At 44.3% G+C, this 144,179-nt stretch overlaps 1 protein-coding gene across 1 annotated transcript; it reads right to left on the reverse strand.

Annotated features, from left to right (window-relative positions):
* Positions 1 to 1,339: 1,339 nt before the first annotated feature.
* Positions 1,340 to 93,334, reverse strand: JMY (junction mediating and regulatory protein, p53 cofactor). Its single transcript, XM_040421385.1, has 11 exons — positions 92,269 to 93,334; positions 82,213 to 82,386; positions 58,734 to 58,884; positions 58,246 to 58,415; positions 54,213 to 54,378; positions 40,978 to 41,165; positions 40,274 to 40,360; positions 30,556 to 30,651; positions 27,456 to 28,005; positions 18,040 to 18,350; positions 1,340 to 3,970 (listed from the first exon to the last, which is right to left on the reverse strand). Exons 1-10 carry the CDS (start codon positions 92,905 to 92,907, stop codon positions 18,043 to 18,045), a joined length of 2,529 nt encoding a protein of 842 aa, XP_040277319.1. The 5' UTR covers positions 92,908 to 93,334; the 3' UTR covers positions 1,340 to 3,970; positions 18,040 to 18,042.
* Positions 93,335 to 144,179: the final 50,845 nt, after the last annotated feature.

The raw sequence follows: 144,179 nt of genomic DNA on the forward strand, positions 1-144,179 counted from the left end.
TTCTGCTCTCTCTTCCTTTTAGGCCTCATGCACACAAAGCAATTTATGGTCCCCATCTGTGCGGCGGCCGGGACGGATCCAGACCCATTCAACTTGAATGGGTACGTGACCTGTCTGCACCACAAAAAATAGAACATGTTCTATTTTTTTGCGCTGCGGAGGCATGGAGAGAAACCCCATGGACGCACTCTGTAGTGCTTTAGTGGGGTTCCATGCCTCAGTTTTACACCGCACCTTTCGTATTGCGGACCCGTATTGCGGACTGTGATACAGTGTGCACACGGCCAGTGTCCATATATTGTGGACCCACTGTTTGTGGGCTGAAATACAGGCACAGCCAGGCACCCGCCAAGTGCATGAGGCCTTACACTTATGATAAGTTTATATCAAGTAGAAATAGCCTCTCATGGATTAAAGGGATTGTCTAACTTTATCTATACTCCTCAATGAATACAGTGACGCCACTCAGCATCTCCCTGATAAGATTTGATTACTTGGCTGCATCGATGACGTAGCCATAAACCCCACATCACCGTTGCAGCCAATCACTGACATTAGAGACTACTGATTGGCTGCAGCAGCCATGTGGGATATACAGCTAAATCACCACTGCAGCCATGTAAACACACTGGAGCACCAACGCTAGAAACAGCAGCTGGCTAAGTGGCGAATATACCATTTTTTTTTTTTATGTTTACACATTTAGAGGCTTTGGGAAGCTTTTAAAATAAGCTAGACAAGACCTTTAACAGACAATGACCGAGGAATTTAACGCATTATTTCCAACTTTTAGCAACATTTTACATGTAAACCTACCGTACATTACTTTTTCTGCATTGAGCTGGAGCAGCTGCCATTATTATTGTCAGGACTGTAAGCTCCTAGTATCCCCTGGAGGGTATATCTCTGTCAGGTCTGTTTGAGACGAGCGTGTCCGGTGCGGAAATCACTCTTCGTGTGATTCCCCGTTAAGGACATTGCTCATTTCTCAGGAGCGCACGGCATTATAGTGATTTATAATGCTGTGTGTCTCTGCGCAAACTTACTTCTACAGAGTTATACTGACAGGGCACGCTCGTCTGAAAGATGCCTAAGGGACCTCATTCTAACGACTCGCTTTCTGGGAAGTGTCATCTTTACATCAGACAGTGTAGAGAAAAAAAGAAAATCCCACTTTCTCACTGCAGAAACTCAACAAAGCTGTCAGACGACTTATCTGGCGACAAGGTTTTTGACTGTTTCCAATAAAAACCAGCTGACTTGTGAAGGCAGCTCTGGAGCACAATCCAGGCTGGTAAAAAATACGTAATGTAATATATGTGTACAATTACTCAAGATTTCCTGTGGATTATATCTATACATAAATCTTATATACCAAAAACAGGTCCCAGGTTCACTTCAATAAAAAAAAAGAGCAAATTTAGTGGATTTATGTTAGCACTCAAAAACACCAGACTCACAGTTCTCCCAGCATTCACAGTGCCAAGTTAGCGCTAAGAGCTCGTAAAACCATAGTTTGCATAGTTTATATTTTTAAAGATATCGTGTTATATAAAAGGTGAGTGGCAAAGATTTTAAAAAAAATATCTGTATACATTTACCATAATAATATGGGAGGAAAAACTAACAATGTCACACTCAGTCTTTCTACCTAGGTCACAAGAAAAAAAAAAGCCAACAACAAAAAATGTCTGTATAAGGTTCGCTCCTGTCGTTTTTAACAGTTTTTTGTTTTTTTTTTAGCCAAAAGAAGAAGGAAGGCCTTAAAACCACTACTTCCTGTTGGGTCCATTACTGGCTTTGACGCAAATATTGTCTTAAAAAAACTGCAAATCAAAGGGTTTTTCAAGAGTTGACTATTGATGGCCTATCCTCAAGATAGGTCCATCAATATCTGATCGGTGGGGGTCCGACTCCTGGCACCCCTGCCGAACAGCTAGTTAAAGAGGCGCTGATTCTCCTTACATTGTATAGTGGCTGTGCTTGGTACTGCAGCCCAGGCTCTTTCACTCAAAAGAGACTGAGCTGCACACCTAGGGCATGAGGCCAATTAACACGACGTTCTAGACCTCGGAAGAGGCCACATCTGTCACTAGAGGGCCGCGGTCTTTTCAAAACAGCTGATTGGCGGGGGTGAACGGAGTCAGACCCGACCGATCAGCTATGGATGATGGGACATCAATACTGAACTCTAAGAAAAACCCCTTTAAAAACGGCATGCGTGTTTCCAGCCTAAAGAGTCAGTTATAACTGAAGCACTAAACCATCATTAACTAGGAAAGGGTGAGCAAAAGGGAAATAACTAAGATGGGCAGGGATTTGTTTGCTTGGTCTGGGGGGGGGGAGGGGGGTTCTGCTGCAGAAATCTGCCTCCTAGCCAAAGGTGAAGCAACAGCCTAAGCGCTGCCCCAAGTTTATTGATTCCGATGCACAACTGGAGAGACAAAGTTAAAACTTACTGACCACATATATATATTTTTAACTTTCGTGCCCCTATAACTTACCAGATATTTTACATATAGAGTGAAGTAAACTACATCAACTTGCTTCCAACAATCCCTGCTAGCGTTTTTCAGTAAAGAAAGCAAAGCAGGTTGATGAAAGCATGGATAGGAGGGACATTTTCTCTCCGGGTCACTCCATACTTCACAGCCAAGGGGATCTCAACCATCTGAACACAGTAATACAAAAACCACTGCAAAGTGGCATTTACAGGATGAAACCCTAAAATATTGGGGTTGTAATGATTTACAATTCATTGACATATGTAGAAAAGCACGTTGCCGATTTATCACTGTGCATGCTATGTACTACTTGGAGAACTTGGATGCAAAAGCTTCACATGAGCATCATGCCTGCACATCGGAAATTCAGTTCATTTCTACAGAAAATAGTTATATCTACCAAGCAAATGTTATTTTTGGTTTTATCAAAACTAAGCAAAATAGAGACTTTGTGTGTGACACCTACAGTATAAGTAGTAAGCGGAGCAGCCAAACCCAATGCTTAACCTAAATCCTTCAATTAGTAGTGAATTTAGGTAAGCAGGTTGGTCAAAAATAATCTGTTAGGGGGCGCTTTCCCTAGAGACCACAGAACGGCCATCACACGCTAAATGCTAAACGGCCGTATCAAAGAAAATATGCACAGTAAATAATACTAGGTTCTTCTGAAAGTTTGATGTATAAATATAAATTTAGCATTTTCCTTAGGAAACCCGGTAAGGAAGTCAAAACGATATTGCATAAAATAATTAAGACCAAAAAAATTAAAAGCCAACAAATAATAAAAATGCAAAAAATATAAGAATTAGTAAAATGACTAACTGCTCCTTATGTACAGTACGTAGTCGGTGGCGGGAGCAGCTACATGTATTTGTGCATGGAAAAAGCTCTTCGTCCATGGCAACACAATAGTCTTGAAGGGAAAGAGGGCGAGAGACGTCAGACCAAAGTCTCAGGTGGACCTTACCAGATATGCTGTAATATTAAGAAATGGTAAGCACCAAAACCATGGCCGCCTCACCGTAATGGTACTGCAATCCATTGGATCCTCGATTGGAGTAAGCAGGACACATTCTGCTTCTGATTAATACAGTTGCTGAAAAGAAGGTCAGTTTTCGTCCTTCTCCTCCACGTGGACTGGGTTCAGTCCATCCAGTGATATGGATTTTAAAGATGTCATTTTGTTGACTCCGACATCACAAATAAGTGAATAGTGTTTGCCATAAAAATACCAAACCTTTGAACTGGCCAATACGCGACATGAAGATAAAAACTGGATTTGGAAGCTGAGGAAAGGCCAAAACATCCAACACATAACGTATGTCATGGTTGCCATCGCATCTGCCGTTGTATGAGGCTTCTCTATAGTGGAATGTACCTGACATATTGGCCTCCTCTTTCGTTTCTTCATGCAGCAAAAGCAATTCAGTTTGGCTGTGGACAGCTCGAGGGTTCATGAGATCCACCTGCGTGTGCAAATAAAAGAGACCATATCATGTTTATGAAGTGTCCATCATGAATAAGCTTTACAAACCAGCCATAATATTAACACCCCCCCCCCCCCCCCCCCCCATCTAATACTGTACAGGCCTCTCGTGTTACCTAAACAGCTATGGCCCATCAGACATGGACTCCACAAAATCTCAGCAATCTGTGCTACAACAGCTCTTCTGTAGGACCACATGCATGAATCAGTCTAGGGCGCTCATGACCACGACGTAAGTTTTCCAGCTGTCCTTTCTTAGACAACTCTTGGTAGGTATACCACTGCATATCAGGAACACCCCAAGAGATCTGCTGTTTTGAAGATGCTCTGACCCAATCGTCTAGCCATGACAATTTGGCTTTTGTCATAGCTGCTCCTTACATTTGCACATGTTTTCTATTTCTAATACATCAACTTCATGAACTTACTGTCCAATGTATTCACTTTACTGGACAGTGGTTTTAATATTATGACTGATGGGTGTATACTGAAATACTAAACAGCTGAAATACAAAATCTCTGACATTTATCATAGATGGCATCACTAGGATGTGCCCAAATGTGGGCTCCAACTGCAGGATCCTCTCCCAGTCACAAGAATAAACATGGCCTCCTTACACTCTAGTCCTCTAGACACAGGGTCAGTCTCATCCAGGAGCTTTGTCTGATATACCATAGTGATATGCCATTAATAATAAAGACCAGGAAACTGAAATTTCCCATTACTTTATATTTATGCAGAGAAACATATACAGTATATGACCAGTGGGTTACAACCCAAGATTACCATGTTCTCTCTCACATGTGCGTCCAATCCTGGCTGCTAAGAAGAAAATCCAGTGCAGCATTGGGGATCTTTTTTTTTTATTTTTTATGGCGGCTATCATTTCTAATTACTTTTGCATAGAAGAAACAGATTTTAAGAAAACAAACGGATCTGACTATATGTGAGCAGTTGCAGGCTTGTTTTCCTGATACACAGCTTTTAAGGAAGTCTGTCGGCTCATTTTCATCTATTAACCTACTAGCAGTGGTCTGTAGGTGACATATACAACATGTAGAGCATACATTTTTCCCTTGCCGGTGGTTCGGTGGCCCAGGAAAAGAAGTTTCATCCAAAATGCAAGTATCCAACTGGGCAGTCCATAGCACGGTAAGGGTTGTTTCACACGAGCGGATGCCGTGCGTGACATCCGCTCCGTGAATGACAGCCAAGACCCGATGCGGACAGCAGAAGCACGGAGCATTAACATGATTGATAATGCTCTGTGCCTCTCTGTGATCTCTTTACTACGAAATCACAGTGAGATACAGTTGTCACTGTGATTTTGTAGTAAAGAGATCACAGAGAGGCACGGAGCATTATCAATCATGTTAATGCTCTGTGCCTCTGCAGTCTGCATCGGGTCTTGGCTGTCATTCACAGAGCGGATGTCACGCACGGCATCCGCTCGTGTGAAACAGCCCTAAGTGTCTAGGTTCTCCTCCCCTAACTGAGCCCTGTCCCTCCCCCTTGCTCCGGATTGACACCTCGCTCTCCTTCTGACATCACACATCCCCAACTCTACAGCCTGGCCTCTTTTGGGTATTCTAACTGTGCACGTGTGTACATCCGCAGTGCCTTCTATGAGGCCGCTGTCCACAGTTGGTAATGTACGGCCTGGCTGCACACTGCGACTGCACCAGATTTCAGAGTGGGGATGCGTGACTTTGACATCTCTTTCTCCTCCCTATCAGGAGCAAGGGTGAGGAGGGCCTGAGCACTTGCCTAACTATGACCTGCCCAAATGGACATTGCCGCTTCATTTGGACAGGGCCGGCAAACAAATCCCTAAATGGGGCCCCCTGCTGAGCTGCCTAGACATGTGGAAAAAGGCAGGTGGCTGCACCTGAGAAGAGCACAGACAGCACAGCAAGGAGCACTGGTCCCTGGTCTCCTGCCCACTGTAGCCCGCTGGGTCCTGATGCTGTAGTGAGGAGCGGGGGCTGCATCCATAGCACCAGCTCCACAGCAGTCAGGCAGACCTTGGCCCCGCCCCTTCCCCTCTCTCTCTCACCGGAGGCCCTGCACTGTGAATGTAATGGACTCTTCTAGCTTGCTCCCGAGGTTTACAGCGTTTCTGGGGAGTTCAGAATGTCACCCTCTAATGACCTGACATATGTGCTGCCGGCCCCTCTCTCCTCTCTGTACTGCAATAAATGACAAGGGCTGCTTGTTGGCAGACATAACCTGGATAGTCCAGACCCCCGACTAACAGGAGGGTAGGCAGCCTGCAGAGAATGTACAGGATCAAATGTACTGCATCCCCCCTTCTCTGGAACACCACAATGTGGGTCTTTTTAAAATTGATGGGAAGGGCCAATGTGGTGCTGAATTTCTCCAGAATGACCAGCTGGTCTTGGAGACCTTTCTCAGTTGGTGATAGTAGGAGAAGGGCATCCGCATACAGGAGAACTTTCACCTCAGTGTCATGGAGCATGAGACCTGGCGTTGAGGATGACTCCAGAGCCGCTGCCAGCTCGTTGATGCAAATGTTAGAGAGTTGGACTGAGGCTGCAGCCCTGTCTGACTTCTCGGCTCTGCTAGAAGTAAGCCGTTCTTTTCCCATTTACCTTCACTCTGCATCGGTTCTCTGTGTAGGAGCTTTTGATGACGTATGTCTTTCCTCCTATTCCACTCTCCAATAGCTTCAGGAGCAATCCTGGATGCCACACCGAGTCAAAGGCCTTTTTGAAGTCCACGAAACAAGCATACATGGTTTGGCATGAACCCTGCTTGGCTTTTACTGAGTACATTGTGCTGGATGGGAAAGCTGAGGATTCTCTGGTTCAGGATACTGTTAAATATTTTCCCCAGATTGCTGCTGACACATATCCCTCGGTAGTTGGCCGAGTCATATCTGTGCCCGATCTTGTGTATTGGGGTTATGACACCTTGGTTCCAGGCTTGGGGGAAGAATCCAGCGCTTTTCGTCAATGTTGTACAGTGGTGGGCTGTACTTAATCATTTCGGGTGGGATGCCATCTGTGCCGCTGGCTTTCTTACCTCTTATGGTTGATATTCTCTCCATCTCCTGCAGTGTTATGGGTGAGTCTAGTAGGTTTTGGAAATCTTTAAGTATCTCTTCCATGCTCTTCAGTTTTGACCTCATTTGTTCTTGGTCTGGGTTACGTTCTACATGTGGGATGTCTCTGTAGAGGTCTCTCAAATACTGGAGCCAGATGTTGCCGTTCTGAATATGGAGGTTGTTTTTCTTCTCATTTGTGCCCAGGTGGTTCCATAGTTCCCAGGAGTTATCTTGGAGGGCATCTTAAAGTTGTGTAAGTTTGGTTGAGGTATATTCTTGCTTTTTTCTTCTGAGGAGGGTTTGGTATTGCCTCTGCGTTGTGTCGTAGACTTCCCGCAGGTTGGTGTTGTTGGGATCTCTAGGCTTTTTATTTGAGGCCGATCTTAAGGTCTTACGTATAGCTCTGCACTCCTCATCAAACAAAGTGTTGGGGTTAACCTCTTTTTGCTTCAGGTGGCTATACTTTTTAAGGTCAGCCATTTCTGCCATGGTGAAAAAAAAATTATTTAGATCTCTTGCAGCTTGATTGACTCCTTCTGGGTTTATCTCAAACACCTTGTTGAAGTAGTAGAGCATCCCTTGCATTTCTGGTTTATTGTGCACCTCTTTATATTTCTGAGCAGATGTCTTGGACCACTTATAAGATGGAGGTAGTGTGAAGAGCCCGGCCTGCTGAGGTATTTGCCCTGGTGGTTTGTTTGTGGACTTAACCACCTCAGCCCCTAGGGCTTAAACACCCTGAAAGACCAGGACACTTTTTACACTTCTGACCTACACTACTTTCACCATTTATTGCTCGGTCATGCAACTTACCACCCAAATGAATTTTACCTCCTTTTCTTCTCACTAATAGAGCTTTCATTTGGTGGTATTTCATTGCTGCTGACATTTTTACTTTTTTTGTTATTAATCGAAATTTAACGATAATTTTGCAAAAAAATGACATTTTTCACTTTCAGTTGTAAAATTTAGCAAAAAAAAACGAGATCCATATATAAATTTTACTCTAAATTTATTGTTCTACATGCCTTTGATAAAAAAAAAAATGTTTGGGGGAAAAAATAAATGGTTTGGGTAAAAGTTATAGCGTTTACAAACTATGGTACAAAAATGTGAATTTCCGCTTTTTGAAGCAGCTCTGACTTTCTGAGCACCTGTCATGTTTCCTGAGGTTCTACAATGCCCAGTACAAACACCCCACAAATGACCCCATTTCGGAAAGTAGACACCCTAAGGTATTTGCTGATGGGCATAGTGAGTTCATAGAACTTTTTATTTTTTGTCACAAGTTAGCGGAAAATTATGATTTTTTTTTTTTCTTACAAAGTCTCATATTCCACTAACTTGTGACAAAAAATAAAAAATTCTAGGAACTTGCCATGCCCCTCACGGAATACCTTGGGGTGTCTTCTTTCCAAAATGGGGTCACTTGTGGGGTAGTTATACTGCCCTGGCATTTTCCAGGGGCCCTAATGTGTGGTAAGTAGGTAAATGACCTGTGAAATCCGAAAGGTGCTCTTTGGAATGTGGGCCCCTTTGCCCACCTAGGCTGCAAAAAAGTGTCACACATGTGGTATCTCCATATTCAGGAGAAGTTGGGGAATGTGTTTTGTGCTGTCATTTTACATATACCCATGCTGGGTGAGAGAAATATCTTGGCAAAAGACAACTTTTCCCATTTTTTTATACAAAGTTGGCATTTGACCAAGATATTTATCTCACCCAGCATGGGTATATGTAAAATGACACCCCAAAACACATTCCCCAACTTCTCCTGAATACGGAGATACCACATGTGTGACACTTTTTTGCAGCCTAGGTGGGCAAAGGGGCCCAAATTCCTTTTAGGAGGGCATTTTTAGACATTTGGATACCAGACTTCTTCTCACGCTTTGGGGCCCCTAAAATGCCAGGGCAGTATAAATACCCCACATGTGACCCCATTTTGGAAAGAAGACACCCCAAGGTATTCAATGAGGGGCATGGAGAGTTCATAGAAAAAAAAAAATTTTGGCACAAGTTAGCGGAAATTGATTTTTATTTTTTTCTCACAAAGTCTCCCTTTCCGCTAACTTGGGACAAAAATGTCAATCTTTCATGGACTCAATATGCCCCTCAGCGAATACCTTGGGGTGTCTTCTTTCCAAAATGGTGTTATTTGTGGGGTGTTTGTACTGCCCTGGCATTTGAGGGTCTCCGCAATCATTACATGTATGCCCAGCATTAGGAGTTTCTGCTATTCTCCTTATATTGAGCATACAGGTAATGAGATTTTTTTTTTCCGTTCAGCCTCTGGGCTGAAAGAAAAAAATGAACGGCACAGATTTCTTCATTCGCATCGTTCAATGTGGATGAAAAAATCTCTGCCAAAAAAAGAAAAAAGGAGGGGAAAGGCGTCTGCCAGGACATAGGAGCTCCGCCCAACATCCATACCCACTTAGCTCGTATGCCCTGGCAAACCAGATTTCTCCATTCACATCAATCGATGTGGATGAATAAATCATTGCCGGGATTTTTTTTTTTATATATACAAAGTGTTTGCCAAAGTATATGAACACCGCCACCTCCTCAGCTCATATGCCTCGGCAAACGTATCTTTTACTGCAGAGGAGAAATCTCGTCTTGCAGCGCCGCATACACCGACTTGCGTGTAATCTGACAGCAGCGCAATGCTTCTGTCCGAATGCACATCAGTGCTGCAGCTAGTCGATCGGTTGGTCCACCTGGAAGGTAAAAAAAACAAAACAAAAAAGAAAAAACCAGGCCGCAACGCAATAAATTTATTAACTTTTGAACAGAACATATTAAACTTTTTTTTAACTTTTTTAACTGAACGTTAACTTTTTTACTTACCGGTATTTTTTTTTTTGTTTAGTTTTTTTTTACCTTTATAGAACAAACCTCTCCTTCCCCATGGGACAATGTGCAAAGCGCAAATCGCCCAAAGATGTGGCGAAGTACGTTATGCACTTTATCCCAGGTGAAAGGAGAGGTTTGCAGCAGCTGTGAGTAAAAGGGCCCTAATAGCCCTGTGTGCCTGTCCTGTGGTACTTCCGGAAACACTCACCAAAGCATAGGGCAGGGTGGTCAGGACAGTCAGGACAGAAATAGCGGGTGTCACGCGACATCTTTTTCGGGGTGACGGTTGGGTTGAGGTACCAGGAACGACACTGGGGAAATGTCGCTCGTGTAGACGGCTAACTACACTGGTGGATGGGGCCACGGAACCTCCTGGATACAGGAGGTTCTCGATGATCTCTTCCTGGAATTTGAGGAAGGATCCTGTTCTCCCAGCCTTACTGTAGAGAACAAAACTATTATACAGCGCCAATTGAATTAAATATACAGACACCTACTTATACCAGCGTCTGGTTCTGCGGGAAACTAAATACAGAGACAACATCTGGTCATTGAAGTCCACCCCTCCCATGAGCGCATTATAGTCGTGGACACAGAGGGGCTTTTCAATGACATGGGTTGCTCGCTCAATTTGGATTGTCGTGTCTGCGTGAATGGAGGAGAGCATGTAAACGTCACGCTTGTCTCTCCATTTCACCGCGAGCAGTTCTTCGTTACACAAGGCAGCCCTCTCCCCCCTTGCAAGACGGGTGGTAACGAGCCGTTGGGGGAAGCCCACGCGACTAGTTCGCGCGGTGCCACAGGCGCAAATCCGTTCTAGAAACAAATGCCTAAAGAGGGCCACACTTGTGTAAAAATTGTCCACATAAAGATGGTATCCCTTGCCGAATAAGGGAGACACCAAGTCCCAGACTGTCTTCCCACTGCTCCCCAGGTAGTCAGGGCAACCGACCGGCTCCAGGGTCTGATCTTTTCCCTCATAGATCCGAAATTTGTGGGTATAGCCTGTGGCCCTTTCACAGAGCTTATACAATTTGACCCCATACCGGGCACGCTTGCTTGGGATGTATTGTTTGAAGCCAAGGCGCCCGGTAAAATGTATTAGGGACTCGTCTACGCAGATGTTTTGCTCGGGGGTATACAAATCTGCAAATTTCTGGTTGAAATGGTCTATGAGGGGCCGAATTTTGTGGAGCCGGTCAAAAGCTGGGTGGCCTCTGGGACGGGAGGTGGTGTTGTCGCTAAAATGCAGGAAACGGAGGATGGCCTCAAATCGTGCCCTGGACATAGCAGCAGAGAACATGGGCATGTGATGAATCGGGTTCGTGAACAAATATGACCGCAATTCATGCTTTTTAGTTAGACCCATGTTGCGGAGAAGGCCCAAAAAAATTTTAAGTTCGGAAACTTGGACTGGTTTCCACCGGAAAGGCTGGGCATAAAAGCTTCCCGGGTTGGCGGATATAAATTGTGTGGCATACCGGTTTGTCTCTGCCACGACTAAGTCCAAGAGCTCCGCAGTCAAGAACAGCTCAAAAAATCCCAGGGCCGAACCGATTTGAGCCGTCTCAACCCGAACTCCAGACTGGGCGGTGAAAGGGGGAACTAATGGTGCGGCTGAAGTTGGTGACTGCCAATCAGGGTTTGCCAGCACCTCAGGGATTCTAGGGGCTCTACGGGCCTGTCTGTGCGGTGGCTGCGACGGGGTAACTACTGCACGTGCCACCGTACCAGGTTCAACTGCCCTTCTGGTGCTCGCCACGTCACCATGTTGTACGGCAGTGCTGGTACTAGGTCCAGGGAGGGCTGCGCTGCTGGTGTATGCCTCACCACGTGATCCGGCAGCGACAGCCCCACTCTGCTGCTCTTGAAGCGGATCCTGCATAACCTGTGGTCTAGCGACATGGGGCCTGGTACGCCTGGTGCTATCAGGGACCTCCACCTCCTCGTCCGAACTTTGGGTCAGAGAGCCACTGCTTTCCACAGGTTCATATTCTGACCCGCTAGATTCGTCAGATGAGGGTTCCCACTCCTCATCCGACTGGGTCCGAATCCTGTAGGCCTCTTCAGAAGAATACCCCCTGTTTGACATTTTGGACTACTAAATTTAGGGGTATTCCCTGAGACTACCCAAGAAAAAAAGCAAACCTGTCTTACAAAGGGGAGGCCGCTGCGGTTGATAAAAAATATCAAAACTGATTTTTTTTTATCGCCGCAGTGCGTGTAAAATGAATGTGCAGTGATCAAAAAAAAATAAATTTTTTGTCACCGCGGTGGGGCGGGCGTGGGTGAACGCACGTGTGGGCGACCGATCAGGCCTGATCGGGCAAACACTGCGTTTTGGGTGGAGGGCGAGCTAAGGTGAAACTAATACTATTATAGATCTGACCGTGATCAGTTTTGATCACTTACAGATACTATAAAAGTACAAATGCTGATTAGCGATACGCTAAACAGCGAATAAGTGACTGCGGTGCGGTGGGCTGGGCGCTAACTCACGCTAAACTACCTAACCAAGGGGCCTAAACTATCCCTAAAACCTAACAGCCAATACTAGTGAAAAAAAAAAAGTGACAGTTTACACTGATCACTTTTTTTCCTTTCACTAGTGATTGACAGGGGCGATCAAAGGGTTAATTGGGGTGCAGGGGGGTGATCTGGGGCTAAGGTGTAGTGTTTGGTGTACTCACAGTTCAGTCTGCTCCTCTGCTGGATCCAACCGACGAAAAGGACCAGCAGAGGAGCAGAGAAGCCATATAACAGATCATATTTACTAATATGATCTGTTATATGACTTGTGATTGGATTTTTTGAAAATCGCCAGCCTGCCAGCCAATGATCGTTGCTGGCAGGCTGGTGACGAACTTGTTCTTTAAATTTTGCCGGCCCGCGATGCGCATGCGCGGGCCGGCTTTGAGCGAAATCTCGCGTCTCGCGAGATGACGCGTATATGCGTGATTGTGCGCAGCGCTGCCACCTCCGGAACGCGAATCTGCGTTAGGCGGTCCGGAGGTGGTTAATATATATTTAGGGATGTTTGGTTATGATCAGACAAGTGCGATTGTGGGCTGACTATGAAGGCCCCAATGTTTGCGGGATCCATGTCTGTGATGGCGTAGTCCACTACGCTGCTACCCACATGGGAGTTTAATGTAGTCTTTCCTAGAGAGTCTCCCTTGGTGCGACCGTTGAGAATGTGGAGTCCTAGGCTTCAGCAAAGATTTAACAATTTTTTGCCACTTTTATTTACCGTGCTGTCGTGACTGTTCCTCTCTGTATGTACTGAGCTGTCGCTGTCGGTCTGTGCTCCATATATATATAGATGTTTCCATCTGTGGTCAGGTAGTCTCTTTCCCTGCCTGTTCTGGCATTGAGATCTCCCATGATAAGGACTTTGCCCAGGGTTTGATAGTGGGTGGCTTCCCTTTGCAGGATCTCAAAGCATTCTGGGTTGTAGTAAGGGGACTCAGGTGGTGGTATGTAGGCCGCACAGAGGCAGATGTCGGACTGGGAGGCGAGGATGGAGCGGTCTATTCTGATCCAGATGTGGCTGTTTCCCCGTTTCAGTGGTCTGATCTGCTCATGGAGCTCCACTTTATACCACACTAGTATTCCTCCCGAACAGCAGCCAAGTTTGGTGGTTTTATTTTTCAGGGCCGGGACAGAGATTTCCCTGTATCCAGTGGGTGCCTGGAACTCTATCTCTGCCTTAGTCCATGTTTCTAGAAGGATCTGAATGTCGATGTTTCTCAAACTCTGGGTGAAGTCTGGATCCTTTACTTTACATCCAAAGGCTGACACGTTCAGACATTGGATGTTCCAGCTGCTGATTATAAAGGATGTCATAGCGGGGGTCTGACTGGTTCTGGTATGATAGATAAGGCTTGTGTTGTCCGGTCACTTGAATGTTCTACACAGAGTTCTGAGCAGGTTTTTTATCTCGTCTAGGTCTCTGCTCTGTATTTCTCTGTATGAGGCGGGTGGTTTCCTCCATAGTTTTTGCCTCTGGTTGCCTGCGTTGGGGTACATGGCCTTGTTTCCCATCTATCCATTTCATATCTATCTATCTACCTACCCATCTAGAAAAAAATATATATATATTCCATGCTGCTCCAAAAAGTTGATCAATGCAACATTTCAGTCCTCTTACCAGGACTTTTCTCAAGCATTATAAAAATACTATGTGAGAAAAGGACCGAAACGTCGAATTGAACAACTTTTGGGAGCAGCGTGAAATTTTATTTTCTATTTACTTGGTTGCTGGATCACTTCCACAGCCGCTGGCACGGCGTCATTCACATTGCTCCTGCTGTGCTGCTTGTGTTTTTTTGTTTTTTTCTATCCATCTTTCTATCTATCGAAAATTTTGGAAGAAAGGCAGCATTCTGACTTCCGTGAACAAGTGGATTCCTTTATTCACCCAAGACTCAATGCCATTGAGCGTTTGGGTGAATGAATAAATCCAAATTTTTTCATTTTTACTTGCATTTTTTATTTTTTTCTTCATATTTCTTTCTATTCATTATTTACTTTGAATGCACAATACATTATCTCCATGTCCCTGCTGTCTCTATATACAGAGCACTGGTAACAATGACTATTTTCAGGTGTTTTCTAATTATTTAAGAGAGTTAAGCAAGTCTCTTGGGCAAACTTGCTAAGGGAAGCACACAGAGGGCTCATGCACACAAACGTGTGCCAGCCGTTCCGTGCGTTGGGGGTTGCAATTTGCACCATCCATGCGGTTGCCGCAGATGGATCCAGACTCATTCAACTTGAATGGGTCTGTAATCTGTCCTCGCCGCAAAAAAATTTAACATGTGGTGCTCCAGTTCCAGCATTGAGCTTCCTTCTCCTCTGTTTCTGGTCCCAGAAGGACTAGAAGTGTGTCATGCCTACATGCATGTTACTGCTCCTGGCCAATCAAGGGGTTGTCTCACTTCAGCAAACAACATTTATCATGTAGAGAAAGTTAATACAAGGCACTTACTAATGTATTGTTATTGTCCATATTGCTGCCTTGATGCATCTTTCCATCACATTATACACTGCTTGTTTCCTGGGTTACGACCACCCTGTAATCCAGCAGCATTGGGCGTGCTTGCACACTATGAGAGTTAACGCTGGCCAGGGCCCAAGGAGCACGCATAGGCATACACGCGCAGCAGTCCTATTCTGGCCACCTTATATCTGCGCTGCATCAGTGGCCATAACCCAAAGATATGAGCACAGTACATTAGTAAGTGATTTGTAGTAACTTTCACTACATGATAAATGCCATTTGCTGTAGTGGAACAACCCCTTTAAAAGGGTCAGCCAAGACCCCCACGATGAGCTGTTTGAGAAGGTACTAATGCATGCAGTAAGTACAGCAGCCTTCTCTTTGCTCACCAAACACAGCGTTTCACATAGTATAGCTGCTGTGCTTGGTATTGTGCTCAGTCCCGTTCACTTCAATGGGGCTAAGCTGGCCTCTGCCATGTGACCGATAAACGTGTCATCACTTGGCCTAGGAAAAGCTGGAGAAGGCGGCTGTGCTACTGCAAGTGCTGCTGCCTTCTCAAACAGCTGATCGGCAGGGGTCCTGGGTGCCACCAGCTGCAGCTGATAGGACAAGTCACCTGAGCTGTCAGCTTGATATGAATCTAGCAGTGAAGTTGCAGCAATGAATGGGGAGATCTCTGGATCCATGTGAGGCACAGGGCTGGATCTAGCTTTGTTAAGAAGAGATCGTCATGTTCTATATGATGTCCCATTTAAATTTTTTTACATTATTCATGAAATACCCCTTTAACCGCCTCCGGACCGCCTACCGCAGGATCGCGTTCCGGAGGCGGCAGCTGCAGGCAGAGTCACGCATATACGCGTCATCTCGCGAGATTTCCTGTGAACGCGCGCACACAGGCGCGCGCGTTCACAGGATCGGAAGGTAAGCGGGTGGACCTCCAGCCTGCCAGCGGCGATCGTTCGCTGGCAGGCTGAAGATGCGATTTTTTTAACCCCTAACAGGTATATTAGACGCTGTTTTGATAACAGCGTCTAATATACCTGCTACCTGGTCCTCTGGTGGTCCCTTTTGCTTGGATCGACCACCAGAGGACACGGAGCTCAGTAATAAGTAGCACCAAACACCACTACACTACACCCCCCCTGTCACTTATTAACACCTTATTAACCTCTGATCACCCCATATAGACTACCTGATCACCCCCCTGTCATTGATCACCCCCCTGTCAGTGATTACCCCCCTGTAAGGCTCCATTCAGACGTCCGTATGTTTTTTACGGATCCACGGATACATGGATCGGATCCGCAAAACACATACGGACATCTGAATGGAGCCTTACAGGGGGGTGATCAATGACAGGGCAGTGAGCACCCCATATAGACTCCCTGATCACCCCCCTGTCATTGATCACCCCCCTGTCAGGCTCCATTCAGACGTCCGTATGTGTTTTGCGGATCCGATCCATGTATCCCTGGATCTGTAAAAAACATACGGACGTCTGAATGGAGCCTTACAGGGGGGTGATCAATGACAGGGCGGTGAGCACCCCATATAGACTCCCTGATCACCCCCCTGTCATTGATCACCCCCCTGTCAGGCTCCATTCAGACGTCCGTATGTGTTTTGCGGATCCGATCCATGTATCCGTGGATCTGTAAAAAACATACGGATGTCTGAATGGAGCCTGACAGGGGGGTGATCAGGGAGTCTATATGGGGTGATCACCCCCCTGTCATTAATCACCCCCCTGTAAGGCTCCATTCAGATGTCCGTATGTGTTTTGCGGATCCGATCCATGTATCCGTGGATCCGTAAAAAACATACGGACGTCTGAATGGAGCCTTACAGGGGGGTGATCAGGGAGTCTATATGGGGTGATCACCCAAAAATCAGGAGAAGTTGGGCAATGTGTTTTGGGGTGTCATTTTACATATACCCATGCTGGGTGAGATAAATATCTCGGCAAAAGACAACTTTTCCCATTTTTTTATACAAAGTTGGCATTTGACCGAGATATTTCTCTCACCCAGCATGGGTATATGTAAAATGACACCCCAAAACACATTGCCCAACTTCTCCTGAGTACGGCGATACCACATGTGTGACACTTTTTTGCAGCCTAGGTGGGCAAAGGGGCCCACATTCCAAAGAGCACCTTTAGGATTTCACAGGTCATTTTTTACACTTTTTGATTTCAAACTACTTACCACACATTAGGGCCCCTAGAATGCCAGGGCAGTATAACTACCCCACAAGTGACCCCATTTTGGAAAGAAGACACCCCAAGGTATTCTGTGATGGGCATAGTGAGTTCATGGAAGTTTTTATTTTTTGTCACAAGTTAGTGGAATATGAGACTTTGTAAGGAAAAAAATAAATAAAAAATCATCATTTTCCGCTAACTTGTGACAAAAAATAAAAAGTTCTATGAACTCACTATGCCCATCAGCGAAGCTTTAGGGTGTCTACTTTCCGAAATGGGGTCATTTGTGGGGTGTTTGTACTGTCTGGCCATTGTAGAACCTCAGGAAACATGACAGGTGCTCAGAAAGTCAGAGCTGCTTCAAAAAGCGGAAATTCACATTTTTGTACCCTAGTTTGTAAACGCTATAACTTTTACCCAAACCATTTTTCTTTTACCCAAACATTTTTTTTTTTATCAGAGACATGTAGAACAATAAATTTAGAGAAAAATTTATATATGGATGTCGTTTTTAAAAATAAATTTACAACTGAAAGTGAAAAATGTCATTTTTTTGCAAAAATTTTGTTAAATTTCGATTAATAACAAAAAAAGTAAAAAATGACAGCAGCAATGAAATACCACCAAATGAAAGCTCTATTAGTGAGAAGAAAAGGAGGTAAAATTCATTTGGGTGGTAAGTTGCATGACCGAGCAATAAACGGTGAAAGTAGTGTAGTGCAGAAGTGTAAAAAGTGGCCTGGTCATTAAGGGGGTTTAAGCTAGGGGAGCTGAGGTGGTTAAGTACTGTGGCAACTGTTGCCCACAATCAGAAGCTATAGCAGAGCATTGTGAGGAGTAAGTAAATCTGTATCATAATTAACATTTATTACACATTTTCTAACTCTTAAAATAAGATAAGCTTTAAATACCAGTTAGTTCTCCCAATCTGTGCAAGGCAAGCTCTCCTCCTCATCTTCTGATTCAGGCGAGGCCTCCTTGATCCGTCTAAGTGCTTCGTGAATGCTGCGTGTCAGTGGGTCGGTGTCAGGCAGAAGGGCGAAGGATTCTTTTAAGACATCCTTTTGTACTTTCTTCAATTTTACCCCTTTTCTGATTTGAGCTAATATGTTATCACTGTCATCTTCATCTGGGAAAGGAGCTAAGGCTCGCTGTTCCACCTTCCTCAGGTGAAAACTACCACGTTTCAGGGATGCCAGGACTTCATCCATTGGGGAGCTTACTGCAAAAGAACATAAGGCTCAAGAAAACAGTTTTCTCATAAGACAACTTAAATTAAAATGAAAACATTTAGTTTATTACAAGAACCACACGTCATGGCCTAGAACTAAAAATCCCCCATATAAAGTCCATTCATGTATTATGTGAGTCAGTGAAGCTGCCAACAGGACGCTTTATGTAAGAGACTACACATTCAGAGAACTGATTGCCGTGTTGGCACTTTACGATAAATAAGTGGGTTTTGGGTTGCAGTTTGGGCACTCAGCCTCTAAAAGGTTCGCCATCACTGCCCTATAGAGTACAGCTGATCACTGGGGTCCAGAACATTAGATTACTAGTTTATCTTTGGCATTGCTCAAAGCAGAAAGTCCCTTTAACCCCTTAGGGACCGGGCTCATTTTCACCTTAAGGACCAGGCCATTTTTTGCAAATCTGACCAGTGTCACTTAATGTGGTGATAACTTTAAAAACGCTTTGACTTATCCAGGCCATTCTGAGATAGTTTTTTTCGTCACATATTGTACTTCATGACACTGGTAAAATGGAGTCAAAAAAATTCATTTTTATTTATAAAAAAAAATACCAAATCTACTAAAAATTTGGAAAAATTAGCAAATTTCCAAGTTTCCATTTCTCTACTTCTATAATACATAGTAATACCTACAAAAATAGTTATTTGTCTACTTCATGTTAGGATCATTTTGGGAATGACATTTAATTTTTTGGGGATGTTAGAAGGCTTAGAAGTAAATCTTGAAATTTTTCTGAAATTTTCCATAACCCCCTTTTTAAGGACCAGTTCAGGTCTGAAGTCACTTTGTGAGGCTTACATAATAGAAACCACCCAAAAATGACCCCATTCTAGAAACTACACCCCTCAAGGTATTCAAAACTGATTTTACAAACTTTGTTAACCCTTTAGGTGTTCCACAAGAATTAATGGAAAAAGGAGATTTTTGTAAAACTTACCAGTAAAATCTCTCTCTCGCTCTGATTGGGGGACACAGGAACCGTGGGTATAGCTATGTCCTCTAGGAGGCGTTGACACTAGTAAAAGCTGTTAGCGCCTCCCCTGGCAGCTATACCCCCTCCAGCCTGGAGAGAGAGCTTCAGTTTGTGTACAAGCAGTAGGAGAAGCAAGCCAACCAAAGAAAAAACATGGAACACCAACCATGCGAAAAAGACCCAACGGGGTTCAAACCAGCAACTGCTCAACTGTGGTCGAACAACAAAACTGGGTGGGTGCTGTGTCCCCCAATGAATAGCGAGAAAGAGATTTTACTGGTAAGTTATACAAAAATCTCCTTTTCTCGCCCATATTCATTGGGGACACAGGAACCGTGGGACGTCCAAAAGCAGTCCACAGGGAGGGAAAAACCACAGACCCATGGAAGCAAGCGTCCCGGCAGGCATCTACTGTAAGAAACTGCCGTCTGCAAGACAATGCGGCCTAAGGCAGCATCTGCCGATGCATAAGTATGCACCTGGTAAAATTTGTGAATGTGTGTAAAGAGGGCCAAGTAGCCGCCTCAAACAACTGAGCAGCTGAAGCGCGATTCCTCCGCGCCCAAGATGCGCCAACAGTTCTGGTGGAGTAAGTCGTGACACCTAAGGTCGGAACCCTGCCTCGGGCGCGGTATGCTTCAGCAATTGTAGATCAAATTCGGCGTGCGATTGCCACCTTGGAAGCCGCCAATCCCCTTCGAGGACCCTTTGGAATGACAATAAGGGGATCCGCACGGCAGAAGGGACCGGAGGCTGCTAACTAGATCTTCAGAGCTCTGACCACGTCCAATGGTGTAACTCAGTTTCCTTAGGGTGAAGGAGAGGGGCACAGTGAGGGAAGGACAATTTCCTCGTTAATATGGAAGTCAGAGACCCCTTTCGGAAGAAAAGAAGGGACAGGCCAGCGAACCACCTTGACCCTATGAAGAACCAGGAAGAGTTCTCTGCAGAGAACGACGCCAACCCAGACACCCGTCTGATGGAAGTGATAGCGACCAGAAAAACTACCTTCCAGGGCAGGAGTCGAAGAAACTCTCCCACACGGGCTCCAGGGAAAACCTGGAGCGCTGAGAGGACTAAACTCAGATCCCAAGGCGGTAAAGGAGGACGGTACAGAGGAACCGTTAAGCTACTCCCTGAAGAAGGTCCTCACAGGCCCCAGGGAACCTGAGAGCGCTGGAAAAGGATAGAAGGTGACGACGCCTGACTCTGCACGAACTAAGGCCAGACCAAGGTCCAACCCTGATTGAAGAAAGGACAGGACCATGGGGAGAAAAATGAAGTGGCAGAGCACTTCAGCTTCCACAGAAACCCAGGAAGGACCTCCAGGTCCTGAACAGATCCTGGATGATGCAGGCTTGCGGATGACATCCACCTAAAAAATCTCTTTGCATAGTATGGTGGTCTTAATAGCCAAGCCGGAAAACGAAGAGACCTAAAATACTAATGGAAGACCGGACTCTAAAGGAAGAACATCTCTGAGTGGCAGTGACCAGGACGTCCCCTAGAAAGAGACGAGGTCGGTGTACTAAGTGCGACGGCCAATCCCCAGGGAGACTATCTTCCGTAGAACTCTGGGTAGGAAGAGGAAGGGGGAAACCGCAAAGGAGGGAGAACCCTTACCAGGGAATCAGGGCGTCCACGCCGCAAGCTTTGGGGTGGGAAGCTTCCGAGACAGTCTTGAAGCCATCAAGTCCACGTCCAGGTGACTCCAACGCAGACAGCCCGCCTCGAACACCTTCCGCAGTCCAGGAATACAGAAGGGAGAGGCCGGCAGCCGTTTGTTCGAGGGGGAAGAAGAAATAGAAGGGTATTCCTACCAGGAATGGAACGTCTATCATCACGGCAAGACGTGATAGCAACCCCGCTCCGTCTGGGGTAGGGAGTCTGGCAGTCTACCCCCGGAATGGGCGGTGGGAAGTAAGATCACCAGAGGGCTGACGTGACTTAGACATTAGTGATGTCTTAAGAGAGGAATATATTATACAAGTAACTCACCCAGGACCAATGTGAAGGATTCACCTGCAGAAGGAGAGATGTGGAAAACACCACATCCCACCAGCCGGGTCCGGAACAGAAGGCCACTAAAGAATACCCCGTGCAATGCAGATGTAGCCAGGGATTAAGTGGCTGTGCCAAAAACTCTGCCTGAGGAGGAAGCCAAGTAAGGGGAGCCACAACTGTATCGCTAGCCCATACTCCAACGGAGGAGGGGGCCATACCGCAGAGGCCACCAATTCAGATCTAGAAGAATCCGCCACCTGACGAAGGAGCTGTGCAGTAAGAACCATAGTATGTAGTGGAAACGCAAATACCACTCTCTCAGAAGTAGCCAGTGCCTGCCCCGTCAGCGCAAACTAAAGGGAAGCAGTGAGGCCATCCGTAGGAGCCATGGCACCATACTGCCCCAGTTGAGAAGAGCTAGCTATAACACTTTACCTGGAAGGCTCTGAACAGGAGCAACAGGAAGCTAGCGTCAGGGTAGAACTCCAAGCTGAGGAGGACTACAGAGTCAAAGAACACTCGACTCGCTGAAACGTACTCAGCAGAATATGCGCAATGGCAGATGCATTACGTAGTGATGAGGACAATGTCCTGACCAACTGGAACCGAGGAGGTCTGTAGGACCCATAAATGTTGCTAGGCAACTCCTCTGAGAGACAGAGGATGGCACAACCATGCTCCAAACCAGTACCGAAGATAAGAAGGATACCAAGTGGAAACAGCGACAGTATCCACTGGCGGCACCCATACACCGCAGATGCAGAGCACCGGCATCCACGGGTATCGACTGTTGCCACGCCCCAGAGAAGAAGCTAAGGCATCTAGCGCCATGGCGTAGTTGAACTGTAGTAATCTAAGATGCTAAGGTATTCCCCTGTAAGCGGATCACTTGTGGAAGGGGAATGCAACAGGAAGCACGGTGATGGAGGCAGGAAGGGGTTAACTGTTTTAACTTACAGGCACCTTGTATGAGAATCCTCAGAATATCTAGAGCTGGCCGCAGGAGGTGGCTGGCCAGAAGGGGGGCGGGTCCAAGCGCTTCAGGGGGGAAGGGGGAATGAGTGGCGGGAATAATTTGCGCCTGTTATTAACCGTCCAGTGCCCTGATACCTGCGATCCTACATAGGGGTGGCCGGATCCTCATGTTGCGCACGGCCGACCGGAGTCCGTAGGTCGGGGCGCAGAGAAACCGGAGCAGTACGCCAGCGCCTGCCTCGTCGAAAAAAACTCTACTACTAACGCGAGCCGGAACACCGATGAGGTGCATGGCCGATTGCGCGACAGTTAACTCCCTTCAGAGCAGTGCGCTCTCACTGTGTCTTAGCACACGGACACTGGCGGCACCCCTAGGCTGTCCGTGATGGTTCCGCCGATGCTCAACAAGGGAGGGATGGTCGGGGGGGGGGGGGGGAAAGGGATAAATATACTTACCTACCCTGTACCCATGTACTATGCCAGGATTAGTTGAGCGGAGCAGGCTCCTGCTTCTAGCTGCTCCACTAAGCTAAGAGAACTGCATGTCAGCTCTTAGCTTAGCGAAGCAGGAGCCTGCTCCGCTCAGAGAATCCTGGCATAGTACATGGGGTACAGGGTACACTTGTGCTATACCAAGAGTTAGTAATCCTCCAGGGAGTACGGGCATGAGCAGCAATATGAGCTCCTGCCTGTACTCACAGCGCTGCTGCTGCCGCCCATTGAGAAAATGTACTCCGTACTCTGCTGACAGCTCAGCAGTGTACAGAGAATAGAGTTTTAAGCGCACAGGGAATGGTGCGCTTTAGGTAGGAAAAAGAGTAGTAAAAATAGAAAATTAATTAATAAAGTATATTAGATATAGTTTTATTAGGGCATTAGGGAGAACATATTAAAAGTTTAGATAAAGATTTAGTTACTCTTTAAAATACATTTTATAGTGCATATATTACTTAAAAGCAAAAAATATTAGGTAGCCACATGACCAAAATAACCTGAACAACTCATTTAACAAGTTTATTCAGTGTAAAATATAAAAAAAGCAATGTCAAAAATCACTTTTTCTATATTTGCGACAAAAAATAAATTTAAAAAAAGTACATCATTATGTACTTTCAAGTCGCACCAAAAAAAATGCAATTTCTCCCACATAGAACTAGGCCTTATAAAGTCACATTAATGAAAAAATAAATAAGTTACTGTTGCTTAACCCCTTAAGGGGTTAATCGCAAGGGGGGCATCCTGTCACAACGCCGTCAATTCAGACCTGCGGTTTGCGGCTTTTACCTATTGCGGTGGTGGCACCATTGGGTCCCCATGCGGTTGTAGGGGGGACCCGATGGCATGAGGCAGCGCGATGTCTTCCGGTGGAGAGCCTGTGAGATTCAGCCCCCTGGAACTCACAGGCCGGAAGCTGTATGAGTAATACACACAGTATTACTCATACAGCCAATGCATTCCAAGTCCCCCCCCCCCCCCCACCCCAAAAAATTTAAGTTTCAAGTAAAAATAAACAAAAACGTCACTTTCCCCAAATAAAGTTAAAAACAATTGGTAAAAAAAATAGGAAAAAAAAAAAGAAAAAAGTATACATATTAGGTATCGCCGCGTCTGTATCGACCGGCTCTATAAACATATCACATGACCTAACCCCTCAGATGAACACCGTAAAAAATAAAAACTGTGCTAAATAAACCATTTTTTGGTCACCTTACATCACAAAAAGTACAACAGCAAGCGATCAAAAAGGCGTTTGCCCACCAAAATAGTACCAATCTAACCGTCACCTCATCCCGCAAAAAATGAGCCCCTACCTGAGACAATCGCCCAAAAAAAAAACTATGGCTCAGAATATGGAGACACTAAAACATCATTTTATTTGTTTCAAAAATGATATTATTGTGTAAAACTTACATAAATAAAAAAAAAAAAGTATACATATTAGGTATCGCCGCGTCCGTATCGACCGGCTCTATAAAAATATCACATGACCTAACCCCTCAGATGAACACCGTAAAAAATAAAAAATGTGCTAAATAAACAAATTTTTTGTCACCAGACATCACAAAAAGTGCAATAGCAAGCGATGAAAAAGTCATATGCACCCCAAAATAGTGCCAATAAAACCATCATCTCATCCCGCAAAAATCATACCCTACCCAAAGTAATCGCCCAAAAACTGAAAAAATTATGGCTCTCAGACTATGGAAACACTAAAACATGATTTTTAAAAAGAAATCATTGTGTAAAACTTACATAAATAAAACAAAGTATACATATTAGGTATCGCAGTGTCCGTAATAACTTGCTCTATAAAAATATCACATGACCTAACCCTTCAGGTGAATACCGTAAAAAAATAAAAATGGTGTAAAAAAAAGCCATTTGTCACCTTACATCACAAAAAGTGTAATAGCAAACGATCAAAAAGTCACACGCACACCAAAATAGTGCCAATAAAACAGTCATCTCATCCCGCAAAAATCATACCCTACCCAAGGTAATCGCCCAAAAACTGAAAAAATTATGGCTCAGACTATGGAAACACTAAAACATGATTTTTTTGTTTCAAAAAAGAAATCATGGTGTAAAACTTACATAAATAAAAAAAAAAAAAGTATACATATTAGGTATCGCCGCATCCGTGACAACCTGGTCTATAAAAATATCACATGATCTAACCTGTCAGATGAATGTTGTAAATGATCAAAAAATAAAAACGGTGCCAAAACAGCTATTTCTTGTTACCTTGCCTCACAAAAAGTGTAATATAGAGCAACCAAAAATCATATGTACGCTAAACTAGTACCAACAAAACTGCCACCCTATCCCGTAGTTTCTAAAATGGGGTCACTTTTTTTGGAGTTTCTACTCTAGGGGTGCATCAGGGGGGCTTCAAATGGGACATGGTGTAAAAAAAAAACAGTCCAGCAAAACCTGCCTTCCAAAAACCGTATGGCATTCCTTTCCTTCCGCGCCCTGCCGTGTGCCCGTACAGCGGTTTACAACCACATATGGGGTGTTTCTGTAAACTACAGAATCAGGGCCATAAATATTGAGTTTGGTTTGGCTGTTAACCCTTGCTTTGTAACTGGAGAAAAAAATTATTAAAATGGAAAATCTGCCAAAAAAGTGAAATTTTTAAATTGTATCTCTATTTTCCAATAATTCTTGTGGAACACTATTATGTAAGCCTCGCAAAGTGACTTCAGACCTGGACTGGTCCCTAAAAATTGGGTTTTTGAAAATTTCAAGATTTGCTTCTAAACTTCTAAGCCTCGTAACATCACCAAAAAATAAAATATCATTCCCAAAATGATCCAAACATGAAGTAGACATATGGGGAATGTAAAGTAATAACTATTTTTGGAGGTATTACTATGTATTATAAAAGTAGAGAAATTGAAACTTGGAAATTTGCAATTTTTTACAAATTTTTGGTAAATTTGGTATTTTTTTTATAAATAAAAATTATTTTTTTTTACTTCATTTTACTAGTGTCATGAAGTACAATATGTGACGAAAAAACTATCTCAGAACGGCCTGGATAAGTCAAAGCGTTTTAAAGTTATCAGCACTTAAAGTGACACTGGTCAGATTTGCAAAAAATGGCCAAGTCCTTAAGGTGAAATAGGGCTGAGTCCTTAAGGGGTTAAAGAGGGCCTGTCACCACAAACTGCATGTTATAGAGCAGGAGGAGCGGAGCAGATTGATATATAGATTGATGGGAAAAGATTCAGTAAAATGTATAATTTATACAATTATATCTCTGCTTTATTTTTTATTTTTTTTACTTCAGTTTTACATGTGGGAAATCTTATCAATGACTGATAGCATTTTCTGTTTAAGTGTGTACACATAGATAGCTGTCAGTCACTGATACGTATACTATATGTCTCACACCATAAGACGCACTTTTTCCCTCAAAAGTGTGTGTGTGTGTGTGTGTGTGTGTGTGTGTGTGGGAGGGGAGGGGGGGTGTAGGACTGGAGAGCTGTGAATACAACGCTCCTGGAGATGGCTGTACCCACCGCTCTGATGCCTGTAGAAGACCAGGGAGAAGTGAAAGCAGGAAGAGCGTCGGCGCTGTCCAAAGCAGGGCAGGTAAGTTCTTTTGTTTATTTTATGTCTGATTTGAGGTCTGATGAAGCTTTGGGGTCTGATCTAAAGTCTAATAAGAAACTGGGGTCTGATCTGAGGTCTGATGAAAACTGGGTGTCTGATGAAAAATATTTCTTCATATTTTCCTCCTCTAAAACCTAGGTGCGTCTTATGGTGTGGAAAGAACTGTAAAATACAAGTTTTACTGAATCCTTTCCCAAAAACTGTATATCAATCTGCTCAGCTCCTCCTGCTCTATAACCTGGTGCTGTCAGATTGCAATGGATTTTGTGGTTACAGGTCTCTGCTAAACATTATGAGGCAAAAACTGAAAATATAGCTGGCATTCTATTTTTGATCACTACCACAGCTTATACTTGCAAAATGTGGTAATCTGTTTTCATTTCAAATAAGTTTTACAAAAATTAGCTGTGATGTACCATCTCATGAACTGGTCGATAAATAAAGCTGCTACATGTACTGGGGAAGATGAGTAACTATGTGCATTACTTGTTTTGGGCAACAAAGTACATTTTATCAATTTCTTTACAACTGAACTAGTGACACAATTTATCATATGCCGATGTATGTACTGTGGGGGAGATTTATCAAACTGGTGTGAATTGGCTTAGCTGCCCATAGCAACCAATCAGATTCCACCTTTCATTTTCCGAAGGAGCTGTGAAAAATGAAAGGTGGAATCTGATTGGTTGCTATGGGCAACTAAGCCAGTTCTATTTTAGGGTACTTTCACACAGTTTTCCGGTATTGAGTTCCGTCACAGGGGCTCAATACCGGAAAAAAAAAACGATTCAGTTTTATCCGAATGCATTCTGAATAGAAAGCATTCCGTTCAGTTTGCATCAGGATGTCTTCAGTTCAGTCACTCTTACGGTATTTGGCCGGAGAAAATACCGCAGCATGCCTTAAAGGAATTTATGAAAAGGTAAAGGTGGGTTCATCTGCATTTTATGTGTACAGCATGAATGGTTCCTTAAAATAAATAATAATCGTGGCTCCATACCTCTTCTCCTTTGTATGCCCTCCAGATCTCCAGTTTTCTTCAGTTTTTCTCTGGCACTGAGAAGCTGACTGCTGTCAAATAACTGGGACAATGGGCCGCTGGAAGGTGTTTGGGGTGCAGACTCTTCCGACTCCTTCTTAACATGAATAACTCTGACTTCTAAAGGATTAACTTCTTTCTTGTGAGGTGGAGGTGGCGGAGGAGGTGGTGGCGGGGGTGGTGGAGAGGACAATGGAAGGGAAAGGGGTTGCACAGCATTAGCTTCAAGTATTTTGTGAGTTAAAGTCGGGAGAGAAGTTGTTTCCTGAAGTCCAGAGGTATCTACATCAGGAGGTAATAAATTCTCTTCAAGTTTTAGGTTTTTGAGCTTTTCATCCTCCAAAGGTTGCATGTTTTCTGGTGACTCCATATCAAGTGTCCCCTTTGTCTGAATACTGACAGAGAGGGACTGTGGATCATCAACACTGGGGACAACTCTTCCCATGGTCTTTCTTCTACTATGAGTCAAGCGCAGTCTTGTTGATTTAAAGATCACTTGCCCAGGATGTCGCTAAACAGATAAAAAGTAACTTTAGTGATAAATCAATTGTGAATTATAAAAATACTGCCAAATCATGCTATAACGAGATTACTTAGCAAGTCCTCTTACTTCTCAACCACTCCAGGCTGGAGGCATTGCCAGCATTTTTTAATGGGGTACTAATCAAGCATTTGCAGTGAATGGGAGTTCCAGCAAGAAATCTATAACAGATATTTCCTATTGACAATTACAAGGGAAACTTTAAAGCTACTCAAACATAACGTTACACGGGACCCTAAGCCATGATGAAGGATTTTACTTGGCATGATTTAAGGGAATCTGCTACCAGTCATATCATACCCTACCAGAGGGCAGCAAAAACTTTCAACTTTGATTGAAATGCTGGGTCACATACTTTTTTGGGCCAAGTAGTTTCCGTAAAATCCCTGGTGAGAAGCTTTAGGACAAACGCGAGTGCTGCCATTGCTCTCCCGCGAATGACTGTGTATAGGATGAAGGCTGCCAATCAGCAGCGGGGGGAATTGGGAGCTCATGAATATGAGGACTCCTGAAGCTTGTGTACTACACCGAGTAGTGCATGCACTAAAGCCGCCCAATAGGAATTTTAAGAAAAAATGACCCGGCGTTTCAGTTATGGACTGTGTCACCAGTTTATGCTGCCTTCAGATAGAACAGCATGAAACATGGGACAGATCTCCTTTAAAGGGAATGTGTCATCTATAACTTTTTTTTTGCCAGTTAAAACCAGATAGTGACCCCTTTGCGACCTCTGCCGTACATGTATGGCGGCAGTTGGCACTTTAAAGATGGAGCCTACTCACAAGTGCAGCAGGTGCAATAGCCATAGGGTTTCTGGTGTTTCAAACAGACCCGAGGAGGATGCAGGCAATTAGCCATAAGGCTAACTGCATACATTTAACCCCTTAGATGCAACGCTCCTGTAACAGTGTTCCCCGGCTCAGATTCGGAAACCTGTTACATTAGCATAATGGATGACAGCCTTAAGCAGGCTTCAAGGCTTTTAAATGGAGTGTACTATAGCTGGATCCTACACTGCCCTGAATATTGTAGGCTTAAAGCCCAGGAGAGGCAAATACTTGATGGTGTAAGACCAATCTGTGGTAGCCCCTGCATTGTTGGTACCGTAATTGGGCCCAACACAATTTTGATGAAAAATTTTCAAATATAGTAAGTATAGCAGTAATGCAATTCAGAAAAATCTATTTTGTATGTGTGCGTTGTGCTAAAAAAAAAAATTCCCCTCCATCAATCTGCACTCAGTACCCCATAATGAGAAAGTAAAAACTAAATTTTAGAATTTTTTGGCAAATTTATAAAAAAAAAGGAAAATGCAGATAAGTATTCCGACCGTTTGCTATGACACTTGATATTTAGCTGTGGGGGCTTCCATTTCTCTTGGCCATCTTTCTGTGGTAAATTCAGTTGATTGGACATGATTTGGAAAGATACATACCCGTCTATACAAGGTCTCACAGCTGACAATGCATATCGGAGCAAAAGCCAAACAATGAGGAGGAAAGAACTGCCTGTAGAGCTCAGAGACCAGATTGTGTGGAGGCACAGATCTGGAGAAGGGTACCAAAAATTTCTGATGTACTTAGTTCCTATAAGCACAATGGTCTCCATAATTCTTAAACAGAAGACATTTGGACAACCAGGACTGTTCCTAGGGCTGGCCATCCCTACAAACTAAGTAATTGGGGGAGAAGGGCCAAGAACCCAATTGTCATCTGGCTGAGCTCCAAAGATCCTGTGTGCAGATGAGAGAAAATTCCAGAAGGTCAACCATCACAGCAACACTCATCAATCTTGGCTTTATGGCAGAGTGGCCAGAAAGAAGCCTCTCCACAATAAAAATACATATGAAAGCCTGTCTTGAGGTTGCAAAAAGCACCTTAAGGACTCTCAGATGGTCTGGTCTGATGAAACCAAGACTGAACTTTTTGACCTTTGTTCTAAGCATCATGTTTGGAGGAAACCAGGCACTGCTCATCACCTGCCCAATACATCCCTACAGTAAAGCATGGTGGTGGCAGCATTATGATGTGGGGTTGTTTTTCAGCAGCTGGGACAGGGAGACTGGTCAGAGTTGAGGGAAAGGTGAATGGAGCAAACCTAATCCAGAGCGCTCTGGGCCTCATACTGTGCTGATGGTTCACCTTCCAACAAGACAGTGACCCTAAGCACACAGCCAAGAGAACACAGGAGTGGCTTAGGGACAACTCTATGAATGTTTCAGACGCCTGACTTGAACCTAATCAAACATCTCTGGAGAGACCTGAAACATAGAACTTGTGACAGATTCCCTTTAACAGAACTCCCTACTGCAAAATTCCAATTTTCTTCCCAGAAGAACGGGTGAAACCAATATTTGCTAAAAAAAAATTCAATGGGAAATCTCTTGCTATAATAAACCAGTTAGGCTGGGTCAACGTCATGTTTTTGACATATTAATTAATAGTAAGTATCATACGTTGTACAACCCAGGTGCATAATACAAATGTTCCTAAACTAAATATATCTGAATGAGGAGCGAACCTGCTTAAATGTGCGTAGCCTGTCCAATGTTTTTTGGCGCTCCTGAGTAACCCAAGTGTTTTTGCGATCTTCTTCATCTTGTAGTTTGTCTCGTGCCTGAAGACATAATATAATAAATACAAAATTAATGTTTTTCTAAAAGAAAAAAATTAAAGCAATGTGTTTTTAAAAGAATCATAGCGTACCAAAAAGAATAAAAAAAAATTATATTATAATATATATATATATATATATATATATATATATATATATATATTTAATTTACTAATTTACTGACTCCAAATATATATAATTTTCATCCACATCCCAAAATATCAACTCCTATTAAATATCAAGTATTTATTTCATTGATTTAGTATATATATTTAATGATCTTTTGGGAATTAAAAGACCCGTCCCGGGACCCCCGCCGATCAGCTGTTTGAGAAGGCAGCGGCGCGGCCTTCTCACTGTTTACCGCCGGGCCGCCTGCCCACTGACGTCACGACTAGTATCAACTAGCGTGGGCGGGGCTAAGCTCCATTCAAGTGAACAGAGCTTAGCTAGTCATGTGGATATTTGATTATAATCTAACTAATTATATACAATCATTAACTACTAAAAAGTGCCTTAGATGTATTCACTTACTGGTGTGACAGATGGTTACCTCATAATATACACACAAAGATGCCGCATGCTAATGAGCTGATTTGAGTCCAGCGTGATGTCACTGAGTCCAGCGTATATTTAATTTAGAGCTATAGCCACTCCCCTGCCCACCTGCTGCTGATTCATATGGAAACAAACTGTCATTCAGCAGCAGGTGGGCGGGGAGAGTCAGGAGCTCATGAATATTCAGGACATCATCATTATCAGCTGGAGCTTTTCAATACAAGATGTTGGCAGATTGACTGGGTGAATTAAAGAAAGTGACCCAGCATTGTGCTAAGAGAATCAGTCACTTATTTATGTTGCCCTTAGTTAGGACACCATAAAACTGGTGACAGGTTCCCTTTAACACCAGTTAAGGAAATCATTGATAAATCTCCCCCATAGTTTTCTAATCCTGGACAACTCCTTTAACCCCTTAGAGTACATGCACACGTTCAGGATTCATGTGCGGAGCATCCGCACTGAAATCCGCAGGTGTTCGCAGGCAAATCTGTGCGGTCAATCCGCATCAATTGGTGCAGATTTGCGTGCGGATTTGGTGCGGATTTTCCGCATGCGGATTTTACTAAGTGAATGAAGAAAATCCGGTCAGGAAAAATAAAATAAATGGACATGCTGCGGATTTTAAAATCCACACCGCAGGTCAAAATCCGCGCGGAATCTGCATCGTGGGCACTGAGAATTTCAAATTCTCATAGAATAAAATGTACATGACCTACAGTGCGGATTTTTCGCACGCAAATCCGCGCGGAAAATCCGCACGCAATCCTGATCGTGTGCATTTAGCCTTAAGGACTCAGCCCTATTTCACCTTAAGGACCAGGCCATTTTTTACAAATCTGACCAGTGTCACTTTAAGTGGTGATAACTTTAAAACGCTTTGACTTATCCAGGCCATTCTGAGATAGTTTTGTCGTCACATATTGTACTTGATGACACTGGTAAAATGAAGTAAAAAAATTTCATTTTTATTTATAAAAAAATACCAAATTTACAAAAAAAAATTAAAAAATTGCAAATTTACAAGTTTCAATTTCTCTACTTCTATAATACATAGTAATACCTCCGAAAATAGTTATTACTTTACTTTCCCCATATGTCTACTTCATGTTTGGATCATTTTGGGAATGATATTTTATTTTTTGGGGCTGTTACAAGGCTTAGAAATTTAGAAGCAAATCTTGAAGTTTTTCTTTTTAGGGACCAGTTCAGGTCTGAAGTCACTTTGCAAGGCTTACATAATAGAAACCACCCAAAAATGACCCCATTCTATAAACTACACCCCTCAAGGTATTCAAAACTGATTTTACAAACTTTGTTAACCCTTTAGGTGTTCCACAAGAATGGAAAATAGAGATACAATTTAAAAATTTCACTTTTTCATGATTCCCGTCTTTGGTCAGACTGTGGCTCCCTTGCTAAAAAATCCTACTTTTAAATCAATTCACAAATGAGGTGTTAAGTGCACTGAGGCCTCCTGGCCTTGGTGCACCAAAGCAACCCTCTTTTCTATGCCCATCCCCTCCCTCAGACTGTTAATTGACAGGGCCTGGTCCTTGGACATGCACCCATGTAAAATCTGCAAAGTGTGAGAATATAGGCCCAGACTAGACTACATTCTTACTGCCTTGCCCTGTCCATGTATGGTCCGAGGGAGGGGCTGGGGAGCATTTCTGTATCGAAACCAGAGGAATAAACACATAGTTTACATATTTATCAAAAGTAGGATTTCTAAGCAAGGGAATCAAAGATTGACAAAAAACAGGAAGCATTTTATTTTCTTTCAAAGGGATGTTCCTACTGAAAGACTCCCTTTAAAACCTGCAAATACAGGAACAGTCATCCCTCGGCGCAAACTAAACGAACCGTTAGAGGTAGGAAAAATCTTCAGATGGTTTTATTGCAAAAATACTTCACAACGCGTTTCGGGGAAACACTTCCACTTCTTCAGGTGAAAAAAGTTGCGCTGAGGGATGACTATTCCTGTATTTGCAAGTATTTCTCCGCGAGTTTCCAGGCACTCTCATTTAGGAGACGTACATCCGTGGCTGCATATCGACCGTCTCCTGGGGATTAAATATACTCCCAATACGTCTACAGAAGGGTTGTGCCTATTTGCACAACCCTTTAAGGTGAGCCTCCAATTGGAGTATCTTGTCTAATTGTATATACGTTTTCACCCTATGGTGCGCCTTTTCTTTGTTTACCTAGTAAACAACGCCTGAGAACGTGATCCCTTTAAAACCTGGCAGAATAAAAGTTCCTATTCACATTACCTCTATGATAAAAACTCCACACTTGGCATGTCTGCCCTGCTCTCCTGCCTAGTAATCTCAGCAGATTAACATGGTCAAAATTGCAGGCAGCCTCCTTTTAACTAAAGGCTCTCCATGATGTACATATAACGTGATGAAGTGACGTTGTAGGAAATGTGACATCAGAAAATATCCTATTGTGCAAATCACGTTTTTATGCTTAACATATTTGTAGAGAATTTTTGATGATGTTATTTTCTATGTCAATATCTATATTTAAACAAAATCCATAAAATCCTGCAGTTTTTGCACTGGCCACCAAGCCTAATAACAGGTACCAGTTCTTGGTCTGTACAGATCACTTTACTGCAGTTATCTGCATATGTATCCACAGAGGTGATATCCAGAGATGAGCGAAGATTTGAAGAATTCGATTCTGCAGCTTTGCCAAATTTTGACAAGAAAAGGAGATTTTTGTGAAACTCACCTGTAAAATCTTTTTCTCGTAATTTCCATTGGGGGACACAGACCATGGGTATAGCTTAGAGATATTACTAGGAGGGACACTATGCAAAAAAAGAAGCTCCTCCTCCTCGGGCTATACCCCCAGGCACCTCCAGGAGAACTTCAGTCGTTGCAAAAGCAGTAGGAGAAGGAGAACGGAAACAAAACATTATGGAAACCATCACACAGCACACCCTAAGGCGTAAACCAAAAAAGGGGGCGGGAGCTGTGTCCCCCAATGGAAATTACGAGAAAAAGATTTTACAGGTGAGTTTCACAAAAATCTCCTTTTCTCGTTCATTCCATTGGGGGACACAGACCATGGGACGTCCCAAAGCAGTCCATGGGGTGGGAAAAAAGAACAAATCCAACACCGCCAGGAATAAACGTCCAGTAGTCAAACCGGAACCACAGCCTGCAATACCCTGCGCCCAAGAGCAGCATCAGCCGAGGCCAGAGAGTGTAACTGATAAAACTTTGTGAAAGTATGTAAGGACGACCAAGTGGCCGCCTTACACAACTGGGAAACGGATGCGCGATTGCGTCTAGCCCAGGAAGCACCCACTGCCCTTGTGGAGTGAGCGGTAATCCGCGACGGCGGAACGTGGCCGCGAGCGCGATATGCCGCAGCAATAGCGGAACGGATCCACCGCGCCACGGTGACCTTGGAAGCCGCCAGGCCCTTACGGGACCCTTCAGGAATCACAAAGAGAGAGTCTGAACGCCGGAAGGAAGCGGTAGCCCCCAGGTACACCTTCAGGGCCCTGACGACGTCCAGGGAGTGGAGAGCACATTCCTTGGGGTTCACCGGAGAAGGACAAAAAGAGGGCAGGACAAGATCCTCGTTAAGGTGGAAGGGAGAAACCACCTTGGGCAAAAAAGAAGGCACCGGCCTGAGCACCACCTTATCCTGGTGAAAGACCAGAAAAGGTTCCCGGCAGGAAAGTGCGGCCAGCTCCGAAACTCGCCTGATGGAGGTTATGGCCACCAGAAAAACTACCTTCCAGGTGAGTAAAACCAGAGAGATCTCCCTCAGAGGTTCAAAAGGCGCCGCCTGAAGGGCGCGCAGAACCAAGTTGAGATCCCAGGGGGGCAAGGGAGGCACATACGGAGGAACCGAATGCGCCACCCCCTGCAGGAAGGTTTTTACAGGTCTCAAAAAGGCAATGGACCTCTGAAAAAAGATAGCCAAAGCAGAAACCTGACCCTTTAAAGAACTGAGCGACAGACCCATGTCGAGGCCGGACTGGAGAAAAGACAGCACCACTGGGACAGAGAAACGTAGGGGCGAGTAGCCCGATTTCTCACAAAACACCAGGAAGGCCTTCCAGGTGCGATAATAGATTCGTGAAGAAGCCGGCTTTCGAGCCCTGATCATGGTTCTTACCACCGCATCAGAGAAGCCTCTCTTCCTCAGGATGGCGGTCTCAACAGCCACGCCGTTAAACGCAGCTGCCGTGAATTCTGGTGGAAGAGCGGCCCCTGAGACAAGAGATCCTCTCTGTCGGGCAGAGGCCACGGGACGTCCGCCAACATACGAGCGACGCTGGAGAACCAGGCGCGACGAGGCCAATCCGGAGCGACGAGAATGGTTGGTATCCCCTCCGCCTCGATCTTGCGCAGCACCTTCGGCAACAGAGGAATCGGAGGGAAGACGTAAAGGAGGCTGAACCGCTGCCATGGAAATACCAGCGCGTCCACCCCGTCCGCCCGTGGGTCTCGAGCGCGGGCAAGATACACCGGCACCTTGTGGTTGAGCCGGGAAGCCATCAAATCTACGTCCGGACGGCCCCATCGGTGGCAGATGTCCTCGAACACCTCCGGATGGAGAGACCACTCTCCCGGATCCACCTTGGTGCGACTCAGAAAATCCGCCGTCCAATTGTCGACTCCCGGGATGTACACTGCCGACAATACTGGAACATGAGACTCCGCCCATAAGAGGATCCTCGCTACTTCCCGCATTACTGCCCGACTGCGAGTCCCGCCCTGATGGTTGACATAAGCCACAGCCGTGGCATTGTCCGACTGAACCCGCACCGGGCGAGTCGCCAGGAGAGGAGTCCAATGGGAGAGGGAGTGGAAAATCGCCCTCAATTCCAAAACGTTTATCGGGAGACGGGATTCCTCCGTCGACCAGACACCCTGAACTGTGAGGTTCCGGAGAACACCTCCCCAACCGATGAGGCTGGCGTCGGTGGTGACTATCGTCCAGGAGAACGGAAGGAAGGACTTTCCTGACGATAGGTTCAGGGGAGACTGCCACCAAGGGAGAGACGCTCGAACTTGCCGGGACAGACGAACAGGAGTGTCTAGACCCCGAGGGTTCTTGTTCCAGAGGGCAAGGATCATCTGTTGTAGCGGACGAGTGTGAAATTGGGCGTACGGAATCGCCTCGAAAGAGGAGACCATAAGGCCCAGCACCCGCATGCACTCCCGAATGGTGGGACGTGGAGAGCGTAGAAGGAGCACCATTGCCAGACGAATCTGGGAAGCCTTGGAATCTGGAAGAAACACCCGAGAAATCGAGGTGTCCAAGATCATCCCCAGGAACGAAAGTCTCTGGGAGGGGTGCAGAGAGGACTTGGGGAGATTGATCAGCCATCCGAACCGTTCCAGGGATTGAACCGTGATTCGGATGCTGTCCTCGGCCTGTGGAAGAGACGGAGCTTTTATCAAGATGTCGTCTAGGTATGGTAACAAAGAGATGCCCCTGGTGCGAAGAAGCGCCATGAGAGGCGCCAGAATCTTCGTAAAAACTCGAGGGGCGGTTGCCAACCCAAAAGGTAGGGCGACGAACTGGTAATGACGCCCCCCTATGGCAAAGCGCAGAAAGCGATGGTGGGACTCTGCAATAGGGACGTGCAAGTAGGCGTCTTGAATGTCCACAGACGCGAGAAATTCTCCTGGACTCAGAGAAGCAATAACGGAGCGAAGGGACTCCATGCGAAACTTCCGCACCCGTAGAAACTTGTTGAGAAGTTTTAGATCCAAGATTGGACGCACTGACCCCTCTTTCTTTGGAACAACGAACAGGTTTGAGTAAAAACCTGTCCCTTGCTCTTCTGGGGGAACGGGGGAAATGACACCACGGTCCAGAAGAGAGGAGACCGCAAAAAAGAGGTCCGAGGCCCTGGCTGGATCCCCCGGAACGCGAGAAGGGAAAAAACGTTCCGGCGGGCTGGACGCGAACTCCAACTTGTAGCCGGACGTCACCACTTCCAGAGCCCAGGCGTCCTGAACGTGAGCCCTCCAGACCTGTTGAAAGGAGAGCAGACGGCCCCCCACCACGAGGGGTGGGGGCACCCCTTCATGCGGAGGGTTGCTTGGGAGCAGGAGGACGGGCTGACTGCGCCCGAGGCCGCCAAGAAGGCTGGGGCTTGAAGAAAGGCTTCTTGCGGGAGTCCTGGGACCCCCCTGCCGATGAGGATGACGGCGTCCTGGCAGTGGAGAAGCGACGAAAGGACTGGCCCCGGAAACCTGAAGGCCGAGACCGAAAGGGACGCTTGGTCCTGGGCTGGGGTAGATGAGTGCTCTTGCCCCCTGTTGCGGCAGAAATGAATTCATCTAGTTGAGCCCCAAAGAGCCTGGACCCTTCAAAGGGAAGGTTAGCGAGGGATCGCTTGGATGAGGCATCAGCATCCCACACCTTCAGCCAGACCTCCCTGCGCTGAATGACAGAGAGGGCCGAAATACGGGCAAAGAGGGAGCCGATGTCCATTGAAGCCTCACAGAGATATTTAGACGCTTGAGACATCTGGATGATAAAATCCAGAGTATCTGCAGAGGCGTCCTGCTCTGACAGATCCTGGTGGTGGCGCTGCAACCACGTTGTAAGGGCTCTGGCGACCCAAGCCGACGCAAAGGCCGGTCGCAGGGAAGCGCCCGCCAGCGAGAAGATGGACTTGGAAAGTGAATCCAAACGTCTGTCCACCGCATCCTGCAGAGAGGAACCGTCTAGGACGGGAAGGGCCGTGTTCTTGGCTAACCTGGCCACCGGAGGATCTACCTTAGGGGAAGAAGTCCACTTTTCCACTGTGTCAGCTGGAAAAGGATAAAGCGTATCCATACGCTTGGTGGCCGAAAATTTTTGATTAGGTCGATCCCAAGCTTTTGATAGGACCGCAGTGAATTCCTCGTGAATAGGGAACACGGCGGACTCCTGTTTCTTGGGTGGAAAAAGGGAGAACTCCCGACTAGTGGAGGGAGGAGAATCCCCTTGTATATTAAAAGTGTCACGGACAGCTGCCACCAACTCGGTTACCATGGTGGAAAGCTTAGGCAGGGGTTCCCGCTCCGTGACTTCTTCCGATCCGGACAATTCCCCATCGGATTTGCGCTCCCTGCGAGGGGGAGAGTCAACCGGGCATGCCTCAAGGCGAGGGGGAGAAGCGGAGTCATCCGAGGAGGAATGCTGCCGCTCACGCTGCCTTTTAGAAGTCAGACGCCCTCTGTGAGAGTCGCTGAGAGGGGATGGAGTGGTGGATGCCACTGGAGTAGTAGCCGCCATGCGCTCCATGAAGGACATGGCTGCCTTGGCAACTAAGGCCAGATCAGCTGCCGCATTAGACATGGCGGAGGCCCAGGCGGGTACCGCCGGATCCGCAGGGGCAGAGGGAGGACCGGGCTGAGCAAGAGAAGGAGGCTGATCCTGTCCGGGAGCAGGGCATGAGTCACAGGAACCAGTGACAGAAAAAGGCCTAAGGCATATTTTACATGACTCCAGTGGAGCCTGAGAGGAAGCCTTGGAAGGCTTAGGGGCCCCAGGTTTAGGCATGATGGTATTCCACAAAAAAGATTTCCTACCAGGTTGCTGCAATTCCTACCACCCAGGCAACAGCAGAAGTCTCCGGTCACCGAGAACTGAGGAGCTGCACGGCCGCAATCCAGCAGAGTCTCCGGCGTAGGGAGAGACAGAGCTGGACGCCGAGGCTCCGCCCCCTTGGACGCGTCATTGCGGCGCGAAATAAGCGCGCGAAATAAGCGCGCGCGCGCGCACTTCAAATACACCCCTTCGCCAGAAACGGCGCAGCGGGGGTTAATATCGGGAGGAGCAGGCCGGCGGGAGCTGCAGAGAGCGCAGCGGCCATAAGATAAAATACACTCCTTCAGTGCCAAGATTGCCGCCGGTGCGGCCATAGTCTGAGCTGCAGGCAGGTATCAGTGGAATCACCAGCCCTCCCCAGAAGGGCCCCCTCCCAACGGGAAAAAATGCCCCCAGCCGGTCCTTCTCTAGCTCACCTCAGGTCACAGAGCGCCAGACAGACGACATGAAGGGGTGGGGGGAGGGGGGGGAAAGGAGGGAGATTGAAGCAGGCAATACTTATCTGCACAGCATGCTCCCTCGATGTCCAGACCAGCAGGGATTCACCTCTTCAGACGTCTGACTCCAATCAAGGAGAGCAGTGCTCTGGTGGAGGGTAGGCAGCAGGTGTCCCAGCAGCTGGTGGGATGCCAGAGCTAACATGTCGAGCCTGGATCCACTTTTCTTCTGTGGGGGAATGGGAGGTAGCCAGGAACCTTCAGAAGACCGTGGCAGACCCTCCACAGGGGCCAGGAAAGCGCAATGCTGACCTGCGTCCCCATCTGAAACCAGAAAAAAATAACAAACAGGAGAAGAATAAATGTCAACCTCCTTGAACGGACACTAAGCAAAGACTGAAGTTCTCCTGGAGGTGCCTGGGGGTATAGCCCGAGGAGGAGGAGCTTCTTTTTTTGCATAGTGTCCCTCCTAGTAATATCTCTAAGCTATACCCATGGTCTGTGTCCCCCAATGGAATGAACGAGAAATTCTTTCATGACGAATTACTTTACTAATTCACTCAACACTAAGGATAAGTCATTTCAGGCAGGATTAGAATGAAAGATAAGACAGGATCCACCATTCACAATAGGTGATTCTCAGAGGTCATCTATTCTTTCCTTGTACAATGACCTCTGCACAGGTCACAGAGCATGCCTAGAAAAATCTCCCACAGAAGTCAATGAGGTCCCCTTTAGACCACTGTGTCTATAGCCCAGGGGGGTGACGTAAAGCATTTTTTTTTTAATGCTGTGTAAATGCATTAGAGCTGAACCCGGACATAAGCGCCCCTTAACTCATTTAGCCAATATGAGTGGAGCATCAGAGCATTTCCTGGCTCCGATGCTCCACTCTTGTCCATGGCATATGTCTAAGTATTGCAGCTTCTCTCTCTAAGTGAATGGGCCTGAGCTCAAATACCGAAATAATAACAAATAATACATGAAATGTCATTTTTAATAACTACAAGAATGTGAATGTTCATAACATAAAAGTATAAACTCACTATTGGTGTGCCATGATGAAGTCTATACTGCTCATCAGTCTGAAGACGCTGCTGCATCTTTTCACTGTTCTTATCGATGCAAATCTCCTAAAAACCATAGGACAAAATGTTAAACAATGCGATATAAGGGGGAAAATCATGTTCTAGCGTCTAGTCAATTCAAGCATACAGCGAGTCAACTTTCAGATTGTGTATTGCTTTGGACAAGTAATCTGGACAGGGTCAAAAACATTTTTGACGGACTTTGTTACAATATACCATTGACAGTAGGAGAGTCCAGGACATGAGAAAGATTTGTGATGATGCAGTGTTTGGCCTCGGATGGCAGGAAGGATGGCCTTGTCCAATATATTCCAACAGGCCCACTGACGGCACAAGGATATATTGACGAATGATGGCCCCACTTTTAAACCCTGGACTTCCGTCATACAGTACATGTCCAGCAGTGGTCCTCAAGAAGTTAAATCATCTGGACCACTTGGACCATAAGTGCTAACAATCAGGGAACAATTCTCCCTATGTCCAGCTCTCTTTGAAACTATGTTCTCTCTGAAAAGCTGCACCGTTGTAATGAGGAGGCCTCTGGTTAGGGAAGCATGAATCTGCAGAAAGGTTCCTTTGTAACTCTACCGCCAGCTTTCTCTTACATCACATGGGGAAGAAGGGGTCCTCTTTTTTCACATGCACAGGACAACAGATTATACCTTTTTATTTCTGAGGTAGGCTTTTTTCGCTGAAATTCGGCCTCGTTTTGCCTCCAGCTGCCGAACTTTTAGCTGAAGTTTATGCAACTCTTCCATCTGTAAGTGTATGGATGATGCCATGTCTTCTGTATCGAGCATTGCATCCATACTTTCATATGCATCATAATAAACCACTTCCTCTCTTTTCTCTGCAGGTAAAGATTAAAAGAAATTTTTTTAATTTTTTTTTAAAATCTTAGTGGAAGTGTGTGTATACGAAAGATAGATTAGATAGATCAATATATTAGATGGACTTTTAAGCGTAAAGATAAAGAACACAAGTAAACACAATAAGCAGAGTTTAAAGGGAACCTGTCACCTGGATTTTGTGTATAGAGCTGAGGACATGGGTTACTAGATGGCCGCTAGCATATCCGCAATACCCAGTAGCCGATTTGATACATATGAAAATTAACCTGAGATGTGTCCTGTCCCTGACTCATCTCATGTACAGGACTCATCTCAGGTTAATTTGCATATGGATCAAATCGTTGGTTTTTTTTCACAATAAAAGCACACAGAGCTATGGGGACTGGGTATTGCGGCTGTGCTAGCGGCCATCTAGCAACCCATGTCCTCAGCTCTATACACAAAATCCCGGTGACAGGTTCCCTTTAAATGAGTATTCCATCACCCAAATGAAAAATTGCCCCCATCAAATGTTGCGATGACTTGCAATGAGTATCGTATATCACTGTGAAGGAATTTTGGGCCACTTTTCTCTGCAGAATTGTTTTAATGTGGCTCTATCGGGAAGTTTTCAAGCATGAATTGCCTGTTTAAGGTCTTGCCACAGCATCTCAGTAGGATTCGAGTCAGGACTCACTCCAAAACAGTACTGTTGTTTCTTTTCAGTCAGAGGTGGACTTGCTTGTGCACCTCAGGTCATTGTCCCGGTGCATAATCCAACTATGCTTAGGCTTTAAGTCACAAACTGATTGCCGGACACTCTTATCAGATCTGATAGAAAGCAGAATTCATGGTCCATCAATTATGACAAGTATTCCAGGTCCTACAGAAGAAAAGCAGCCCCAGACCACTAACCCAGCACCATGTCTGACTGTTTGTATGGCTGTAATGTGGATTTAGCTTTATGGCAGATGTGATGGGACCCACATTAGGGCTGAGCAATTAGTTGAAAATTAACCCAAATCAAAATGCAACTTGATTAAATCAACATAATCTTGCCATGTCAAGTATTTCAATTATTATGGTTTCAGCTGGTGCTGCTCTACGCTAAGTCTCCTCTCCCCTGCTCTTTAGATGTTTGTGTCAGTCTCACCCCACTCCTCCAACTGCACCTGCCCCCATCCTACTGCTCCAACTGCGGTCTCCTCCTCTCTCCTCCAATGCTCCAACTGCATCTGCCTACCCCCACCCCTCCACCTGTCCAACTGCAGCCGCTTATCCTACCACCACCACCACCATCTCTCCAACTGGGGTCACCTATCTCCCACTGCTCCAACTATTGACAGTGAACTAGGAGGGCAAAAATGTTCAATTAATCACAATTTTAATTTTAGTCACAATCGCCGAGCACTAAGCCACATCTTCCAAAAAGTTACACCTTTGGCTCATCAGTCCTGAATATGGTCTTAAAACTCTTGAGGGTCATCTAGAAGTTTTCTGGCAAATGTGAGATGAATTCTTTGTGTTCTTTTCAGCCAGCAGTGGTTTGCGCCTTCTAACTCCTGCATAGATACCATTTTTACCCAGTGTCTTTTTTATTGTGGAATCATGTACAATGAACTTAAAGAGCCAGAGTTTTCTTAAAACTTTTGATATGACAGACATACCAAAAATTTTGATTGGTGTGGGTCTGAGTGCTGAGACCCCCCACGATCCCTAGAATGAAGAGAGAGAAGTTCCCGCATATTGTGCTCTCCCCTCGCTGCAAGAGAGATTATTCCAATAAGAAAAGGCTGTAGGCCTGTCTTGATTGCGTCCCCAGCAGCAAGGAGAGCGAGCGCTATATGGATCCTTGTTCTATGGATCAGTAAGGTCTTAGCATCATAAATATCATATAGAAGTGAGTCCCAAAGGTGGGACCGCGCACCTATCTGTAGAACAAGCCCCCAAAGTGAAGGGAGAGCAGCCTCAAGTTCCGATTATAGTGGAGCTCTGGCTCTGCCACTTCTTGCTCTCCATTCACTGCTATGGGACTTATAAAAACCGCCAAGCGTTACTTTTGGAAGTTACATAGCAGTGAATGGAGAGGACAATTTACATGTATGTGTGCTCTCCATCGCTTCAGGGGCCCAGATAGGTGCAGGTCCCAGAGGTTGGACTAGTCCAATTCTGACATATCCTAGTGATATACCATAAATGTTTAGATAGGACAAGCCCTTTAACTGAGGCAAGTGAGACCCATAGTTCTTTACATTTTTGTCTGGGGTTTTATTTTATTTTTTTTGCAACGTTCTGGATGAGTCATCAATGCGTTCCTGGTGAAATTTTGGTAGGCCGGCCCCTCCTAGGAAGGTTTGCCATTGGTCCAAGTTTTCTCCATTTGTGGATAATGGTTTACAGTGTTGTTTGCTTGCGTGTCACAGCCTTAGCAATGACTTTGTAGCCCATTCCAGATTTCAATCACTGTATTTCGCATAGCATTTGAATCTCTTTAGAAAGTGTCATGGGGCCGCTTTTTGAGTCCTCCTAGCCTGCTTCACATTGCCAGACAGGTTTTATTTAAGGGACGTTCAGATTTAACTGGTCTGGCAGTAATCAGGACTGGAGGTAGCTAACAGGGCAATACTTTTTTTTTCACAAAGGGTCCGATAGGGCTGAATTCTTCAATAAATGAAATCATTTGAAAACAGCCTTTTGTGTTTATTTGGGTTATTTTTGTCTAATACTAAGGGTGCATTCACACGACCGTAGTTTTGGTCCGCATCCAATCCACATTTTTTTGCGGATAGGATGCAGACCCATTGAATTCAATAGGTCTGCAAAAAATGCAGACAGCACACCTTGTACTGTTCGCATCCGTATGTCCGTTCCGCAGCCCCGCAACTAAGATAGCACATGTCCTATTCTTGTCCGTTTTGTGGGCAAGGATAGGAATTGTTACAATGGATCCGCAAAAAAAAAAAAAAAAATAACACGATTCAACAAACATCGCATGGATGTCATCCGCATTTTTTGCGGTCCGCAAAATACATACGGTCGTGTGAACGTAGCCTAAAGGGAAACAAACACACTGAACAGGAAGTTCAGGAGCAGCCCCTTTCTCTCCCACTTCCCTGACATCCATCGGCTGCCTCCCAGCCTTTTCATCTTGCTCATTCCACCCCATTTACCATCTGAGACGGAGCTCAGCAGTGCAGAGAAGTGGTGAAGGACCTGAGTGATGTCACCATGTGGGCGGTGCTCCTGTGCTGTGTGTCTGTGAGAGGTTAGTCACTCTATAAGTTGTCAAATACTAGAAGTTGTAGTTCTTTCCTACTCATTCTCTGTAATGTACTCTGATAGCTCATAATAACATCCCAGAAATGCTGCGTTGTAGTTCCCTCCTCTTATACCCCTTTTGCTATAATGTTCAATGATGCCTCATAATAAAAGTATGGACATGCTGACAGTTGTAGTTCTGTCCTCTTATACCCCTCTCCATGTAATGTACAATGATTCCCCATAGTAACAGCCTGAACATGTTGAGAGTTGTATTTCTGTTCTCTTATACTCCCCTCATTATAATGTCCACTGATGCCCCATGACAGTCTGAACATACTTAGAGTTGTAGTTCTCTCCTCTTATACCCCTCTCCCTATAATGTCCACTCATGTCCCATGGTTGGAACTAGGAGATTCCTTCCAACAAAATGGCCCCTCTCACTGTGTAGATAAGCTATCCAGACTAATCCCAGCCCCTCCTCCTATACTTTCTGCCTTACGTGCACTAGCATCAGAGGGTGAGAGGGAGTTAAAGACATGGCTGTAGCCTGAGAGAACAATGCACAGCTTTTCTATTGTATTTTTCATAATCTGCAATTGTGATAGCTGACGAAACAAGAGAAAATAACAAAGACACATAGGGAGCTTATGTTATGTTTTTTTGGTTGCTCTATTTTTGTTTTTGGATTCTGGCTTTAGTTTCCCTTTAACCACCTCCGGACCGCCTAACGCAGGATCGCGTTCCGGAGGTGGCAGCGCTGCGCACAGTCACGCATATACGCGTCATCTCGCGAGACGCGAGATTTCCTGTGAACGCGCGCACACAGGCGCGCGCGCTCACAGGAACGGAAGGTAAGAGAGTTGATCTCCAGCCTGCCAGCGGCGATCGTTCGCTGGCAGGCTGGAGATGTGTTTTTTTTAACCCCTAACAGGTATATTAGACGCTGTTTTGATAACAGCGTCTAATATACCTGCTACCTGGTCCTCTGGTGGTCCCCTTTGTTTGGATCGACCACCAGAGGACACAGGTAGCTCAGTAAAGTAGCACCAAGCACCACTACACTACACTACACCCCCCCCCCCCCCCGTCACTTATTAACCCCTTATTAGCCCCTGATCACCCCATATAGACTCCCTGATCACCCCCCTGTCATTGATTACCCCCCTGTCATTGATCAACCCCCTGTAAAGCTCCATTCAGACGTCCGCATGATTTTTACGGATCCACTGATAGATGGATCGGATCCGCAAAACGCATCCGGACGTCTGAATGAAGCCTTACAGGGGCGTGATCAATGACTGTGGTGATCACCCCATATAAACTCCCTGATCACCCCCCTGTCATTGATTACCCACCTGTCATTGATTACCCCCCTGTAAAGCTCCATTCAGATGTCCGCATGATTTTTACGGATGCACTGATACATGGATCGGATCCGCAAAACGCATCCGGTCGTCTGAATGAAGCCTTACAGGGGCATGATCAATGACTGTGGTGATCACCCCCCTGTCATTGATTACCCCCCTGTAAAGCTCCATTCAGATGTCCGCATGATTTTTACGGATGCACTGATAGACTGATCGGATCCGCAAAACGCATCCGGACGTCTGAATGAAGCCTTACAGGGGCATGATCAATGACTGTGGTGATCACCCCATATAGACTCCCTGATCACCCCCCTGTCATTGATCACCCCCCTGTCATTGATTACCCCCCTGTAAAGCTCCATTCAGATGTCCGCATGATTTTTACGGATGCACTGATAGATGGATCGGATCCGCAAAACGCATCCGGACGTCTGAATGAAGCCTTACAGGGGCATGATCAATGACTGTGGTGATCACCCCATATAGACTCCCTGATCACCCCCCTGTCATTGATCACCCCCCTGTCATTGATTACCCCCCTGTAAAGCTCCATTCAGATGTCCGCATGATTTTTACGGATGCACTGATAGATGGATCGGATCCGCAAAACGCATCCGGACGTCTGAATGAAGCCTTACACGGGCGTGATCAATGACTGTGGTTATCACCCCATATAGACTCCCTGATCACCCCCCTGTCATTGATCACCCCCCTGTCATTGATCACCCCCCTGTCATTGATCACCCCCCTGTCATTTATCACCCCTCTGTAAGGCTCCATTCAGATATTTTTTTGGCCCAAGTTAGCGGAATTTATTTTTTTTTTTCTTACAAAGTCTCATATTCCACTAACTTGTGTCAAAAAATAAAATCTCACATGAACTCACCATACCCCTCACGGAATCCAAATGCGTAAAATTTTTTAGACATTTATATTCCAGACTTCTTCTCACGCTTTAGGGCCCCTAGAATGCCAGGGCAGTATAAATACCCCACATGTGACCCCATTTCGGAAAGAAGACACCCCCAGGTATTCCGTGAGGGGCATATTGAGTCCATGAAAGATTGAAATTTTTGTCCCAAGTTAGCGGAACGGGAGACTTTGTGAGAAAAAAATTTAAAATATCAATTTCCGCTAACTTGTGCCAAAAAAAAAAAATTTCTATGAACTCGCCATGCCCCTCATTGAATACCTTGGGGTGTCTTCTTTCCAAAATGGGGTCACATGTGGGGTATTTATACTGCCCTGGCATTCTAGGGGCCCCAAAGCGTGAGAAGAAGTCTGGTATCCAAATGTCTAAAAATGCCCTCCTAAAAGGAATTTGGGCACCTTTGCGCATCTAGGCTGCAAAAAAGTGTCACACATCCGGTATCGCCGTACTCAGGAGAAGTTGGGGAATGTGTTTTGGGGTGTCATTTTACATATACCCATGCTGGGTGAGAGAAATATCTTGGTCAAATGCCAACTTTGTATAAAAAAATGGGAAAAGTTGTCTTTTGCCAAGATATTTCTCTCACCCAGCATGGGTATATGTAAAATGACACCCCAAAACACATTCCCCAACTTCTCCTGAATACGGCGATACCACATGTGTGACACTTTTTTGCAGCCTAGGTGGGCAAAGGGGCCCATATTCCAAAGAGCACCTTTAGGATTTCACAGGTCATTTACCTACTTACCACACATTAGGGCCCCTGGAAAATGCCAGGGCAGTATAACTACCCCACAAGTGACCCCATTTTGGAAAGAAGACACCCCAAGGTATTCCGTGAGGGGCATGGCGAGTTCCTAGAATTTTTTATTTTTTGTCACAAGTTAGTGGAAAATGCTTATTTTTTTTTTTTTTCATACAAAGTCTCATATTCCACTAACTTGTGACAAAAAATAAATACTTCCATGAACTCACTTTGCCCATCAGCGAATACCTTGGGGTCTCTTCTTTCCAAAATGGGGTCACTTGTGGGGTAGTTATACTGCCCTGGCATTCTAGGGGCCCAAATGTGTGGTAAGGAGTTTGAAATCAAATTCTGTAAAAAATGACCTGTGAAATCCGAAAGGTGCTCTTTTGAATATGGGCCCCTTTGCCCACCTCGGCTGCAAAAAAGTGTCACACATCTGGTATCTCCGTAATCGGGAGAAGTTGGGGAATGTGTTTTGGGGTGTCATTTTACATATACCCATGCTGGGTGAGAGAAATATCTTGGCAAAAGACAACTTTTCCCATTTTTTTATACAAAGTTGGCATTTGACCAAGATATTTATCTCACCCAGCATGGGTATATGTAAAAAGACACCCCAAAACACATTCCTCAACTTCTCCTGAATACAGAGATACCAGATGTGTGACACTTTTTTGCAGCCTAGGTGGGCAAAGGGGCCCACATTCCAAAGAGCACCTTTCGGATTTCACAGGTCATTTACCTACTTACCACACATTTGGGCCCCTAGAATGCCAGGGCAGTATAACTACCCCACAAGTGACCCCATTTTGGAAAGAAGAGACCCCAAGGTATTCGCTGATGGGCATAGTGAGTTCATGGAAGTTTTTATTTTTTGAAACAAGTTTGTGGAATATGAGACTTTGTATGAAAAAAAAAAAAAAAAAAAAAAACATCATTTTCCACTAACTTGTGACAAAAAATAAAAAATTCTAGGAACTCGCCATGCCCCTCACGGAATACCTTGGGGTGTCTTCTTTCCAAAATGGGGTCACTTGTGGGGTAGTTATACTGCCCTGGTATTCTAGGGGCCCAAATGTGTGGTAAGGAGTTTGAAATCAAATTCAGGAAAAAATGAGGAGTGAAATCCGAAAGGTGCTCTTTGGAATATGGGCCCCTTTGCCCACCTAGGATGCAAAAAAGTGTCACACATCTGGTATCCCCGTACTCAGGAGAAGTTGAGGAATGTGTTTTGGGGTGTCTTTTTACATATACCCATGCTGGGTGAGATAAATATCTTGGTCAAATGACAACTTTGTATAAAAAAATGGGAAAAGTTGTCTTTTGCCAAGATATTTCTCTCACCCAGCATGGGTATATATAAAATGACACCCCAAAACACATTCCCCACCTTCTCCTGAGTACGGATATACCAGATGTGTGACACTTTTTTGCAGCCTAGGTGGGCAAAGGGGCCCATATTCCAAAGAGCACCTTTCGGATTTCACAGGTCATTTTTTACAGAATTTGATTTCAAACTCCTTACCACACATTTGGGCCCCTAGAATGCCAGGGCAGTATAACTACCCCACAAGTGACCCCATTTTGGAAAGAAGAGACCCCAAGGTATTCGCTGATGGGCATAGTGAGTTCATAGAACTTTTTATTTTTTGTCACAAGTTAGTGGAATATGAGACTTTGTAAGGAAAAAAAAAAAAAAAAAAAAAATCATCATTTTCCGCTAACTTGTGACAAAAAATAAAAAGTTCTATGAACTCACTGTGCCCATCAGCGAATACCTTAGGGTGTGTACTTTCAGAAATGGGGTCATTTGTGGGGTGTTTGTACTGTCTGGGCATTGTAGAACCTCAGGAAACATGACAGGTGCTCAGAAAGTCAGAGCTGCTTCAAAAAGCGGAAATTCACATTTTTGTACCATAGTTTGTAAACGCTATAACTTTTACCCAAACCATTTTTTTTTTACCCAAACATTTTTTTTTTATCAAAGACATGTAGAACTATAAATTTAGAGCAAAATTTCTATATGGATGTCGTTTTTTTTGCAAAATTTTACAACTGAAAGTGAAAAATGTCATTTTTTTGCAAAAAAATCGTTAAATTTCGATTAATAACAAAAAAAGTAAAAATGTCAGCAGCAATGAAATACCACCAAATGAAAGCTCTATTAGTGAGAAGAAAAGGAGGTAAAATTCATTTGGGTGGTAAGTTGCATGACCGAGCAATAAACGGTGAAAGTAGTGTAGGTCAGAAGTGTAAAAAGTGGCCTGGTCTTTCAGGGTGTTTAAGCACTGGGGGCTGAGGTGGTTAAAAGTAGTGTGATCATCTGAAACATTCAATTGTGACCAATATGCAGCAATCAAAGAAACTGGGAAGGTGACATACAGTGGCCGTATTCTGCCAGAATCCTCTGCCGCAAGTGTGAAAGTACCCCAAGTTGAAAAACCACTGTACCAGAGCCCTTGTACAATGTGATAACATCACAAGGAAGAGCTAGTGTTAAAGGAGTTATCCAACACTAAAAAAGTAGCCCAGACCTGCCTGACCCAGGGTAGGAGTGATGCTCACTTTTCCCATTTTTTTATACAAAGTTGGCATTTGACCAAGATATTTATCTCACCCAGCATGGGTATATGTAAAATGACACCCCAAAACACATTGCCCAACTTCTCCTGAGTACAGCGATACCACATGTGTGACACTTTTTTGCAGCCTAGGTGGGCAAAGGGGCCCACATTCCAAAGAGCACCTTTCGGATTTCACCGGCCATTTTTTACAGATTTTGATTTCAAACTACTTACCACACATTTGGGCCCCTAGAATGCCAGGGCAGTATAATTACCCCACAATTGACCCCATTTTGGAAAGAAGACACCCCAAGGTATTCGCTGATGGGCATAGTGAGTTCATAGAAGTTTTTATTTTTTGTCACAAGTTAGTGGAATATGAGACTTTGTAAGGAAAAAATAAAAAAATAAAAAATCATCATTTTCCGCTAACTTGTGACAAAAAATATAAAATTCTAGGAACTCTCCATGCCCCTCACGGAATACCTTGGGGTGTCTTCTTTCCAAAATGGGGTCACTTGTGGGGTAGTTATACTGCCCTGGCATTTTCCAGGGGCCCTAATGTGTGGTAAGTAGGTAAATGACCTGTGAAATCCTAAAGGTGCTCTTTGGAATGTGGGCCCATTTGCCCACCTAGGCTGCAAAAAAGTGTCACACATGTGGTATCGCCGTATTCAGGAGAAGTTGGGCAATGTGTTTTGGGGTGTCTTTTTACATATACTCATGCTGGGTGAGAGAAATATCTCGGCAAAAGACAACTTTTCCCATTTTTTATACAAAGTTGGCATTTGACCAAGATATTTATCTCACCCAGCATGGGTATATGTAAAATGACACCCCAAAACACATTGCCCAACTTCTCCTGAGTACGGCGATACCAGATGTGTGACACTTTTTTGCAGCCTAGATGCGCAAAGGGGCCCACATTCCTTTTATGAGGGCATTTTTAGACATTTGGATCCCAGACTTCTTCTCACGCTTTAGGGCCCCTAAAATGCCAGGGCAGTATAAATACCCCACATGTGACCCCATTTTGGAAAGAAGACACCCCAAGGTATTCAATGAGGGGCATGGCGAGTTCATAGAAATTTATTTTTTTTGGCACAAGTTAGCGGAAATTGATATTTTTTATTTTTTCTCCCTTTCCGCTAACTTGGGACAAAAATTTCAATCTTTCATGGACTCAATATGCCCCTCACAGAATACCTGGGGGTGTCTTCTTTCCGAAATGGGGTCACATGTGGGGTATTTATACTGCCCTGGCATTCTAGGGGCCCTAAAGCGTGAGAAGAAGTCTGGAATATAAATGTCTAAAAATTTTACGCATTTGGATTCCGTGAGGTTTTAGTGAGATTTTATTTTTTGACACAAGTTAGTGGAATATGAGACTTTGTAAGAAAAAGAAAAAATATTTCCGCTAACTTGGGCCCAAAAAATGTCTGAATGGAGCCTTACAGGGGGGTGATCAATGACAGGGGGGTGATCAGGGAGTCTATATGGGGTGATCACCCCCGTCATTGATCACCCCCCTGTAAGGCTCCATTCAGACGTCCGCATGATTTTTACGGATCCGATCCATGTATCAGTGGATCCGTAAAAATCATGCGGACGTCTGAATGGAGCCTTACAGGGGAGTGATCAATGACAGGGGGGTGATCAGGGAGTCTATATGGGGTGATCACCCCCCTGTAAGGCTCCATTCAGACGTCCGCATGATTTTTACGGATCCGATCCATGTATCAGTGGATCCGTAAAAATCATGCGGACGTCTGAATGGAGCCTTACAGGGGAGTGATCATTGAAAGGGGGGTGATCAATGACAGGGGGGTGATCAGGGAGTCTATATGGGGTGATCAGTGGTTCATAAGGGGTTAATAAGTGACGGGGGGGGGGGGGGTGTAGTGTAGTGTGGTGCTTGGTGCTACTTTACTGAGCTACCTGTGTCCTCTGGTGGTCGATCCAAACAAAAGGGACCACCAGAGGACCAGGTAGCAGGTATATTAGACGCTGTTATCAAAACAGCGTCTACTATACCTGTTAGGGGTTAAAAAAAATCGCATCTCCAGCCTGCCAGCGAACGATCGCCGCTGGCAGGCTGGAGATCCACTCTCTTACCTTCCGATCCTGTGAACGCGCGCGCCTGTGTGCGCGCGTTCACAGGAAATCTCGCGTCTCGACAGATGACGCATATATGCGTGACTCTGCGCCAGGCTGCCGCCTCCGGAACGCGATCCTGCGTTAGGCGGTCCGGAGGCAGTTAAAGAGGACCTTTCACCGATTATGACACTGTGAACTAACTATACAAACATGGAGAGCGGCACCCGGGGATCTCACTGCACTTACTATTATCCCCGGGCGCAGCTCCGTTCTCCTGCTATGCCCTCTGGTATCTCCGGTCACAAAGTTATGGTAGGCGGAGTCTGCCCTTGTTTTTCTGTAGCGCTGACCAATCGCATTGCAGAGCTCACAGCCTGGGAGAAAATAACCTCCCAGGCTGTGAGCTCTGCGCTGCGATTGGCCAGCGCTAGAGCAGAACAAGGGCAGACTCCGCCTACCATAACTTAGTGACTGGAATCTCCGCCTACTGTAACTTAGTGGCCGGAGATACCGGAGGGCATAGCAGGAGAACGGAGCGGCGCCCGGGGATAATAGTAAGTGCAGTGAGATCCCCAGGCGCCACTCTCCATGTCTGTATAGTTAGTTCACATTGTCATAATCGGTGAAAGGTCCTCTTTAAGTCTTCGTGACCTAAGATTTGACGTTTTGGAAAACCCTTTTAGAAATTATCTGAGATTTAACATACTTGGCACTAAAATTTTCTGCATCACTGGAAGAACTAGAAGTTGCTCTCCGTTATTCTAACCATTGTGGGAAAAGAAAATCACTTAATCCCAAATCGGTCATCTCAAAACACTAAAAATAATATCACAAACCAATATAAAGCAGGCAAAATTGATTCCATAAGAAGTGCAATACTGTGTCTGGAAAGGTACTGGAGAGGGTGTATATCACCCAGAAAGCTTAGCAAAGTGAAGTTTGCTGAGGCGCTTTTTACAAAGGTGCTTTATGAGCTGGATTTTTATGGAATGGCAGACAGTTGTTGGTAGTGGGACTTGCCATTCCCTCCTCACTCCAGTACACCACTTTTTCCCTAGCCGGAGGCAACAGGTGTAGCTGCTAGACACATTACTGAAGGGATAAATATAGGGCTGAAATGCTCAGTCAGTGCCACAACCTGTAAACTGCAACTTGCTTGCTATGAAAGCCTGATCTACCGCGTTGAAGCAATAGGTGAGGAAACTGCTGTGTTTATTTAGCCCCCAAACGGGCAGGCGTTTTGTTAACACATTTATTTTTCGGTTAAAGGGAGTCTGTCACCTCCATATGGCCATATACAGTGCTTACATGGCTCTGTAGCACACCTATACAGGATTGTAACGGTACCTTTGTTCTTTTCTTTAGACTTGCACCAGCAGGAAAAACAAAGTTTAATTAATATGCAAATGAGCACTCGCAAGTGCCCAGGGGCGGCGTTCAGTGTGTAGGTGCCCAGGCTGCTCTGCCTTCTTTTCACTTTACTCCTCCCCAGCCTCTGCCTTTGCCCTATCGATGAGGCAAGAGACTTGGAAGGCGGGCAAAGGCAGAGGCTGGGGAGGAGTAAAGTGAAAAGAAGGCGGAGCAGCCTGGGCTCCTACACACTGAATGCCGCCCCTGGGCACTTGCGAGTGCTCATTTGCATATAAATAAAACTTTGTTTTTCCTGCTGGTGCAAGTATAAAGAAAAGAACAAAAGGTACCGTTAAAATCCTGTATAGGTGTGCTACAGAGCCATGTAAGCACTGTATATGGCCATATGGAGGTGACAGACTCCCTTTAAGTCAGGACTTTACCAAAGCGCATGTCTTTGGGCTGCTGTTATTGTTTTGGGTGAAAATAAAGTGCTTTGGACTTTCAACCTGTTTAATCCAGTAGAGTCTGTCATCGCTGACCCAGTCCATACGTACAAATCCCGACAAGAGGTTTGGTGCAACCATCTAGCACCTAGAAAATGTTGCAGTGTATATTCCAAGTGTACTGCAGTCATGAGTATATGGAGATACAACTTAGACCTGATCCATTCTTTACTCTCTAGTGTATACATCAGATATGCATTTGCATTTAGGCACACATCTCATGCAATAACAAAAAGGCTGCACCTGAAATCTGCCGCTTGATGCTTTCCAGTTGAGCTGTGAGCAGCAGCTCCTCACACTTGAGAATCTCAAACTGTACTTCATAGAGCTGAAGCTGGTGATCGTAATAATCCGCTTCTAATTGGTCTAATATGGCTATTGCTTCTGTTCCACCATGTAAACTCTGCATCTGGATGGTACAAAAAAACAGAAGCCTTGATTAGCGCCAGGCAGCATATCATACAACAGATTCTTACCTAATAAGGATATCGTTCTTCCATTAGCTTGGTGGTCTTGTATGCTTCCTTGCCTTTCAAATGAAATAAACAACTAATATGCTGGAATAAGAAAGCCTAAAAGCTCCAGCCCCGTGATTGTATGCAGACATGGAAAATGGTGCCAACACTTCAGTGCCCACATCTGAACAGGCTCCGGAGTACATGGCAATAAACACTCTGCAAATGCACACTGTACTGTAACCTCAACCATGTACATTCAGGTTGGAATAAACTAGGCAGAACAATGTCCTACAATACACCCAAAAGAGAAGCTGTTGCCCATGACAAACAATAAGATTTATTTTTCTAAAAACTTTTAAAGAAAAATTCTAGGTGGCATCTAACTGGCTCATATGAACAGCTGTTCTCTCCTGATTATTAGTTTTGGTAAATCTTATTTATAACAGACTTAGGGTCCATTCACAAATGCCTTTTCTTGTCCGCAATTGCGGACAAGAATAGGACATGTTCTATTTTTTTGCGGAACGGAAGCGCGGATGCAGACAGCACTTTCCGGCCCCATTGAAAATTAATGGGTCCGTAACTGTTCCGCAAAATTGCGGAACTGATGCAGACCCATTTTGCAGACGTGTGAATGGACCCTTAGTCTGGAAAATCTGGTAAAACCAGACTGAATGGACGCAGTTAGGCTACTTTCACACTAGCGTTCGGGGCTCCGCTTGTGAGTTCCGTTTGAAGGGTCTCACAAGCGGCCCCCGAACGGATCCGTCCAGTCCTAATGCATTCTGAGTGGAGGCGGATCCGCTCAGAATGCATCAGTCTGGCAGCGTTTGTCCTCCGCTCCGCTCAGCAGACGGACACCTGAACGCTGCTTGCAGCGTTCGGGTGTCCGCCTGGCCGTGCGGAGGCAAACGGATCCGTCCAGACTTACAATGTAAGTCAATGGGGACGGATCCGTTTGAAGTTGACACAGTATGGCTCAATTTTCAAACGGATCCGTCCCCCATTGACTTTCAATGTAAAGTCAAATTGGATCCGTTTGCATTATCATGAACAAAAAAAAAAAAAAAAAAAAAATTATTTTTTTTTTGTTCACGGTAATGCAAACGGATCCGTTCTGAACGGATCTAAGCGTTTGCATTATAGGAGCGGATCCGTCTGTGCAGATACCAGACGGACCCGCTCTGAACGCAAGTGTGAAAGTAGCCTAATATGCAGATTTTAACTGGTTAGAAACGTCAGATCATTTGCATTTCAAGGAATCTCTAAGAGTAGAGGCAGGCAATGACCGTACAATACAGAACAGATAACCTAACATTAATATTCAGCTACCGTCCAAAACAGCAGACACCCCAAGGACACCAGAGCCCAACACCTGAAGCAACACTTTCTTAAATTAGGCTTAAATGACCTATACTCTGCTCTGCCCTCATGGTTATTACCATAACAAGTTACTGTGATGGCATAATGGGGAATCAGAGCATATCTTAGCATTGACCCCATGATGACCAGGCCTGAAAAGACCTTAAAGGGGTTGTCCCATCTGCACAGCTATAGCATATCCACAGGATATGATAAATGTCCAACAGATATGGGTCCCACCTCTTGGGACGCTCTCCTATCTCAAGAACGGAACCCTATTGCGCGCTGCAGTGCTCTCTTCATCCAATGCTATGGGACTTCCAAAAAAGAGCCTAGCGCTCTCACCTAGCTATTTTTGGATGTCCCATAGCAGTGAATGTTTACTGTGGCCAGTCATGGGGTCTTGTTCTTGAGATAGGAGCATTCCCATAGGTGGGACCCATCTCTGTAAAAAAGTCCTATCAAAACCATTTTGCTCTGGGTTTTTCTTTTTTTTTCAGGGCACATGGGGCCGATTATTATGTTTCTCGAGAAATATTTTTCTTTTTTAGTTCTAAAGAGCACTTCGGGACAATGACACTGACTTTTTTATTTTATTTTCCACTTTTCCACTATAACTTGGACACTCATAGGAGCCCAGTAACGGAAAAAGAGCCCTCAGCAGATATGATATGGTCCAAGACCCTGCGGTACTGTGTGCCCAGAGAACACCGATCACATGATCGCCGGGTGCAATTGCAGTTTTCTCTGTTTGAGCTTTTGAGCACCTTATAGCCTAGAAAAGAAAAGGCATCAGTAGTTATAAACTGCTTCTGTCTTCTCCGTCTCAAACAGCTGGGGATCTGACTTGCTTCAGAAGCATTACTGCATTGACACCAAAACAATGTTGCTGCAGATTCCGGACCTACACCAATCATCGTCAAATGATTGTGGGTGGTCACTAACAAATAAAAGCCAAGAGCTTCACCTTGAACAGAATATGCCATCAGCATAAACACCATTAACCACATAAAAGTTCTGCCTGGGCAGCAGAGGGATGGGGGGCAGGCTGCTTTAGCAGCTTATATCTCTCGATTGGTAGCAGCTAGCGATATGTGCCTTGTCTTGTTTGAAAGCTGGCAGTCCAAGACCAGAATCCCAGCATTAGCACAACCTCAGCAGGAAATATCACAGTTAGGCCGAATGAACACGGCCGTGAGCGGTCCGTGGTATCCCGGCATGGCATCCTGCTGACAGCAGGAGCGCACGGCGTCATTGGTTGCTATGACGCCGTGTGCTTCATGCCGCCGCTGCACTACAGTAATACACTCGTATTATCTATACGAGTGTATTACTGTAGTGCAGCGGCAGCATGAAGTACACGGCATCATAGCAACCAATGACGCCGTGCGCTCCTGCTGTCAGCAGGATACCACGGACTGCTCACGTCCGTGTTACACGGCCGTGTGCATTCGGCCTTAGAAATCGAGTTGGGAATAAAAGCAGTAAAATCTGCATTTACTTTCACTTTCAGCTGCATTCACTGCATCTCAATTTCTAACAGCGATATCTTCCCAAGATAATGCTGTGATTCTGGTATTGTTTGAAAGCTTGAAATGGCAGCATTCAAACAATACATATCCCTAGCTACTACCAATCCAGATATATGAGCAACTAAAACAGCCCCCCACCTCCCCCTGTTGCTGGAGCACTGGGGCAGAAATGTTAGGAAGTTAAACTGGGATATCTAATATGTGCCTCAACGTGTACAAGAAGTAAGCAGCATAGGAAGGCTTACCTATTCTCAATGAGCCCTACTGGTCTGTGTCATATTCTACATTGGCCCTGTGACTACTTACTAAAAGCTGATTAAGCTCCTATTACATTGCTTGATGTCAGGAGTATTACCACATCCCTCCGATAGAAGCCTCTAAAGTATACCACTGTACAGGAGTACAGCTGCCTATGTCAGCCACTGACTCCCATTATAACAGAATGAATACCACACAGTATATGTTTTGTTTTTTGTTTTTACACTGTAACTTGTATCTCTGTATAGAAAAAGGTCAGCAGACTATGATTTCTAGAAAAAAAAAAAAAAAGGGTATAAAAAATACAAACATATGTGCCAAAAGGACACAGTTTTGGCATTTGCCTGGTCCATGGATATAATTGGCTTATGTGTCAGGCGCTTGAACAGACCCGGATCCTGTTGAATACACAGGAGACTAAGATATGGACATTCACTGACAATATACGAATCAAATATATCTATCTATCTATCTGGTATATCTATCTATTTTATATAGGGAGTGGCGACAAAGGCCTTCACGTGGACTCTGCACATTCCCATATTCCCCTATGGTGGTGCTGCAGGGAACCTGAACCCTTGTTGCCAGGACCCCATAAATAATAGCTGATTGCTGAGCTCCCTGTGATCAAAAACATCAGGCACCCCCTGTACAATTTGCAGTTACCTCCTCCTTTAGTGCATGCTTCTTTTGTTCAAGACAGATTTCCTTTGCTCTCATCAACTGCAATGTCTCTTTAGAAACCCCGTACTGAAGTTTTTCCATGCGTTCCACTGCCGTCGTCCAGGTAGTCCTTCCAAACTTTTTCTGGTCTGCTCGCATCCGATCAGAGACAGCTTCATATACAAAAATACATATTCAGAATCCTACATGAGCAACCTCAATATCAGATGTCAATTTTTCAAATAACTGGTATTGAATACTTGAATAATACATGAGCTGCACTTACTCTAGGCCTATGCGACAACAGGTCTATTTAGTGGCATAACTGTGCTACTGAAATTGTCTATTTTGCTGTCAAATTGTTATTCGAGCGGTTTCCTAATTAATATTATAAACGGGTGATGAAAGGAAGGAATTTAGAGCAATAAAGAATACACTACAAAACTAGTTACAATCCAGATGAAGAGGTAAAGATCCGTTTATCCATTTACCTTTCTGAGCTTTTGCTGTGATTTCGAAGTACTTAACAGTTAAGTCTTGAATAGAGAGCACGGCCATATGAGCTTTCTTCTGCCAGTCCGCATCTTCCTTCTTCAGGCTTTCAATTCGTCTGGGGCCCAAGTAATCATTTTCTATAGAAATCTAGAATAGAAACAAACAGAAATCCTGTGGCTTTACAATTTTCTTATATCGATGGATCTATGTGCTAATAACAGAGTCTGTAACCCTTTGTCTGCCAAGGATGCATCTCACACGTCCATGTTATTGATGGCTGTATCTCAGGCCAGGTCTTGTTTTAAAGCTACAACCAGATTCTATATTAGAGAAGCTCAACCAGTATATACTGGAGCTCGGCCCACCAACTACCAATTGGCGATTGTGGCATAAGACGCAAAAATATGTATACAAATTTGGCTAGCTCACAGTTAATTAGTATATGGTATATTTACTAAATTAAATTGACTATTAAAAAACAATGTTTTGATCAAAACAGTAAAAAATTAAATCTAATTAAAATATATACCCTCGGTCCCTTAAGATATTTCTTCATGCAGAGCTCACGCATAAAAACTCATGTATATAATAAAAAGGTACGGCTTTGTTGTGCTCAATTAGGCATAAAAGATTGTTTAGACTGGGTAGTGTCCAGTCTATTAGTGCTTCCGTGTTTATGCTGGGACTTGTGGTGCAGTCAGAATCTTGCTTAAATGTGGGATATACTTGGATTATTCCAGTATTTCATGTCCACCAAAAGTGACCCTTGTCTTGATTCTATAGAGTCCTGATAGGGGTTAAGTTTATGGGCGCTCCACTACATAAGATGGAACTTGTAGTACCACTATATTCCAGCTTTTATACAGGGTACCTATAATTGTCTCAATATCAGATGCCCAGTAAATAATTCCTTATCAAATGTAGATACCGATAATAGCTCTGGGGATTGTAACTAACAGCTTTTGTTGCGATGCGGTCCTCCCTCTATGTTTGTATAGGCCGCCTGCTCTGTGCAATGCAGATTTGGATGGTTTAGCCACGCATGTGCCGTTGGAGCCCCGAGATGCCAGAGACAGCGTGGATGTTCTTGTATAGACGGACTTAAACTGTAACTGCCTTCAATATTCGACAAGCCGTGCCCATCAGACGCGTTATGGAAAATTATGTTCCTTCCTCAGTGGTGACAAATTCTGTCTTATGGTTGAACTACCTGTCCTCAGCCGGCTGTAATCTCAGCCAGCGTGGAGGACAATTATGTCCGTCCGAAAGCAGCCATATTAAATTTACAGATTTATAGCTACTGATTAGGATTAAAGTTTGTACAGGGAATGGAAAATATACGCCTATATAGTTCCCAATACCTGCAAAATGTCCAAAAACCCTTGGCAGTGAGTTAAATGCATTGTCCAGTTTTGAAAACCCATTTTCACATACCCTATGAGTGAGTTAATAAAATGAGGTCCCATATTCCTCATCTCCAACATGGAGAGCATTTACTAAGAGGAGACATTGCTTACTTTTTCCTGTGGAGGTGGTGCAGGGAGGACTCACTGCCAAGGTTTTCTTACAAATTACAGCTGAATGCTGGGGCTCCAAGAAGGCAAATATTTTGTGATCTGTTTAGTGTCATGTGACCCGTCCAATAAGTAGACATTGTCCAAAGAAAACTATCCCTTTAATATCACGGCACCTGTCTATACTGTAAACCTGTGAAATCTGTGAAAACAGCGTGGCTCAGAGAGAAAATTGTAGATCACAGTTAGAAATCAAGTTGGGAATAAAAGCGGTACAATCTGCATTTACTTTCACTTTCAGCTGCATTCACTGAATCCCAATTTCTAACAGCGATATCTTCCCATGTGGTGAAGATAATGCTGCGCTTCTGGTATTGTTTAAAAGCTTGAAATGCCAGCATTCAAACAATACACATCCCTAGCTGCTACCAATACGGATATTTTATGATCTGTTTACTGTCAAGTGACCCGTCAAATAAGTAGACATTGTCCAAAGAAAACAATCCCTTTAATATCACGGCACCTGTCTATACTGTAAACCTGTGAAATCTGCTCTAAAGAGTCCATATATGAAACTACATGAAAGGGCACAGCGTGACTCAGAGATAAAATTGTAGATCAAGTCATAAGTTTCCATACACCTTAGGCCTTATTCACATGTCAGTAATTCCCGGACGTGTGCCATCCACGTTCTCCACGGACAGCACATGTACCTATTAATTTTAATGTGCGTTTTCAAACATCCATGAGTTAGCCCGGTCCGTGGTTTTAGCACGGGAGCATGCCCTATTTTGTCTGTGTTTACAGATCCTTCACGCTCATTATAGTCTAGGGGTCAGTGAAAAACACAGATGTAATCTGTGTTTCATGGACCATTAAGAGGAGATGCTCTGAAAATTAAATTTTCAGTTGTGCAGCGTCCGTGGAACACTGAGGACACATGGAGAGCAAAGTACGGACACACGGACCAAATTCTTCACAGAAATCTTCACAGGTGACTCACTGACCGTCCTAGCCACAATCATTAAAACTCACACAATTATGGCCATCTAATCTTAGTACACATTCTCTCTCTTAGATCAGTAAGGAACACTATTACATTTGGTTTATTTCAGCTTTTATTTCATTCCTCCCCATTCCCAGCGGTGCAGAAGTTTACATACACCAAGTGGACTGTGCCTTTAAGTAGTCTGGAAAATTCCAGAAAATTACACTATGGTTTTTAAATGACATCATTAATTGGAGGTGTACAGGTGCCAAGAACAACAGCAAATTAACTTACGAAGGAAATGCTGGAGGGACCAGGTACAAAAGGTGCCTATATCACCTGTAAAATGTGTCCGATATCAACATGACCTGAAGGCTGCCCTGCAAGGAAAAGACAGGTTGCAGGTGCAGTTGCACATGGGGAGTCTGGGGACATATGGACATAAAGACTTGTAGTTACATATGGTGGAAAAAGGGGAAACCGTAAAGCATGGGGGTGGCAGCATCTTGTTGTTGTTTGTGAAAGATTGATGCTCTTCACAAAATAGATGGTATTATGAGGAAGGAGAATTATTTGGGGAATACTGAAGCAACCTCTCAAGTAATAAGTCAAAAAAGACATTATGAATCCGTGTTTTTTGATCAGACCTGGATCCACAGGCTGCCTCCATGCTCCAGCAGACGTTAGCAGCTGTGTTTACATGGACGACACATTTACAAATCTAGTCCACCTTCCCCGGTACACATTTGCATGGTCATGAATATGCTTATTTCAGACCGATGAAAACAAATCTCACTGAGCTATACCAGGGTGAAAGTTCTCCAACCCAACCAAGTTCTCAGGACAGTCATAAAATATAAAGCCAAATCCTGAATAGTACAAGAGTGTAAGCAGAACACAATACAGAGAATGGTATGGTGAAATCATTCACCCACACAAGGAAGAAAAATAAAACATTTAAAGATGCACTCCCAACTTTTTTTTTTTTTTTTTTGCCTACGTATATAGTGCAGGATAGGCCATTATTAAAAAATAAGATGGAGGCTCTTGTGTATACCTCTTTTATTTGATGTGTAATTTGTAGGCTGTCTGCCATCTTCTTTCTTCCCTAAGATATGGATTTCCTAATGAATCTGCAGTGCATCCTCTGAGGGCAGCCATAACAGATTAGTGACACAGCTGTTATTCTCTGACACTGCAGGGTCTTCATGTTCTCCTATGAGTTGCAGCTTGAGCCTGTCCACCCTGTCACCTCTCCCTCTCTCCTGTTATCACTTACATGAAGGAGGTAGGGAAACTAGTGTGAAGCTACATCTCATAGAACTACACTGGAGAGTCAGCACACAGATAGTACAGGCAGCAGTGTGAGTCAGGAGGCTTATAAAACTGCAGCTAAAATCACTGGATACATTGACCTACTATACATCTGTACTCCTGGTCCTTTAGACAAGGGAGAAAATGGAGGGGAGGGGCCTTAGAGCTGCCAGAAGGGACATAATAGGTGATGATTAGGGATGAGCGAATCGACTTCAGATGAAACATCCGAAGTCAATTCGCATAAAACTTAGTTTCAATACTGTACGGAGAGAGCGCTCTGTACAGTATTAGAATGTATTGGCTCAGATGAGCCATAGTTATTACTTTGCGAAGTCTTGCGAGACTTCGGGTAATAACTGCAAAAATTAATTTCTACCGCTAAAAACCATTTTCCCGAACTCGGGTTCGGATCCAAGGTACCACTTGGAACCGAACCAGAGTTCGGAAAAAGGTTTTTAACAGTAGAAATGAATTTTTTAAGTTATTACCTGAAGTCTCACGAGACTTCGCAAAGTAATACATTCTAATACCGTACGGAGCGCTCGCTCCGTACAGTATTCAAATGAAGTTTTATGCGAATCGACTTTGGATGTTTCATCCGAAGACAATTCGCTCATCCCCCAGTGATGTCATCCTGTAGTTCACAGGAAGTCAGCCACAGGTGAGAGTCCGAGTTCCTGTTTACATATTAGCACAAGGAGACTTGAGATCACATGACCAGGTTGCCATAATGAAGAGGTTCAAAATGTATGGGTGGAGTTAGGGTTTAGACTGATGGAGAGTTACCAATATATGTAAAATAAAGGGGGGGGGGGACCAGAATACTTAACCTCTTTAGGACACAGGGCGTACAGGTATGCCCTGGTACTTAAGGACACAGGGCGTACCTGTACACCCTGTGTATTTCCGATTACCGCCGTGCGGTAATCGGAACAAGGTGCCTGCTCAAAACATTGAGCAGGCACCTTGGCTAAATGCGGGGGGGGGGGGGGGGGGGGTCCGTGGGACATGGTGTCAAAAAAACAGTCCAGCAAAATCTGCCTTCCAAAAACCGTATGGCATTCCTTTCCTTCTGCGCCCTGCCGTGTGCCCTTACAGTAGTTTACGACCACATATGGGGTGTTTCTGTAAACTACATAATCAGGGCCATAAATATTGAGTTTTGTTTGGCTGTTAACCCTTGCTTTGTAACTGGAAAAAAAAAAAATATTAAAATGGAAAATCTGCCAAAAAAGTGAAATTTTGAAATTGTATCTCTATTTTCCATCAATTCTTGTGGAACACCTAAAGGGTTAACGACTGTTGTAAAATCCAGTTTTGAATACCTTGAGGGGTGTAGCTTGTAAAATGGGGTCATTTTTGGGTGGTTTCTATTATGTAAGCCTCACAAAGTGACTTCAGACCTGAACTGGTCCTGAAAAAGTGGGTTTTAGAAATTTTCTGAAAAATTTCAAGATTTGCTTCTAAACTTCTAAGCCTTGTAATGTCCCCAAAAAATAAAATGGCATTCTCAAAATTATCCAAACATGAAGTAGACATATGGGGAATGTAAAGTAATAACTATTTTTGGAGGTATTACTATGTATTATAGAAGTAGCGAAATTGAAACTTAAAAATTTGCAAATCTTTCTAAATTTTTGCTAAATTTGGTATTTTTTTATAAATAAAAATGAATTTTTTTGACTCCATTTTACCAGTGTCATGAAGTACAATATGTGACAAAAAAAAATAATCTCAGAATGGCCTGGATAAGTCAAAGCATTTTAAAGTTATCACCACTTAGGCCTCTTTCACACGGGCGTTGCGGAAAAATGTGCGGGTGCGTTGCAGGAACACCCGCGATTTTTCCGCGCGAGTGCAAAACATTGTAATGCGTTTTGCACGCGCGTGAGAAAAATCGCGCATGTTTGGTACCCAAACCCGAACTTCTTCACAGAAGTTCGGGTTTGGGATCGGTGTTCTGTAAATAGTATTATTTTCCCTTATAACATGGTTATAAGGGAAAATAATAGCATTCTGAATAGAGAATGCAAAGTAAAATAGCGCTGGAGGGGTTAAGTGGATTAAGGTGAGCAAGTGGATTAAGGTGAGTTAAATTTTTATTTTATTTTTTTAACCCCTCCAGCGCTATTTTACTTTGCATTCTGTATTCAGAATGCTATTATTTTCCCTTATAACCATGTTATAAGGGAAAATAATAATGATCGGGTCTCCATCCCGATCGTCTCCTAGCAACCGTGCGTGAAAATCGCACCGCATCCGCACTTGCTTGCGGATGCTTGCGATTTTCACGCAACCCCATTCACTTCTATGGGGCCTGCGTTGCGTGAAAAACGCAGAATATAGAGCATGCTGCGATTTTCACGCAACGCATAAGTGATGCGTGAAAATCACCGCTCATCTGAACAGCCCCATTGAAATGAATGGGTCGGTATTCAGTGCGGGTGCAATGCGTTCAACTCACGCATCGCATCTGTGCGGAATACTCGCCCGTGTGAAAGGGGCCTTAAAGGGACACTGGTCAGATTTGCAAAAAATGGCCTGGTCCTTAAAGGGAACCCGTCACCGGGATTTTGTGTATAAAGCTGAGGACATGGGTTGCTAGATGGCCGCAAGCACATCCGCAATACCCAGTCCCCATAGCTCTGTGTGCTTTTATTGTGTAAAAAAAACGATTTGATACATATGCAAATGAACCTGAGATGAGTCCTGTCCCTGATTCATCTCACGGACAGGACTCATCTCAGGGTAATTTGCATATGTATCAAATCGTTGTTTTTTTTACACAATAAAAGCACACAGAGCTATGGCGACTGGGTATTGCAGATGTGCTAGCGGCCATCTAGCAACCCATGTCCTCAGCTCTATACACAAAATCCCGGTGACAGGTTCCCTTTAAGGTGAAAATGAGCCCGGTCCCTAAGGGGTTAAAGGGGTTGTGTCACTTCAGTAAGTGGCATTTATCACGTAGATAAAGTTAATACAAGGCACTTACTAATGTATTGTTATTACCCCCATTGCTTCCTTTGCTGGCTGGATTCATTTGTCCATCAAATAATACACTGCTCACTGCAATTCATCAGTGGTGCTCGTGCTTGCTCACTATAGGAAAAAAATGTCGGCCTCTCTGGTGGGACCAGGACCGTGGGAGCGCAGGCTGTTGCTTTTTTTATAGTATTCAAACACGACCACCACTGATGGAGTGCAGTGTGGTCGTAACCATGGAAACGAGTAGTGTAAAATGTGATGAAAAAAAAGAAATCAAGCCAGCAAAAGAGGCAATATGGACAACCACAATACATTAGTAAGTGCCTTGTATTAACGTTCTCTCTCTGCATGATAAATGATATTTGCTGAAGTAAAAAAAACAAACTAAAAACTTTAATAAATCTAACTTTATATGTGGTAAAACTCTAAAGAGAGGAAAAAAAACTCTCAGGCTATGAGCTGAGCGCTGCGATTGGCCAGCGCTACAGTATGGGAGAATGAGACACCGTCAGGTTCCCCTGGGTGGAGCCTAACTATGAAGATACCGGAGCCTATACCGGGCGAACGGAGCGGCGCCCAGGGATAATAGTAAGTGCAGGGAGATCCCTGGGCGCCGCTCTCCATGTCTGTATAGTTAGTTAATCTAGTGAAAGGTCCTCTTTAAAGGAGTTGTTCCATCTGGATAACGCAGAGTGGCGGATTAAAGGTACGCCGAGAAAGGACATGTCCCTTCTCGTCATGGCCTTGGCTTTAAGCCGCCACTACATGATCCTATGCGCTGCCTGCCATTTAGATGTATGGGAAGCAGAGAGGAAGTTGCCCCCAGAGGGTTTTTGGTGAAATTTCGCTTGAAAAGCCACCGTGTGAATGTCCCCTTACACTAGCAGATCAGCCAGGCAATTGTGGGGAGGGAAGCGTTCCTTCTCGTCAGCAGAGGAGAGCGCCGCTATTACATGTGTTTTGTATCATACTGATCACCCAGCGTGCTTTACAGGGAAGCATCTCACAACCTGCTAGGTCACTGATTCAGCTCCAGCCGCCATCCAGGAAGTCCCCGGCAGCATGACAGCACACAATAATATAAAGGCATGTATCGAAACCACATCACACTAGGAATATTAGCTGCTGCCCATCACAAATCACTGCTGGAGTAAAAAAGTCAGTCAAGGAAAACCGCTCTGGAGGCTTTCCGCTCTGCATACATAGTTTATATTATGGTTCATTTTTCTCAGTAATGCGGGCACATATGAACATGGGACCAACACAGATGCCTCCAGTTGCCAAGTGGACATGGAACAGGTCAGACAGTGTCATAGGTACAAAACTGCTGACAGATGCCTTTAACGGGTCAGACAACGACTTCCAATATGTGGCACCAGAGAGAGCATTTTCTACATCCTGGAGTTCTTCTCTCCTCCACAACTGCGTCTGCAGGGTCCATCCAAGGTTTACATTTGCAGGATTTCAATCTTGGGTGCATGTCTTTAATAGATGCCACTGAGTGGCATCCATCACTTATAGACATACGGTATACTGTGCATTCTACTTTATGTTTAGTGGATGCCTTTGTGTAGAACAGTACAGTCTGCGGAGCTCCGCGTATACCAAGCAGTAAAAAACAGAAAGAACACTTGTTGGGGCTCCATCCATATAATGGAGGTCAATGGGTCTGGTGAACGTATGCACCAGGTTGGTTTTAAGAGTATTCCAGTATACAAAACTTACCTCCTACTGAAAGTATGGAGTAAATATCGTCAGTATATAGTAACTTGATCTTTTTCGGTAGTTTCCGATATGATTACTCACCACTTACTGGCCAGAAATGTGAGGTTTCTAGCTCACTGCCTAGGATTATGAGTTGTAGCTCATCTTTAGCTCAGTTCCAGCACTAGGAGATATAGGGAAAAAATGTGAGAGGCTCCACAGTGAGGGAACACAATATGAGATGCACAAGAGGTGGGAGACCTACATTCAGCACCCAGGGGAATATGGAATTGATGTCAGCGATGGAAGATGAGAACTGTAGTCGGCTAGCCACATGGGCAGCTGCTGAAGACAAGCCTGCTGCACCGAGAAGAGCATATACAGAACAACGGAGGGACAAAAAGTTAATTATACACGATTAGAAGTGGCCCCTCTCCAATTGGGGTGTCTATGGGTGGGCTGTATTTTGATGTTTGATGACTTTCTGCTGTTTTCTATGTAAGATTAAAATTCTTCATAATATTAAAAAAAGAACATTTAGGTTGTGGCGTTAGTGTTGTACCGCTGCTTTGACTGTAATGAGCCTGCTGCGAACACTTATCAGATGCAGAGCGCGAGACGTTTTATCATCTCATGAAAAAATTTGCGGAACTGATTTAGAACTTGATGGCAGCAACACATCTCCAAAAACTTGAGTCAGGGCCATGTCTGCCATTGGGTAGCATCCCCTCTTCTTCTGTAAAGGTCTGAGAAGTGAGGAGACCAAGTGCTGGGGTTTTGGGAGAAGAATGTTGTCCCATCTTGCCTGCTGTAGGATTCTAGCTGCTCAACACTTCTGGGTCTTTTTTGCTGGATTTTTCATTTCATGATGCACCAAATGAAGTGAAAGGTCTGGACTGCAGGCGGCCAGTTCAGCACCCGGACTCTTCTTCTGTGAAACTATGCTGTTGTGATGGATGAAGTATGTGGTTTACCATTTTCTTGCTGAAATATGCAAGATACATTGTTGGGTTGGAAGTGCATGCTGTTCTAAAAGCTCTATATACTGCTCAGCATTGAAGTGTAAGCTGCCCATAGGCACTAATGCAGCCCAATGCCATCAGAGATGCAGACTTCTCAACTGCGAATTGTTCCTCTCCACTTCAGCCCATAGGACACAGATGGCAGCGATTTCCAAAAAGAATTTCAAATTCTGATTCATCTGACCACAGAACAGTTTTCCATTTTGCCTCAGTCCATTTTAAATGAGGTTTGGCCCAGAGAAGACAGCGGTGAATCTGGATTGTGTTGACATACGGTTTTTTCTTTGCATGATGCAGCTTTAACTTGCATTTGTGGATTGCACTGCAAACTGTGATCAGTCAGTGATTGCTGGGAGCGCCCCTGAGCCCATGCAGTACAGAATCATGCCTGTTTTTAGGGTGGTGCCGCCTGAGGGCCCCTAGATCACAAGCATCCGGTACTGACCGTCGGCCTTGTCCCTTGAGCACATGGATTTCTTCACATGTAAGGTAGATGGTGGGATATTCAAAGCCAGTTATTTTTCTACAATGTAGCACAGCCATTATGCTTCTTTTTTTTTTCTCTCAGGTATGCTTTAAGATATGACCTGAAGGGATTAGGTTTTTGCAGCCATCACACAGTGCACGTACAGAGGAGGAAAGGTGGATGTGCCATAAAATCTTATAATGGGAATGCCCCATTAAGGAACATAGAATGCGCTTCTGATGGCATTGCATCTATTACAAGGTTTTCCATCTAACACGGTACTTCTGTAATGACACAGTAGTTTGTCTGCTTTCTTCTTCAAAAGATGTAAAAGAATTTTAATTGACTGTGTCATTCTGAAATCAAGTCCACGTTGTCAACTTGCATAGAAAGGAAATGAGACATCAAAGGCTATAACTACTTGACACAACTGGGACAATCGAGGCAAGACCCATATTTCTTATATAATGAGATTAAAGGGAAAAGGCAAAAAAGTTACTCCTAGATAAGAAGTACACAAATCATCCTTCACTGGTTAGCCTTCGGGCACATACAGCCAAAGGTTACCACGTACAGCAGTATGACATGTGTTTAATGCAAATACATGGTCAGAGACCAACTATTCGGTAAAATCAAGTTTTTACATTTTCCCCGGAGCCATAAATTTCCATTCACATATCGCTTTTTGTGGGGCAGTTGTATGTGGAGGGCAGGGGTGGAACTGAAAAAGGACCCGCAATTCCTCTATAGTTTTATGGATTTTGTTCTTCTGGCGTTCCTAAGAATACTTTCACACTAGTGTTCGGGGTTCCGCTTGTGAGCTCCGTTTGAAGGGGCTCACAAGCGGCCCCGAACGCATCCGTACTGCCCTAATGCATTCTGAGTGGACGCGGATCCGCTCAGAATGCATCAGTCTGGCGGCGTTCAGCCTCCGCTCAGCAAGCGGACACCTGAACGCTGCTTGCAGCGTTCGGGTGTCCGCCTGGCCGTGCGGAGGCAAGCGGATCCGTCCAGACTTACAATGGAAGTCAATGGGGACGGATCCGTTTGAAGATGACACCATATGGCTCAATCTTCAAACGGATCCGTCCCCCATTGACTTTCAATGTAAAGTCTGGACGGATCCGTTCAGGCTACTTTCAGACTTAAAAAAAAATTCTAACTATAATGCAGACGGATCCGTTCTGAACGGATCCAAACGTCTGCATTATAGGAGCGGATCCGTCTGTGCAGACATCAGACGGACCCGCTCTGAACGGTAGTGTGAAAGTAGCCTTATGTGGTAAAAACTGACCTATTCCCTTCATTCTCCAGGTCAGTATGATTGCAGTGATACCACATTTTTATAGTTGTTATTGTGTTTTATAATTTAAAAAAATAAAATTTCAGACACCCATTAACTTTTTTATATTTCTGTCTATAGAGCTGTGTGAGGACTAATTTTCTGCCAGGCACACCGTAGCTTTTATCCATACCATTTTGGAGTGTGTATGACTTTGACCACTTTTTTTTTTTTTTTTTTTTTTGGGGGGGGGGGGATTGAGATGAAGCGACCCAAAAAATTGCAAATTGGCCATTTCTTTTTCCCATTATGCCGTTCACTGTACCGGATAAAAACATTTAGATTTTAATAGTTCAGTCATTTTGGGATGCAAATTTGGGATTTTTTGTTTATTTATAAAATGGGGAAAGAAGGGCGATTTGATTTTTCTTTTATATTTATAAAACAAACTTCTTCATACTTAAATTAACATGCGATCCTCTGATCACTTCTCCTATAGATTGCAATGATTTGGCAGAAAGGAACTTCACTATGGCAGGCCTCGGAGCCTTCAGAAGATCCAAAGCTGCCATACCAACCATACAGCTCTCTCTCGATCCCGGGGGAGCCGTTCAGGTCTCTGGGAGCTCATCTCTCCTGGAAAATAACCACTCAGTTGCCGTGGTCGCAGCGGACAATGGCATGAATGGTTAAAAGTCAGCGGTTGGAGTTATGCCACCAGGTGTCTGATGTGCAAAACAGCAGTCACCTTGCAGCTGTGGGTGGCATCTTTAAAGAGGATATAGTTTCGTGCATTTCCCATGTAGTAACAATTCTGGAGCATCTATTCTTATGACTTTATGTTGTTCCTTCATTATTTCTACTAGAAGTTATGAATGAATTACTAGCAGTCTGCTGTAAGGGTACAGAGGGGTGGTAACCAGTTAGGGTGGTAACCAGTTAGGGGTGTGTGTACCTGCACAGTCTGAAAATGTCAGCACTGATTATATAGAGTCAGACTGTGCAGGTACACACCCCCAACTGGCTACCTCCCCTCTGTACTCTTAATGCAGACTGCTAGTAATTCATTCTTAACTTCTAGTAGAAATAATAAAGGAATGGCACAACATAGAGCCATAAGAATAGATGCTCCAGAATTGTTATTACATGGGGAATGCATGAAGCTATTAAAACAGGCATGTCAGGAGTGTTGACAGGTCCTCTTTAAAGACCGGACTCTGTGTGTGCAATGCATGTACACCCAAAGTTGCGAATGGGTTACACATCTTTTTTATTAAAAAATTTTGGTGGTGTTTTTTCCATATAACAAATGTTAAAGTGTAACTGCCATTCTATTTTTATTTGTGTAATGTATGGGGGCAGTGATGCTGACCATTTTTGTAATATACCTTAATTACTGAAATCGTACATTTCTATTAGAAAAATAGCTCTAAGGCTTCGTTCACATCACCGTTCAGCCTTTCCGTTCTCCTGCCCCGTTTAGCGGCAGGAAAACGGAAAGAACGGATTCGGCTCATAACGGAGCCGAACGGAACCCACGGGCCACATAGACTATAATGGGGTCCGTTATGTTTCCGCTCAGAAGATGATTTTGGAGCGTAGACAAAAGTTGTGCGTGCAGGACTTTTGTCTCCGCTTCAAAAATCTTCTTCTGAGTGGAAACCTAACGGACGCCATTATGGTCTATGGCGTTGGCTCTGTTCGGCTCAGTTATGTGCCAAATTCGGGGGCAGGAGAACGGAAAGGCTGAACGGTGATGTGAACGAAGCCTAAAGTGACCCATTTTGAGTTTTCGCAACGCTCCTCTGTCTTCTGTTTACAGACTTGCTAACACTGACTGTTAGTATCACTGCCCCTACAAATTACACAAATAAAAATAAAATGGCAGTTACACTTTAACCCCTTCCCGACCAGTGCCATAGTACTACAGTGCGCTGATCGGGCAGGTGCAGGAGCTGTGCCCGCCCAATCAGCTGCAGGGGTCCGGCTGTTCCCGTTAGCCGGACCCCTGTTCTATGTGCTGGCATCGGTGAAAAACACAGATGCTGGAGCATTAACCCTCATTATGCCGCGGTCAGCGCTGACCGCAGCATGTGCAGGGTGTGTGGAGGGAGGGAGCTCCCCCGTTCCCATTGGGTCCCTGTGCTGCTGTGACAGGGACCTAATGGCTGGGAAGGCAGCCCAATGCCTTCCTTAGGCATCGTGGCTGCCTTCGCTGTTAGCCTGTGAGATCCAGCCCCATGGATCTCACAGGGAGGAAGTTCTTTTCCCATAATTAAGTAATACATTTTTTTGTAAAAAAAAAATAGGGGAAAAAAAGAAAAAGTAGACATATTAAGGTATCACCGCGTCCATATCAACCGGCTTTATAAAAATATCACATGATCCACCCTGTCGTCAGGTGAACGCTGTAAAAAAATTTTTTTAAAAAAATTCACAAACTGTGCCAAAACAGCCATTTTTTGGTCACCTTCCCTCTCTAAAAGTGTAATACCAAGCAATCAAAAAGTTGTATGTACCCTACCCCAAAATGGTACCAATCAACCCGCTATAAAAAAAAATAAAAAATATGGCTCTCATAAAATGGCAACACAAAAACATGATATTTTTCTTTTTAAAAATGATTTTACTGAGTAAAACTTAACAAAAATAAAAAGATAGACACATTAGGTATCGCCGTGTCCATAACAACCTGCTCTATAAACATATCACATAATCTACCCCCTAAAGTGAATGCTGTAAAAAAAAAAAAAAGTGCCAAAACAGTTGCCACCATGCCTCACAAAAAGTGTAATAAACCAAGTGATCAAAAAGTCATGTGTCCCCCAAAATGGTACCAATCAGTCATCTGATCCCGCAAAAAAATTAGACCATTCCTAAGACAATCGCTCAAAAAAATAACAAAAAATATGGCTCTCAGAAAATGGCAACACAAAAAGCAAGATTTTATTCTTTTCATAAATGCTTTTACTGTGTAAACCTTAACAAAAATAAAACATAAACACATTAGGTATCGCAGTGTCTGTAACAACATCACATGATATGCCCCCTCAGGTGAATGCTGTAAATAAAATACAAACAAAAACTATGACAAAACCGCCATTTTTTGTCACATTGCCTCACAAAAAATGTAATACCACATTATCAAAAAGTCATGTCTCCCAAAATGGAACCAAACGGTCATCTTAGGGGTGGGCGATATGGCCTAAAATCTATATTGCGATATAATTTTAAGCATGTGCGATATGCGATATATATTGAGATATATTGTTTTCTATATTTGGGGGGGCGTTTAAACTTTTTTTTACTTTTTATTTAATAACTATTAGTCTCCTTAAGGGCTAGAACGTAGAACCCTTGTCATATTCACCCTAACAGAGCTCTATTAGGGTGAATAGGACTTTACACTCTCCCTGCTGCCCTGTGCTTTGTGCACACAACAGCAGGGAGCTGATCCCCCTCCCCTAAACGGTGCCATCCCCAGATCCCCCCCTCCCCTAAACGGTGCCATCCCCAGATCCCCCCCCTCCCCTAAACGGTGCCATCCCCAGATCCCCCCCCTCCCCTAAACGGTGCCATCCACAGATCCCCCCCCCTCTCCTAAACGGTGCCATCCCCAGATCCCCCCCCCTCTCCTAAACGGTGCCATCCCCAGATCCCCCCCCCTCCCCTAAACGGTGCCATCCCCAGATCCCCCCCCCTCCCCTAAACGGTGCCATCCACAGATCCCCCCCTCCCCTAAACGGTGCCATCCACAGATCCCCCCCCTCCCCTAAACGGTGCCATCCACAGATCCCCCCCTCCCCTAAACGGTGCCATCCACAGATTCCCCCCCCTCCCCTAAACGGTGCCATCCACAGATCCCCCCCTCCCCTAAACGGTGCCATCCACAGATCCCCCCCTCCCCTAAACGGTGCCATCCACAGATTCCCCCCCCTCCCCTAAACGGTGCCATCCCCAGATTCCCCCCCCTCCCCTAAACGGTGCCATCCCCAGATCCCCCCTCCCCTAAACGGTGCCATCCACAGATTTCCCCCCCCCTCCCCTAAACTGTGCCATCCACAGATTTCCCCCCCCTCCCCTAAACGGTGCCATCCACAGATCCCCCCCCCCCCTAAACGGTGCCATCCACAGACCCCCCCCCTCCCCTAAACGGTGCCATCCACAGATTCCCCCCCTCCCCTAAACGGTGCCATCCCCAGATCCCCCCTCCCCTAAACGGTGCCATCCACAGATTTCCCCCCCCCTCCCCTAAACTGTGCCATCCACAGATTTCCCCCCCCCTCCCCTAAACTGTGCCATCCACAGATTCCCCTCCCCCCCCCCCCCCCGATGCTCACAGGAATACATTTAAAAACTAATCAGGTAACTTTAACTTTATTCATTGGTGATCTCTTTACTATATACCTTACTAGGTCTTAGCTCCGGTAACAGCAGGCAGTGCGGGGGGCGGCGCTCACTCACTGACGTCACGCGCCTGCGCCGCCTAGTGGGAGGAGCAGGCGCGTGACGTCAGTGAGTGAGCGCCACCCGCCCGCACTGCCTGCTGTTACCGGAGCTAAGACCTAGTAAGGTATATAGTAAAGAGATCACCAATGAATAAAGTTAAAGTTACTGATTAGTTTTTAAATGTTCTACTGTCAGCGGCGTGGCCCTGTATGTTCTAACCCCCAGGCAAGCGTCCCTGTCACCTGAGATCGTGAAAACTCAATGATTTACTGTCAGTCCCTCCCCTCCTCCTCCTCTTTTGTCATTGGTGGTCAGCGGCAGCCGCGCACAGTGGGGAGGGAGGGACTCCTGCTCAGGATCATATCGCGGTCCGGCGATATAGGCAATATGCTCAAAATCCATATCGTGGCACAAATTTATATCGCATATCGCTTATATCGTCTATATCGCCCACCCTTAGGTCATCTCATCCCCCAAAAAAACGAGACCCTACCCAAGACCATCGCTCAAAAAGTAAAAAATAAATAAAAAATGGCAACAAAAATCTTTTTTCTTGTAAAAAATGTTTTTACGGTGTAAAATTTAACGAAAAAATAAAATAAAAATAGGCATATTAGTTATCGCCGCGTCCAAAATAACCTGCCCTATAAAAACATATCGCATGACCGACCCGGTCAGGGGAAGGCTGTAAAGATAAATAAATAAAAACTGTGGAAGAACAGTCATTTTGTCACCTCGCCTTACAAAATGCGCAATATCGAGTGATCAAAAAGTCATATGTATCCCTAAATGGTTCCAATTAAAACGTCACCTCATCCCGCAAAAAAAATTAACCTCCACATAAGACAATCGTTTAAAAAAAAAACCAATGGCGCCTGTAAACCAATATATCAAAATCTGTGTTGCAAAATCCATGTGGCGCTCCTTGCGTTCTGAGTTCTGCCATGTGCCCCCACAGCAGTATACCACCACACATGGGGTGTTGCCGTATTCAGGAGAAAATAGGTAACAAATTATGGGATGCTTTTTCTCCTGTTGCTCCTTGTGAAATAAGGCTATTTTCACACTTGCGGCAGTGTGATCTGGCAAGCAGTTCCGTCGTCGGAACTGCCTCCCGAAATCCGCCGATCTGGATGTGACTGAAAGCATTTGTGAGACGCATCCGGATGCGGATCCGTCTCACAAATGCATTGCAAGAGCGGATCCGTCTCTCCGCTTGTCATGCGGACAGACGGATCAATCTTGTATCTTTTTTTCACATTTTTACCGCATGCGCAGACCATTAGGACGGATCCGGCATTTTGAATGCTGGATCCAGCACAAATACATTCCTATGGGGAAAAATGCCGGATCCGGCATTCAGGCAAGTCTTCAGTTTTTTTTCGCCTGAGATAAAACCGTATTTTTGCTTGATCAGTCAAAACGACTGAACTGAAGACATCCGGATGCATCCTGAACGGATTACTCTCTATTCAGAATGCATGGGGATATGCCTGATCAGTTCTTTTCCGGTATAGAGACCCTGTGACGGAACTCTATGCCGGAAAAGAAAAACGCCAGTGTGAAAGTACCCTTAAACAACAATTTATTGGAAGAAATTAAACTTTTCATTTTCACAGCCAAGTATTTCCAAATTCTGTAAAACGCTTAGGGGGTCAAAGTGCTCAGTACTCCCCTTAATATATTCTTTAAAAGGAGTGTAGTTTCCAAAATGGGGTCAGTTTTTGAGAGTTTCCACTGTAAGGGTATGTCAGAGTCTCTTCAAATACAAAATGGTGCCCAAAAACCATTCTAGCAAAATCTGCCTCCAAAATCCTTTCTTTCTGACCACTGCCATGTGCCCCGACAGCAGTTTACCACCAAATATCGGGTATTTCTGTAAACTGCAGAATCAGAGTAATGCATATTGAGGTTTATGTTGCTGTTAACCCTTGCTGTATTGCAAGAAAAAAATTGATTAACATGAAAAAAAAAAATCAGCAAAAAATATAATGAAATTTTGAAATTTCGCTTCCATTTTCCTTTAATTCTTGTGGAACACCTAAAGGGTTAACAAAGTTTGTAACATCAGTTTTAAATAATTTGAGGGTGGTTTCCATTATGTACGGTAAGCCCCTTAAAATCACTTTATAACTGAATTGGTGCTTAAAAAAATGGATTTGGAAATTTTCTTGAAAATTTGAAAAATGGCTTCTAAACTTCTAAGCCTTCTAACATCCTAAAAAAATAAAATGACATTTACAAAATGATGCCAACATAAAGCAGACATATGGGGAATGATGACTGATAACTCTTATGATGCATTACTATTGGTCTTAAAAGTAGAGAAATTAAAGATTTAGAAAATTGTGAATTCTTCCAAATTTTTGGTAAATGTAGGATTTATTTTTTTTATAAATAAAGGAAAAATATATTGACTCAAATTTACCAGTGTCATGAAGTACAATGTGTCACGAGAAAACAATCTTAGAATGGCCTGGATAAGTAAAAGCGTTCCAAAGTTATTTCCACATAAAGTGACACATCAGATTTGCAAAAAAAAATGGCCTGGGCACAAAGGTGAAAACTGGCCCGGAAAGGGTTAACATGTTACAGTTTTCACCGTCCAGAGTCCTCACCATATGTGGCAACTTGCTGTTTTATTTTTCAGTTTGAAAAGTGTACACTGGGATCAGCAATCATTTCATGATCATCAGAGGGCAGGATCACCATGAAGAATAACCATTCAAACCATGCCCACAACACACTCCCATAGATTGCTTTCTTATTTCCAGAGGCCTGCTGAAAGGCAGATCTCTGGAAATGCGGTCGTTGTCAGCTCATTTTGTCAATCAATGCCTGTGAAGCAACCTTCTTCCAATCTCTCTCACTGTGCAGATACATGCCTGTCACCAGAGAGTAATAAAACGACCCTGTAAATGACTACAAAGTATGGTAATGTTCATATCTGCACTCAGACCTGCTGGGGAGTCAGTCACTCGAAGACGAGATAGAGCAGCAAGCAATGATATCTGTCCCATCAGACGAACGAACCCTGGCAGAACCCCACTGTAAGTCAATCAGGTGCTGTTTGGACGCCTTGTTCTATGAATCCATCACATCACTGCATCCTTCAGTGTTTGAAATCTGATGTGCGCCAATGTAAGCTACCATTACTAGAAATTCATATCCCTTATACATTACACCAGAGTTCTGCAACCACTTTCTCTCCTGCTAGTTGGAAACTAGTCCCAAGAGACAATGGAAGCTGTCATGACATGCTAGAAGTTAAAGGATAACTGTCATATTTTCATAAAAAAATCAATTTTAGCATATGTTACTACTGCTGCAGCAGCATTATGCATAAAGCAATCTTTGGTTTCTTCAATTACCACTGTTTTCCTTGAGTTTCCCCCTTAGTTACAGCGGTTTTGAATCATGAAGATCTTCTCAAGAAGGCTCCTCTGCCAGTTCTGAGGCCAAAACTGCATTCCCTCAGGTCACATACAAACTGCTGTGGCCAGCAGCTCCCTGCCAGCCAATCGGATTGGATTACTGAGAGACACGCCTCCTTACTTTGAAGCCTAATGCAGGCATGCAGTGTGAAGAACCGCACCTCCATCTTCCTAGACAGAGACAGATGAGCCAAAGCAATGGTCTTTTAAGGGAGCAGTGGAAAGGGACAGGGGACACTAATGAAAGCTGTTATTATAAGGTAATTACAGATCTTTTAGCAATCATTGACAGACTAACTCAGGTATACATGCCTAGCTTCAATAAACTAGCAAATAAAAAAAATATGACAGTTATCCTTTAACCTCTGGGGGACACAGGGCGTACTTTTAAGCCCTGATGTCCCGGTACTTAAGGACACAGGGCGTACATCATTCAGCAGGCACTCTGCGACAATGCCAAGGGGGGTCCTGCGGCTATCGCTGCAAACCGCAGGTCAATTCAGACCTGCGGTTTGCAGAGTTTACGGGTCGTTTCGGCGGGGATCGGCGGTGCCATCGGGTCCCCGTGCTGCTGTAATGGGGACCCGATGGCATGGAAGGCAGCGCGATGCCTTCCTTAGGCATCAGGGCTGCCTTCCGGTGAAGAGCCTGTGAGATCCAGCCCCCTGGATCTCACAGGCAGGAAGCTGTATGAGTAATACACACAGTATTACTCATACAGCCAATGCATTCCAATACAGAAGGAATGCATTGTAAAGGGGATCAGACCCCCAAAAGTTGAAGTCCCAAAGCGAGACAAAAAATAAAGTGAAAAAAAAAAAGTTTAAAAAATAAAGTTTCCCCCCAAAAAATTAAAAGTTTCAAGTAAAAAAAATATATAAAAAAATAATTGGGAAAAAATAGTGAAAAAAAGAAAAGTAGACATATTAGGTATTGCCGCGTCCGTATCGACCGACTCTATAAACATATCACATGACCTAACCTCTCAGATGAACACCGTAGAATAATAAAAATAAAAACTGGTGCTAAATAAACCATGTCACATTACATCACTAAAAATACAACAGCAAGCGATCAAAAAGGCGTATGCCCACCAAAATAGTACCAATCTAACAGTCACCTCATCCCACAAAAAATGAGCCCCTACCTAAGACAATCGCCCAAAAAATAAAAAAAAACTATGGCTCAGAATATGGAGACACTAAAACATCATTATTTTTGTTTAAAAAAAGCTGTTATTGTGTAAAACTTAAGTAAATAAAAAAAAGTATACATATTAGGTATCGCCGTGTCCGTAAGAACCTGCTCTATAAAAATATCACATAACTTAACCCCTCATGTGAACACCGTAAAAAAATAAATAATAATTGGGTGTTTCTGTAAACTACAGAATCAGGGCCATAAATATTGAGTTTTGTTTGGCTGTTAACCCTTGCTTTGTAACTGGAAAAAATGGATTCAAGTGGAAAATCTGCCAAAAAAGTGAAATTGTATCTCTATTTTCCATTAATTCTTGTGAAACACCTAAAGGGTAAATAAAGTTTGTAAAATCAGTTTTGAATACCTTGAGGGGTGTAGTTTGTAAAATGCGGTAATTTTTGGGTGGTTTCTATTATGTAAGCCTCACAAAGTGCCTTCAGACCTGAACTGGTCCTGAAAAATTTAAAGATTTGCTTCTAAACTTCTAAGCCTAACGTCCCCAAAAAATAAAATGGCATTCACAAAATGATCCAAACATGAAGTAGACATATGGGGAATGTAAAGTAATACCTATTTTTGGAGGTATTACTATGTATTATCGAAGTAGAGAAATTGGAAATTAGCAAATTTTTCAAAGTTTTTGGTAAATTTGGAATTTTTTTTATAAATACAAATTTCTTTTTTTTACTCAATTTTACAACTGTCATGAAGTACAATACGTAACGAGAAAACAATCTCAGAATGGCCTGCATAAGTAAAAGTGTTTTAAAGTTATCACCACATAAATTGACACGTCAGATTTGCAAAAAACGGCCTGGCCCTTAAGGTGAAAATGAGCCCGGTCCTCAAGGGGTTAAGGTACATCTCGTGCCATACTCTGGCATCAGAACCCTATGACCAATGTATAATTGCCCTACAGACAATATAAATGAGCATTGAAAGCACATATTTTTTAGTCCAGATTACTAAAAATGCTCCTTCATGATCAAACTTTTCAAAAATTCTAATTAAAGAGGAGAAAAATCTTTACTGACAAAATGTAGTCCGCAGCTCGGTGAACTACACAATGTATTTTACGTACTAGTTTCAGGTTCTCATTCAAACCAACACGTGAGACAACAAGCTGAAAAAACGGATTGAAATTTTTTGAAATCTGCCTAAAAATGTAATTTCAGCCTAGAAGGTCAAGATTTGTCATTTCCATGTAATCAGCCAACAGTTATGTTACTGGACGCCATCTCATCATCTTATTTTTAAGGTCCAAGACGAACCTCAGTATAAGGGAAAACACATGGGGACTATGGGATTACAAATACAGTTTGCAGTCAGGGAAGATTTCCGGGAGGCCAAGGCAAACACCCGGTCAAGGGCAGGGAGTGATAAAAGGACGAGTCCAGGGAGACTGATGCTGTTGATTCCCATACAAATATACTTGTCACACAGTTCATTGAGCAGATCAAGAAAGTTATTCTTCAGGATACCAACTGTTCCAAAAAAGTATCTTTTCTTGATTTTATAAAAAGGGATTAAAAACTCAAGCAGCTGATGTATATATGTGATTAAAAAATATATATATAATAAATACCATACTTCTTTTCTCCTCTGATTCTTCCAGCGCTGAACTCCAGTCCTCCCTGCTGCTGTTTGTTTTCCTGGCAGCAGTGGTGACGTCCCGAGAACTGCTTAGGCCAGTGATTGGCTGCAGTGGTGACCTGTGTGCACGGTACGTCACCACTGCAGTCAGGAAGATGAAGTCAGTGGCAGTGGGGACCGCAGCGAAGTGCTGGAATCAGTGTGGAGAAAAGTACCGAGTACTGACTCTTGTTATTTTACCAACAAGGGCTCGGACAACCTCTTTAACCCTTTCTACCCCAGGCCAGTTTTCACCTTCCTGCCCAGACAGTTTTTGCAAATCTGGCATGTGTCACTTTATGTGGTAATAACTTTGGAACACTTTTACATTCTGAGACTGTTTTCTCATGACACATTGACAGTGTCATGAGAAAACGGATCTCACAAACGGAAAGCCAAAACACCAGTGTGAAAGTAGCCTAAGACATGCCTGTGCAGAGCAATTTGGTAGTGGTAGGTACAAAATAGACTATGGAGAGATTTAAAAAATTGCTGGACACACAAATCTATGTAAACCAGTATCCTCCTTCTACTCAGTACTCATGTCCAAATTGGCTTCTCCGCTGACCGAAGCATTGGCAAAGTGGCAGAAGGATATCCCTAGACTAGAAGCCAGGCATGAAAGAGAGCTCACGTATAACTGGAGGAGTACAGTCGTAAGTGCTAGGGATCAGTTGATACAGGTGAAGTGGTTGCACAGAGTCTATTTGACTCCAGTCAGGCTGGAACGAATGCGTCAACTTAATAGTTCTGTATGTTCTAGATGTAATAGAGCGAATGGCACTCTAATGCATCTGGGAATGTCCGAAAATTGCGGAATTCTGGTCAGCAATTCATTCGTTTTTGAACTTGAAACTGGGATTGCTGGCGGTATGCTCCCCTGAAAATAGCCTGTTAGGACTGGATTGGATGCAACTTATAGATGAAGTCTTACCAATGTATAAAATGACATATTTGACTAGAAATAATAGGGATTGTGGTTGACTGCAAGAACATAATTATTATGAAGCAACGACGAAAAGGCAGCCCTCGCAGGAATCACACTGCCAGACTTTTATGGCATCTGTTTAATGTACCAAACCGTTGCCAACTTGTTCCACTGGTTTGTGTGAATCTGGTTCTTTGAACTGTTCTAAATGTTTATTTCTTAAAATGACAAATATAAATAAATAAATAAATAAAAAAAGACTGCCGCTGCTCCAAAGGTACTTGCCCCCCCCCCCCCACCTCTACTTCCTACCCCTGGCTCGACACAGCTGTAAAATGCAGCTCAGCCAATCACTTGCCGAAGTGGGTCATCGCTGCAGCCAATCACTTGCAGAGGCGGGTCATCGCAGAATGGCAGTGTCGAAGAATGGACAAGGTGGATCTAAGCGTTTTGTTTTTTTTAAACCATTTTCTGTCCATGTGAAGACTATTTTTGCACCAGAATAACCCTTTAACATATAGAGAAGACATACAAAAACATACAAGCAATACCTTAATCTGCTGCCTCCTTAACATCGCGAGCTCCCTCATGTCTCGGAAAGGCTGTAACAAGTACTGATAAAACTCTGTAGTGGCCTCTACGACAGCGTTGTACGCGTCATCCTCCATCTGATACAACTCCAGCAGATCCACCATGTTCTCCGTGGCTTTATGCTTTTCCAACAGCTGCAAAAAGAAAGGACAGAATATAAACCTCCATATATCGTCTCCCACTGCAGCAGCGAGTTTCTATGGCATTGCTTTATAATACTGGGTAAGTGCAGTATAGCCATTTATAGACAAGTATTTTAAAGAGGTACCCCAGTTACATCACTTAGGTAAGAGGACACCTATTAGATAGGCAGGGGTCTGAATGTTGCTTTGATGCAGTTTTTGAAGCCAAAGTAAGGATGGAGTCAAAAATGAGATACAGAATCATTTTTATGTATCTCTACTCCATTTATGATCCATTCCTGGCTTCAAAAACATTTGAAAGTCCCCTTAAAGGGGTTGTCTGACTCTTTAGGAGTGTGTAAGTACAAATGTTTTTTTTTGTTTTTTTTCAGGGATGATGTGCCAAAACAACATGCGGACACTGCAGCCAATCATCGATCAGGTGCCGTACTTACTTGATGCCAGTAGTAGGGCACATGACGGAGTGGTGATGCCAGTAGTACAACACGTGATTGGCTGCAGCACTCACATAAATAAAGGCCGGCAGGGACTGAAGAGCACAGTTTGTCATGAAAAGACTTTCTTTAAGCAGCAGCACAAGAGCAGTGGACAATGTAATAGTGACTAGTGAGCACTACGGAGACACTATGGCACTAGTACTCTCACGGATCGGCTTCATATGGACACTGTACACTGCTGCATATTGTGGTCTCATCTGCCTTTGGGGGGGGCCAACGATTTTTCAATATCACTTTGCCCCTCATGTCCTCCATGCGGAATAGGGTAAACCCAGAGGCCAACTAGCAGCTGCCAATAACATCACACGCCAGTGTATGGCATTACTGTACTCTGGCAGCAAAGTGGCCAACACCTTTAAAAAAAATTGTTAGGCCGTCAATATTAAAAATCTTTTTAAGTCCCCCTTCCCACTATACAAAATAGATGCACGAGAAAGTGAGAACTGTCGGCCAAATGCTATTAAATATAGGACAGTTTTTCAATAAGGGGCAGAATGGGTTACAAAAATAAAACATCACTCGCCATCACCGATGCCCTGCCACTGCTGTTCTGGTGGTTCACATCACATTTTATGTCTCCGTTTGACGTATACGTTAGGAAAAAAAAGGATACAAAAACGCAGCACACCAATTCTTGTATCCTGTACAGTCTGGTAAAAAAATTTTTTTTTAAAAAGTGTTGTTTTTTTTTTGGGGGGGGGGGGGGGGTTTACAATGGAAAAAAAAAAACACCTTTTTTATTTTTTTTACACTGGAACTCTATGGTGAAGGGATGCTCTGTATGGCATCAGTCTGGGGCATCCTTTTAATATATACGTTTTTTTTGTATACGTTAAACAGATGGGAAAGACGTGATGTGAAACCAGCCTAATTGGTGCCATGTTGAAGTGCCTTTAAATAGGTCCAGTAGTAAAAAGCCGGAAGGTAAGGCCTAAAGATCAAATCGAATGGATTGCCAGTGTGTGCCCGTCCTGTGCTGATGCCATCAGCAGAGTGGGCACTGCAGCCAGTTATTGCACGCTCTAATGAATCTGCCCAAATAGTTTGCTAGTTGCATTTTCTGTTGGCAGTTCGGCAAGTCTCTCCGGTCACACCAATGGCCATGTAGCATGGGTAGCCTGCCCTCACAGATGTGTCCCAGGTATTTCACTGTCCATTTCTACATGTCAGTATACACCTTGGGTGATCACAGTACTTTATACTCGTTCTAAACAGAGTTAGTTGTCGGGTTTCATGATATTGATGAAGTGTCCTCAGGTTCGGTTATCAATATCGGATTGGTGGTTGTCTGACTCCCGGCACTCCTGCCAATCGACTGTTTGAAGGGGCTGCAGTGCTCGCGCAAGGGCTGCGTCCTCTTCAGTGTCGTCTGCTTTGTCATTGCAGTGTAATTCCAGCTGCTGGTTCTGTTCACCTGAATAGGAGGTAATTACACGGCACACTGGTAACCAGCTGATTGGCAGTTGTGCCGTGTGTCAGACAACCACTGGTCTGATATCCAGATCCTAAGGCCTAAAGATCAAATCTAATGGGATCATTTATCAAACTGGTGTAAAGTAGAACTGGCTTAGTTGCCCATAGCACCTTTCATTTTTCACAGCTCCTTTGGAAAATGAAAGGCGGAATCTGATTGGTTGCTATGGGCAACTAAGCCAGTTCTACTTTACACCAGTTTGATAAATGATCCCATTAGATTTGATCTTTAGGCCTTAGGATCTGGATATCAGACCAGTGGTTGTCTGACACACGGCACAACTGCCAATCAGCTGGTTACCAGTGTGCCGTGTAATTACCTCCTATTCAGGTGAACAGAACCAGCAGCTGGAATTACACTGCAATGACAAAGCAGACGACACTGAAGAGGACGCAGCCCTTGCGCGAGCACTGCAGCCCCTTCAAACAGTCGATTGGCAGGAGTGCCGGGAGTCAGACAACCACCAATCCGATATTGATAACCGAACCTGAGGACACTTCATCAATATCATGAAACCCGACAGCTAACTGTTTAGAACGAGTATAAAGTACTGTGATCACCCAAGGTGTATACTGACATGTAGAAATGGACAGTGAAATACCTGGGACACATCTGTGAGGGCAGGCTACCCATGCTACATGGCCATTGGTGTGACCGGAGAGACATGCCGAACTGCCAACAGAAAATGCAACTAGCAAACTATTTGGGCAGATTCATTAGAGCGTGCAATAACTGGCTGCAGTGCCCACTCTGCTGATGGCATCAGCACAGGACGGGCACACACTGGCAATCTTTTCTAGTGCACAGGGGCCTCAGGTCCTCACACTGCAGACTCTGCTGGTCTCCAAATGTCACCACCAGTTATTGGTAAAGGTGCCCGATCAAAGAATATTTTTCAAGGGGCACACAGGGATATGCCATAAATTGTCTGATAGATGTGGGACTATGTGGAGAAGAGACCCCTAACAGCCTGGTGAGGAGACCCCCACACCCAGGTGGAGCATGGATGGAGAGGTCGCTTCCCCTGGATATGGCAGCCACTTGGTCTGTGTTCACATTAGGCTTCTGTCCCATGTGTACCGTATACACATGGCGTACAAGCTAAGCAGGTGCAGTAGCATCTGTCACCATAGGCTTCCATTGCGGAAAAAAAAGTGTCCATTTAACGTATACTTTATTGTGCTGGACTCTGGCAAAGCGTAGTGTACTATGATATAGCAGTGCTATACCAGCATGGTAAACGTGGGGCAAAAGCATAATGCGAACACAACCAGCAGCTCTCCACAGGAGCAGGTCATGCATAAGAATGCGAGGCTAGGGGTGCCCTCAAAGGGGCTGTGTCACTCCAGCAAATGGCATTTATTATGTAGAGAAAGTTAATACAAGGCACTTACTAATGTATTGTGATTGTCCATATTGCTTCCTTTGCTGGCTGGAATCAGTTTTCCATCACATTATACACTGCTCGTGTCCATAGTTACGACCACCCTGCAATCCAGCATTGGTGGCCGTGCTTCCACACTAAAGGAAAAAACGCTGGCCTATGTGAGCTCCCTCGGTCCCAGCCACCAGAGAGGCTGGTGCTTTTTTCTATTGTGTGCAAGCATGGCCACCACTGCTGGATTGTAGGATGGTCGTAACCATGGAAACGAGCTGTGTATAATGTGATGGGAAAACGAATCCAGCCATCAAAGGAAGCAATTGGGACAATCACAATACATTAGTAAGTGCCTTGTATTAACTTCTTCTACATAATAAATGCTATTTGCTGAAGTGAGACAACCCCTTTAAGGCTAGGGTTACAAGGCAATTTTAGACCCATCGGGTGCCAACACAAACTATGGTCATGTGTGAGGCCTAAGGCTTGGGCTAAAATGCATTCTTGGGCACGACAGGTGTTGCGCAGGCAAGTTTCATAGTGTAGCAGTGCCGCTATAGGAAAAATTGGGGTCGCATGTTTCATACCAACGCGAAACCAACATCGCCCAAAAACTATTTTTCCAATTCTGGGATCACGATCACATCAAACTTGTGAATCACACTGCGACTCCATCCATTTCTATTGCGGCACTACTACACTTTGAAACTTGGCAGCGCAGCACTTGTCGCCCCAAGATGGCTGTCCAGCCCCAGTCTTAGGCCTCATGCACACGAATGTAGTTTTGGCCACATCCTATACACATTTTTTTGCGGCTCACACATTCATTTCTATGGGTCCGAATCTGTGTGGCCATTCTGAAAATGACAGAACAAGTCCGAACGTTGTCCGCAGGTAGTTGTACTGATGGAAGTGAGAAAACTGCAGAACACACACAGCTGGTATCCGTATTAGGCGGTCCGCAAATGGATACGGTCAAGTGCATGAGGCCTTACACTGCGACATGCTGAATTCTGTTCTGGGAAATGTCATGGAGGCTTCTGGGTATTTCTTAATTGATTTGAGGATCACAGAAGGAAAGCATGGCTGCTCTACCTCTCAGGGGAGGGGGAGAATCGATACATTCGCATGTCTGACTGCTTCCAGATACGCCCATAGGGTCCCTACACACATGAATTTGGCTCTGGCGGGTTTTTTGGCCATCTGTAGTTTTTTTTGCACACAGTAAGGGCTCATTCAGACGGCCGTATGCTGTCCGCAAAAATACTGAATGCTATCCGTTTTTTTGCGGATCCGCAAAAAAAATGAAACATGTCCTATACTTGTCCGTGAAAATCAGGACATGGCCCCATTGAAGTCTATGGGTCCGCAAAAATACTGAATGCTATCCGTTTTTTTGCAGATCCGTTTTTTTGCGGATCCGCAAAAAAACGGATAGCATTCAGTATTTTTGCGGACAGCATACGGCCGTCTGAATGAGCCCTAAGGTACATATAAAGACTGTCATTACAAACACCAGCCCCAGTGTAAAGTAAGTCAGTGCAGAATGTGCCAAATAGAATATCTTATAAATAATACATTGATGACCTGCCCTCAGGATAAGCCGGGGGCTAGGAGCCAGACCAGCTGTTTGAAGAGACCACTGCGTGCCAGGTGAGCGCTGCAGCTTCCTCGCAGCTTACCAAGTACAGCGCCACACATTGTATATTGGCTGTGCTCGGTATCACAGCTCAGGGCCATTCACTTCAAAGCGACTGAGTTGCGCCTAGGTCAGGTGACCAATGTACAGTGACATCACTGACCTAGGAATATACAGTGAGTGCTTGGAGCCGATCTGCTGCTGCTGACCCATCCTGAGTACAGGATATTTAATTCTTGGAAAATCCCTTTAAGAGGCACAGGCCACTTAAAAAGGGGTTGTCCGGGTTCAGAGCTGAACACGGACATATCCCCATTTTCACCCCGGCAGCCCCCTGACTTGAGCATCAGAGCAGTTCATGCTCTGATGCTCTCCTTTGCCTTGCGCTAAATCGCGCAGGGCAAAGGCATTTTCTGAAGTTCCGGTGACAAACCGGGCTCTCCTTAGGGCTGCCAGGCGGAGGCTTCCGTCCAGCAGTGAGCCCGGTGACGTCACCGGCACAGCTTGGCGGGCTTTAGCGCTGCTCTAGCCTGTAAAACATGCCCATCAGAGCCGGAGATGTCACCAAACACAATGCTGGGCAGAAGCCACCGCCCGGCAGTGCGTTATTGTAAATAAAAGAGCCCGTGCCCTGAGCGATCGGAGCATGAACTGCTCGGATGCTAACATCAGGGGGGCTGCCTGGGTGAAATTATGGGTATGTTCGGGTTCAGCTCTGAACATGGACAACCCCTTTTATAAATTGACATAGCTCCAGGCAGTCCGTGTGCCAGAAGTTCAAGATCTACATCGGCTATGATCTACTGTAGATCTGAACTATCACTTATGCCAGTTTCTGGTAATAATGATATTAAAGGGGTATTCCAGTTCCATTTTTTTATATGATAGGAAATCATAAAATTTTCCAATATACATGTATTTAAAATTCTGCATGCATACCTTTCTTATATCAGGCAGCTGACCCCTATATGTAGTAGAATGGTATCGCCCATGTGCCAGTCCTGTTAATGTATCCATGGCAAACCTGAAACCTGGCATCTTCATAAGATCCTGACATCCAGTAAGCAGCAGTGTTAGGCCTCATGCACACGACCGTTGTTGTGTTCCGTTCCGCAAAATGGGGCTCCGTTGTTCCGTGATCCGTTTTTGTTTCCGTGTGTCTTCCTTTATTTTTGGAGAATCACCAGACATGCAAATGATAGAAAAAAAAACGGACGCGGAAGACAATCTTGTGTGCCTCCGTGTTTTTAGCGGTCCCATTGACTTGAATGGGTCCGCAAACCGTTTTCCGCGAAAATAATAGGACAGGTTATATTTTTTGACGGACTGGAACCACGGATCACGGACGCGGATGACAAACGGTGCATTAGCCGAGTTTTCAACGGACCCATTGAAAGTCAATGGGTCCGCAGTAAATCACGAAAAACGGCACAACGGACACGGAATAAAACAACGGTCGTGTGCATGAGGCCTTACATGACATACATGTCAGGGGTCAACATACAGGGCACATCTATGTGATAACTACATAGGATTAGTAGTGGCATAAGGATTCTACTGCAGTTCTTACAGTAACTACATTATTGTGTGTATTTACATGGCCTCCTGCCTCTAGGTGATGTTGTCATGTTATTAATAAAGTTTAGTGTTTAAACAAAAAAAAAAAACAACAGACGCTGACAGACATGTTGAGGTGCTGCTGCAGGTAGCAATACTGTATATAGCAGTGATGGCGAACCTATGGCACGGGTGCCAGAGGCGGCACTCAGAGCCCTCTCTGTGGGCACCCGCACCCTGGAGAAAGTCTATGGTGTACCAATATGCCTTAGACTTTTCCTGCCATTCATCAGTGCAGGACATGCTATGAACAGCACAGGCAGCGCACTGAATGTAGGCAGGTTATTATCGCTAAATGATAAAGTACATGGAAGATATATGATATTGGTGTTCAGGTTAAATTGCCGTGTTGACACTTTGCGATATATAAGTGGGTTTTGGGTTGCAGTTTGGGCACTCGGTCTCTAAGAGGTTCACCATCACTGGTATATAGTGTATATGTTCTGCTCTACACCATACACTACTACTCATCTGTTAGATATCCGGATTCGCATCTCATACATTGGGGGGCATACAGCTAGGATATGCCGCCAATGTCTGACAGGTGCCGGTCCCACCTCTGGGACTCGTACCTATACTTATTACAGAGCTCACCGCACAAGCGCGGCCGTCCTCCATTCATTCCTATGGGAGCGCTGAAAATAGCCAAGCCAGCTGGCTCGGCTATTTCCATAAGCCCCATAGAAGAGAATGGAGTGATGACCGCGCTTGTGCACTATGCTTTCCATTCATTTTAATGGGACTTCCGAAAATAGCCGAGCGTGTCACTCAGCTATTCTCAACTCTCCCATAGGAATAGATGGAGGGTGGTCGTGCATGTGCGGCGCGCCCTCCACCACTTGGCGGGCACTGTATAGGTGCTGGTGCCAGAGGTGGGACTCGCACCTATCAGACATTGGGGACATATCCTAGCAATGGGAATAACCTTTAATTGTAGGCCAGGTCACATGATACTTGTGAGGGTCACATGACTGATGCCACGTTTAGGCCGTTATGGGTTCCAGCAGAGAACAGGCTGCCGCAGCTCTCTGGATCGACAAGGCCGGCAGTGTGAACAGGCCGTAGTCCTATCCAGCTCTCCTATGGGTGCCTTTTTTACAGGACTAAAATGGGCCATACCATTTTTTTTCCTTTAGGGAGAGGCTACTTGGATATAATAAAGGTCAGTGAGCAAAATTTTAAATTGATGTATATTAGAAAACTGTTAAAATCCTATTCTCTACATAAAAATAGATATTTCATTAAAACCGGAATACCTCTTTAAAATCTGTTGGGCTGCAGTAGGCCCCTCCACTTTTCCTGTCACTTTTGAAAAGTTGTAAGAGGAGTGAAAAATTGCACGTTACGGAGAGTGATCATTTACCACATTTTTCCATCTTACTGAGTCTAACATCGTTCTCTTCGTGGCGTTTTTCCCCTATAGAGAAGGTGATGCCAAAATGTCTGTAAGCAACGCCAAGAGCTCCCGCACGCTGCCTTCTTGTAACAAAGCCAGAAAGATAAAAAATGTCACCTAATGCAGAGAAGAAACGCCCGTGTGTCCTGCGCTTCATACTTCCCTTAGACCTTCAGCTAACATCTGGAGCTGGTGTTTTATTGCCAAAAAACGCAAAAGTGCAGATCAACCGCGAGCCGGTCTGAAACAAATGCGGTCACCGGGAGCAGGCAGTTCTTAGAACAGCCCGATGAAGGCCCCCGGCTATGTCACAAAAGGCCGACCCTTTCCCTTCAGCATAGCCTACAGGAGCAGTGTTAAACACTGCCTGTGCTCTTCCAGTTTGACTGAGGGCACCAGCTTCAACTGTTTCATTGGGCATGTGCCAAGCTAAGTGCATGTTCGGCGCATGCCCAGTTTAACAGTTAAAGGGAACCTGTCACCAGTTTTATGGTGTCCTAACTAAGGGCAACATAAATAAGTGACTGATTCTCTTAGCACAATGCTGGGTCACTTTCTTTTATTGACCCAGTCAATCTGCCAACATCTTGTATTGAAAAGCTCCAGCTCATAATGATGAGTCCTGAATATTCATGAGCTCCTGACTCTCCCCGCCCACCTGCTGCTGAATGACTGTTTCCATATGAATCAGCAGCAGGTGGGCAGGGGAGTGGCTATAGCTCTGAATTAAAAAAACGCTGGACTCAGTGACATCACGCTGGACTCCAATCAGCTCATTAGCATGTGGCATCTTTGTGTGTATATTATGAGATAACCATCTGTCACACCAGTAAGTGAATACATCTAAGGCACTTTTTAGTAGTTAATGATTGTATATAATTAGTTAGATTATAATCAAATATCTACATGACAGGTTCCCTTTAAAGCCGATGCCCTCAGTTGAACCGGAAGAGCGGCAGGCAGTGTTTGGCGCTGCAACCCATAGGCTATGCTGAAGGGAAAGGGTGGGTGGGGGTTATCGGCCCTCTCGTGACGTAGCCAGGGGGGGGGGGGGTCTGGGCACTTGATGGAAGCGTTCCTGGGCACCTTTTGAAAGAAAATAACGCCCCTCTGGGCACCTTAATGCCTCGTTAGCATATGGATAAAAGTGGATTTTATGAAGATATAATACCAGCTCCTGTAAGGACATACTTTTGGTTTAATATCAATTCTCTAGGTGACAAATTCCCTTTAAATCTCAGGAAAAAAAAAAAAAAATTAAAAAAAACAACACTCTTAAAAACCACACTCTTAAAAACCACACTACGGCACTACATAGTGCAGATTTATGTACATTTTATGCGGTTCTGCTATGGATGTCAAAGACTTTCTGCATACAAATCTGAACCATGCGCAGGTAGCCTCATAGGGGCTGTCACTTCAGCAGATGGCATTGATCATGTAGAGAAAGTGAACACAAGGCACTTACTAATGTATTGTGATTGTCCATATTGTCTCCTTTGCTGGCTGGATTCATTTTCCATCACATCATACACTGCTTGTTTCCATGGTTACGACCACCCTGCAATCCATCAATGGTGGTCGTGCTTGTACACTATAGAAAAAGCACCAGCCTATGTGCGCTCTCACAGTGCCGGTTCCTATAAAGTGAAGCACGGCCACCGGTGATGGACAATCACAATACATTAGTAAGTGGCTTGTATCACATGAAGTAAGGGGATCCGATCACTGTGACCAGTGATTGGCTGCAGAGCAGTGGAGCGGGGAGCCAAGGCAAGAAGCAAGTAAATGAGCTTCACTTTATGGGGGGTTGGGGGCAGCAGATCCCTGTTCACACCTGCAGTCTGGAGGTGTACCCGAGCGCCCCCGTACCTCGTGCAGCCCCCGCCGGGCCCGCTGCAGCGCCTCCTCGTAGCCCTTGTGCCGCAGCTCGCTCAGGCTCTCGTAGTACTCCTCCGGGTCGTCGCTCTCCGTGAACAGCACCTGGGACAGGATCTTCCAGCCGCAGGTGTCCAGGCCGTGGCCCAGGTACTGCTGCAGGCGGCTGCTCAGCTCCTCCACCTGCTCCTCGCTCAGCTCCGGGGCCCCGAACAGCACGGACCACATGCCGGACTGCTCCTCGGGGAAGGCGGGCAGACAGCGCTCCAGCTCGGCGCTGACGGAGCACAGCTGCTGGTGCACGGCCCGCAGGTCCTGGAAGGAGAAGAGGCCGGCCCAGCTGCAGTCCTCGTCCTGCTGCTCAGCCTCCCGAGCGGGGCTGCCGGACGGCGTCGTGTCCCTCCTCACGGGGCTGCCCTCCGGCTCTTCCCTCCGGGAGGGGCTCCGGCTGCCCCCCTTGTCGGCGCTCCGCTGGCGCTGCGCGGTCCGGTTGTGACAGGTGATGGCGAACTTGCCTTCCACTTCATTCCAGGCCACTATGAACACGAACTTGTGCCGTTCCTTCTCCTCGAAGACATTGGGCCGCACGGCCACCCAGTCCGACTCCAGCGTGTCCTCCAGAGAGAACGACATGTCGCCGGGGCCCCCTCACAGCCTCATCCGCTGCGGACTAGCTGTATACGTGCGCGGCTCCGGCGGCGGATGGATTCCTGCGAGTGGCGCTGCGCCCGGTGTCTGCGGCCGGATCTCTCTACACTTGTGCCCCTATTGTTGTTGTTGTCATCAGCGGCCGCGCTGCTCGGCGGTCATGGGCGCCTCGTTAACCGTCACCGGGCACCGGCCCCGTTCTCCTTCCGTTGTTGCCCGTCTTATCTCCAGCATGACCCCCTCGGCTTCCACCCGCATCACGTAGTCTCCTCTACCGCCGACCGGACTCCTCGCCACCGCTGCTGCCTCCTCCTCTCTCCCCTCAGCAGCGACCTCCCCTTCTCAGGACGATGGAGACAACAAAGCTGTCAGGCCGGTGCTGACGTCACGACCTGTGAGAAGGAACGTAAACATGCGCACGTGTCCCGTGCTCTGCCGCGCATGCTCCGTCTGGTCATATGATTGAAGTAGAGCTCCTCCCACTCTTTAGTGCTGCTGGACCTGGTGGTCTGTGTGTTTGTGTAGTCAGACAATAGGGCTGGCTGTACATTGAGAGCAGATGCCCCATGATGATGACTGCTGTGTGGGCAGCTATGGACAACCCCTTGTGAAAGAGATCAGAGAAATTGCGGGAGATTTATCAAAATTGGCTTAGTTGCCCATAGCAACCAATCAGATTCCACCTTTCATTGTTCACAGCTCCTTTGGAAAATGAAAGGTGGAATCTGATTGGTTGCTATGGGCAACTAAGCCAGTTCTCCTTTACCCCCTGTTGTTTCCTGCAGTGGATACTAATGAGAAGCTATGGAGACTGGAAAGTCCTGGAAGCCGCTGCTACTGTGACTCATAGAGGGGGGTCCTGACCAGGGACCCCACCTCTCTGTGACGTCCACAGCCCCTCTATGTCATGTCATCACTGTATGACCTGTGCACATGAGGTTATTTGCATCTGCTCATTTCATGCTTGATTGTACACAACCCCGGTGTATACCCCCCAGTGTACCCCAGATGCCCACAATTTGTCTCCTTAAAGGGGTATTCCCATCTCAGACAATGGGGGCATATTGCTAAGATATTGTGTGATAGGTGCGGGTTCCACCTCTGGGACCCGCACCTGCACCGAGAACGGAGCAGGGAAGGTGGTGGCCGGTGGGTTAGACCTCATGCACACGCCCGTTTGACCTTGTTCCGCGACTGATTCGCGTTTTCTGTGGCTTGCACGCAGGCCCATTTATTTCTACGGGGAGTGCAGAAAATGCAAGAGAGCATCTGTGCAGCCATTCCGCACATTGAAGAAGTCTGATTGTTGTCTGTTCTAGTAGAGAAACGGATAAGGTCGTACACGGCGACATTTATGTCACGCAGCATATGTTCTAATGCCTAGTCTATGGTCAGTCCGCACAAAAATCCATCTTGGATGTTTTTTTTTGCAGTGCGACACCATAGACTAGCATTATAAATATGTCGCATGACATTACCTGCGACAAATGTCGTGTAGCCCTAGCCTTAGGGTGTAGAAAATCCCCTGGGATATGCTGCAGATCAGGGGGTGCACAACCTGTTTTGGTCTGGGGGGCCATTATATCACATTATTCTATTTCTAGGGGCCCCACAAAAATGTGATCGGCGTTTGTTTGCATCAGTCTATTACACCGTATGATGCGTAGTGAAAGGGGAGGATGATCGCTACCACAGTCGTTCCTCCCCCATTCAGTCCTGTCCATTATCAGCAGCACGTCCTGAATTACACGCCATTGCTGGTTATCGGCCGATCGGTGGAACGATTATGCAGTAAGTTATCAGGAATGAAGGTTTCCTACGAACACTTGTTCTCGTGCAGTGTAATAGGGGCTCAAGTGGCGACATCCTTCGTCCCACCTCCTATTCATAAAGGAGCGTTTTCCTTCGCTGCAGAGGATGGCGCCCACCTGGTCATTACGCCTCCTGCCCCCAGTGATAGGCTATATCTGTCTGACCGATGCCATGCAATAACCAGTAAGCACTTTCCCTCAGGCCTCACGCACACCGCCATATTTTGTATCTAGGTCGATCCGATTTTTTTGCAGATTGCGCCACACCACCCCATTCGTGGGTTTGCAAAAAAAAGCGCAGCATACAGATGCCATCCGCTCACTGACCGCATCCGTTGTGGCCGCTTCTGCAGATCATAGAACCATGTCCTATTCTTGTCCATATCACAGACCAGAACAGTCATTTCTAGCATGGGAGTAAGAAAAATGCGGATTGCACACGGAAGGTTCCGTATTTTGCAGATCCGCAACATGGATACGTCGTGTGCGTTTGAGCCTCACTGATGGGGAAAGTGCTCAAAGTTTAACCCTTTAATGACCAGCCCTGAAGAGGCCTTAATGACCAGATTCTTTGCCATGATTTAGCGCACGTGGTGGTTTAACGGTTATTTGTTACATGGCGGCATTTTTTTTTAAGCATTTTTTTCTTTTCTTTTTTTTAGTTTTATTGAAGGAAAACTGCAAAACAAATTTTAATATAATTTTTTAATATATATGATATATTTTTGGTGCATAATATGTTACCGAAGAGGTGATGATAAAACCCCTGGGGGGTCTGGGGCACATATCGGTGATAGGGCCTGCTGATTTTTTTTCTCATTACTTTCTGCTTACATTTTTAAATCACTGCATTTAGATGATTAAAATCACTAACTAATGTAATGGGAGGCATGCTAATTGTTTTAATTAGAATTACTATGGCAGGTACCAGTGAAATGACAGATTTGCTGTTTTTAATCTTCGGATTACACATGTCCATCCTAAGAAGTAATAAATGAAGGTCGCTGCACCCATTAACATTGCGATGAGCAGTATGAGAGGCGTCCCTGATCACATTTTCTTGTAAGATACTGATGACTTTATTTTAAGAAATCGCCTAGGCTTGTATTTGTAGGATGTAAATGGTGTATTCCCTAAGAATGCAGAAGCAGAGCTCTACTGTAAGGGTGTGCGGATCCGCAAACCTTCTGCGTGTAAGGGCAAATTGCAGATCCGCAAAACATGGATGCCGCCCATGTGTGTTCCGCGATTTCCGGAATGGAACAGGCTATTTCAAAACGGACAAGAATAGGACATGTTCTATTTATTTTTTTGCGGGGCTGCGGAACGAAACAATGGATGCGGAGAGGCGAGCACACGCATCTTTTGCGGCCCCGTTCAAGTGAATGGGTCCGCAACCAAGCAGCAAAAAATTAGAGCTCATGCGCACAAACTTTGTGGGACTCATTCACTTCAATGGGGGCTGCAAAAAAACAGGAGAGACATTGCATTCAGATTACCCATCACATAGGATGATTGACAGCTCTCCCCATATCAATGTGTGTATAGAGCAGACTGACGATCTCCTGTGTGAATAGAGTAATCAGGACTCTCACCGTCTTTCCTAGGAGTCCTGTATATTACAGAGCTCAGCTCCTCACCTTTATCATATCTTCATTTCCACACAGGGCAGCAGAAATCACCTGGCAGTAAAGATGTCAATTGGTCCTGATCGGCAGGGCTTCTTCACCTATGGTGGCTGTCCCCGCAGGTGAAGAAGCACCCACCTGCTGCAACATTTAGCCCGCACTGACAATTTCTTCCCTGAGCGCTTCTCTGAGCAAAGGCAGAAGCTCTGCTTCAACTTCTGGGCTGTGACTGAGCAGGCGCTGCTAACCTGGTAGTGTAGTGGCGCCTGTGCAGTTGCTGCTCTGAAGCCAAAGTAGAGCTTCTGCCCATGCTGTGCTAGTGGCAGGGAGGGTACTTCCACCCCCAGAGGTGAAGATGGCCCTGCCCTGATGAGAGGAATCACTTTGTTACCTGGCAGGTTCACTTTAAGGGGAGTCTTTCACCTAAAATGACCATTATAGAACACTAACCCCATGATCTGCATTATAGTCCCCCATATTGGAATGCTACTTTACCGTATAGCTGTCCGTCGCTTATTTTCGCTAAAAAAACACTTTTTATTCAATATGTTAATTAGGTTCTGAAGGTGCCCAGGGGTGCGTTAAAGCGGCCGTGCCCAGGCCCCTGTTCGCTTTTCATATGAAACTCCTCCCCTTTCACCCCTCTGGCCCGCCCTATTTCTTCAGAAATCCAGGCGCCGTTCACAAAGATTTGCCGCGCCTGCGCACTTCATTCCCTATTATGGGCAGAGGCACAAGAGCGTTTAATGCGCATGTGCCGACCCGTACATCTAGCCGGCCTTGTTCCTCTGCCCATAATGGGGAATGAAGTCGCAGGTTCGGCGAATCTTGTGAACGGCGCTGGCGTCGAATTTCTGAAGACCTAGGGCGGCCAGAGGAGTGAAAGGGGAGGGGTTTCATATGAAAAGTGATGAGGGGCCTTTAGAACCTAATTTACATATTGAATAAAAGTGTTTTTTTAGCGAAAATTAAGCGACGGACAGCTATACGGTAAGTAGCATTCCAATATGGGACTATAATGCAGATCATGGTGTTAGTGTTCTATAATGGTCAGTTTAGGTGGAAGACTCCCTTTGAGTGGTTAAAGAAATAGGGTATTAGTTAAAGCCCAGTCCAAAGCTGTCTGACATGGATGAAATGTACGTAATACAAACCCGAATATCTCCCACTTTTAATATGGAAATCACTTTTATCAGCGACACATGACACTTGGAGCTTAGATTTTGTAACATGACGTGTCTATTATTTATCCCATTAATTCAGAATTCTACCGTTTTATTGATCTAGGCTTTATAGTGGCTTCTCCAGGATGGGATCATATCCAGAGCTATGCCAGTGTTTGTTCTAGGCCCCTCATCCAAGATTTCAATCCTGGCTCGGGTTCCTCTGCTGGAAAGTTGGTTACTCTACATCTCAGATGAGACGTCTTCTACTGTTTTGGCCTTTTGTGCTGAACAATGCCTGCCTTGGGCGATATACCTGAATAGTTGCTGCCTACCACTGAAACTTGGCAGCGGTGGCCGTTCAGTGGCTGCCATCTTCCTAGGAGGTGTAGATCAGGTTTCCTTTACACTAGGGAGACAGAGTCATCTATTGTTAGTAACACAAATACCAAGTTTAACGTGTTTGTTAAGTGTCCTTCTGATATGATTTCCCACCTGATCTGATTATGGGCGCAAAGAGGTATGGGCAGCACACTGGGTGTACAGTTGCTGGGTACAATGTAAAAAAAAAAAGATTTACAGGGGGTCCAATTAAAGGGTTTCAGGGATTTTTATAATCTAGCCCTCGAAGGACTACTTCACGAGGCAAAAGTAAAATATGCCACATATTCTTCAGCAGGAACTATTGAGATTTTTCAGTTTCTTTGGATGTTCCAGCCGCGTCCATCGGAACACTGCACCAAGAAAAGACTTTTACATTCTTGGCGCAGTCACGGCAATAAACCACGGTCACATGAAGTGCAGCGCGGCCTTCCAGTGAGAACAATCAGAGGCAGATTCAGTGCTTTTTGGTGCAGCATATTTCATCAGCAAAATACTATGTGAATGGGGCCTACAAGTGCTTTCACACTACGTTGGCTCACACTGCGTTGCGTTCCTGCTCACTCCTCCCCCCTCCCCTTTCCAAAGACTTGCATTGACATGTATAATCTGTGTCGGAGGTACAGTATGCATCAAGAGGATGGCCAGCATATTATATATATATATATATATATATCTGTATAGTGCCATAAGCAGGAAAGAAGGCATTTAAAAAAAAAAAGTAATGGGAAAGCAGTGTTATGTCAGGACAGGAGAACAAATAGGAACACAATGCTATTTTTCTGATAACACTAAATATAGCATATGTGACATTCAGGATTCTGGGAACTCCTGTGAATTGTAAGGCCACAGATGCGGCAGATTTGTTGTGGATTTTTGCACCAAATTTTGAGACCATTTTCAAATCCACCTTTTATCCAGTGCATTTGCTATGGATACCTTTGCAATACAGATTTTGACACAGACTTACAGCACAGTCCGCAGTGGCGGTAATCCACTGCACCTGGATTCAGACTAATGGTTTGGCGCTCATTCAGATGGGCAATGTTCACGTCCGAGTGTGCAATGGACAGCACTTGGACTAAATACTAACTCAATGGGCCAGATTTATCATTACTCTGACAGCTCACTCCACTTTCACATATGGCTAAAGTCAGTTTTAGCCAAGTCAGATTTATGATTGGCCCTTTAAGACTGTAATAAATCTGGTTTGACGGTAGCAGTTTATCCGTCAGTAAGCAGCTTTACAAAAGTCGCACATCTTTACGAAAAAGTTGCACGTTTTTATGAAAAAGTCGCATGTTCTATTAAAAAGTCTCATAAGATAAGCATGGTCCTCACTGGAGTGAAATTGCGACTTTTTAAATAGTCCCAATAGTAAATCTGTCTAGAGATTCATTTACATAAGAAAACACGCCCACTTTCAGAAAACTGGCGAGCATAGTGCAGAGCAGAAAAAAGTCGCAAATTTGTGCGCAGTTTTAGCGTTTGGGACTTTTTTGGGGACTTTTTCACTCCATTATTCTGACCTGAGCTAATGATAAATCTGGCCCAATATACCTGTAATACTTGGACCAAATAACGTGTAGTGTCCCTCATAAACCATTGGTCTGTGCAGGAAAAAAAAATCACAGCAAGCGCCATCCTGGTCTGTTTTTCCTGCAACACTCGCCCATTTTAATAATTGGGTGCATGAGCAAAATAGACTGCTCAGGGGCATCACCCATGTGCGGAACATGGACAAGTTTCATATTTCTTGTCTAGAAAATCCCTTACCAGAAGGTTTAAACCTATCCTTTTATTTATCGATAGTACAGTGTGTGCACATATGGAATAACACTATTTCTGGCCATTATATGACTTGTATCTGCCATACTTTAGCAATTTAGTTTGTAGTTTTTACTCAGTCCCAAGATTATGGAGGACATTACAGAGAGGTACTAACTTGCATGGATGTGAATTTAGAACTTGGGCTGAGGCAGAATCTTTCTCTTGCTGTGCCTGTCTCTTCGTTACTGCTCACCCCCCCCCCCCCCCCATAGACTTGCATTAGAAACATAGAATGTGTCGGCAGATAAGAACCATTTGGCCCATCTAGTCTGCCCAATATACTGAATACTATGAATAGCCCCTGGCCCTATCTTATATGAAGGATGGCCTTATGCCTATGCCATGCATGCTTAAACTCCTTCACTGTATTTGCAGCTACCACTTCTGCAGGAAGGCTATTCCATGCATCCACTACTCTCTCAGTAAAGTAATACTTCCTGATATTACTTTTAAACCTTTGCCCCTCTAATTTAAAACTATGTCCTCTTGTAGCAGTTTTTCTTCTTTTAAATATTCTCTCCTCTTTTACCTTGTTGATTCCCTTTATGCATTTAAAAGCATATCCCCTCTGTCTCGTCTTTCTTCCAAGCTATACATGTTAAGGTCCTTTTAATCTTTCCTGGTAAGTTTTGTCCTGCAATCCATGTACAGAACTCTCTCCAAAGTATCAATATCCTTCTGGAGATATGGTCTCCAGTACTGCGCACAATACTCCAAATGAGGTCTCGCTAGTGCTCTGTAGAGCGGCATGAGCACCTCCCTCTTTCTACTAGTAATGCCTCTCCCTATACACCCAAGCATTCTGCTAGCATTTCCTGCTGCTCTGTGACATTGTCTGTCTACCTTTAAGTCTTCTGAAATAATGACCCCTAAATCCCTTTCCTCAGATACTGAGGTTAGGACTGTATCACTGATTTTATATTCTGCTTTTGGGTTTTTACGCCCCAGGTGCATTATCTTGCACTTATCAACATTACATTTTAGTTGCCAGATTTTTGACTAGTCCTCTAGTTTTCCTAAATCCTTTTTCATTTGGTGTATCCCTCCAAGAACATCAACCCTGTATAAAATCTTTGTGTCATCAGCAAAAAGACACACCTTACCATCAAGGCCTTCTGCAATTTCGCTGATAACAGATATAAACAATATGGTCCCAGAACAGATCCCTGAGGTACCCCACTGGTAACAGACATGGTCTGAATAAACTCCATTGACTACAACCCTCTGTTGTCTGTCCCTCAGCCACTGCCTAATCCATTCAACAATATGGGAGTCCAAGCCCAAAGACTGCAATTTATTGATAAGCCTTCTATGTGGGACCGTATCAAAAGCCTTACTAAAGTCTAGATAAGCGATGTCTACTGCACCTCCGCCATCTATTATTTTAGTCACCTAATCAAAAAAATCTATAAGATTAGTTTGACATGATTTCCCTGAAGTAAACCCATGCTGTTTTTCATCTTTCAATCCATGGGATTTTAGATGTTCCACAATCCTCATAAGTATGGTTTCCATTAATTTCCCCACTAATGATGTCAGGCTTACTGGCCTATAGTTGCCCGATTCCTCCCTACTACCTTTCTTGTGAATGGGCACAACATTTGCTAATTTCCAATCTTCTGAGACGACTCCTGTTACCAGTGATTGGTTAAATAAATCTGTTAATGATTTTGCTAGTTCACCGCTGAGCTCTTTTAATAGCTTTGGGTGTATCCCATCAGGCCCCTGTGACTTATTTGTATTAATTTTAGACAGCTGACTTAGAACCTCTTCCTCTGTAAAGACACATGCATCAAAAGATTAATTAGTCTTCTTTCCTAACTAAGGTCCTTTTCCTTCATTTTCCTTTGTAAAAACTGAACAGAAGTATTCATTGAGGCAGTCAGCTAGTTCTTTATCTTCTTCCATATACCTTCCTTCTTTTGTTTTTAATTTGGTAATTCCTTGTTTTAGTTTCCTTTTTTCATTTGTGTATCTGAAGAATGTCTTATCGCCTTTTTTCACTGACTGAGCTAATTTCTCTTCTGCCTGTGCTTTAGAAGCTCTTATAACTTGTTTGGCCTGTCTCTGCCTAATCTTATAAATTTGCCTGTCATCCATGTTTTTATTTTTATTTTTTATAATTACTAAATACTATCTTTTTGTTTTTAATGATTTTAGCCACTTCTGCTGAGTACCACAGTGGTCTCTTCCTTTTTTTGCTTTTACTGACAAGCCTAATGCAATTATCTGTTGGATTCAATAGTGCCACTTTTAAGTAGTCCCATTTCTCCTGGACTACATTGAAACTGTTCCAATCTGATAGGGACTCGTATACCACTAATCTAATTTTAGAAAAGTCAGTTTTTCTAAAATCTAAAACTTTTGTTTTTGTGTGGTGTGAATCAGTCACTGTACTTATAGTAAACCACACTGACTGGTGATCACTAGATCCCAAGCTTTCCCCTACAGTAATATAAGATACCAAATTCCCATTTGTGAATACTAAATCTAAAATGGCCTCCTTCCGGGTTGGCTCCTCAACTACTTGCTGTAGAGATAATCCCAGTAGGGAATTTAGAATATCTGTACTCCTGGCAGAACTAGCTATTTTGGTTTTCCAGTTTACATCAGGAAGATTAAAGTCTCCCATAATGATAACTTCCCCCTTCAATGTCATTTTAGCTATTTCCTCAACTAGTAGATCATCTAATTCTTTGACTTGGCTAGGTGGTCTATATATCACACCTACACTAGTTACCTTTTGATTATCAGGCTGCAAGGTAACCCAAACTGACTCTAAATTGGTCTCGCTAACTTGTATTAAATTAGATTTTATGCTATCTTTCACATACAGGGCCACCCCTCCCCCTTCTTGCCTTCTCTGTCTTTCCTATATAGAGAGAACCCTGGTATTGTTATATCCCAGTCATTACTCCCATTGAACCATGTCTCAGTAACAGCCACTAAATTTATATTCTCAGATGCCATTATAGCCTCAAATTCATTGATCTTATTCCCTAAACTGCAAGCATTTGTAGACAAGACTCTGAGCTGGTCATTTCTTAACCTATGTGCTACACATTGACATATGTAATATGTTCCTTTAGTGAGCTGCTCTGTCCTGGATACCTTCAATAATTTTTCATAGAGAATAGACTTTAGCTTTCTCTCTTCATGCCATACCCATTTGTCTCTGATAACACATATTACAAAGTTTCTTGTAGTCCCTTATACTAATGATTCATGCAAAGTTGTGTGAAACTTAGTAACCATTAGGGGTTCTATGGGCATTTTGTACAATTAATAGTTGTAAACTAACCTGTGGAGGGAAGACCTTATACATGGTACTTACCTCCCTGACTCCCCCATTGCCACCATCTTCTCTGATTCGCAGCGCGCTGCGGGCTCTTCCGTCTAAGTCCCGACTGGCTGTGGCTGCTTCTCTTCCTGTTTAGCTGCCTTGATTATAATGAAGCTGAGCAGGAAAAGAAGGGGCCACGTCCATTCGGGACCCAGGTGGAAGAGCCCGCAGCACACAAGGGGGAGCGAGGAAGGGTAAGTACTATGTAAAAGATCTTCCCTCCACAGGGTTAAACTACTAATTAGACAAAATTCCGGAGGAGATCCCCTTTAAGGACCTTTACATTAATTTAAATGGAATAAAATGTCTATTTCTTAGTGAAGCATAAAAATAGAGATTTATCCAAATTGGGTGCAAAGCAAATCTGCATGTTGTTTGATTCACATCCACATATTTTCTTTATTGCCGTACATAACAAGTCCCAGGATTTTCCGGTTTTGCTTTGCCAACAACCAAGGTGCATCTTCAGTTCTAATACTCCTGTGATCAGCATCATCCAGAGATCAAATGGTATAGGAAGAATTCTGGCAGCTGACACAAGGACGTCATTTTCCTGATAATACTATAGAATTCGGTATGTAGAAATGGTATTTATATAAGTATGTGGCTACTGTTACCACAAAATGCAATGCAATATGACAGCACCATGTTATAGAGCAGGAGGAGCTGAGCGGATTGATATGTAGTTTATGGGAAAAAGATCCAGTAAAAGTTGTAATATATACGTTTATATCTCTGAATTTCCACTTCCTGTGAACAGCTATTGGTACAGGGAGGGAGGGGTTATCAGTGATTGACAGCACTGTGTATATAAGTGTGTATACAGAGATAGCTGTCAGTCACTGATAACACCTCCTCCCTGTACCAATAGCGGATAGAAAAATGCAAAGATATAAATGTATAAAATACAGGTTTTACTGAATCTTTTCCCACAATATATCAATCTGCTCAGCTCCTCCTGCTCTATAACATGGGTGCTATCCAGATTGCCATTTGCATTTTGTGGTGACAAGGTCCTCTTTAGTGGAGCTCTTGAAGAATCTTAATGGCCTTGTTTTGGGGGCTGGTGTCTTTTTGTGGTTTTTCCTAATCTTTCTATCAGTATGATTAGAGGGTCTATGCTGTGCAGTACTAATGTATATGAGTTTTACAAGTACCGGTGTAGAGCAGGGTTGGCTCAACCTGCAGGCCCTCCAGCTGTTGCAAAACTACAACTCCCAGCATGCCTAATAGCTCGTAGGCTGTCCAAACGGTGTAGAGAGTACTTATACTGCTGCAACCCCCCCCCCCACCCCCCCCCCCCCCCCCCCCCCATAGATGTGTTGGACGTAGATAGTGGCGCTGTTAACGGTTATTTGTATTTAACTTCCCTATAATTTAATCCCAGTCTTTCGCCTCCGGGAGTTACTCAGGTTCCCTTGTCTTATGTTACATTTTTTTAAAAGCACAAAAACTATTCATTGTGACAAATCTATAATAATTGCAGTCATCTGCACTGTAACGGAGGTATGTGTACATGAGTGACAGTTGACGGGTAAGTGGATGATGATGGATAAGAAGGATGAAGTGAGGAGACAGGAGAATAGAGCCGAGCGGAAGTATCTCTGAGTGAAGGAGCGAGCCGGCCTGAAGGAAAGAGGAGAAACTGAATGAAGGATAAAGTGTACGTGATTTATGGAGCAGTTCCTATGGGACGATATGGGTGAGTTTTCTATACAGCATTCGCACTACCATACTGGGGCTAAAGGCAGCATGATTTTTTTCATTACATTCTTTGGGGGGACATTTAATAAACTGCTCCAGAATTGTGGCCTAATTTGCAACAAAACTAGCACGTGTGCTTTACACCACATTTATTGTGTGTTTTAGGCTATTATATATTGTATTGTCTAAAATGACCAAGATAGATCCAGCACTAAAACCATGGTAAGTCAATAGGCGCCGGTTCCGTTTTCTTCAGTTTCTCAGAAATCTGATCCGGAACTGTTGATTTACAATGTATTTCATGCCGGATCAGTCTTCATCAGTAACCCATGATACTGCTTGCAGCGGTTTTCTGTCCAGCATGGGAACACAACCAAACGGAGCAGAATGCATTCTGGTGCACTCCATTCTATTCAGTTCACTTCTGTCCCCATTGACAATGAATGGGGACAAAACGGAAGCGTTTTCCCCCTGCTATTGAGATCTTATGACGGCTCTCGATACTGGAAAGGAAAACACTGATGTGAAGGTAGCCCTAGTTGCTTTTTGCTCCTCTCTTGACAAGGGAACATGTCTCACTGTATAGGGGTGTGACAAAATTTCACCAAAAATAATCCAACCAAGACACAAGTGTCTGGCACTGTACCAAATTTAGAGTCCATTAATCTGTCTACTCAAAGTGGGTAACGTGTTCAGAGCAATGCGCCAGAAAAGTGGAGGGATTTCGGCTGTTCTGTCAGTGGAGCAGGCATTTGTGCCAAATTTATTATGTATTTGCTCCATTTTTAGAGTGGTTTACGCCATGCTTGCCATTGCATTTACTTAGGGGCGGACAGTTGTTTTGTTGGCAGAGCTACAATTTTAGAAACATTTGTCATTGCAACTTTTTACAAAGTCTGAAGTGTCCTTCAGTCCCCTGGTGGTCTACAGGCCGCCAGAACCTTTGTAGTAAATATGATTAGACTTTTCAGGGTTTCTCAACTCTGGTCCTCGGGACCCACCTACCAGTCAGGATTTGAGAATATCCCAAAGAATGAATACCTGTGGTAAGTCCTGATGCATGGACACTAATTATATCACCTGCTCAATACTAAGGAAATCCTGAAAACATGACCGGTAGGTGGGTCCCGAGGACCGGAGTTGAGAAACCCTGCTAGACTGAAAAATCCATTGGTAATTCGTGCACCAAATTTTTAAAAATTGACATGCGTGATTTTCTAAATTTGTCACAAACTAGCTTCAAAACAAGCATACACTCAAAAAAAAAAAGCAAAAAAGTCGCATATTGATACACGGCCTAAATATCAGACAAGATTAGTAAATCTGCACCATTGCTGCATAACTGTGACCACAACCCAATTCTAGAACAAATGGCTGTGACGGCAGGAATGCTGTGTGCTACTATGGCTGTGCTCAACTTTCTCTGGAAAAAGTCCAGATGGATTCAGTTGGAGACATCACTTCCCTAGCACCACTTTTTTCTAGATATTTCCGCCTTCACATTTGTCAGCTCCCGCACAGATTGGACATTGGTGTCATACCCCAGCGATATCACACCAGTATTTTTATTTTAAAATAATCTGTGTTCCATGTGTCTTTTTTTTATTCAAAAATCTCCCATCCCCCACTTTTGACCAGGTGTGAGAGATTATATATTTGAGGATTCCATGTTGGTTATGGGATTAGATCCAGCCATTACTAATCTGTAAATCATACAGGACGCCAACTGTCAGCTGAGCTGTTTCCCGCAGTTTAGTGCTTTTCCTTTAACTGAGGATTCGAGCTTAGTAAATGCCATCTGAATTTTATAGAACGTAGAGCATGGGCTTGTTAATGCTAGTTGATTTTTTTTATTGTAATTGCGTATAGTGTATTTTTGTATTACTCAGCTGCAAGCATTCAACATCCAAATTATACTGTTATAATCTATCCATTTATAATAAATGTGAAACCTGTGACCAATGTGAATGGAGACATTCTGTGGTGAGCCCTATGGAATATATTGACCCTTTATAAATAATAGTATATTAAGAATTATTTAGTATTCTTACATATTGTTATAGACATATATATTATGAACAAAGTTATTGAGACACCTACACATTACACCTATATGGGCTTTTATGATATCTCAGTCTAAATACATAGGCATTAATATGGAGTAGGTCCCCTCTGAACTATAAGAGCTTACACTCTCCTGGGAAGACTTTCTATAAGATATTGGAGTGTGTCTGTGGGAATTTTTGCCTATTCTTCCATAAGAGCATTTGTGAGGTCAGACACTGACATTGGATGAGAGGACCTGGCTCACAATCTTCATTCATCTCAAAGATGTTTGATGGGATTAAGGATTCTGATGGGCCAGCCAAACTCACCCATCCATGCCTTTATGCATAGTGCCAACTATAAAGTTTGTTGGAGGAGGGAAAGTGCTGCGGGGTTGTTTTTCAGGAAATGTCTTAGGCTCCTTAGTTCCAGAGAAGGGAAATCTTAATGGGTCCGCATACCAAAACATTTTGGGACAATTGTATGCTTCCAATTTTGTGGGAACAGTTTGGGCAAAGCACTTTTCTGTTATATGACTGTGCCCCTAGTGCACAATGCAATATCCATAAAGGCATGGTTGGGTGAGTTTGGTGGAGAAGGGACAATGCTGTGCGGTTGTTGTCCCGGTGCACAAAGCAGGATCCTTGAAGGCATGGTTGGGTGAGTTTGGTGGAGAAGGGACAATGCTGTGGGGTTGTTTTTCAGGGGTTAGTCTAGGCCCCTTAGTCCCAATAAAGGAAAATCTTAATGCCTAAGCAAACCAAGACATTTTTGCGGGACTGTGTCCCGGTGCACAAAGCAGGATCCTTGAAGGCATGGTTGAGCGAGTTTGGTGTGAAACTTGACTTGCCCGCACACAGCCCTGACCTCAACCCTATCCAAAATCTTTGAGATGAAATAGAATGGAGGTTGAGAGCCATGCCCTCTCATCCAACATCATTGACATAACATAATGTTACCCTATAGATGGCGTGACGTATCAAGTATGCTGCACCAGAAAATTGGAGAGCTTTTGGCTGTTTTGTCAGTGGAGTAGGACTTTGCCCCAAATTGATGATGCATTTGCACCTTTTCTTAAGGAAAGTTGTGCCACCCCCGGCAAATTGCATTTACTGATGGTCGGACAGATGTTTTGTGGGTGGGGTTTCATTTTTACAGCCAGTCACCCTAAAAACTTTCAAGTGTACTCCAGTCCCCTGGAGGCCATGCGACAACTCTAACAAACGGCATTACAGTTTGTAAATTTGTCGCAAATTTGCTACCAGTAAAACCAGAATGATAAAGTAAAATTACAGTTTTTTTTAGGCTACAATATTGAGCGTAACAACCAAAGACGTGAGTGATAAAAGATAATCATGATAATAGTTTTATCACTCCGCATTGTGCCTGTAATTTCTATCTCCGGCTACCTCTTCACTGCGTGTGACTGAGTAGTTGAACCTAATAATAGAATACAAAGCAATTCTTTTAACCTTTAATTAACCATTGCCGGTCATTATCTTTCATGTTCTATATTCAGTATGTACAGGCGCTGATGTCAGCGGAAGTGTTAAAGGTCATCCTTATGTATGGTAGCCTTAAACATCTCGCTTATACAGGCTTGAAAGCACTTTAAAGGGAAAATACGGTGCATTATTTAACAGCTGAGCGAGGGAGGCACATGAGTGACGCCTGCCTGCGTGTGATGAAAAATAGAAGAGACAGATAATTGCTGCATCTCTGGGAAGAAAGACAGCAGCGTGGAGGGCTAAGTATAATGAGGGGACTGCTAGGGTCTAGTGGACTTCAAAAGGGAAATGTCGCTAGTTCTGCCATGATTACTTTAGCTTCTTCTAGGATATATCTATATATATTTAGAAAAAGTTACAGCATATACACTGCATCTCTAGAGACATACACTGCGTGCAGAATTATTAGGCAAATGAGTATTTTGACCACATCATCCTCTTTATGCATGTTGTCTTACTACAAGCTGTATAGGCTCGAAAGCCTACTACCAATTAAGCATATTAGGTGATGTGCATCTCTGTAATGAGAAGGGGTGTGGTCTAATGACATCAACACCCTATATCAGGTGTGCATAATTATTAGGCAACTTCCTTTCCTTTGGCAAAATGGGTCAAAAGAAGGACTTGACAGGCTCAGAAAAGTCAAAAATAGTGAGATATCTTGCAGAGGGATGCAGCACTCTTAAAATTGCAAAGCTTCTGAAGCGTGATCATCGAACAATCAAGCGTTTCATTCAAAATAGTCAACAGGGTCGCAAGAAGCGTGTGGAAAAACCAAGGCGCAAAATAACTGCCCATGAACTGAGAAAAGTCAAGCGTGCAGCTGCCAAGATGCCACTTGCCACCAGTTTGGCCATATTTCAGAGCTGCAACATCACTGGAGTGCCCAAAAGAACAAGGTGTGCAATACTCAGAGACATGGCCAAGGTAAGAAAGGCTGAAAGACGACCACCACTGAACAAGACACACAAGCTGAAACGTCAAGACTGGGCCAAGAAATATCTCAAGACTGATTTTTCTAAGGTTTTATGGACTGATGAAATGAGAGTGAGTCTTGATGGGCCAGATGGATGGGCCCGTGGCTGGATTGGTAAAGGGCAGAGAGCTCCAGTCCGACTCAGACGCCAGCAAGGTGGAGGTGGAGTACTGGTTTGGGCTGGTATCATCAAAGATGAGCTTGTGGAGCCTTTTCGGGTTGAGGATGGAGTCAAGCTCAACTCCCAGTCCTACTGCCAGTTTCTGGAAGACACCTTCTTCAAGCAGTGGTACAGGAAGAAGTCTGCATCCTTCAAGAAAAACATGATTTTCATGCAGGACAATGCTCCATCACACGCGTCCAAGTACTCCACAGCGTGGCTGGCAAGAAAGGGTATAAAAGAAGAAAATCTAATGACATGGCCTCCTTGTTCACCTGATCTGAACCCCATTGAGAACCTGTGGTCCATCATCAAATGTGAGATTTACAAGGAGGGAAAACAGTACACCTCTCTGAACAGTGTCTGGGAGGCTGTGGTTGCTGCTGCACGCAATGTTGATGGTGAACAGATCAAAACACTGACAGAATCCATGGATGGCAGGCTTTTGAGTGTCCTTGCAAAGAAAGATGGCTATATTGGTCACTGATTAGTTTTTGTTTTGTTTTTGAATGTCAGAAATGTATATTTGTGAATGTTGAGATGTTATATTGGTTTCACTGGTAAAAATAAATAATTGAAATGGGTATATATTTGTTTTTTGTTAAGTTGCCTAATAATTATGCACAGTAATAGTCACCTGCACACACAGATATCCCCCTAAAATAGCTAAAACTAAAAACAAACTAAAAACTACTTCCAAAAATATTCAGCTTTGATATTAATGAGTTTTTTGGGTTCATTGAGAACATGGTTGTTGTTCAATAATAAAATTAATCCTCAAAAATACAACTTGCCTAATAATTCTGCACTCCCTGTATACAAAAAGTACTTTCTGAAGCTGGAGAAATAGAGACTTTGATGTACAGCACTGGACTTGTTTGAGACTAATGGAGGTTTATCAGGAATTATGCCTCATTGAGTACTAGCATTATTCCACTAAAAAATGTCCAGATTTTCACGGAGCAAATACGGCTGGATGAGTGGGCAACCATGTGCTACATGGCAAGTCAAGTGCGCTCTACAGCGAGGTATTCTTAGTGGCTCTCCATTCCGGCTAAAGGCTATGGACACCTTCAGGGGCATTTATTACAATTGCATTTTACTCATTTTTGGGCAAAAAAATCTTTTTTTTTGTTCATCTTTATTAAAGGGAGTCTGTCACCACATTTTGACATTATAGACCGCTTACATAGAGCTGTAGCATAACTGTAGATGATTCAAATGGTACCTTTGTTGTGTTCTTGTGAAGTTCATCCGAGGCAAAAACAGACTTTTATTCGTATGTAAATGATGGCTCGCAAGTGTCCAGGGGCGGCATTCACTTCGTTGGAGCCCTTTTGCTCATATCCCCGCCCCAGCCTCTGCCTCTGCCCGCCCTTCTCTTCCCTTGCGTCCTCCTTTTCTCCCAGCGAGATCCCGCACCTGCGCTCTCCTTCGCTGGGCCGGGGCATGAGCACTGCGATGCCCATTGTGGGCACAGCATCACTGTAGCTACTGCGCATGCGCCGGCCAACGGCGCAAAACCAGCGGCAAGGAGACGGACCAGAGGCGCAGTAGCTACATCGCAGTGCGCCTGCCCCGGCCCAGCGAAGGAGAACGCAGGTGCGGGAGAGAAAGAGGACGCAAGGGAAAAGAAGGGCGGGCAGAGGCAGAGGCTGGGGTGGGGATATGAGCAAAAGTGTCAGAGCAGCCTGGGCTCCAACGAAGTGAACGCCGCCCCTGGGCACTTGCGAGCCCTTATTTACATACGAATCAGTTTTTGCCTCGGGTGAACATCACAAGAACACAACAAAGGTACCATTTGAATCATCTACAGTTATGCTACAGCGCTGTGTGAGCGGTCTATAATGTCAAAATGTGGTGACAGACTCCCTTTAAAAATGTTCAGCAATTTCTGAGATACAGGGTTAAACATCTGTTTGTAAGTTGTCACAGTCTGTTTTCTTTGAATCTCGTCAGCTGATGACTCACGCAGAGCTCTTATCGCTGATATCCTAACCTCATAAACACTTAATAATGATAAGTGTTTATGAGGTCAGAGATAAGAGGTACACATGAGCCATCAGCTGACAGGGTTCAAAGGAAACAAAGTCATAGCTTACAACCAGACTGATTTTTTAAACCTTCTATCTCAGAAACAGCTGAACATTTTTAATGAAGACCAATTGAAAAAAATAATTTTTATCCCAAAATAAGTAAAATGCAGTCATAAAAGAATGTCCCTGGAGGTGTCCATACACATTAAGTAGAAGCTAGTTGACGGTTAAATAGCAGTTGAAGAAACAAACATGGCCATACACCTTTTTAGACCATATTGGCCGTTTCAGTTGTCCAGACTGCCCATACATATTCAATGAAACCAGACAATGGACGAAGGATCTTCCTGGGAACTTTCTTTCAAAGAAGGATTTTTCGTTCATAAACGATCTTTCTTTTAATGAAAGATCTTTCGCCTGACTTTCGGATAAAAATATTAAATGCGGCCGACTCGTTTTCAAAAGATAAGGCTTTGTCATGGGTTGAGTAAGATGAACGTTCGTTTTTGTTGAAATAGTCGATTTTGATCAACTTTAGACAAATGTGTATGGCCACCTTTTTTTAATAAATCTTCCTGTTTGTTTGGATGTGTGTGTGAACTATTGCCGATTACACTCACCCTATGAATCACATTTGCTGAATCAGCCAGTAGAGTTAATTGATGAGTAGTCATGAAATCTGCCTTGGTATAATGAAGTGTGGTGTTTTTCTCTGGCATATATGATAATTACTTAATTACCTAACAAGGTTGTTAGAATCATAATTATTTTTAATGTTTCAAAACCTTGCTTTTAGTAGCTCTTTCCATGCCTCTGATTAGGACCCTTTCACTTAAATGGTCACCTAAAATACTACATTTCCCTTAAAGTGGGCACTGCAGGGAAAATATATGACCATTTGCGACTGTTCACCCGGAGTTTTTGAAGTCAGACCTGCAGTGATTCTCCAGAATTGAGTAGTTTGCACTGATAAGTGTAGTGTCAGGAATGGGCGACTACCATCACACATAAACAGGGATAGTGCAGCCCTAAAACTTCCCGGACCCACTATCCCTACGTACTTGCATGGTCACCCAAGGCAGTACACTATAGGGAACAACAAACAAATATACACAAAGAGTAGTCCTACGGTAAAGGGTCAAATGCCAGTTGGACAATAAAGTGCAAAAATGCCTGTGGCAAACGAGAAAATCAACACGCCAAAAAGTCAGAACCAGGAGTCAAATACACACTCCCTGGAGCCCCAGCATGCCACCTCATTGGCCCGATGTCAGAATGGGCTGCCCAGCAGCCCTGGCTCCAGCTCCGTTTAACTGATCCGACAGCCTACTGGAGTTCACTGAATCCTGCCTAGCTATATACTGCCATTCACTGCCAGACCCCAGTGATTATAATGGGATCCAACGGGGACCCAGCTGCTTTCCGGGTGTCAGGTTTTGGCTGGACAAAAACCACTATATGCACCAGTGTTTGTCCAGCCTCCTTCCGGCACTCATTGTGGAAAGCGGTGAGATGTCTGCCGGATCCCATTATAGTCAATAGGGTCTGGAGTTGAATGGCAGTATATGACTAGGCAGGATCCGGTGAGCTACAGCAACCTGCCGGATCAGTTAAACAGAAGTGTGAACTTACCCTCATACCATGTGGCTGATGGTGAGTAGCTTGTCATCTATCTACATGATACATCTGCCTTATTATTATGTGTGTTCTGTAACAAACACATTTTATTTTTATTGCCACCTTTTGATAATATGAATAACCAGATGGTATTTGGAAATAATAGGGTGTGAGGTTTACGGCCAGGTCACAATCACACCCTTTGTTAAGAGTCCAAAACACAAAACTTCCTGTGTGATTCATATACATTGTTCTGGCTGTCAAGCATTCCAACGCCTAGTGGGTGTCTTAGATATAATCTAATGAAGAGGGCGGTCAGCTCCACAAGAGTAAAATCCATGGACTCCACCGCTCAAGAGCATATCCTTGTAATAGTACAAAAAGAAACACCTGGAAATACTGTATAGATGCTGCCACACAGTGCACTTATGATGCAGGTGAAAACTGCATGCAGTGAGGGTACAAACCAGACAGTCAGGTTTCCTGATGCAGTTTTGGAAGCCAAAGCCAAGAGTGAATTCCAATAAAGAGGAGAAGGTTGTATCTGTCCTTCATACTTTCTTGCTATTTATGATCCACTCCTGATTTTTGCTTCCAAAACTGCATCAGGAAACCTGACCATGTGCCCATACCCTTATAGAATTTAGCCAATTAAGCAGCTTATTTAAAGAGAATCTTTTTGGTGATTTTTATTTTTTCATTTTCCAGGTCAATATCTATAATTCAACAAAAACCATAAAACTCTGCTCTGGCCAGTTTTCACAAGTGGTCTGTATAGACCACTTTACCGCAGTTACCTGATTATCTGTCATTCTAATCCTTCCTGTAATGATATCAACCCTGTATATAGATAAGACAGGATCCACCCTTCACAATTCACTAGCTTAGGCTAGTTTTACACCTGTGGTGTGAATTCTGTCAGAGAACAACCTGCCGGAACTCTCTGGATCTGGCACTGCCGGATACAAACAGAGTTCCTATCAGCCCCATTTAGTATTATGGGGCCTGGCAGAGAATCGGCCAGACACAAACTGCTGCACACTGCGGTTTGCATCCGCCCAATTCCCAGCACTTTCTGCCAGATTAGGCGCCCGGATCTACAGTATGTGCCGCAGGTGTCACACTTTCCTTGTACAATGACCTGTGCACAGGACACAGAGCATGCCTAGAAAACTCTCCCATAGAAGTCAATGAGGTCCACTCCTTTCCATTGGGTCTATGGACCATAGGGCTTCCGTAAAGCAATTTTCTTAATGCTTTCTAACAGCTCAGGCAAGATGGCCGCCCCATAATCACGTTCAGGAAATAGAATAAATAAATCTGTAATCTGAAAATAAAAACAGATGAGGAAAAATAATATGTGCTGCTATTTGATTTTAAGTGGCAGATAAAATTTTTGGTGACACATTCTCTTTAAGCTGTTCTGAAACTACAACTCCCAGAATGCTTCATGTACTTCTGTGCCAGTTACAAGAGCACCAAGCAAATTTGCATGCTGGGAGTTGTAGTTTCACAGCAGCTGGACTGCCGAAGGTTGGTGATTCCTGCCCTGGACAAGGTCCTTGGAAGTCATGTGAATGTTATTTTGACGCATACCAGCTACCTAAATATTGAAGATCAAGTACACCCCTTCATTGCAGTGGTGTGCCCTAAAGGAAGTGGCCAATTTCAGCAGGATAATTTACCCTGCCACCCTGTAAATATTAGTCATGAATGGTTTGAAGAACGTGAAAAAGTTCAAGGTGATGACTTGTCCTAATTCTATAGTGTGATATACTAGAAAACAAGTCTGAAAATAAAACTAGTCTGATCTATGGATGCACCCTCACAACTTACAGGGCTTAAAGGCTATGTACACCTTTGGGGACAGTTTTTTTATGATTACATTTTACTTATTTGGGGTTAAAAACAAAAATTTCACTTGATTTTTACTAAAAATATTGAGCCATTCTGTTACAAAGGGTTAACTGTTTTTCAAGCTGTGTGCATCTTACTTTCACTTTGTGTCGGTCATCTAATAAACCTTATCTCTAAATTACTAAGAGGTCATAAACAGTTATCTAAGCCACATTCTTATCAGTAAGGTTGTTTGAGCTTTGATAAGTGTTTATAAGGTCTGAGAGCAGAGATAAGGAGCCCATCAGATCCCTGCCTGACTGAGAGAAAATTCAGTTCCTGCTGGTAGAGCATCTCAGCTCTGTACAGAGAAAAGGACTCCATATTTTTAATAAAGGTCAATTGAAAAAAAATCTTTTAACTCATAATGAGTACAATGCACTAATAAATTAATTGGCCCCCAAAGGTTATACATAGCCTTTAAAAGAGTTGTCCTCTTTAAGCCCTGTGAAGGGTTTACAATGAATTACGGAAGCTTGCTGTGCTATGCTGTTTGTGCAGCTCCTACTCACCGCTATGGGTGCACCAGCTGTTTCTGTAACTTTGACCACCCTTGGCCGGCGCTTACTGTAGGTTATTTCCATCTCAGACAGAGATGGGACAATCCTTTTAAAGGATCTACTGCAGATGTCATGGTACCAGATACCACAGGACCTCTGCTAGAACAGCCCGCCAGAACCATTAACGCCAGTATGAAACAGTCCGAAGTATCATCCAGTTAAAGCATTTCTTCAGGATCAGACTGTGCCTGGCATCGGACCCACTTCTGCCATGAGGTGATATAAGAATCTTGCCTCAGACAGCAGCTGACCTGCCTCTGAGAGGGGCATCAGTTTGCAGTGGGTCTCTTGTCCCCACCATTCAGCCTTATAAGCCTGAATCCTATGAGGCAGTAGAACATGAGAATATGCAGGTGGTTGGGATGATATTATCGCGACCTCCTGCCATGGGTCACCCGGGGGAGGAGGGTTAGTTGCGCAATGACGTGACCCAGCGCAGGAGGTTGCAGTGATGTCATCATGACCCCTTGCACCGGGATATGGCACCACAGGCAGTAAGGGACTCCTTTTTTTTTAAGTATATATGTATGGCAATACTAGGGGGGGTCATTATATATACAGGGACATTATGCTGCAGGGGGAGACTATATTACAGGGGGACTACAGAGGGGGGAGCATTATATATACAGGAGCATTATACTTCAGGGGGAGACCATTATATATATGGGGGCATTATACTACAGGGGGTAGACCATTATATATGGGGGTATTATACTACGGGGGGAGCATTATATATACTGGGGCATTATACTATGGGGGAGCATTATATATACTGGGGTATTATACTGCAGGGGGGGGAACCATTTACATTTTGGAGCAGAAAGGCTAGAATCTGCTCTCCCTGGCATTGCAGCTGCAGCTATATTGGTACCTGTGGGCACAGCTCTGAACAAAGCTCGGCCCACATGTTTCCCTTTATAAAAGTGAAAGCATTGAATATTTACATAGATCATTCTTTCCCTAATAAACCGCCTGTCAATGTGCAGTTGTGTAAGTCGCTTTGTTCTTTGTGCGGCCTGCGTTGTATCGAAGATACATTTATCAGGGCACAAGCACTGCTCTAGACAATACGTATTAATCAGGAAGGAAATGGAGTATGAGACTGCTGGCCGCACAATTATCTTGGTCAGGAAAACCAAAAACCTCAAGTTACATCTTATGTTAACATTCAAACCCACTTTGAAATGAAGCAATCTCCCTGAACTGTACCGGCGGAGTACAATGCTTTTGCCAGGAACTGATTGCTATATACACTAGGGCAGATTTACTAATCCTGCACACCAGTGATTCTCAACCTGCGGTACATGTACCCAGGCTCGGACTGGCCCACAGGGGTACAGGAGAATCCCCCCGTGGGCCCCTAGTCTCCCACCCCCTGCACAAGTGGCACATAACACATTAGATTTACTGCACTACATACATATATTCAACTAGCCTATGTTCATAAAAAAAACTTTTTTGTATCTGTACGATGGGCCCCCAATATAAATTTTACTGTTGGGCCATAGTTACCCCAGTCCGACACTGCATGCACGCCGGGGGCAGGGTGAGGGTAGTCCTGCGTACACCTATCATCCAACAATATTTCATCGCTGGTTGCTACACCACTTCTTATTCATCGCCATCGCCGTCCTGTTAAAACTATTAAATCCTACAGCAGGGCACAGGAACCTTTGTCTCCCATTCACTCTTATAGGCCACGGGCCTCTAGCTCTGAACGTATGAGGGAACAGCACAGGCGGTGCATTGACGTGATCGCAACTGCCTGAGCCAGGATGCAGACTGGAAGAGGTCTATGTCCTGCACCCAATTGCTGACACCGGCATGGAACGGGAATGAGGTGAGTATTTGATTTATTTATTTTCCTTTGGGGAGCATACTATTGGGCTACTATAGAGGGTCATTATTATTACCGGGGAAGCACTATGGCAGCTTTATTACTACTGGGGCTATTATGGGAGGGGATTAGTACTACTGAGGGCACTACTGGTGGCCATTATTACTACTGAAGGCATTATGGTAGGCTTTATTACTACTGGGTCACTATGGGGGAGTTATAACTAATGGGGGACTATGGAAAACATGTTTACTACTATGGGCACTATGAGGACATTATTACTACTGGAAGCACTTTTATGTATTGTATACTTTTGTTGTTGTATTGAATAGATTAACAAAGGAAAATGAAGTCCAGCCAACTGTATAAAAGACACAGAATATTTTTATTTCATCTTCAATGGACACATGGTGACACCGAAGCTTACTTCTAACACGTTTTTACTCTTAGATAGATTAACAGCATACAGATATATACAGATAAAGCACAATGTTTACCGTCAAATGGAAATTGTTTGGCACTGCTATTTACTCTCTTGTACAGTATGGTATTAATTTCAGGGTAAGACTGGTCCACTGGAATACCGAGGATTCTCTGTGTAGATGTAGGTCAGCCTTCAGAATCCTCTGGTGTATCTAAGGGGCCCCTTGGCATCAGCTTAATGGGCAATTTCCCTGTAGGGTCTACGGCCAGTCCGCCCCTACTTACGATTGATATCAGTAGGACACAGTTCAGCAGCCTTCAGCTCTCCAGCTGCTGTGAAGCTACAACTCCCAGCATGTATCTCCCATAGAAGCAAAAGGAGGATTCTGGGAGTTGTAGTTTCAGAACAGCTGGAGTACTGGAGGTTGCTGATCCCTGCAATAGAAAGAGAGCTGTCAATCAGTGGCGGAGGGAAACGAGAGCATGTGCTGCAGTATGGAAAAATGTGTAGACATGATACGATAATTGTAATTAGATCATTCCTGAACCATTGAGCATTATAAATGGCCAAAATCCAGCATCGTTCCGCCACTACTCTAAAATCGGGAAAGAGCCTTTTGTTAATAACCTAATTATACAATATACAGAATCTAATTATGCAATGTCCTTTTGAGATCAAGTAAATGCAGGAGATGAGATGAATAATCAGTTGTAAGAAATGTCCGAGATAATCATATACAAGTCATTAGCAATTAATTACAGGCTCAAATATAGGAGCTGAGGTTACTGGTCAGTGAGTGAATGAGAGGTTTGTGGCTTCTTTACTGCTCAAGTACATTTATAAGCGTAAATGAAAAGGGAAATCTTTTTTTTTTTTGTAGAAACATCGCCTCTTCTGTCCATTGCCTGTGTCCAGTATTGATTGGGGATGAGGAACTATATCAGGTGCTATGGACCGATGTGACGCTGGTTCTGGTAAATCCCAGACAACTCATTGATATTGAAATGTAGTGTTCTGTGAAAAACGTACATTCAAGTTCTCATACATTTCCGGAACATAAAGAATGTATTTGTGGGCTTTCTTCAGTTCTCACAAATTACATTTATTTGACACAGTAATAAAAGGGGTTTTCCAGGATCTAGACTCCACATAGGTCATCAATGTGAGTTCGGTGCGGATCCAACTCCCAACACCACTCCGATCAGCAGTTCAGGTGAGTGCCGCGGCCTCCTCGCAGCTCACCGAGCACAGCTCCATTCATTGTATAGCAGCTGTGCTTGGTATCGCAGCTCAACCCCATTCACTTCAATGGGCCTCAGATGCGCCTAGGCCACGCGATTGATGAACATGATGTCTCATGACTTAGGAAGAGGTCTAAGTACTCATGGAGTGCCGCAGCCTCTTCGTACAGCAGATCGGTGGGGGTCCCAGGAGTCAGACCTACTGATCTCACATTGATGACATATAAGCAATCAATATGAGTATTATGGAAAAACCCCTTTTAAAAATGCTGTTACACGAGAGGAGGACAGGAAATAGAACTGGGGCCCTGTCTCCTAATATTGGCTCACACATCGCCCACCCATCTTAGGGTCCAATTCTTGCTTACTAACTCATACTTTTTGGGCCTGTTGTTTGTTAGCATCACAGTCTCTGTGAGCCTCGGGCTGGCCCACAGGGGAACAGATGAATCCTTAGTCCCAGAAGCCCTGCACAAATGGCACATGGGACAGTAGACTATACTACATACAAATAGGCAACGTACAGCATCTCAACCAGCCTAGGCATATCATATAAGAACTGGGTAGATTGTTTAACAAACTGCTCTATTAGTATAGACCCATCGGGTGGCTGAGTTGACTTCGAGGTGCAGAGAAAGGCCATCCAGTATTATCTTTCTCCAGAGACCCACCTTCTCGAAGTCACTAAGGGGACCCCTATAATCAGTAGTCCTGCAGCACCTTGCTGCTGTGTGACCACGTGTTCAAGGCAAACGCCAATCAACAGGATACTGACAGTGGCGACCAGACAGAACTGTCTGAGGCACAGGCCAGGTGGCAGGCTACTACTAAAAAAAAATGTGTTTTCCACAATTTTAGGGATTTGCAAATGGGAGTCAGGTAATATTTGCATGTAGCCATACTGTGGGCTCCCAGATCGTATTTTACCGGTGGTACCTGTGATTCACTTTCTGGTACCAGGCTGCCTCTAGGGCAGTGATGGCTAACCTCCGGCACACCAGCTGTGGTGAAACTACGACTCCCAGAATGCTCCATTCATTTCTATGGAGTTCTAAAAACAGCTAAGCAAGTGTGCATCTTGGGAGTTGTAGTTTTACCACAGCTGGAGTGCTGGAGGTTAGCCATCACAGCTCTAGGGTATAGGTGGCACTATGTCATATTCTCTCTCTGGTACCAGGCTGCCTCTAGGGCAGCGATGTCGAACCTTTTAGAGGCTGAGTGCCCAAACTGCAACCCAAAACCCACTTATTTATCATAAAGTGCCAACATGGCAATTTAACCTGAATACTATAGTTATATATAGTATATGTTCCATGTACTTTATCATTTAGCTATAATAGCCTGCCTACATTCAGTGCCCTGCCTGTGCTGTTCATAGTGCGCCCTGCGCTGATGAATGGCAGGAAAAGTCTAAGGCATATTGGTACACCATAGACTTTTTTCACAGTGCGGGTGCCCACAAAGAGGGCTCCGAGTGCCGCCTCTGGCACCCGTGCCATAGGTTCGTCATCACTGCTCTAGGGTGTAGGTGGCACTATGTGATTCTCTCTCTGGTACCAGGCTGCCTCTAGGGTATAGGTGGCACTATGTCATATTCTCTCTCTGGTACCAGGCTGACTCTAGGGTATAGGCACTATGTCATATTCTCTCTCAGGTACCAGGCTGCCTCTAGGGTACAGGTGGCACTATGTCATATTCTCTCTCTGGTACCAGGCTGCCTCTAGGGTGTAGGTGGCACTATGTCATATTCTCTCTCTGGTACCAGGCTGCCTCTAGGGTATAGGTGGCACTATGTCATATTCTCTCTCTGGTACCAGGCTGCCTCTAGGGTACAGGTGGCACTATGTTATTCTCTCTCTGGTACCAGGCTGCCTCTAGGGTATAGGTGGCACTATGTCATATTTTCTCTCTGGTACCAGGCTGTCTCTAGGGTATAGGTGCCACTATGTTATATTCTCTCTCTGGTACCAGGCTGCCTCTAGGGTATAGGTGGCACTATGTCATATTCTCTCTCTGGTACCAGGCTGCCTCTAGGGTGTAGGTGGCACTATGTCATTCTCTCTCTGGTACCAGGCTGCCTCTAGGGTATAGGTGGCACTATGTCATATTCTCTCTCAGGTACCAGGCTGCCTCTAGGGTACAGGTGGCACTATGTCATATTCTCTCTCTGGTACCAGGCTGCCTCTAGGGTACAGGTGGCACTATGTCATTCTCTCTCTGGTACCAGGCTGCCTCTAGGGTATAGGTGGCACTATGTCATATTTTCTCTCTGGTACCAGGCTGTCTTTAGGGTATAGGTGCCACTATGTTATATTCTCTCTCTGGTACCAGGCTGCCTCTAGGGTATAGGTGCCACTATGTCATATTCTCTCTCTGGTACCAGGCTGCCTGGGTATAGGTGCCACTATGTCATATGTATTTGATATTAAACATACAGGACATGCTCAAAGACATGTATGCATATCTATATACATGCAAGGGGTGACATTTGAAAAGTAAATACAACATATTGTCTTTCTGATGTAGTCAGCACAAGTGATAAGGACTTCTATATAAATAGGTAATCCATTGTCAGTTTACTGTTGCTGTGAGTGGAAAATCTCTAATACTAGGTGTAGAATTGGGATAACAGTGTGACAGCGCTATTATTTCCTTGCCAGGCCTAGATAAAGATGTCTACAGAAGAGTATGTCACTTATCGGTGTAATGTGTGATTCTCTAATTGAGTCTCTGTGGTCACAATTATGGTCTGACTGAGCGAGTTAAAGGGGTATTCCCAAGGCTAGGATATGCCCCCATTGTCTGATAGGTGCGGGTCCCAACTCTGGGACCTGCACCTATTATTGGAACGGAGCCTACAAAGTGCCGCCCTCCATTTATTCCTATGGGAGCGCCAAAAATAGCTGAGAGCCGGCTCGACTATTTCCGTAAGCCCCATAGAAGTGAATGGAGCAGTGACTGTGCTTGTGCAGTGCACTTCCCATTCATTTCAATGGGCATTCCGAAAATAGCCAAGGGTGCCGATTCAAAAAATTTTGGTCGCTTCTTCTCCCACAAAAAAATTCAATAAAAAGTGGTCCAAAATTTGTTGGCTGAGCTAAAAGACCAAATATAGAGGAAGTTTAAGAGGCAGAACAGGACGTAGAATACATGGAGTGACTTCATAAATTATATCCAGAAATCAATCCACCCATTTTCATAAAAAAAATAGTTACCTATAGGCCCCTTTCACACGAGCAAGAATTCCGCGCGGGTGCAATGCATTACGTGAACACATAGCCCCCGCACTGAATCCGGACCCATTCATTTTTATGGGGCTGTGCACATGAGCGGTGATTTTCACGCATCACTTGTGCGTTGCGTGAAAATCCCAGCATGCTCTATATTGTGCGTTTTTCACGCAACGCAGGCCCCATAGAAGTGAATTGGGCTGCGTGAAAATCGCATAGCATCCGCAAGCAAGTGCGGATGCTATGCGATTTTCACGGATGGTTGCTAAGGAGATGATGTGGAGGTCCATTCACTTTATTATTTTCCCTTATAACATGGTTATAATGGAAAATAATAGCATTCTTTAATACAGAATGCTTAGTAACATGTCCCTTGAGGGTTCAAAAATAATAGAAAAATTAACTCACCTCATCCACTTGATCGCGCAGCCGTTATCGTCTTCTTTCTTCTTCCTGCAGGACCTGCAAAAGGACCAGCGCTGACGTCATCACGCTCACCGCGTGGTGACGTCAGCGCAGGTCCTGCTGAATGAAGATAGAAGAAAGAAGACGATAACGGCTGCGCGATCAAGTGGATGAGGTGATTAATTTTTTTATTATTTTTGAACTCTAAAGGGACATTTCACTCGGCATTCTGTATTAAAGAATGCCATTATTTTCCCTTGTAACCATGTCATAATGGAAAATAATAAAATCTACAGAACACCTAACCCAAATCCGAACTTCAGTGAAGAAGTCTGGGTTCGGGTCTGGGTACCACATTCAGTTTTTTATCACAAGCGTGCAAAACGCATTAAAACGCTTTGCACTCGCGCAGAAAAAACTGAACAACGCAATGCAATCGCAGAAAAAACTGGCTGAAATTGCGTGCGCACTCGCGCGGGTTTCCCGCAATGCATCCGGACCAAATCCGTGACGCCCATGTGCAAGGGGCCATAGACTATTAATATATTAATATGTGATTATAAACATTTTTGATAGAAGTGTCTCTTTACCAAAATAGACCTGCTGCCATAGACATACACTCCTGTTGAGGCATCTTGGCTTTTGTAGTTCCACAGCAGTTGGAAAAACCACATTACCCAATTCCACTTGACTTTCCTGAAAGTACATTTATTTAAATCAATTTCAGCTTTCAAGGGTTTTATGTCTTTCATTTTTCATGTATTTTATTTTTATTGCTGTGAGACCATATGGCTTGTCGACATGAAGCCCTGGGGGTTGTAACTAGATTCCCAGAGGGTCCGAAATTCTCAAAGGCCAGCAGTGATATTCAAAGAAACAAGACAATTGTCATAAATAATGAGCGAAGTCCTGCACATATGGTGTACCAAGAACTGGTTGTAATATGAGAACCGCTAACTGGAGCCGGACAATACTACCGTGTGGTGGTAGAAAGACTCTACTACTAAACCTGCCTTACATCTAACACATGGTGTCCGCATCTGACAGAACATTGGGGCATAGCATTAGGCTTTGTTCACATTTCTGTTTTTCACGGATGTGTACAATCCGCAATTTCCACGGACAGCACATGTAACGCATTCAATTGAATGTGTTTGTTCACACATCATTGGTTTATCACTGTGTGAAAGCGGCCTAAGTCTACATGCACAACGACCGTATGTGTTTTGCGGTCCGCAAAAAAAAGGATGACGTTGCATATGGCATCTGTTTTTTTTGCGGATCCGTTTTTCTTGCGGATCCATTGTAATAATGCCTATCCTTGTCCGCAAACTAGAAAAAAATAGGACATGCACTGATGCGGACAGCACACGGTGTGCTGTTCGCGTTTTTTGCGGACCCATTGAAATGAATGGGTCCGCATCCTATCCGCAAAAAAAACGGATCGGACACGGAAACAAAATACGGTCGTGTGCATGAGGCCTAAGGCCTTGTTCTCATTTCCGTTTTTCACTGGCATGTGCTGTCAGCAGAGAGCACACGTAACCATTGATTTTAATGTGTTTGTTCACACATCAGCATTTTTTTTACTGATCGTGGGTCAGTGAACAAATTACGGAGACATGCACCACTTTGGTCTGTGGTGCGAACCAAACACACCCATTGAAGTCCGTTTTTTGCCCTCCATGTGTGATCTGTATTCCACGGACACTGCTCTGCTGAAAATTAATTTCCAGAGCATCTCCTACAAATGGTCTGTGAAAAACTGACCAAACACAGATGCCCATCCGTGTTGTATCCATGATTTTCACAGACCCATAGACTTCAATGGTCATGTTTGGTCTGCATCACAGACCAAAGTAGTGTATGTCTCCGTGATTATTTCCTGACCGGTGGTCAGTATAAAAAAAAAAAAAATACTGATGTGTGAACAAACACATTAAAATCAATGGGTATGTGTGCTGTCTGCAGAAAATGCAGATATTAAACTTCGGTGAAAAACATGTGAACAAGGTCTTAGGCTGCCTTCACACAGTCAGTGTTTGGTCAGTGACTTCCATCAGTGATTGTGAGCCAAAACCAGTATTGGAGCCTCCACAGACAAAAGGTATAAGGGAAAGATCTGCACCTGTTCTGTGTTTAGAGTCTCCCCTAGTTTTGGCTCAAAATCACAGATGGAAATCACTGACGTGTGAATGATGCTTTACACTGCAAGATGATCGCTAACGAGCAATCATCTGCCAAAAAATCGGCAGGTGTAATACAGGCTTTAAGGCTGGGTTCACACGAGCGTGTCCGGATTAGTTCCGGATGCGTCCCGGTGTGTTGCGGCAAACCCGCGCGAGTAGGAATGCAATTGCAGTCAGTTTTGACTGCGATTGCGTTCCGATGTTCAGTTTTTATCGCGCGGGTGCAATGTGTTTTGCACGCGCGTGATAAAAAACTGACTGTGGTACCCAGACCCGAACTTCTTCACAGAAGTTCAGGTTTGGGTTAGGTGTTGTGTAGATGTTATTATTTTCCCTTATAACATGGTTATAAGGGAAAATAATAGCATTCTGAATACAGAATGCTTAGTAGGTGATCAATTGAGGGTTAAAAAAAATAAAAAAAATTAACTCACCTTCTCCTCTTGTTCGCGTAGGTCCCGGTCTCTTCTTTACGTCTTTAAAAGATGAACTATGGGCTAAAGGACCTTTGGTGACGTCAGATCGCATGCTCCAATCACATGGTCCATCACCGCGGTGATGGACCATGTGATCTGACGTCACCAAAGGTCCTTTAGCCCATAGTTCATCTTTTAAAGAAGTAAAGAAGAGACCGGGACCTACGCGAACAAGAGGAGAAGGTGAGTTAATTTTTTTTATTTTTTTTAACCCTCAATTGATCACCTACTAAGCATTCTGTATTCAGAATGCTATTATTTTCCCTTATAACCATGTTATAAGGGAAAATAATATAGTGAATAGACTGTCACCTAGTAACCATGCGTGAAAATCGCACCGCATCCGCACTTGCTTGCGGATGCTTGCGATTTTCACGCAACCCCATTCACTTCTATGGGCCCTGCGTTGCGTGAAAAACGCAGAATATAGAGCATGCTGTGATTTTCACTCTACGCAAAAGTGATGCGTGAAAATCACCGCTCATCTGAACAGCCCCATAGAAATGAATGGGTCAGGATTCAGTGCGGGTGCAATGCGTTCACCTACCGCATTGCACCCGCGCGGAATACTCGCCCATGTGAACGCAGCCTAAGGCCACTTCCACAGTCAGTGTTTGATCAGTGATTTACATCAGTGATTGTGAGCCAAAGCATAGAGATAAGATATATTGGAAAGATTTGCACTTTTTGTGTTTCTGACCTGCATCTGGCTTCAGCTCACAATCACTGATCAAACACTGACTGTGTGAAAGTGGCCTTAGGCCCCATGAACACGGCCGTTTTTTTTTGGGGGGGGGGGGGGGGTTTTCAGCATCTTAGTCGCATTTTGTTTATTTTTGCACATTTGATGCAGACACATTAATTTCAATGGGACCACAAAAAATACAGACAGCACACCATGTATCCATGTCCTATTCTTGTCCACTTTGCAGACAAGATCTGGGAAAGATTTGCTCCTGTTCTGTGTTGTTGACCTGCACCTGGTTTTGGCTCAAAATCACTGATCAAACACTGACTGTGTCAAAGCAGCCTTAGGCCCCTTGCACACGACCGTATGGCTTTTTCAGTATTTTGCGGTCCGCAAAAAAACGGATCCACAAAAAATACGGATGACGTCCGTGTGCATTCCATTTTTTGCGGAACGGAACAGGGGGCCCCTGATAGAACAGTACTATCCTTGTCCGTTATGCGGACAATAATAGGAAATGTTCTATCTTTGAACGGAAATACGGAAACGGAAGACATACGGAGTACCTTCAGGTTTTTTTGCGGATCCATTGAAATGAATAGTTCCATATACGATCCATATATACGGAAAGCAAAAAAAGGAACGTAGACGGAAAAAAAAAAGGTTGTATGCAAGAGGCCTTAGTGATGGCTAACCTCCGGCACTCCAGCTGTGGTGAAACTACGAATCCCAGCATGCTCCATTCATTTCTATGGAGTTCTGAGAACAGCCAAGCAACTGTGCATCTTGGGAGTCATAGTTTTACCACAGCTGGAGTCCTGGAGGTTAGCCATCACAAGGCTAGGGCTTCATAGGGATGGCTTTAGTAATATGCTTGCCTATCTAAGAAAAAGATTGCTAGATCATAATTCAAGTGAATGGGGGTGCACACGGCCGGTGCCCATATATTGCGGACCCGCTGTTTGCGGGCTGCAATACGGACACTGCCGGGCAACGGCTGTGTGCATGAGGCCTTATATGGATCTTTATGAGAATCTGTAATACAGGACCCATAGGAAGCTATAGCCCCTGCTATGTCTTAATGTGTATTACTGCACGTCCGATGCCAGTCCTTAGTATGGCACTGTGTGCCTGTACATGCTTTGTGCATGAGGACTTGTTTTTACAGTTGTTTTTGTGTTCTGCTTCTAATAGGCATGCTATATAAGCCGCATGCATCTGGTAAATAATTATACACTGCCTGGCCAAAGTACATTCATATACTTGTAGCTCTCTTAAAAACAACACATCAGGTTTATAACCATTCATTTTAATCTTAGTTATAATTTGCTGCTTAAAGGGGTTGCCCAGGGTCTCCTTAGTTTTGAGTTAGCCGCCCTAGCGTACTTGACCTACTACAGGGAGCATACACACCTGGTCCGTGCCGCTTCAGTCCTCTGCCCTGGCTGCGTTCAGCGATCTTCCAGTGGCAGGCTTTGGATGGAAAGGGCTGCGGATGGGGCCGCGAACACCGCTAGGTTGTGCCCCCTCATTATTTTTTATGGTGGACACAACCTAGGAGGAAAAAAAAACATGAACGATTCTGAAGCGTCTTTTCTTAGAAATTGGCATTGTACTATTCCTGTTAAATATGGACTAGATTAACAACTGGATGATACCACATCCCTGGTCAACTGGGTGCGTCCCTACTAGTGATGAGCGGCAGGGGCTATATTCGAATTCGCGATATTTCACGAATATTTTGTAGAATATTCGTCATCTATTAGCGAATTTCGAGATTTTATTGAATGCGATAAATCGGCAATGTAAAAATCGCGTAATAAGAAATTCGTAACGCGAAATACAGGCGTGGGTCACTTTGGCAAAATTTTTCAAGCTGCTAGAAGTTTCATGAGTTTCTCCTGAGACTGGAGAAATTGGTTGGCACGGCAGAACATTACAATAGCTTTATATGCAGATAGAGTCAAGTGCTCCAATATATTCGCGATTGCGCTAATCAGCAGTAATTAGAATATTTTTCCGCACTACGTGCAACTTCCCATTTTAGCAGGTCTGACTACAGATTACTGATTGGTGCACTAAGTATTGTTGTGAACTTGACATTGCTTCCTTCTAATTGGCCCACGAGCAAGAAGCAGAGAGGAATCATGTTCAGATGGGAAAAAAATAATAATATTCGATATAACGAATATACTGTATAGCACTATATTCTAAATATTCGTGAAATCTCGAAGTGGCAATATTCGCGATAAAAATTCGCTATTCGAATATTCGTGCTCAACACTAGTCTTTACACAGTCTAATATTGGCAACATGGAATACAATTAATATCTAAAACAGACATGTCAAGAGTGGCCTGTCTTCCTCCAAGAGATATAGTGACCAATGCAGGGGTCTTTCTCATATGCTTAGGCTTCCTGCACACGGTGCGAATATGTGTGGTTTTACTGCGCAGATTCCTGTGCAGAAAACCTGTAGCATAATACAGTATCAGCAAAGTGTATGAGATTACACTGATCTCATGTCCACTTTTCAGATATTGACCTGCCGTGCGGATTTCAAAATAAATAGCATGTCAATTATGTTTGCAGTTTTAGCTGTGGATTTCACCCTTTTCAATGGAAGGGTGAGATCTGTGGCAAAACCGTATCAAATCTGCACCAAAAACCTCAATTAGACATTGCAGATTTTGGGTTGGATATGCTGCAGAAACGCATATAAATCCGCACAGATCATGTGGATCTAATGTGCGTTCACCTGCCACCGTGTGCAGGTGGGCTTATAGGGGTTGAACCTGGACATACCCACATTTTCACCCAGGCAGCCGCCCCCCTGATATGGGCATCAGAGCACTTCATGCTCTGATGCCCTCCTTTGGCCTGCGCTGAATCGTGCAGGGCAAAGGCATTTTATGGAGATCTGGTGACGTACCGGGCTCTCTATAAGGACTGCTAGGCAGAGGCTTCCGCCCAGCAGTGAGCCCGGTGACATCACCAGCTCTGATGGGTGGGCTTTAGTGCTGCCCTAGCCTGTAAAATGACCTTACTGTATTTAACTTTAAACGGTTAACTTGCATTGACAACTGTGAGTTGTAACATTTACTGCAGACCCTGACTCTCTGGACTTATTTCCTATTGGGGTGCACCACGCCTTACCATCCCTTCGGGAGAGCAGCAACAACACATGGTTGACACCTCAATGGTATCCAGGGGGCCCAGCGTAGCGTTGGGGCCACCCCAAACCCGTCCACTGCACATGGTGTCCAGGCACTCTCAAGGGAAAAGCATTAAGTGACAGTGCTACTTTGGAGTGTGGACTTTTTTTTATACTCAGGACATCAGTACCTGATCGTGGGGGGTCCGACTCCTGGCACCCATGTTGATCAACCGTTTGAAGTGTCCATAGCACTGTGGCTTCTTCATAGTGTACCAAGCACAGCGCCATATTTTGTATAGTGACCATGATTCACTAGAACAGGACTGAGCCGCACAAAGGCCTTGAGACTGATGGACGTAATTTCACAGATCAAGCACCACGGCCTTTTTGAATAGCAGATTGCCGGAGGTGCAGGAAGTTGGACTCCCACTGATCAAATATTGATGACCCATCGTCAAGGTAAGTCATCAATATTTAAAGGAGTTATCCAACCCCTATAATGCTCCCTCTGATGACTGGGCCCCTCACACAGATAGTACTTACCTTGCTCCCCCACACCCACGTCTCTTCTGATGCCTGCACGGCCGCAGCTGCATCTCCCCGTAGCACGGATCAAAACATCGGGTGATGGGGCAGCCAATAGCAATCTATGATGGGAACGAGCCTCCCTAGCGTCACCCGCGATGCTAGCAAGGCATGTTCCCGTCGCAGCCTGCTATTGGCTGCCCCCCCCGGGGCCGGATGTTTTTATCCGTGACAGGGAGATGCAGTGGCGGCCGTGCGGGCATCAGAAACGACGTGGGTAAGTACAACCTGTGTGAGGGGCCCGGGCATTAGAGGGGGCATTATAGGGTTTGGATAACTTCTTTAAGTCCCTTGAAAGCCATTCAAATAAAAATTTAGGTTTTTAATAGTGCACCCTGAGTACGTACATAAATTAATAAATTAAACTGAACATTAACATACGTAAAACCAGTCATAACCATGAGGCATAAATACCTGACGTGGCCACATGATCAGTAACAGACTTGTAAAATGGGAAACAACCGAGTCTATTTTGCAATGAGCAAAAGAACAAACAGCAGATAAAGGGACAATAGATGTCTGTGCGGCCCTGTACTGACATTACTCTGTCTGCTCGGCTGTTATCAGAGCGTTGCCCTGGGATCACCTGTATCTATATGCAGTATGAAGCCTCCTCACATCTGAGGAGTGTAGATTGTGACCAATAAAGGATTATATTCATGATATCGAATGTTTGTGTTCAGTGGATGTATTCCCTGGCAGCAGTGTCACCTCTTCTGACTTTACATGCTCCTTAAAGTTTACATAAATTGCAAAATACAAAAAACGAAAAGTCAGTCCTGTGTCCCAACACGGACAATTACTTGCGCTGCTGCTGGTCCCGGAGTAGTGTGGTAGGTCGTTCACACTGGTAGGTACAAATCAAAGGGTTTTGGAACCGCGCTGCTATGGACTGTGTCTCCCTGTAAAAGTGGATGGCATAGGGTGTCAGCCCCTCTCCCCAGCACCCAAACGATCCAATCTTCCGCAGACCTCCTCCTCTACAGGGTTTAAAGGGGATAGGCAGAATAGTGAAGCACCCTTTGCAATCTTTTTATAAAAAGGTTTTATTCTACTCACAAGAGTCGGTAGACAAAAAGCATGTAATACAAATCAAACGTCACGTTCCTGCCCGACCCGGGTTTCGCTGCCTTGCTTCTTCAGGGGCGATAACTGCGCATGCTTGCACTCAGGCCCTTAAATAGCCCAGCTGATCGCATTCCATAAGCCAGTGCAATTCTGGACCATGCAGCAGTTTACAAACATGATTATATATCATACATTATCAATTTACCATTAGCAATCCTTTATGCATTCACATTTACATTAAACATACAATAAAATAAATAAAAAAGGGGGATTACTCCCTCTATTACAAAATCATCCGCATATATATCCTTTTAGGTTACCGCAATAACGTACATTCAATCCATATTCCAGCCTTCTTTCCACATTTACTATTCCCATCATAACTGTACCATCTAATACCCAAATTCCCTTCAGCATACAATATCTATATTGCCGTCCCTTATGCTCCGCCCACTCCTAGAGCATAGTTCAGGTGTTCTCCACCCACTCCTATAACGTCATCCAGGTATCCTCGACCCCGCCTCCCTCCTCTGACGTGCACATCATGGGGCACCACCGCCCTATTGAACGGTCAGGCCACCATGACGTCACTCACAGGTCCTTAAGAAGCCAGGTAGAGAAAAGCCGGACGACGCTAATGGTAAGCTATTTTACCTGTATTTGTAGGCTGTCAAGTCTTGCTAACAACATGGACATTTTTGATTTTAGAGCTAATTTTAAGTGTAACCTTGATGTCTTTAGCGATACTCCGAATGAGATTGATAAAGGGCTGGATGACATGCGAATATTATTTGTGAAATTGGAAAGAGAGTTCACTAGGGAAATCAGAACCACCTGGGATATTGCCTCCTTGGAGCGATTCCTAATGGAAGGCAGGATCCCGGAGGGTCTGAGATGGCAACTCCCTTTAGTTACTGAGGAGGAGGAAGACCTAGTGGGCTGGGAAAAAGTAATGAATGAATGCGCATGGAAAGCTATGCAATATATTATTATGGTTCGAAAGAACAAACTAAGGAAGATAAATAAGGCTATTGATGAGCTACAAGAAGGGATTAAACCAATAATAAGCGCAAAGAGAGAGATATATGAAAAATGTAGCAAGCAATGTCAAGAATCTGTGCTCAAATCTGAAAAAGAAATTAGGAGTAAGAAACAAAGGAAATATGCTAAAATCTGTAATGATTATAAAACAGATATGGTATATAAATGGAAAAACAAGCAAAAGAATACGGAGGTGATTGTGTCAGAAACGGCATTTGTGGATGAATACAGTGATAGTAATCCGAATCCCGGAGACTACACTGGAGGTTTTAGGAAACTAGAGAATGGGGTGGGGAAACAAAAGGTTTTTAAGAATAACTATAACCAACAAGCGAATGAGTATATACCGCAGCAGAATCATGGGTATTACAACCGAAACCATGAGAGTACATACCAGCCGAATAGGGAAAATGTATATGTATATGAGCCGCATTCGGGGAAAGGAAATAATCATAGGTATCAGCAGACCCATATATACCAGCATAACCATGGAGGCCGACAAGGGGGTGGTTGGGGTCCAAATCATGGCTATAGAGGAGGACAATACAACAGGAATTACGGGCAGAATAACGGATATAGGGGACAACAATACAGACAACCATACAGACAGCCGTATCAGGGGGGAGGATATAGGGGAAAACCGAAATGGAGACCACAAGAGAACTATAATGAAAATTATAATTTAAGTTACTATGGAAAAGGGGCCCATTATGAAGGAAACAGCTACGGAGAAGAACTGAAAAGGGATATCTGTGAGGGAGACAGACCAAGTTTTAGGCCACAAGGTGAGCAAAATTTTCCCCACCAGAGCATAAAAGGAGTACAGAGGGAAGGAGAAATAAGAGAACAGGCAGTGAGGACACCACAAAAAAGAAGCCTGGTAGAGGAAAACGGGGAAAAGGGAAAAATAAGCCCAAAAACCAAAAAGAGCAAGGAGATATAAGAGGAATTTTCAACTTAAGCAGCCATATTCTAACAGAGGGAGAAAAGAGTGTCCTAAATAAGGGCCTAAAATATGCACCTAGTCAGAGGATCAATAAATTTGAGGCGTTTTTGGACATACATAAATTTATCCGGAAAATAAATATGGCCAAATATTGGATTAATAACCCCACACCACAGATTGCTAATTCTGAAGGGGTGACTATAAAATCGGATAAGAATGGGGAGATCCTGCATACACAAATGAAAGAAAAATCCAAGTTTTTTCCAAAAAACCCTAATAATGAGTGTGTGGAGGCATTTAAAACTGGCCTATTAAAGGAGTTGGAAGAGATGGATATGGATAAGGGAACACAGAATCTAACTTATAAAGAGAGAAAAGCCCTCAAAGATCTGGAAAAAAATCCAGATATAATTATCAAGCCAGCTGATAAAGGGGGGGGGGGGGGGTGGTTGTAATGAACAAAGAAAAATATGAAGCCGAAATGGCGAGACTAGTATCAGATGCAACAACCTATAAAAAACTGAAAAGTAACCCCACCCAGGAGTGTAAACGGATCCTTGATGGTATTCTATCAGAGGGTTTTAAGAAAGGGATATTGAATAAGGAGTATGAGTACCTTACCATTCCATTTCCCTTGGTGCCGGTGATTTATCACCTGCCCAAGGTGCATAAAAACCCCATAGATCCTCCGGGGAGGCCGATTATTTCGGGGCTCAACTCGCTAACGTGCAGAATCACGGAGTATATTGACTTTTATCTGCAGGGATATGTGCTACAGAACCCCTCGCATTTGAAAGACACTGGATCTGTGTTACACCTCATTAAAGATCTTAGCCCCCCAACTGTGAATACATGGATGGCCACAATTGATGTGGCATCCCTGTACACAGTTATTCCAAAGAAACTAGGAATGGAGGCGGTAGAGAGCAGGATCAGGAATGACGAAAGAATAGGAGATCAACAAAGAGATTTTATTTTAGGGTGCCTCAGTTACTGCCTTGACTATAATTACTTTTGGTTTAAAGACTCACACTATGTACAGTGTATTGGTACGGCTATGGGGGCGAAATTCGCCCCCAGTTTTGCTAATATTTTTATGGGTGCCTGGGAGGAGAGTGCCATCCTTCCCACACTAGGAGCGGACACCCCAGGAGGCAAGTTGACCTTCTGGAGGAGGTATATCGATGACTGTCTCCTAGTGTGGGAAGGAGGAAGAGAGGGACTTGAGTTCTTTATCAGCCAGCTGAACAACAATGATTGGAACCTGCGTTTTGTGGGGGAGATCAGTAATGTGAGTGTTAATTTTTTAGACCTGTGCATACGGATAGAAGATGGCCGTTTCATGACAAAGTCATACTTCAAAGAAACAGATGTCAACTCCTACATTGATATGAAGAGCTGTCATTACGGCCCATGGCTCAAGAACATACCGAAAGGTCAGTTCAAGAGGATGGCCCGTAATTGTACAGTGACAAGTGACTATAGGACACAATGTGAGGTATTAAAAGATAGATTTGTGGAAAGAGGTTATGATGAGGCTAGTTTGGATGAGTGTATACAAAATGTGGAGATAGAAAAAGGGGGAGGAAAAGAACACATGAAAGGGATAGGCAAAAATGTGGATAGGGACTACAGATTCTCTTTTGTAACTAAATTTTGTTCTATGTCCGATAATATTAAGAAAATTAAAAAAGAACTGGGGAATATTGAAGAATGATCCGACATTAGGAAAAACGATACCTACGAACCCCTCTTTTATTTTTAAGAAAGCTGCAAGCATTAGAACAAAACTTGTACATAGTGCCATCCCCCCAATGAACATAAAGACGCATAAAGAAGGAGGATTTTGCGCAGGGTGTAAAAATCGGAACTCAAAAGAACGGCAGAGATACACTAATTCTATAACATCCAAAAAGAATGGGGTGGATTTTCGCATAAGAGGAAATTGCTCATGCGAAAATGAGGGCATCGTATACGTGCTGGAGTGCCCATGTGGGCTCCAGTACGTGGGCAGGACAGTGAGGAAGTTGAAGGTCAGGATACAAGAACATCTGCGTAATATAAAAAAAGGCCTGATGACCCACAGTGTATCAGCTCATTTTAAATTAAGGCATGACAAAAATCCGCGGGGTTTAAAATTTGCCGGAGTAGAAAGTGTTAAGCAACATTGGCGAGGAGGGGATTCGCTGGCACAGATTAACAGAAAAGAGGTAGAGTGGATCTATCAACTAGGAACCCTACAACCAGGCGGGCTAAACATTGAATTTGACCTGAAACCGTGTATATTGTAAATTGTCCTTACCATTAGCGTCGTCCGGCTTTTCTCTACCTGGCTTCTTAAGGACCTGTGAGTGACGTCATGGTGGCCTGACCGTTCAATAGGGCGGTGGTGCCCCATGATGTGCACGTCAGAGGAGGGAGGCGGGGTCGAGGATACCTGGATGACGTTATAGGAGTGGGTGGAGAACACCTGAACTATGCTCCAGGAGTGGGCGGAGCATAAGGGACGGCAATATAGATATTGTATGCTGAAGGGAATTTGGGTATTAGATGGTACAGTTATGATGGGAATAGTAAATGTGGAAAGAAGGCTGGAATATGGATTGAATGTACGTTATTGCGGTAACCTAAAAGGATATATATGCGGATGATTTTGTAATAGAGGGAGTAATCCCCCTTTTTTATTTATTTTATTGTATGTTTAATGTAAATGTGAATGCATAAAGGATTGCTAATGGTAAATTGATAATGTATGATATATAATCATGTTTGTAAACTGCTGCATGGTCTGGAATTACACCGGCTTATGGAATGCGATCAGCTGGGCTATTTAAGGGCCTGAGTGCAAGCATGCGCAGTTATCGCCCCTGAAGAAGCAAGGCAGCGAAACCCGGGTCGGGCAGGAACGTGACGTTTGATTTGTATTACATGCTTTTTGTCTACCGACTCTTGTGAGTAGAATAAAACCTTTTTATAAAAAGATTGCAAAGGGTGCTTCACTATTCTGCCTATCCCCTTTAAACCCTGTAGAGGAGGAGGTCTGCGGAAGATTGGATCCTTTGGGTGCCGGGAAGAGGGGCTGACACCCTATGCCATCCACTTTTACCGGGAGACACAGTCCATAGCAGCGCGGTTCCAAAACCCTTTGATTTGTACATAAATTGCAAGCCAGATAGTATCAAGAAAAAAAGGTTAATAAATAATAATGAATATTTAAACCTACGCTATTAAGATAAGAATGGCTGGTCTCCAATATTATGTTATTTTTGAATTTGCTGTCTTAAGCCGGCCATACACAGTCAATAACTGTCAGCCGATGTTTATTTGGCCAGCTATCTCTCCTAGCAGCTCCATACACAGACGTGTTCAGTTCAGCCAAGCCTGTATTTGTGGGGATAAAGGAGAAAGCCACTGCCAGACCCTCCGGTGGTTGCTTCTCTCCTAGGTAAATAAAAGAATCAGGTGAAGATATTCAGTGCGCCCCATCTTTCTCTCCTCCAGCATCATCTGTTGGGGAGAGCCTTGTACCTTAAGGCTAGGTCTACACGACGACATTTGTCGCGCGACATTTTGTTGCACCAATGTCGCGCGCCAATTTTTATAATGGCAGGCTATGGTGTCGCACTGCAACATGCTGCGACTGCGACGCAACAGTCACAGAAAATCCATTCGAGATGGATTTTTCTGCGACTGTCGCATCGCAGCATATCGCATGTTGCAGTGCGACACCATAGACTGCCATTATAAAAATTGCCGCGCGACATTGGTGCAACAAAATGTTGCCCGACAAATATTGCAGTGTAGTTGTGCCCTATCTGTCGCGCGACAAATGTCGTTGTGTAGACCTAGCCTTAATCTGTGTCCACAACTGAATTGTTTCCGTTCCATTTAATTTTTTTGACAGCAAGAAAAGCCCTCATCATGCCTCAAAAAACGTTGCAATGCTGATGAGCTGTTACGAGCAACAGGGATTTCCCATCTGAATCTGAGTTTAGTTGTTGCCTAGCTTTGCTTGGTTAATAAGGGTAGAGTTGCCAATTGTTGAGCCTTTATATCCAGGCATTAATCTATTCTGGTTCTCAGTGTTAGTCCTCATGCACACGACCGCTGTTGTGGTCCGCATCCGAGCCGCATTTTTTCCTGCTCGGGTGCGGACCCATTCACTTCAATGGGGCCGCAAAAGATGCGGACAGCACTCCGTGTGCCGTCCTCATCCGTTGCACCATTCCGTGGCCCCGCAAAAAAAATATCGCATGTCCTATAGGCATTTCTACAATGGGCCGCCCGTTCTGTTCCGCAAATTGCGGAAGGCACACAGGCGGCTTCTGTTTTTTGCGGATCCGTGGTTTGCGAACCGCAATTAATGGCACGGTCGTGTGCATGTAGCCTTAGTGTGGCGGTCCGTGCCCACCGCTGTCCTGTTCTCCAGGGCAGGCATAAGAGCAGTCTTCATTATCCCTTCCCCGCTGTTAATCGGCCAAGACCCGCTGCCCCTTCTCTTCTTCACTCTCAGCAGGCCCTGTGCTTTTCCTGCAGGCCCAGTTCAGTCAGTTCTCTCCATCTGTAGGGCATGCGCTCTTTCCGGCTCTTAAAGGGCCTGTACGTGCACACTAATTTTTCCTCAGCCTATGGCTGGCCATCTCTCTGTGTATAAGGAACCTTCCCCAGCCAGAGGGTGCCTGAGATTTAAATGTTCTAGCCCACTAATTACTTTGTAAAGGTGTTCCATTCCTGTTTGCCTGCCCGTGTACTGACCTCTGCCTGTTTTTTGACCCCTACCCTATCCTGCCTGTTCACCATGTTGACCCTAAGCCACCTGCCCTGACCTCGGACTAGTTTTATGGATTAGCAAAAACTCTGCCTGCCCTGACGTCAGCCTGTTTCCTGACTATGATTATTGCCTGATCCCTTGGTGCTTCGAAGCAGGGGAAGCAGCTGCTTCGGGGCCCGAGCTCAGAAGGGGCACGGGAGCAGTCACTGTACTTCGTCACCCCGGGCCCCTGTCAGAGCAGCTGACTTCTCCTGCACTAGGTCCAGAGTCCTGCACTTGCCCCTCTGTCACTGACCTGACATCAGTGACATTGCTCCGCCTCTCCCCTCCTCAGTTCTGATGATGGACAGTGACCAGCATCAGGACGGTCCAATGTGGGCGGGGCTGTACTAGCTCCGCCCCCTTCCCTACCTGCGATTCCTGCTGCCTGAACCTTCCATGCCCAGCAAGCTGAACATTAGTTGGATTGCCACATGGAGTGCGTCCATGTATGTGGTGAGTGCGTGCATGAGTACATCTATGTATATGGTAAGCATATGTATGAGTACGTCCATGTATGTAGAGACACCTTCTCATTCAAAGAGTTTTCTTTATTTTCATGACTATGAAGGCATCAAAACTATGAATTAACACATGTGGAATTATAGAGAGAGGGGTATGTCACCCTTAGGTGATACAAGACAGATAGTGCTGGAGTGTGCGGTCAAGACAGCTGGTCCCATAAACAGTACTGGCCTGGTGTAGTGCTGATAATGTCAGCGATGGTCTGATACAGTATTAGTAGTAGTATAGCTGACATTATCAGCACTACACCAGGCCAGGACTGTTTATGGGACCAGCTGTCTTGACCGCACACTCCAGCGCTATCTGTCTTGTATCACCTAAGGGTGACATACCCCTCTCTCTTTACTTTATTCTGAGGAGAACAATAGCCCCTCACTAGACAGTAAGCAGCGGGATCTCCCCATCCAGGTAGATCTGTCCGGTCAAATAACAGGAGCGCAGGGGGAGCACCTTTTTTTTTTTCCTTTCTTTTCAATCACATGTGGAATTATATACATAACAAACAAGTGTGAAACAACTGAAAATTTGTAATATTCTAGGTTCTTTAAAGTAGACACCTTTTGCTTTGATTACTGCTTTGCACACTCTTTGCATTCTCTTGATGAGCTTCAAGAGGTAGTCCCCTGAAATGATCTTCCAACAGTCTTGAAGGAGTTCCCAGAGATGCTTAGCACTTGTTGGCCCTTTTGCCTTCACTCTGCAGTCCAGCTCACCCCAAACCACCTCGATTGGGTTCAGGTCCGGTGACTGTGGAGGCCAGGTCATCTGGCGAAGCACCCCATCACTCTCCTTCATGGTCAAATAGCCCTTACTTTCAAAGTTTTCCCAATTTTTCGGCTGACTGACTGACCTTCATTTCTTAAAGTAATGATGGCCACTCGTTTTTCTTTACTTAGCTGCTTTTTTCTTGCCACAATACAAATTCTAACAGTCTATTCAGTAGGACTATCATCTGTGTATCCACCTGACTTCTCCTCAACGCAACTGATGGTCCCAACCCCATTTATAAGGCAAGAAATCCCACTTATTAAACCTGACAGGGCACACCTGTGAAGTGAAAACCATTTCAGGGGACTACCTCTTGAAGCTCATCAAGAGAATGCCAAAAGTGTGCAAAGCAGTAATCAAAGCAAAAGGTGGCTACTTTGAAGAACCTAGAATATGACATATTTTCAGTTGTTTCACACTTGTTTGTTATGTATATAATTCCACATGTGTTAATTCATAGTTTTGATGCCTTCAGTGTGAATCTGCAATTTTCATAGTCATGAAAATAAAGAAAACTCTTTGAATGAGAAGGTGTGTCCAAACTTTTGGTCTGTACTGTATATGGTGAGCACATGTATGAGTGCGTCCATGTATGTGGAGAGTGCATGTATGAGTACATCTATGTATATGGTGAGCACATGTATGAGTGCGTCCATGTATGTGGAGAGTGCGTGTATGACTGCGTCCATGTATGTGGAGAGTGCGTGTATGACTGCGTCCATGTATGTGGAGAGTGCGTGTATGACTGCGTCCATGTATGTGGAGAGTGCGTGTATGACTGCGTCCATGGCTGCAGTATGAAAGGTACAGAGGCTAAAATACTTGTGGATATGTAGAGGTAAATCGGACATGTCTATTACAATTGCAGCATAAGTTTAGGAGTTGAGTTGAATATAAACTCCGTCAGCAACTGTAATGTTAAAAAAGAATAAAGTTGTGCTAAAAATGACAGTAAATAAAAAGTCACAAAATAGCCATCTGAGAGGGGTTTGCACAGGAGGAGGGGGTTTGTGAAAAAATGTGTAAGTGTGTGTGGGGGGAGGGCATACAAAAATTCCCCTGCAGCAAAGGCAAGATTCCTATTTATAGGTTAAAGGGTGAAAACCAAGGGACTGCCAGGCAACACCCTTAGGTCAAACCCAAAGCCAAACCAGTTAGTTGGCACAGTGGGTCCCCCCAACTGTCCGTTACACTCAGGTATAGTGTTTGCCATGTGCATTTTCTCCCAGATTCTGTTGTTAGGATCTTGTTCTACTCTTGTGTGTTTTCTGTGTATTCTGGGATCTGTACTTTAATGGTCTTTCTTGTTGTGTTTGAAATTAGTTTCATGCTGTACTGTTGTATATGATTTTCTGGGTTGAATTCAGATATGGTCCATCTGCCATCCACCTCATTGCTGAATCATCTTATCCATCTTGGCTCCTGTCATCGATCAGTGAGTTTATTTTAGTACCTTGTTATCTTCCAATATATGTTTTTTTTACGACTGTCAGGTTGCCATGCAATTTATCCCTCCTGTAAGTCCCAGAGGTATCTGACTACCAAGAGCCACTGTTAGTACTAGTCAACTATTGTAGCCGAAGTCCAGTTCTGTGGTCTTCTGCATAGATTACTTTTTTACATGAACCTCATGATGAGTCAATAAGGCAGGATTTGCTGGGATCTGTTTAAAAATGGGTCTGTCAGACTGGTTATAGCTCCATTAGGAACAGAAGCTTCAATAGTGTTCAGCTATAATGTGTGAGTGATCCTGGTAGTGGTACATTTCCTTGCAGCACCATCACTGGAGAAATGAAGCATTAGGCCTCTTTCACACGGGCGTCGCGTGTGAGGGCCGGATAAGATGCGGGTGCGTTGCGGGAAAATGCACGATTTGCATTTTAATGCGTTTTGCACGCTCGTGAGAAAAATCGGCATGTTTGGTACCCAGACCCGAACCCGGACTAATTCACTGAAGTTCGGGTTTGGGATCGGTGTTGTGTAGATTTTATTATGTTCCCTTATAACATGGTTATAAGGGGAACTAATAGCATTCTTAATACAGAATGCTTAGTAAAATGTCCATTGAGGGGTTAAAAATAATAAACAAATTTAATTCACCCCATCCACTTGATCGTGTTGCGGATCTCCTCTTCTTTCTACTTTCTTCAGGACCTGGCTAAAGGATCTTTGGTGACGTCACTGAGCTCATCACATGGTCCATCACAGGGGTTCAAGTGGATTAAGGTGAGTTTATTAACTGTTTTTTATTTTTTAACCCCTCCATCACTATTTTACTAAGCATTCTGTATTAAGAATGCTATTATTTTCCCTTCGGGTCCCCATCCCTATCGTCTCCTAGCAACCATGCGTGAAAAACGCACCGCATCCGCACTTGCTTGCGATTTTCACGCATTCACTTCTATGGGGCCTGCCCTGCGTGAAAAACGCACAATATACAGCTTACTGCGATTTTCACGCAACGCACAAGTCATGCGTGAAAATCACTGCTCATGTACACAGCCCCATTGGAGTGAATGGGTCCGGATTCAGTGCGGGTTCAATGCGTTCACCTCACGCATTGCACCCGCACTGAATTCTCGCCCGTGTGAAAGGGGCCTTATACATCTCTCACTTAAAGCGGTTGTCCGGTTTCTAATATTGATAATTTATTCTCATCAGATTGGCGGGGGTCTGACTCCCGGGACCCTCTTCGATCAGCTATTTGAAGAGAACTGCCTTCTCTTCACTATTTAGCTGCTCGCCATCGACATTGCAGTGGAGGAGCAGTGTAAATACAGCTCCTCCATCCCATTCACTTGGATGGGACAGAGTGTAACTACAACTGCTCCTTCCCATTGAAGAGAATGGGACGGAGGGACTGTAATGACACTGCGCCACCGCTGCTGCAATGTCGACAGCGAGCAGGTAAACGGTGAAGAGAACTGTTCAAACAGCTAATTAGCGGGGGTGCCGGGAGTCAGACCCCCACCGATCTGATATTGATGATCTATCCTTAGGATAGGTCATCGGTATCGAAAATCAGCAAAAACAGTAGCAGCCCTGTCCACAGGTTGTGTGCGGTATTGCAGCTCTGCCCCATTGACTTCAATGGAGCCGAGCTTCAATACCAGACAACCCATCCACAAGGGTGGTGCTGTTTCTGGAAGGAAGCAGCCATGTTTTTATCATCCTGGACAACCCTTTTAAATCAGTGTGTTATCTGTGTAATTAATGTGTGTGTTGGGTCGTCCAGATCATGAAATACTCTTTATTTCTGTGCCCGGCCATAGGTCTGGATTGGAGGACCCCCTTCTATTAACTCAGAATTCTCTAATAGGGTTATAGTGTTAGATCCTGGGCCCACCAGATATTCTTCTGGTCACATTTCAACTAATTGTCAAACTAAGTGATGTTCCCACTTGAGCAAATGTGCCTGGCAATGTTATGGGGGTACTGTAGTAGTAGTAGTAGTAGTAGTAATAATTTCATAGTGAATACAATAATAAATAAACATAATTACACTTATTATATAATATACAGTACATTTTATTATAAAACATAACCTTTCTATGGTCCCTATTATATCTGTGTTAAAACTGTCTGAAAAGACCTGACCAGTCAGGAGCCTGTATTGTGAGCGTCAAAAAGCCAAACAATTTACAGACAACCTAAATGTCTGGTATATACAGTAAATCACTCGTTCAACATCCCCTCATGAAACGGCCAAGGAAAAAGGTAAAGGGAACTCCGATTCCTTCATTCTCGGGATAGTGGAGGTTTCAGAGGTCAGACCCACTGAAGTGCCTATCCCATAGGATAGTCGGAACTTGGGAAGCCTGGGGTTCTATGCCCACCATTGTTCCTTAGAACCCAACCACAATAGGGAGGAGAAGCGGAGGACAGCTGGCTATGTCTGTGCCAGGCAGTGTCCATGGCAATTTATGGGCAATTATGGAAACGGGCAAGCACAGGAAGTGTGAGGTGCTATGAATACATTCTGTTTTGTGTCTTAGAGAATAATGGGGCTGAGCTGCAGTACCAGACACAGCACATGAACAAGAGGGGGAGCTGTTTTGTTATCAGGCTCCCAATTTTACTTACTGGGATTTGCTAAGGAGACACTGACAGATTTCCTTCTCATCGACATGGAGGAATTACATAGTGATGCCTTGACTATGCATTTCTTAACATCTGACTTAAACCCTCGTTGGGCCTGCTAGAATATCACACACACCTACCATGTAATTATATTCCCCAAAATGAAACATTTCTTCTCTGTATAATTAGAAGGCACTGTATCAACCAGTAACTATTTTATAATAATGGGTGTTAGATGAGGTGTTATTGTTATCCAGAATTTGCCAGCATGGTGCGCTGAATGAGGTTGTCACATTTTGGGCTTTGTATATAGATATCTTAAATCAGATCATTTTTATTAAACATTTTACAGTGTAAATACACGTTTTTCCACAATACATACAAGGATGACATAGAGACATATTATCCATAGGACTAATAACAAAAAGGGCACCAAACTATGTGTATTAATCCAGTTCCAATCCAGCCCCCCCCCCCCCCCAGCCCACCCCACCCTACAAAATACAAAGGCACATTTTTAAACATTTCTATTCAGACGTCGAAACGACAGCCATGGATCCCACAATTTTTCAAATTTCGCTGGGCATCCACGCTTCTGGTACACCATCCGTTCATAGCTCAGCATTGTGTCAACCGCACTTAGGAATTCGCCTAGGATTGGCGGCGCTGTCTGTATCCAATGTAGGGCTATTAACTTCCTAGCGACATATAACATTCTCCCTATAGCTATTTTATGCACCTGCCCAGTGGCCAATTCAGAGACATATCCTAACACACACACTTTCGGGTCAGAGGGTATTCGTACCTTGTAAACATCCTGTATTGTCTGACGTACCAACACCCAGTATCTCCCTAACCTCTCGCACGTCCACATCATATGCAACAAATCTGCAGACACCACAGAGCATCTTGGACACTCATCCGTGGGTCTGAACCCTATACGGAACAAAAAAAACTGTGTTTTGTAGACCCTATGGACAATAAACAGTTGCGAGAGTTTACGTCCTTCACTCAAGGAAGAGAGAGGTATCGCCTCCAGTATGTCAGACCATTGGTCATCAGTTAATTCGCCAACATCTTTCTCCCATTTACTTTTAGCCGTAAGCAGATGCGACATTAGAAACTTCTC

Source organism: Bufo bufo, chromosome 2, assembly GCF_905171765.1.
Source record: "Bufo bufo chromosome 2, aBufBuf1.1, whole genome shotgun sequence".
Lineage (NCBI taxonomy): Eukaryota > Metazoa > Chordata > Amphibia > Anura > Bufonidae > Bufo > Bufo bufo.

What these genes read in the sequence shown, in the direction of transcription:
- JMY (XM_040421385.1), bottom strand. Translation starts at nt 92,907, where the DNA reads ATGTCGTTCTCTCTGGAGGACACGCTGGAGTCGGACTGGGTGGCCGTG. An exon ending in AGCATGCACTAAAGGAGGAG is followed by an intron (nt 54,379 to 58,245) that starts GTAACTGCAAAT and finishes TGTACCATCCAG; the next exon opens with ATGCAGAGTTTACATGGTGG. An exon ending in GGCTACGCACATTTAAGCAG is followed by an intron (nt 28,006 to 30,555) that starts GTTCGCTCCTCA and finishes TTATCTGTTTAG; the next exon opens with CGACATCCTGGGCAAGTGAT.